Below are 137,926 nucleotides of genomic sequence, written 5' to 3'. Positions count from 1 at the left end.
CAGACAGGGTTTCTCTGTGTAGTTATGGAGCCTATCTTGGCACTTGCTCTGTAGATCAGGCTGGCCTCGAACTCAGAGATCCCGAGTGCTTGGAATAAAGGTGTGTGCCACCAATGCCTGGCCACACCTGGCTTTATTTTAATGAACTAAAATATTCTCCAGTTTATGCTTTATGTGTGTGTGTGTGGTTTTTTTTTTTTTTTTTTTTTTTTTTTTCAAATGCCTACTGGTTGCTAAGACATAAAAATATTTAAGTTTTGGTTTCCTTGCTTAATGGGGTCTATTTTGGAGGTGTTATGAGCAGATTCAGTGAAGAAAATTTTACTTAATGATATGCAGAATTAGGCTCCTTTTTTGAGACTTGTCTCACTATGTATACATGGCTGATCTGGAACTCATTCCATAACACAGGCTTGCCTTAAACTTGGGCTCTTTCTCATCCTCCTGGTCATTAGGATAAAAAGGCATGAGCCTGGCCTTTATCTCTATTTAAAAGATACACCACTTGGGGCTGGGGAGATAGCTCAGATGGTAAAGACTTGGGTTTCAATCCCTAATAGCCATGTAAAGAATTTGGGTTTGCCCTGTGCTGGTGGCCCATGCCTTTAATCCCAGCACTTGGGAGGCAGAGGCAGGTGGATCTCTGAGTTTGAGGCCAGCCTGGTCTACATAGTGAGTGCCAAGACAGGCTCCAAAACAAATACAGAGACCCTGTCTCAAAAAACCAAAAAGAATTTGAGTTTCAATTGCTAATAGTCGTGTAATCCCAACATTAAGGAAATAGACAGGAGGATCTCTGGGGCTTGCTGACTAGTCAGTCAGTCTGGCCACATTAGTGAGCTCCAGGTTCAGTGAGAGAGTCTGGGTTTTGTTTTTGCTTTTGTTTTGTTTTTCCCAAGACAGACTTTCTTTGTGTAGCTTTGGAGCCTGTCCTGGAACTCACTCTGTAGACCAGACTGGCCTTGAACTAACTGAGATCTGCCTGCCTCTGCCTCCCAAGTGCTGGGACTAAATGCGTGAGCCACCACTGTCTGACTGAGAGAGCCTGTTTTTGAGGGAATTACATGGCTTTATTTTGGGTAGGAGGGTGGGTAAATAAGGGGTTCCTGTGAAATGTTTCTCAGTCTTGGGGTAGAAACTGAGTTATAGAGGGCTCTTTGAATTGGCAGAATGTCTGCTGCTAGGACTAGAGAGATGACTTGGTGGTTAAGGGCATGTACTGCTCTTGGAGAGGGCCTGAGTTACCCATATCAGTAACTCAAACTACCTTTAACTGTAGCCCCACGGGGATCTGACTTCTGAGGGCACCTACACTCATGGACACATACCCACACAGAGACACACATACTCATACCATAAAATTAAAAAGAATGTGTGTTACCATGGGGCTAAAGAGATGGCTCAGTAGTTAAGAACATGGGCTACTGGACCTTGGTTTAATTCCCAGCACCCACATGACTGCTTATAACACTTTAATTCCAGTTCCAGGGAGTCCAGTGCCCTCTTGCAGCCTCCTCTGGTACCAGGTCCACATGTAGCATGCATGCATACATGCAAGTGGAACACTCAAGCACATAAAAATACATCTTAAAAAAATAAAGTCTGCCAGACGTAGTGGCAGTGCTTGTAAGTTCAAGGCTGTCCTAGTCTGTACTACTAATTACTGGCCATTTAGGGCTACACAGTGAGGCTCAGGTATATATGAAACATGATCTGTGCCCCCAAGGATTATAGGCAAGTGGGTATAACTGTTATGTAAACAAATAGTTCTTTCTGGTACCTTCTTTATTTAGTTCCAGGTCTTAGTGTAGTTTAGTATTAACAAACAGGTGTTGAGAGCTTGCCATTTATCTGGCAAGTACATGAATGTTCAACTTGTTTGAGGTCATAGACTACATAGGGAACCCAAGGCCAGCCTATGCTACACTAGTTCCTGTCTTAAAAATGAATGAATGGGCCAGGCGTTGGTGGCGCATGCCTTTGATCCCAACACTCGGGAGGCAGAAGCAAGTAGATCTCTGTGAGTTCGGGGCCAACCTGGTCTACAAGAGCTAGTTCCAGGACAGCCTCCAAAGCCACAGAGAAACCCTGTCTCAGAATAAAATAAATAAATAAATTAAAAAAAAAATAAAAATGATGTGGGTGTGGTGGTGGTGCATGCATTTAATCAATCCCAGCACTCTGGAAGCAGAGGCCAGTAGATCGCTGAGTTCAAGGGGAGCCAGAGCTACTTAGTGAGGTCCTGTTCCCCCCAAAAAGTGAATATCATTGATTTGCTACAGTAAGGGAGAGTGGGATGAGCCTCTGTTTAGGACTAGAGAATGCTGGGTTTCCCTTATGCTGACTGATTGAGACTGAAGGCAATAGCAAGTTTCTAGTACTTAAGAGATGAGAATTCATTCCTAGGAGGTCAGTGGTTAGGATTAGAGAACAAGTTTTGTCTATATTCAGAGTTAACATTCAATGAAGCTTTTATTAAATCATTTGAGTGTTTCTGGTTTTGGTTTTGGTTTTTCAAGACAGGGTTTCTCTGTATTGTTTTGGAGGCTGTCCTGGAACTAGCTCTTGTAGACCAGGCTGGCCTCGAACTCAGAGATCCACCTGCCTCTGCCTCTACCTCCCGAGTGCTGGGATTAAAGGCGTGCGCCACCACCGCCCGGCTCATTTGAGCTTTTATACCTCTAGAAACTGGTGGACTAAAGCTTGACTAGTTTGAAAGGTGGGTTTTCATTTGTGTGAGAGGATACTCAAGATTAACTTGACCACCGTAGCTATTTCCAAACCAAGAATATGGCTTTGTGGCAGAGTGCTTGCTCAGCATGCTTGAGGCCCTGGGTTTGACCCCAGTATCATACCTGCCTTCCCATGCATACACATGGACAGAAGAAAGACTGTGTCTTGAGCTCCCCTAGTTCTCTTCACTGCATTGGCCCCATTGAGTCCTGGCTCACCTTTCTTGGGACTTAAGCCTTTTACTTCTACTTTGCTGACCTGTACAATGTCTGCTTGTCCTTGCTTACAATCAGATTTCCACCTGGATGTGGAAGTGTTCAGGCAATTTAGGCCCTTGGGCAGGAGGAGTAAGTGACAAACAATGGGGTCAAGTGACAGAGTTGGCAGGTATGTCTTGACAGCAGCTCACCTGGGCTCTCAGGCACAGTGAAGGTGCACAGAGGTTTTGCCAGGTCTCAGATAATCCTTGGCCTCATTTCAGCTTGGGAGACGAAAAAGACAATATTTTTGGTTTTGACACCCAGTCAGTCTCTTGAAGCAGCTTATACTCTGTTTATGTTAACTCCTGTAGATGTCATAGTGACAGAGATATCTTTGGTTCCAGGGCTATCTAGAAGCAGGTGAATTGGGCATGGTTGTGTACTTGTAGTCTTAGCTTTTGAAAGAAAGGCAGGAAGATCTTGAGTTTGAGGCTAGCATGAGCTCCATAGCAAGACTGTCCCTAGAGGGTAAAGCCAAGGCTCATGAACTCTGTTAGGAACACATGCCAACTCATCATCCACCTTTCATGCACACACAGTGGCTGGAACATGCTTTTAAAATGTGGTACTCAGGTTTAGCATTATAGAGTTTTAGCTATGCTGACATTCCCATTTCATATGGGGTTAAAGAAGTGGTGTGTGATTTTTGTAGGCACTAATGCAGAACTTTGTAGCCCTGCAAAGTAGTACTCCTGCTTAGTGGGTGCTGGCTTTTCTTTTCTGCAGAAGCGGATGTCTGTGACAGAGGGTGGCATCAAATACCCAGAGACAACCGAGGGAGGTCGCCCCAAGCTTGGGGGACTAATGGATCCAAGGCAGGGGGTTATTGAGCGGACTGGCCGCTGCCAAACATGTGCAGGTAAGTGCTGGAGAATCCAGTTTTAGGTCCTTAAAGCCAGGAGTGAATGGCTAAACCTAGTCTCTTGGGGTCAGTGGTAACTTTGAGGAAAGTGTTTGGTATATGTTTCCACAGGTAACATGACCGAGTGTCCTGGCCACTTTGGTCACATCGAACTGGCCAAACCTGTGTTTCATGTGGGTTTCCTGGTGAAGACAATGAAGGTTTTACGCTGTGTCTGCTTCTTCTGCTCCAAATTGCTCGTGGATTCTGTGAGTGGGGGACTGGTCCCCTAGTCTGGGAGGGCAATTGCTACCTGGAACGGGGGCAGCTCCAATTGACCCTGCTCTGTTCTTCCCGCAGAATAACCCAAAGATTAAGGACATCCTGGCCAAATCTAAGGGACAGCCCAAGAAACGGCTTACACATGTCTATGACCTTTGCAAGGGCAAAAACATCTGCGAAGGTGGAGAGGAGATGGATAACAAGTTTGGTGTGGAGCAGCCCGAGGGTGATGAGGATCTGACCAAAGAAAAGGTGACAGGGACTGGCTTAGACTGTGGGAAGTGGCTGTAGAACATCAGGTGAAATGACACAAAACTGTGGAATGTACTGGCCTAGTGTGGCAGGAATGACCCAATGCTAGGTTCTAATGGTTCTTCTCTCTCTGGAAGGGTCATGGTGGCTGCGGGCGGTACCAGCCTCGGATCCGACGCTCTGGCCTGGAGCTGTATGCTGAGTGGAAACATGTTAATGAAGACTCTCAGGAGAAGAAGATCTTACTGAGTCCAGAACGAGTCCATGAAATCTTCAAACGCATCTCAGATGAGGAATGTTTTGTTCTGGGCATGGAACCTCGCTACGCCAGGCCTGAGTGGATGATTGTCACAGTGTTGCCTGTGCCTCCTCTCTCTGTGCGACCTGCTGTGGTGATGCAGGGTTCTGCCCGCAACCAGGTCAGCTGCTCTTCGGACTTCATTTTGGGTGAATGGTTAGGTATCTGGGGAAGGAGCATGTGATTCCAGGGTGGTTTCAAATACACCTGTGGTGTAGCATGTATAAAGGACCAGGTGGACCAGTCTAAGTTTGAAAATATTTTGCCACTTGATGGCTGTGTAACCTTTAAAGATACCCCTACATGGTCTCCCAGGGTAGTGTGAGGGAGTTACACTGTATGCCTGGCACATGAGTACTGAGCACACAGTGGTAGCCTGACTGTGTGATGCTGATTTCTTGCTTCAGGATGATCTGACTCACAAACTGGCTGACATCGTGAAGATCAATAATCAGCTGCGGCGAAATGAGCAGAATGGTGCAGCTGCCCATGTCATCGCAGAAGATGTGAAGCTCCTCCAGTTCCATGTGGCCACCATGGTGGACAATGAACTTCCCGGCTTACCCCGAGTGCGTCTGCATGCTCCTGCCTTTATGGATTGGAGCCAGGGTGGGGGCCAGTATTAGGCAGCAGAACTTGAAGAGAGCCCAGTGCTGACTATCTGGGTGCCCCTTCCTGTGTTTTCTTATAGGCCATGCAGAAGTCTGGCCGTCCCCTCAAGTCCTTGAAGCAACGGTTGAAGGGCAAGGAAGGACGGGTTCGAGGGAATCTAATGGGCAAGCGAGTGGACTTCTCAGCCCGAACTGTCATCACTCCTGACCCTAACCTATCCATTGACCAAGTTGGTGTGCCCCGCTCCATTGCTGCCAACATGACCTTTGCAGAGATTGTCACCCCTTTCAACATTGACAGGTGTGCTTTAGTCCATTAACATTGTCCATAGTAAGCTGGGCAGTGGTGGCACATGCCTTTAATCCCAGCACTCAGGAGGCAGAGACAGGTGGATCTCTGTTAGTTCGAGCCAACCTGGTCTACAAGAGCTAGTTCCAGGACAGGCTCCAAAGCCACAGAGAAATCCTGTCTCAAAAAACCAAAAAAAAAGCAAAAAACAAAAAAGAACAACAATATTGTCTATAGTAGCCAAGGTTGAGGGTAGGGCACATGTTCTCACCTGGAGAGACAGTTTATAGAGTGAGGCAGGGAGATGCTGAGGTTTATGTTGGCTTCTACTTGATGCTTTGGGATGAAGGTGGGAACAGGAGCTTTCTGGAAAATTTATACTTCTTTTCTTCTTAGACTTCAGGAATTAGTACGAAGGGGAAACAGCCAGTATCCTGGAGCCAAGTACATCATTCGAGACAACGGTGATCGAATTGACTTGCGTTTCCACCCTAAACCCAGTGACCTACACCTGCAGACTGGCTATAAGGCATGTAATAAGCCATGATGCTTTTTAATTACTGGAGTAGGAAGCCTCCTATAGAATGGGGACTGGCCTAGATATAAGCTTGTTGAGTGGTTGGTTGTTTTAGGGAGGTGATAGTGGGAGTACTGTGTTTTTGTTTTGTTTTTGAGACAGGTTTTCACCATATACCCCAAGCTAACCTGGAACTCTCAAACTTTAATTTTTTTGTTTGTTTTGGATTTTTTTGTTTTGGTTGGTTTTTCTCCAGATAGGATTTCTCTGTGTAGCCCTGTCTGTCCTGGAGCTCTTTCTATCAGACTGGCCTTGAAACCTGTCTCCTCCTCCCAAGTGCTGGGATGAAAGGCATGCACCACTACCACCCAGCAGTTCTTAGAGACTTCAGATCCAATTCATGTTCCTTCTGGCTTGGACTGCTTAGTGCTGGTGTGTGCAGTATTGATCCTGGCTTGGACTGCTTAGTGTTGGTGTGTGCGGTATTGATCCGGAGTGCCTTTAGTTTTAAAGGGCTCTGCTGGTGCAGTTGTGCTGCCAGAATGGGTTATGTCAGCTTGCAGAGAGCTCCATGGATGTTGGTGGTCACTACATTTGATGATCCCTAATAAACTGATGTTGGATCAGAGCTGTGCAAAGGGATGTTTGATACATTTTTCAGTGAAGTAACACCATGGTGTCATCTCTTCTGGTCTACAAGAGACTCTAGGTCCACTGTCATTTCATACTAGTGTGCCTCCTTCACTGAGCCCTTTTCTGTACCTCACCTCTCTAGGTGGAACGGCACATGTGTGATGGGGACATTGTTATCTTCAATCGTCAGCCAACTTTGCACAAAATGTCCATGATGGGGCATCGGGTCCGCATCCTCCCCTGGTCTACTTTTCGCTTGAATCTTAGGTCAGTTCTTGTACCTGAGGGAATCAGGCTGAGATGGGAACACTCCAGGCAATTCCCTTAAACGTCACAGAAGACATAGTACCAACTCTGAGTTCCTTTTCTCTTTGGCTACAGTGTGACAACTCCATACAATGCAGACTTTGATGGGGATGAGATGAATTTGCATCTGCCACAGTCTCTGGAGACACGGGCAGAGATCCAAGAGTTGGCCATGGTACCTCGAATGATTGTCACCCCTCAGAGCAATCGACCTGTCATGGGTATTGTGCAAGACACACTCACAGCAGTACGAAAATTCACTAAGAGAGATGTCTTCCTGGAGCGGGTATGTGATCCGGATGGAAACTGGTCTTTGGGCAAAAGGGTCTTAGAGTATGAAAGAGCCAGAGCAGGAGAGCTACAGTGTTTTTTTTTCATTTCATGCATTGTCTATAAAATAAGAATGAGGGGAAAGTATATCCTTTTTAAATGTTTATATTAATTTATTTTTTGCTTTATTTCCTAATTATTAAAAGAAAAATAAGTACTTTTACTATAATTTTTTCTTTTAAACTAAAAATTCAGAAGACATTTCTAGCACCATTTTGTTTCCAAAATATGGCTTTTCTTGTTGGGCAGGACAGCCTCTCAAATATTCCTGAGATAATGAAACTTACAGTCTGACTTTCTACTTTCCCCTTTTCTTTCTTTTCTTGGTGTTTACTTCACAGGGTGAAGTGATGAACCTTTTAATGTTCCTGTCCACATGGGATGGGAAAGTCCCACAGCCAGCTATCCTCAAGCCCAGGCCCCTGTGGACAGGCAAGCAGATCTTCTCCCTCATCATACCTGGTCACATCAATTGTATCCGTACCCACAGCACCCATCCTGATGATGAAGACAGTGGCCCTTACAAGCACATCTCACCTGGAGACACCAAAGTAAGGCCTGGCTTCTGGGTATACAGATAAAAGGTTTGGCCTGGAAATGCGAACAAAAATTTTGAGTGAGTGCTTGTCCACAGGTGGTGGTGGAGAATGGCGAGCTTATCATGGGCATCCTTTGTAAAAAGTCTCTGGGCACCTCAGCAGGCTCTTTGGTCCACATCTCCTACCTAGAGATGGGTCATGACATCACTCGCCTCTTCTACTCCAACATTCAGACTGTCATTAACAACTGGCTCCTCATTGAGGGCAAGTATAGCAAACACTTCCAAATCATACACAAAACTCTCTTTTTCTCACTGTTATCCTTTTTTTTTTTTTTTCACTCTCCTCCCAGGTTACCAAAAGTCCAAAAATGATGGATTGTTGCTAATGTTTTTCTTTCTCCCTAGGTCATACCATTGGCATTGGGGACTCCATTGCTGATTCCAAGACTTACCAGGACATCCAGAACACTATTAAGAAGGCTAAACAAGATGTAATAGAGGTGAGAAGGAAGGCTGGGCAGAAAAGTGCTTCTAAGGGACTTTGACCTTAACATCCACAAGAGCAAAAAGGATATAAGAGTTTAGAGAGAAGGGGAATAGAGATTCATGTGTCAATGAAAACTGTCTCCAGGTCATTGAGAAGGCTCATAACAATGAGCTGGAACCCACCCCAGGAAACACATTGCGTCAAACATTTGAGAATCAAGTGAACCGCATTCTCAATGATGCTCGAGACAAAACTGGCTCCTCTGCACAAAAATCCCTGTCTGAATACAACAACTTCAAGTCCATGGTGGTATCTGGAGCTAAAGGTTCCAAAATCAACATCTCCCAGGTAAGAACTTTTATTTTTCTAGATATGAGCCTATACCAGAGTCTGGAGGGAGAGGAAAGCTGTATGTATGTTTTGGGGTAGGGTAAGATGGGAAAAATAGTAGGGATTTCCCACTACCACTCCAATATTGGGCCTTGAAACAAGGTCCACTCATGTGTGAAAGGCCCTTTTCTTTTCTTTAAGATACATATTCTTGCTGTGTAGCCTGTGTTGAGTTTGGACTTAGTAACTTCCTGCCTCTTCTTCTAAGTGCTAAGATTACTGACCTACATTCTTATTCTTTTCTTTTCTTTTTTTTTTTTTTTTTTTTTTAGGAGAAAAGTGTTATTTTTTTAAATTAATAACAAGCTTGCTTCACATGTCAATCCCAACTCCTCCTCCCTTCTCCCACCAACCCCCCCCCCAGCCTCCACCCTATCCCTCCTCTGCTCCCCAGGGAGGGTGAGGCCCTCCGTGGGTGATCTCCAAAGTCTGTCATATCATCCCAGGCAGGGCCTAGGCCCTCCCTCATGTGTCCAGACTGAGAGAGCATCCCTCCATGTGGAATGGGCTCCCAAAGTCCACTTGTGTGCCAGGGATAATAACATTCTTATTCTTAAGGCAAGGAGAAGTTATATGCAACTTGTTTTTTCTATTTGCCAGGTCATTGCTGTTGTTGGACAACAAAACGTGGAGGGCAAACGGATCCCATTTGGATTTAAGCATCGGACGCTCCCTCACTTTATCAAGGATGATTATGGTCCTGAGAGTCGAGGTTTTGTAGAGAACTCATACTTAGCTGGTCTCACGCCCACTGAGTTCTTCTTCCATGCCATGGGAGGACGAGAGGGCCTCATCGACACAGCGGTTAAGACTGCTGAAACCGGTGAGGCCTTTTTGGAGTGCATGTGGAGATGGGAGGGGGGTTCTCAGGCTATGGATCTTTGATCCCTAAGGTGAATGTTGGCCTCTGTATCTTTGAGCTTTGTTGCCCTCTTGCCTCAGGTCTTTCTCTTGACTTCCTTTACAGGGTATATTCAGCGAAGGCTGATAAAATCCATGGAGTCAGTGATGGTGAAATACGATGCAACTGTGCGGAACTCCATCAACCAGGTGGTACAGCTGCGCTATGGAGAGGACGGCCTAGCAGGCGAGAGCGTTGAGTTCCAGAATCTGGCTACACTTAAACCCTCTAACAAAGCTTTCGAGAAGAAGTAAGAGGGCGGGCAAGGAGATGATTCCCACCCCTGGGCCCTAGTGCCTGAGTTAAAGTACTTTCCTAATACATCTTGCAGTGGTTGTTTCTTTTAGTACCAGCATTTCTCTGTCATTTGAAATAGTTGCTGTATAGGAAGGGAGTGGATACAGAGGCAGATTTGAGATCTGCCCCTATTTTGTCCCTAGTGGTAGTACAAAGGAACAGTACAAGCTTAGGTCCCATTAGCTGTCCTGGGGCCTGGGCCTTATATATGATCCTTGCCTCCAAAGCCCTATTCCTATTGGTCTGTGCACATTTGAAAACCTCACACTAAGATAGGCTGTGGTGGTGCACACCTTTTATCCCAGCACTTGGGAGACAGAGTTAGGCGGATCTCTGAATTCGAGACCAGCCTGGTCTACAGAGTGAGCTCCAGGATAGACTCCAAAGCTACAGAGAAACCCTGTCTCAAAACAAAAAGATTAAAAAAGAAAAGAAAAACTCATGTACCTTATTTATGGGGGTGAGAACACAGAGCAGGATGTCCTCTAATTGCATCCACTTGTCACCTCCAGGTTCCGCTTTGATTACACCAATGAGAGGGCCCTGCGTCGCACACTACAGGAAGATCTGGTAAAGGACGTGCTGAGCAATGCACACATACAGAATGAGCTGGAACGGGAATTTGAGCGGATGCGAGAGGATCGGGAAGTGCTGAGGGTCATCTTCCCAACTGGTGACAGCAAGGTACATGTAATGGGTAGTGCTAGAGTAGAGAGCTCCTACTGTTGGACAAGGACTGTTGTCCTGATTGACAGTCCTCCCTTCAATCCCTCCTTCCACAGGTGGTCCTCCCCTGTAACCTCCTTCGTATGATCTGGAATGCTCAGAAAATCTTCCACATCAACCCTCGACTTCCCTCTGACCTGCACCCCATCAAAGTGGTAGAGGGTGAGTAGTGTCTGCTTTGATGTCTGGAGGATTAGAGTCTGACATGGCCTGGTCTGACTATCTTTCTGCCTCCTTGGGCCCCAGGAGTCAAGGAATTGAGCAAGAAGCTGGTAATTGTGAATGGGGATGACCCACTAAGTCGGCAGGCCCAGGAGAATGCCACTTTGCTCTTCAACATCCACCTAAGATCCACACTCTGCTCTCGGCGCATGGCTGAGGAGTTTCGGCTAAGTGGAGAGGCCTTTGACTGGCTGCTTGGGGAGATAGAGTCCAAGTTCAACCAAGCCATTGTGAGTGTTAATGCTTCTCTTTAGTCTTGATTTTTGTTGTATCACAGCAACATCAAAAATGAGGACTTGCTAGTCACATGTGAAAGAAACTAAAGTTCATATGAAGTGATCATCAGTAGTGCTTATTCAGGAAATAAGTATCACAACTAGGATATGAAATTGGAATAGTCTTTTTTTTTTTTTTTTTTTTTTTTCGAGACAGGGTTTCTCTATGTAGCTTTGGAGCCTATCCTGGCACTCTCTCTGGAGACCAGGCTGGCCTCCAACTCACAGAGATCCATCTGCCTCTGCCTCTGCAGGGATTAAAGGCGTGCGCCACCAACGCCGGGCCTGGAATAGTCTTTTATTTTATTTATTTGTTTGTTTGTTTGTTTGTTTTTATTTATTTTTATTTTATTTTCCTAACATGTCTACTATATGAGAATTCTAATTCAGGTAAATTAGGAGATAAAGGAAATTAGTGGAAAAGAGATTGCAGGTACTGGAACAGGTTTGCATGGTTTTTACAGAGAGGATTTTACAGAATAATGGACAGATGGAACAGCATTATAATGGAACTGGAGAGAGATGGCTCAGCAGTTTAGAGCACTTGCCCTTGAGGGGACCCAGGTTTAATTCCCAACATGTGGGATGATGGCTCACAACTGTCTGTAACTGCGGTTCTAGGAGAACCAATGCCCTTTTCTGTCTTTCATAGGCACCAGGCAAAAAAAAAGTGTTGCACAGACGTTTTTAAGCAAAATATCCATACACGTTTAAAAAAATAATATCTGGATGTGACATGCCTTTAGTCCCAGCACTTTGGAGGCAGAGCCAGACAGATCTCTTGCGTTTTGAGTCTGGCCTGGTGTATAGACACCCAGGGCTGCACAGAGAAACCCTGTCTCATGATGATAATGGGAGCTGGAGAGATGGCTCACTTGTTATTCTTGCACAGGATGTGGGTCCAATTACTCTGAAACAATCTGAAACTCCAGTTCCAGGCATCCATTGCCTTCTTCCGACCCCGCTATAGGTACCAACCACACATATGGTGCACGTAAATACAAACAGGCCAAGATTTATACATATTAAATAAATCTTTAAATATTTTTAATTAATAAAAGTTAGAAACATTTTTTACATATTTCTGAATTTGAAATTAGTATTACAGGTTAATTAAAAGTGCATTATGCCGGGCGTTGGTGGTGCATACCTTTAATCCCAGCGCTCAGGAGGCAGAGGCAGGCGGGCGGATCTCTGTGAGCTCGAGGCCAGCCTGGTCTCCAGAGGGAGTGCCAGGATAGACTCCAAAGCGACACGGAGAAACCCTGTCTCGAAAAACCCGGGCAGTGGTGGCACACGCCTTTAATCCCAGCACTTGGGAGGCAGAGGCTGGCGGATCTCTGTGAGTTTGAGACCAGCCTGGTCTACAAGAGCTAGTTCCAGGACAGCCAGGGCTACACAAAGAAACTCTGTCTCAAAAAACAAAACAATACTAAACAAAAAAAATAAAAATAAAAACCTTGAATGGGAAGACAACTCCCATCTTTGGATTGGAAAATTCATACGTTAAATGTATGTCTCTAATCCCCAAAGTGATCTACAAACTTAGCACAGTCCTTGCCACAATTCCAGTAGAATTTTAAGGCATAAATTTACAAGTTGATCCTAATGAAATCCACATGGAAATACAAATGACTCAGAATAAACAGTCAAACAGAACTGGTATGATAGCTCAGTAGGTAAAGGTGCTTACCACCAAGCCTGAGAACCAGTGTTCTAACTCCAGAACTGTTGCAAGCCCTCATGATGTAAGGACAGCATTGACTTTTTACAAGTAAGACTAAGTTTTAAGTGTCCTTTCCTTGCTACACTCATCTTCCCAGGTTTCTTTATAATTGACAGATAGGCTCACTCTAACTGCATCCCACTGCTTGCAAGATGGGCTTTGTCTGATGCCATCTTTTCTATAGGCCCATCCTGGAGAAATGGTGGGAGCTCTGGCTGCACAGTCTCTTGGAGAACCTGCCACTCAGATGACTCTGAACACTTTCCACTATGCTGGTGTGTCTGCCAAGAATGTGACACTGGGTGTACCTCGACTTAAGGAGCTTATCAATATTTCCAAGAAGCCAAAGACCCCTTCACTCACTGTCTTCCTATTAGGCCAGTCTGCTCGAGATGCCGAGCGGGCTAAGGTAGGAATCGGGATGATGGTCTGCCTCAAAAGAAGAGGTTGAATCAAAAGTACAAAAGTACTTAGGTTTGCAGGTTTCACTGAGCCTTTTGAGCTACCCCAGGGTCATGTCATGAGTCACTGTCTCTTCTAGGACATTCTTTGCCGCTTGGAACATACAACCTTGAGAAAGGTGACTGCCAACACAGCCATCTATTATGACCCCAACCCCCAGAGCACAGTGGTGGCAGAAGATCAGGAGTGGGTGAATGTGTACTATGAGATGCCTGACTTTGATGTGGCCCGAATATCCCCCTGGCTGCTTCGTGTAGAGCTGGACCGGAAGCACATGACTGACCGGAAGCTCACCATGGAGCAGATTGCTGAAAAAATCAATGCAGGTAAGGCTGAGCAGGCAACCCACATGGATGTCCCATGGTTTCTACTTTCATGGTCACTTTACTTGAGTTCTAAGAGTCACCTACACACTGTAAACACCTCTGGTTTCCAACAGGGCTTTTGCGGGATCCTTAAATCCTGCAGGTCCCCTCTATTTCTTTCTCTTCCCGGTGTGTTTTGGGTTTGGTTTGGGTGTATGCATATGCGGGTATGTGCAATGTACATGTATTTGTGAGGGTCACACTTGTACATCTGGAGGGCAAAGGTTGACATCTGTGTGTCTTTATTATTCTCATATACATATATAATATATATATATATATATATATATATATATATATATATCTCACACGCACACACACACGCTCCAAACTCAGGTCCTAATACTTGCCAAGCAAGTGCTTTTACCCCTAAGCCATCACCCTTCTCATCTATCTACAGAAGTATTTGTAAGAAGGAAGTATCCATGAGGAGGAATAAGCTAAGAGTACACTTTGAGAAAAAAAACTGCACATGAAATGAAACTAGGAAACAGTCAGTTAAATATGGTTTTTCTCATGGTGCATTACTGTTCCTACCAGGTTTTGGCGATGATTTGAATTGCATCTTCAATGATGATAATGCAGAGAAGTTGGTCCTTCGTATCCGAATTATGAACAGTGATGAAAACAAGATGCAAGAGGTAAATGGGGACCCAAGAGGGGGAAAGACATATCCTAGAAGATGATTAAATTTTATTTAGTGACCAAAAATATTAAGATGTGAGCAGCATTGAAGGTTCAATCACACCCACCGATTACAGGTATAGGAAAAAGTTAATGATTTTCAAAACTTTCAACGGCAACCAAATCTTTAAAATAAAACCACACAGGTTCCAGATAGACAACAGAATGCATTGGTAAAGGGGTGCTTCTAACTCTGTCACTTCCTTGGCTGTCCTATAGCTCCTGCAGCTTTCTTTCCTAAAGCAATAGAGACTTCAGCCTTGGGGACAGATTGGATAGTAAGAATTATTGTGAACCAAAAAAAAAAGAAAGAAAAACCAGGCCTGTGTTGGTGGGGCACGCCTTTGATCCCAGCACTTGGGAGGCAGAGGCAGGCAGATCTCTGAGTTCGAGACCAGCCTGGTCTACAAGAGCAAATGCCAGGACAGCCTCCAAAGCCACAGAGAAACCCTGTCTCCAAAAAAAAAAAAGAGAGAGAGAGAGAGAATTACTGAGTTATTGGGAAAATGGTATACAGTAGACATGAAGATCCATGATTAGTGACTTGGTCCTGGACCTGGCTCATAAGAGGTTGTGCTGGTCTGGAATTAGCTACATGGTTCATACATTCCTTGAACCTTGTTTTTGTTCTTTTGAGTCAGGTTCTGACTGTATAGCCCATTAACCCAGGTAAATCATGACCCTCCCTCCTTAAGCTCCTGAGGGGGTGTTGTGATTACAAGTGTGTGCCGGCTACAATTTGGATAGTTCTGATATTTAGAAGGTGGGGGGAAAAAAAACTGAAAGCATTATTTTAGAGAGTTGCAGCTGAGTAGATAAAGGAGGAAGAATCCAAATTGTAAGTTAAAAAAAAATCTTTGAAGCAATGAAAAATCATTCAGGAAAATCAAAACAGTTACAATAAGCCCACTTAATTAGAACAATCGAGTTATATAAGAACAGCAAGATTTTTAGGTTTTGTTTTGTTTGGCAGTGCCTAGGAGATAGAGGCAGTTGAATCTCTTTTGAGTTCCAGGCCAACCAGAACTGCATAGTGACACCCCATATCACAAAAAGGGGGAGGAGCAGAGCTGGGGCAATAACTCAAAGATTAAGCACACTGGCTGCTCCTCCAGAGGATGCAGGTTTAATCCCCAGCACCCACATGGTGATTCCCAACCAACTGTGGCTCCTGTCCTAGGGGATCTGCTGCCCTCTTGTGGCCTCTGAGTTTCCTGCATGCATACAGGCATGCAAACAAAACAGCAATACGTACAAAATAATGAAGAGTTCAAAAAGAAACAGTCTCTTGAGATGTAGTGAATCATATCTGTAATCCTAGATCAGGATGTCAAGGGCAAGAGTCACAAGTTTGAGCCCTATCTGAACTGCAAGACCCCTGGCTCAAAAATAGCTGGTAGTGGTGGCATATGACTTTAATCCCTTCCCTTGTGGGGCAGAGGCAGGTGGATCTATAGAATGAGTTCTAAGACAGCCTGAGCTACACAGAAACCCTGTCTCAAAAAAAAAATTTGGCTCAGCATTTAGAAGACAAAGGCAGGTGATAATGTGTGAGTTTAAGGTCAGCTTGGTCCTTAGAGTGAGTTCTAGGACAGCCAAGGGTGCATAGTGAGATTCTACCTCAAAAAAAGGAAATGGTATCCTTTACTAACTCTGGGGTTTAAAAACCTGTAAAGGAATTGCTTTTTCTAGGCCTCACTGTGCCTCTGGCAGTTCTAGACTAGCTGTGTACACCAGACTGACCTTGAACTTGAACTCAGAGATCCACCTGCCTCTGCCTTTCAAGTACTGAGATTAAAGGTGTACACCACCATACCTGGCCTTAGTACTCTGTTTTGTTGTTGTTGTTTTAATTAATTAATTTTTTAAAGGGTTTTATTTGTTTATTTATACAACATTCTGCTTCCATGTATATCTGCACACCAGAAGAGGGCACTAGATCTCCTAACGGATGGTGTGAGCCACCATGTGGTTGCTGGGAATTGAACTCAGGACCTCTGGAAGAGCAGTGAGTGCTCTGAGCCATCTCTCCAGCCCTATTTTTGGTTTTTTAAGATAGGGTCTCTCTACATGTAGCTCTGGCCATCCTGGAGCTCATTATATAGACTAGGTTAGCCTGAAACTCTGCCTCCTGAGTGCTGAAATAAAGGTATAACCACCACACCCAGCTAATTTTTTTTTTTTAATTTTAGGTGTTTCCATATGTGTATATGTACCACAAATGTGCCTTGTGCCCTTGGAGGTCTGAAGAGGCTGTTGGATCACTTGGCACTAGAGTTATAGGTGATTATGAGCCACTGTGTAGGTGCTGGGAATCAAACCCAAATTCTCTGAAAGGGCAACAAATGATCTTAAACACTGAGCTGTCTCTCCAGCCACTCCAAACAGGGTTCCTTAATGTTAAGTCATATCTCTGCTCTTAAACCCTGTATATTCTGCCATCATCAGCCAGTTATTGGGATTATAAGTGTGCTTCACCATGCCTAGCTATATGACATGAAGAACTAACTTACTAACTACTGACTTAGAATAATTATGAAACTAATACCTTATCTTGATAGATTATACAATGTGTCTGTTAAATGAGGTCTTTGGGGGACTGGAGAGATGGATTAGTGGTTAAGAGCAATAACTGTCTTTCAGAGGACCAGGGTTCAGTTCCCAACACCTATATGGTGGCTCACAATTGTCTTTAAATCCAGTTCCAAGGGATCTGATGCCCTCTCCTGGCCTCCATGGGCACTGTGTGCACATAATACATAAACATACATGCAGACAAAATGCCCATACACATAAAAATAAATTAATTAAAATCATTTGTCAAGCCGGTTGGTGGTGGCACTCAGAAGGCAGAGGCAGGCAAATACTGTTACTCTCACAAAGGCCCCACCGGGCTTTCCTAGAACCCCATGGTATGGTCCACAATCATCAGTAACTTCTGTTCCAGGGTATCTGGTGCCTTTTAAGATCCAAAGGTACCAGGCAAGTATATTGCACATAAAAGACATACAGGCAAACAACACACTCTAAACATAAATATATAAATTTTCTTGAAAGTTATTTTAAAAAGCTAAGAGTCTTATTGGAGCCAAGGCAGCAGTTCTTGGCTGGTTGTGGTTTGGGGAGGGGTAAGGGAAGACACCAAAGGTGCTGTCTTAGGGACACTGACCTCGCTCTTGTTGCAGGAGGAAGAGGTGGTGGATAAGATGGATGACGATGTTTTCCTGCGGTGTATTGAGTCCAACATGCTGACAGATATGACCCTGCAGGGTATCGAGCAGATTAGCAAGGTCAGCATTCCATCCCTGCCCCCGACCCCACCCCATGGCCAACTGCCCTCCTTGTACTTCACCTAGCCTGACTGGAGCTCCCTTTGTCTCTCCAGGTGTACATGCACTTACCTCAGACTGACAACAAAAAGAAGATTATCATCACAGAGGACGGAGAGTTCAAGGCCCTGCAAGAGTGGATCTTGGAGACTGATGGTGTGAGCCTGATGCGGGTGCTTAGCGAGAAGGATGTGGACCCTGTGCGCACCACGTCCAATGATATTGTGGAGATCTTTACGGTGAGCGCACACAACACAATGCCCAGAAGTCTCCAGGGGCTCCCCACTCATGATTTCCATGCTTAGGCTTCCTGTCTGAATCCATTTTGAGTTTATGATGGGCTGACTCCTGTTATCCTTCCTGAGTGACAGGATCAGGGAAATGAACAGAGCCATCTTGGTATTGACTCTGTCCTCCAACTCTATGGCAGGTGCTGGGCATTGAGGCTGTGCGGAAGGCCCTGGAGCGGGAACTGTACCATGTCATCTCCTTTGACGGTTCCTATGTCAATTATCGGCATTTGGCTCTCTTGTGTGACACCATGACCTGTCGAGGCCACTTGATGGCCATCACTCGTCACGGAGTCAACCGCCAGGACACTGGACCGCTCATGAAATGCTCCTTTGAGGAAACGGTAATGGCAACCTTACCAAGGAGGTGAACATGCATGCGCACATCTTACCATGGAGACACACACACACACACACACACACACACACACACACACACACACACACACACACACACACACACACACACACACACACACACACACACACACACACTCTTTCAGATGCAGGACTTCATTGTGTAACCCTTCCTAGCCTTAAACTCTCAGGAATCCTCTGAGAGCTTAGATGACAAACAAGCATGAGTCACCATGCCTGCCTGCTAATGACAGTTTTATTTTATCATCATTATTCGTATGTATGTGAGGCAGGGTCTTACTATATGACCCTGACTAGAACTCATTGTATGAACCAGGCTGGCTTTGAACTCAGAAGAATCCTTGTGCCTCTGCTTCCCTCCCAAGTGCTGGGATTACATATCTGAGCCACCGTGCCCAGCTTAGTAAAGTGGGCTGAGATAAGGGAGCTTGTGTGGAGGGGAGCGGGGGCAGTGGTCATTGGCACTGCCCTTCCTTCAGTGTGGTGGTGACTGAACCACAATGGGTGCTGTGTGTTGAGGGTCTGATGCGTCTCTTCTGGTGTTCAGGTGGACGTGCTTATGGAAGCAGCTGCCCATGGGGAGAGTGATCCCATGAAGGGCGTCTCTGAGAATATCATGTTGGGCCAGCTTGCTCCAGCTGGCACTGGCTGTTTTGACCTCCTGCTCGACGCTGAAAAGTGCAAATATGGCATGGAGATCCCCACCAATATCCCTGGCCTGGGGGCTGCTGGACGTGAGTCAGAGGGCTTTGGCTGGGTCTGTGGAGGATGGGTGGGGATAGGCATACGAAGGAGGGTGTCTTTAGTCCCTGAGTGTACTTCCTCAAGAATTACTCTGGGTTTCTTTGCAGCTACTGGAATGTTCTTTGGCTCTGCACCCAGTCCGATGGGCGGAATATCTCCTGCAATGACACCCTGGAACCAGGGTGCAACCCCAGCCTATGGTGCTTGGTCCCCAAGTGTTGGTGAGTAGCCTAGTCCAGGAAGAGAACTATTGGACTTCAGGGGCTGTGGGGGCTGGGGAAAGGTATGTTGTTGAGCTACAACTGATTCCACCTGTCCTCCTTCTCAGGGAGTGGAATGACCCCAGGAGCAGCTGGCTTCTCGCCCAGTGCTGCATCTGATGCCAGTGGCTTTAGCCCAGGTTACTCTCCTGCATGGTCTCCGACACCAGGCTCTCCAGGCTCCCCTGGACCCTCAAGCCCATATATCCCCTCACCGGGTGAGTTGCTGTGCTCCTTCCCTCTTCACTCCTTCCTTCTGTGGCAGGCTTCCCATTGCTTATCTCCCTTTTGTCTTTCCCTACAGGTGGTGCTATGTCTCCCAGCTACTCACCAACATCACCTGCCTATGAGCCACGCTCCCCCGGGGGCTATACACCCCAGAGCCCTTCATACTCTCCTACTTCACCCTCCTACTCCCCAACCTCGCCATCTTATTCCCCAACCAGTCCCAACTATAGCCCTACGTCACCTAGCTACTCGCCGACCTCTCCATCCTACTCGCCAACCTCTCCATCCTACTCCCCGACCTCTCCATCCTACTCCCCGACCTCTCCCAGCTACTCCCCGACCTCTCCCAGCTACTCCCCGACATCACCCAGCTACTCCCCGACTTCTCCCAGCTACTCCCCGACATCTCCCAGCTACTCACCCACCTCTCCCAGCTACTCCCCCACCTCCCCAAGCTACTCTCCCACCTCCCCCAGTTACTCACCGACTTCCCCCAGCTACTCTCCTACATCTCCAAGCTACTCGCCAACTTCTCCAAGTTATTCACCCACCAGCCCTAACTATTCTCCAACTAGTCCCAATTACACCCCAACATCCCCCAGCTACAGCCCAACATCACCTAGCTACTCGCCTACTAGTCCAAACTACACACCAACCAGTCCCAACTACAGCCCAACCTCGCCAAGCTATTCCCCAACTTCACCCAGCTACTCCCCCACCTCGCCAAGCTATTCACCCTCCAGCCCACGGTACACACCACAATCTCCCACCTACACACCAAGCTCTCCCAGCTACAGCCCCAGCTCACCAAGCTACAGCCCCACCTCACCCAAGTATACCCCAACTAGTCCTTCTTACAGTCCCAGCTCTCCAGAGTATACCCCAACCTCTCCCAAATACTCACCTACAAGCCCTAAATATTCACCTACTTCTCCCAAGTATTCTCCTACCAGTCCCACCTACTCACCTACCACACCAAAATACTCGCCAACCTCTCCTACATACTCGCCAACCTCTCCAGTCTACACCCCAACCTCCCCCAAGTACTCACCCACCAGCCCCACCTACTCCCCCACCTCTCCCAAGTACTCACCCACCAGCCCCACCTACTCCCCCACCTCCCCCAAGGGCTCCACTTACTCCCCCACCTCCCCTGGTTACTCACCTACTAGCCCCACCTACAGCCTCACCAGCCCAGCCATCAGCCCTGATGACAGTGATGAGGAAAACTAAGGGTGAGCAGGGCGCAGCAGCAGCAGGTTAGGGTCAGACAGCCTTAGTGGCCTGTGCAGTCACTTCCCTTGAGCTGTGACCCTAGCCTGGGCCCCTTGTACATAACTCCTTGTGACAGAACCCTCTGGAGGTTCTAGATCCCATTTTTGATGGGCTTTTCGTCTTGTCCTGCACTCGTGCTGTCTTGGGACTCACTGACAGCTGCAGGGTTTTATTACCCCACCTGTTCCATGCCTGACTCCACAGTGAAGGTCTTTGCTTGCCTGTGACTTGATTGGGATTAAAGGCATTTTCACCTCTGAAGGCTCATTCCTGCTTTGGGTCACACAAATGACCTCTGGAAGAACAAAGCTTAAGCTGCCTTTTGTCTGTTATTTTTTTGAAATTTAAATAAAGTTTACTAATTTTGACCAAAAGTCTATACGTGTACTGCTTATTTGGGGCTCAGAGAGGCAAGAATTTCCAAGACCCTCCAGCCTGTTTGGAAAAGCAAGAAAAGGCTGATGCTTAAGGAGCAAAAATAATCTAAATTCCACTATCAGGACCTGCTTTGTTTGTTTTCTTTCAAAATGGTTTCTTGTGTAGCCCTGGCTGTTCTGGAAATTGATCTGTAGACCACAATGGCCTTCTGAACTCGAGATCCATCGGCCTCTGCCTCCCAAGTGCTGTGATTAAAAGGTATGTGCCACCACTGCCTGATAAATTGTGGGGTTTTTCCTTTAGGGTTTTTTGGTTTTGTTTTGTTTTGTTTTCAAGACAGGGTTTCTCTGTGGCTTTGGAGGCTGTCCTGGAAATAGCTCTTGTGGACCAGGCTGGTCTCGAACTCAGAGATCTGCCTGCCTCTACCTCCTGAGTGCTGGGACTAAAAGCATGCTCCACCACTGCCCCGCTGTTCTTTGGGTTTTTTGATTTTTGTTTTCAAGACAGGGATTCTCTGTGTAACCCTGGCAATTCTGGAACACACTCTGTAGACCAGGGTGGCCCCAAATGCAGAGATCCCCCTGCCTCTGCTTCCCGAGTTCTGAGATTAAAGGCTTTTGCCACCACCACCTGACTTTTTGTTTGTTTTTCGAGACAGGGTTTCTCTGTGTAGCTTTGGAGCCTATCCTGGCACTCGCTCTGTAGACCAGGCTGGCCTCAAACTCACAGAGATCTGCCTGCCTCTGCTTCCCAGCGCTGGGATTAAAGGCGTGCGCCACCAATGCCCAGCCTGACTTTTTTTTTTTTTTTTAAGATTTATTTTTATGTTCAGATGGTGGTGCAAACCTTTAATCCCAGCACTCAGAAGGCAGAGGCTTCTTTGTGCATTTGCAGCCAGCCTGGTCTGTAGAGCGAGTTCCAGGACAGCTAGAGCTGTTACACAGAGAAACCTTGTCTTGAAATTGCTGGGCGTTGGTGGCGCATGCCTTTAATCCCAGCACTTGGGAGGCAGAGGCAGGTGGATCTCTGTGAGTTCGAGGCCAGCCTGGTCTCCAGAGCGAGTGCCAGGATAGGCTCCAAAGCTACACAGAGAAACCCTGTCTCGAAAAAACAAACAAAAAAAACAAAAGAAAAATTTTAGTTCTAGGGATGTAGCTCAGTGATAAACTGATTGACTGGTATAGGCAAGGCTCTGAGATCAAACCCTAACACCACAGATGTACAAAGCACAAAAATATTTGAATATTATGTGTAAATATGAGTTTATATATACATATATATTACATAAAAATTATGTATCATATATGTGCAAAAAACCTGACTGTCTCAGCAGCTATCAAACGCCAGTGGCTCTACTGACTGGCAACACTGTCGTTTTGAAGCCATCCACCACCACCTCTGGCCCAGACCTTGTGGGGAGAGGTGTTATATGTGTGTCCCACAGAGGGCTAAGCACTCACAGTCTCTTATTTTTGCACGTTGAGCATGATCATACATAATATATATATGTATTATATAGAATATAATATATAAATTAGATAATGTACAACATGTACAAGGTGTAAAGATATTTTTCTTCCCTTCCCTGTCCAGGGTTCTTGATCTGGCTTCATCTTCAGTAGTAGTGGAGAAATCTCAGGCAGACAGAATCGGCAGTTGAAGAAAGGCCAGGCACACAGCAAGCACAGAGACCATAAGGCAGAGAAAACCAAAGCAGCACCCCCTGGAGGGCTGGGTTCTTGAAGCCTCTGAAGGGTTTTCATCTGCTGGCGATGCCATATTTGAAAATATCTCCTATCTTAAGAACAGAGATCTGCCTGCCTCTGCTTCCCGAGTGCTAGGACTAAAGGTGTGTGCCGCCACCGCCTGGCTTCTTAAGAACTTTTGCTAGACCTCCCAGCCAGAGTTAATAACACACCTGGAATTCATTGAAGACATCTACCAAGATATACTGTGTACTGTTTGTTTAACCTGCCTTTCTTTCAAGGAACAATGCAACACTGAACTTCATGTGCCTTGGAACATTTACAACCTAAGCTAAGGCAGAACTGTCTTTCTCAGCTATGTACCCTTCCATGCTTCTGACCCAGAACAATGCATGCCTATTATTCTGTGAATGAATCCAATGTAGGGGTGGAAAACAACCATTTGTGGAAATTGGTCAATAAATAATGGTGTTGTCTGGGTGAGCGAGGTCAGTTGGACTCACTAAGTTGATCTCTTGTAAAACTGTTAAAGATGTCTGTGGAGTGTCCCATTTCTTCCTGGTGTGATAATTTCTGTGCTCTACAATAAAGACAGCAACAGACGCAAGATCACACAGGGACAGATTCCCAAAGGAACCTTCAGGCAGGTACAGACTCATACAACAGACTGAGGACCGAAGTCTCGGGGAGCATGAAGTAAGAGAATTTGAATCTGGACTCCACCGAGAAGTGCTTGTGTCCCGCGCGCTCTGTATTTCTCGCCAGCAAGAAATCATACACGGGACACTCGGATCCTTCTGCAGACAAGCTTTAATGCATCTTACCAGAGTGGAGACCCTAAACCAAGAAAACCATCCCTTATAAAGGCTGACCAGCCGCCTGGGACGTGTTACCCTATGAATGGCTTCAGCTCCTCAGGCCAAAATGAGCCACGGGATAGGCAGAGATCAAAGGAATGGAGATTACCCAGCGCCTGTGAAGTAATTTACAACTTGGTGTCTTCAGGCACCTATTATTGTAATGGATAATGCAGGAACCGGCTTCCTACAGTGCTTGTGTTTCCTCGGTGGCTATGGATGCATGATTGGTAACTCAGGGTTAATGACTCACGTGGGTAAGTCAGGCATGCCCTGCCCTGATTTAGGGTTAGTCAGTTTGAAGGAAGTCAGGATGGCAGATTGGCCCCACAACTGTTGTATAAACATGTTCTGATCTGTTCTGAACTAGTAGAGCCTGTCCTTCAGCAGGCGCCTTATGGGCAGGAGGGAAATCCCACAAGGTCTTTGTTTAAAGTTGTCAGGCTTTTGTCTCAGGTCAGGAGGGTGAGGAAGACTCCAGTCACCTTTACCCCTCGTCATAGCTTCTCACCTTATCTGTCTACTGCTTAGCCCCTCAATATCACCAAATAGAAAGACACCTACCTAAAGACAGGTAATGATAGTGTGCATGCCTTTAATCCCAGCACTTGGGAGGCAGAGGCAGACAGATCTCTGAGTTCGAGGACAGCCTGGTCTACAGGGCAAGTTCCAGGACAAGCTCCAAAGCTACACAGAGAAACTTTGTCTCAAAAAAAAAAAAAATGAAAACAAACAAACAAGCAAAAAAAACCCAAAAAACCCACCCAGCCCTAAAATACATATCTGTCTTCATGTATGTATGTGCACCGCTTGTGAGCCTGGTCCTAAAGAGGCCGTACGAGGTTTTTGGACAGATCCCCTAGAACTGGAGTTACAGATGGCTGTGAAAGGTCATGTGGGTGCTAGGAATCAAATCTGGGTGGTTTTTGTTGTTTTTTTCTTAACCACCAAGCCACCTCTCCAAGCCCTTAAAATACTGATTTTAGAGTTACAAATAAATTTTAGAAAGTAGGCTCTGCCCTCCTTTCTCCCTCACTCTTTTTAGTGTTTTTGTTGTTTAAGACAGAGTCTCAAAGGCTGGCCTTGAACTCCCGATCTTCCCTCACCGCCCAGGTGCTAGCATTACAGGCACTGTGCAAGCACACCACACTTTTGTTGATGTAGTAATGAAGACTTCACTAAGTCTTCAGGGGAAATGTCACAAAGTTGTCCAAGCAGGCTTTGAAATTTCACTTTGCAGCCCATGCTGACCCCGGATGAACCTGAGGCCTCAGCCTCGAGAATGACCGGGAAGTTACAGGCCTGTGTCGCAGGCTGTTACGATAAAGTCAGAGGGGAACCTGGGTGGAGTCCACGGCAGGCGAGTGTGACCGAGGTTGAGGGACAAACATGACAGGCAGACAGAGCTTAAGTGAGAAGTTTTATTAGAAAAGGAAAGGTGTGGAGGAGAAGACAGAGAAAAGAGGTACAGAGACAGAGAACAGAAGAGAAGAGTGAGTTCCAGGACAGCCAGGGCTAAAGAGAAACCATGTCTGCTAAAACAAAAGACAACAATAACAACAACAAAAAGCAGATAAACGTTTGTCCTTTGAGTCACTGTTTTCTCTTTTGTTGTTTTGTTTTGTTTTGTTTTGTTTTCAAGATAGGGTCTTTCTATGTAGGCTGGCTGTCCTGGAACTCCTCTGTAGACCAGGCTGTTCTCAAACTGACAGAAATCCTCCAGCTTCTGCCTCCCCAGTGCTGGGATCAAAGGCAGGCATGTGCTGCCAACACCGGGCTAAATCGCTGTTTTCTTCAGCTGGGGCTTCACCTGTTTAGTTTATCCATTAATTTCAGTACACACACACACACACACACACACAAACCTTGCCCAAAGTCCTAACTTATTAAAATTTAAGCACATTATCTGATATTATCTGCTTGACCAGTCTAGACACTCCTCTGTTTGTGCTTCTTGCCTCCCTCTTGCTTTGCAGACCTGTGGGCTTAGGCTAGGCAATGCTGGGGGAAGAGACAATCCGAAGCAGATCTGTGTGCTACAAACCTATTTTACTTGGGCCCATGCTGGGGGCAGCTCTGCCTGGGGCCTTGTTAACTACATTAGAGAAGGAGAAGCTAATGTCAGTGATCCTGCTGTCACCAGCCTCTGCTGCAATGTGAAACCCTCCCTCTTACATCTCAGCACTCTGAAGACTAAGCAACACTCTGAATCGCAAGGATGTATATTAGCAAACAGAAAAAAAAAACCTCTACTGGTCTTAAATAGTGTCAAGGCAGACATGGTGCTGCACACCTGGATCCCAGCACTTGGGAGGTAGAAGCTGGAGCATCAGGAATTCAAGATTAGCCTCTTACACATAGCAAATGCAAGGCCAGCCTGGACTACATGAGATCCTGTCTCAAAATAATAATGATATTTAATAGGTTTTAGATTTATTTGTTTTATATATGTGTTTGGCCTGCACATAGTGTGTAGTACTCATGGAGGCCAGGAGAGGGTCTCAGGTGCCCTGGAGACTGGAGCTGTGGATGGTTGTGAGCCACCATGTAGGCACTGGGAGTTGAACCGGTGTCCTCTGCAAGAGCAGCAAGTGCTCTAAACTGCCGAGCCATTTCTCCAGCCCAATTAAAAATATATATATATACATGGTGAAAAGTATTTTTATTTTTTTAGAATTTTTTATTTTGAGAAAGGGTCCCACCAAGGGCCTCTGACTGGGATTACCAACCTGCACCACCAAGCCTGGCCACTCTGCGCTGAAAAACAGCCATTGTCTTTACTAGACGCCTTTCTGTACTTGATTCCAGTACTGCCCGGCGCGGCCTTGGGAGTATGCAGCCTCTCATCTTCCTGCTTTCACGGTGCCTTGCCGGCTTGTAGCTTCTGCTTGTGAGCTATTCTTTCCCTCTGAACCCTGTCTGAGGGGGGCGGGGAGGGTAATCTTTGATCCCACACCTGAGCACAAACTTCCAAAGAGAGCTTGCCTGCTTGCTGGTGCCTGCTACTCAGCCAGCCCCACAACCCTTTGAACGCTGAGGTTCGCTTGAGCTGTGAGTACAACCTGCCGGGTGCTGACTCGCAGCGTGGCCTCCCTCGGAAACATTCACTTTTCTCCAGAGTCAAGACAGACTTTTTATTCCCCGGCTTCCTTCGCTGAAATGGGTTTTTGTTGTTCTGGGATTTTCTGGTGCATTGAGACAAGGACTTTCTATGTTCCCTCGCTGGGATTAATACTAGGTCGTTCTCCTAAGTACCTGGGGTCATAGTCAGGGGCCAGCTCCTGGAGTGGGTCTTAGTTTGGGGGGCTTGCTTTCTTTATACCTTTATACTGAGATTGTAGGAGACCCCCAACGCTCGCAGGAGTCTCTCTCATCTGAGTTCCTTTTTGCTTTTTTTCCCTCCACAGGGTCTCATGTAGTTCAGGCAGGCCTTAAGCTTGCTACACAACTGAAGCTGGCACTAAACTCATTTGTCTGCCTCCAGTTTCCAAGCGCTGGGTTACTTAAGGTTTCTGTGTTTGCAGAATCCTTGAAAGAGAAGCTCGCTTTGGGTGCAAACCACCCCAACCTCCAGATTTTACTTCTCTTTATCCTTAATTAGAACCAGCTTTGTAACTCTTAAAATCAGCACCCTAGCTGGGTGGTGGTGGCACATGCCTTTAATTCCAGCAGTCAGGAAGCAGAGGCAGGCGGATGTCTGTGAGTTCAAGGCCAGCCCGGCCTAAAGATTGAGTTCCAGGACAGCCAGGGCTACACAGAGAAACCCTGTCTCCTGTCTCAAAAAACAAAAACAAAACACCACCACCACATCACTGTAGTTGGATTTTTATTTGGGTCGCCAGCTCACAAATAAGGGCATGGAGATTTATTATTGATTATGAAAGCTCAGCCTTAGCTGAGGCTGGTCCCACTAGTTCTTATAACTTAAATTAACCTGCTTATATTAATCTACATTTTACCATGTGGCTTTTTACCTTCCTTTCATTCTGTATGTCCCACTTCCTCCTTGTCTTACTGACATCTCCTCATGCCTCGATCCCGCCTCTTCCTCTCTCCCCGGAAGTCCCACCTATCCCCCCAGCCTAGCTATTGGCCCTTCAGCTCTTTATTACACCAATCACAGCAAACAGATCGTCACAGTGTACAACTATCTCACAACACATCACTCTTGGGCTTCAGAGATTAATCCAAGAACATTTTAGAGCGTTTATTGCTCTTGCAGAAAGCTCTTCCCAGCACCCACATGGTGGCTCACAAACACTAGTAATTTCAGGGGATCGAAAACCCCACTCTGACTCCCTCTGGCATGAGATGTGGTGAGGCAAGACAGGGCAGAGGTTCCCCCATCTTTTTTTTTTTTTTTTCTTCCCGAAACAGGGTTTCTGTGTTGCTTTGGAATCTGTCCTAGAACTTGCTCTGTAGATCAAGCTGTCCTCCAACTCATAAAGATCTGCCCGCCTCTGCCTCCCGAATGCTGGGATTAAAGACGTGCGCCAACAACGCCCAGCTCCATGTTGTATTGGTAGCGCACGCCTTTAATCCCAGCATTCCAGAGGCAGAGGCAGGCAGATCTCTGTGAGTTCAAGGCCAGCCTGGTCCGCAGAGCGAGTGCCAGGACAGGCTCCAAAGCTACACAGAGAAACCCTGTCTCGAAAAACCCAAAAAAAAAAAAAAAAAAAAAATCAGATCTCCTTGATGGACAATCCAGTGGAAAATTACCCAACTCTATTCTTAGGAGCCAAAGGTCAAGGATGTCCTAGCTAACTGTTAAACTGCCTATTTGTGTGAAGCCTCCTCCAGATAAGAGCTTATTTTAGCTTCTGTTAAAACTGCTTGCTTCAGCTAGGTGGTGGCGCACGCCTTTAATCCCAGTACTCAGGAGGCAGAGGTAGGTGGATCTCTGTGAGTTTGAGGTCACCCTGATCTACAGAGCGAGTTCCAGGATAGCCAATGCTGTTACATGTAGTGGCATCTTGCCTTGCAGTGAAATTGTGGTGGTGGCCATACCCTTTGGGCGTGGTTTCGGGTGCAGACATGACCATAAGATAGAGGAGGGGCAGGCTCCATCTCTCTTGAGTTTCCGAGAGCATCAGAAGGGCAGAGACTGTATCTTCTGGAGCAGAAAGACCTATGTGGAGGTTATTTACTCTTACCTGTGTAACTCCTTCCCTAATAAACACCTATTTATCATTTATTTTGGATTTGGTGGACTTATTTAAACCCCACCTTCAAGTGGTGCCCAAGGTAAGTTGATTCTCACTCAGGGCTGGTTGGCTGTGGCATTCCACGACCCAGAGCCAACCTCGTAGAAACCCCGTCTTGAAAAAATAAAATAAAATCCAGTAATTACCAAGGAGTAAAGAGATAGTGATGAGTCATTAGGTGTTTTTCAACTTCAGGAATGAGACAAGGGATTCCCCTTCTCCAACTCCATCCCTCACTGTCCTGGGGTCCAAGGAAGGAAACCTGATTTGGATGCTTTGTATTTCTCACTTTGAACTTCGTGACAGACACAAGTAGAGAACATCACAGAAACATTTTATTTTAGATTTATTTTATGAGTGTTTTGCCTGTTGGTGTGTATGAGCACCACATGCATGCAGTTCCTGGGGAGGCCAGGAGAGGGCATCATATCCCCTAGTATTGCTGTTACATGCGCTGCTTTGCTGATGCTGAAACCCAAGCCAAGTCCTTAGCAAGAGCAACAAGCTCTCGCTCACAACTGCTGAGCCAGCTCTCCAGCCCTTCAAGACACAACTTTTATGTGCCTTTGCTGCTTGGGAGTTCTGAAAATTTTGAGAATTTACAAACCATGGGAACACCACTTACAGTGAAAGATTTTAGTTTTGCTGAGAGAAAAAGTTTTTTGGTTTTTTTTTGTTGTTGTTTTTGTTTTTTGTTTTTTGTTTTTCGAGACAGGGTTTCTCTGTGGCTTTGGAGGCTGTCCTGGAACAGCTCTTGTAGACCAGGCTAGTCTCGAACTCACAGAGATCCACCTGCCTCTGCCTCCCGAGTGCTGGGATTAAAAGCGTGCGCCACCAACGCCCAGCTGAGAGAAAAAGTTTTAAAAGATTTTAATTCACAGAGAGAAAAAGTTTCCCACAAGCCTTGGCCCATTACAAGGTAGTTGGCCCCAACCCGGGCACGTCCTATGGTTTAGACGGGGGCAATCGCCAAGACAACCCTCTTTGGGTCACACCTGGCTGGCCAACAGACAATCAAGGACCTTCCAATATACGTTCTATGGTTTTTCCTTTGTAAAAAAGCAGGTCACACCTGGGTGACCACTCTAACATGAGATCATTCTTTGTAATCAATCACTTTGTGCCCCTTGCCTGTATGCTGATCTGCGTTTTTTTCCTATATAAGGAGCTTACACCCCATGCTGAGGTGTGCAGCTTTCCCGATATTGCTGACACCGGAGTGCGCATTCGTTCAATAAACCCTCTTGCTTTTGCAGCTCTTGGTCTGGTTTCTGAGTCTCGGGGGCTCCTTGGGATCCTTAGGGGTCTGGGGGTCTTTCAACAGCATGAGAAACAGAAGATGACAATCAGGGATCACCCCTTTGGCATGGCCCTTGCCTTGTCCTTTGCCTTGTCCTGTCACTCCAAGTTCACATACCACATGTGGGTGGGTGTGAGTACTTCACTGCCATTTGAAACAGATCAGGCAACTCACTTGTGCCTGGGACCATCACAGCTTTAGTACCCAAACTGTCTTGTGAAACCTTCAATCTCAGGCCACTGGGGAAATCAGTTGCCCAACCTTGTAGGGCCCCAGGGCAGGCTTGGTGCAGGAGTTTTCTGTCCAGGGTTGAATACTCATTAACTTTTAGCTTTCTTCAGAGTTTTTGAGCCCAACTTCTTCAAATCCATAGAAAGCAAAGTCTGTGTTTGGCCAACAGTAGGGACTTCCTGGTAGCCCCACAGCCAGAAGGCTACCTCACCTTCAGGCTTGAAACCACAGAACAAAGAGGCAAGACATCCAGACTTCCCCATGGCCTCCCAGACAAGTCTCACTCTTCTAAGACAGAGCCAGGGCTCAGTTACCAGGTCAAACCTCATTACTAACTCACACGCAGGTCCATGCAGCGCAGCCGCCTGCAGAGAGGCTGTTTCTGAGAAGCCTCATGACTCACCTCCCATAAGGTAGGGAGGTGTCCTCACTTTGCCCTTTTGAGAGGACAGAGGTTTTGTTTTTTGCTATGATCCCAATACCAAGGTGAGGAGGTGTGTTCTTGAGCAGGAGTTCACAGTTAATCAAGGGAACCTGGGCAGTCATGTTAACACCCACTCAAGCTTCTTACCTCACTACCTGGAAGTTCAAGGCAGATATGCAGCGGTGACCCACACATGAGGCAATTATGACATCACAGCCTCTCAAACATAAGCTGCTGGTTTATGACTGCTTCAGTTTGCTTTGCCTTTTCATTCTGTTTTCTTTGATGTTTCTTCTCTCTCTCTCTCTCTCTCTCCCTCTCCCTCTCCCTCTCCCTCTCCCTCTCTCCTCTCTCTCTCCTCTCCTCCTCCCTCCTCTCTCTTCTCTGTGTTTTGAGACAGAGCCCAGACTAGCCTGGCTCTTAACTGCTGAGCTGTCTCTCCAACTCATCTTTTTTTTTTTTTTTTTTAAGCCACTATAGCCAGGCATGGTGTCATACTTTCAATTCCAGCACTCGGGAAACAAAGGCAGGGAGATCTCTGAGTTTGAGGCCAGCCTGGTCTATAGCTAGAGTTCCAGGACAGGCTGCAGAGTTACACAGAGAAACCCTGTTTTGAAAACAAAACAAAAAAGAGCTAGCCAGAAACATGCCAAAGCTAGGCCAAGCGCTCAATTAATAATAAATCTCTGTGTTATGATTTGGGAGCTGGTGGATGGCCCCAAAGAAAAAGTCTGGTACAAAAGGAAGGAAGGAAGGAGGGAAGGAAGGAAGGAAGGAAGGAAGGAAGGAAGGAAGGAAACATGTCCAGGTAGTCCTTTAGGTAGTCCAATTCATTAAGTTGTTCTGAAGTATTGTTTTAGGGTTTCTCTGTGTAGCCCTGGCTGTCCTGTAACTTGCTCTGTAGATCTGCCTGCCTCTGCCTCCCAAGTGCTGGGATTAAAGGCATGTGCTACCACCGCCAGGCTGGGGGCAGTTCTTCACATTGGGCCATGTCAGTAAGTAAAGCCACTAGGAATTCAAATATTGGAGGCCTTGTATTTTAGTGAGAAATGGGGGCTAGAGATATGCTCAGTGGTTAAGAGCACTGACTGCTCTTCCAGAGGACCTGGAATCAGTTTGGCACATGGCAGCTCATAACTGTTTGTAACTCCTGTTCCAGAGGGGATGGTGCCCTCTTCTGTCCTCTGCCGGCACTGCACACACGGTGCACTGACACTAACAGACAAAACACCCACATGTATAATAAAATAAATAAAAAATGGGGCTGGAGAGGGGTTCAGAAGGTAAGAGCACTTGTGGTTCTTGCAGAGAAACCCTGGTTCAATTCTCAGCATCCGCTTGTCTGCTCACAGCAATCCATAACTCCAGTTCCAGGGGATCTAATGTCCTCCCTTCTGACCTTCATAAACTCAACACACACACAGTGCGCAGACATATGTGCATAAAATAAAATAAAATCTGCACAAATTAAAACAAAGGAAAGTAACTTTAGTTTTAAAAATTAACAGGAAATGACACACGGTAATAAATGAGTCAGTTCTATAGTGTTTCAGATGGCAACAGTTGCTACAGAAGAGAAGCCTAAGGGGGGGGGGGTGTTCCAATAAGCTGTCACGGGAGGCCAACTGCCAGGCTGAAATCTGTCTGGAGACTTGGAGGGCCAGAGGACACGTCAGGGAGAATGCTTTGGGGACATGCCATTTAGTCAGTGGTGATTCTGTGCTCCACCTAGGGGACAGTTTCCGACATCTGGAGACGGTTTTGGTTGTGGCAACCAGGCAAGGAGGGAATGTACCACCAGCATCTAGTGGCAAGTGGAGAGGACACTGTTGAAATTCTTATGATGCGCAGACCATCCCTCCCCTGCAATCCGAGAAAGATTCCCTGAGCCAAATAATCAATAATGCTTGGGTAACAGAGAGGACTGGCAGCGCAAGAGCCAGAAGTTGGCAGCGGAGAAGCTAGAAGAACACAACAGACAATGAAGTCTGAGGGGGCAACGGGGACTTTGGCAGGGAGCACTCTGCAGGCCATGGCTTCACTGGAAGTGAAGGAATGACATCATCGTGCTTTGCTGCACTGAGAACGGGTTCAAGGGTGCTGGGTAGAAGCAGGGAGCAGAAGGAGGCGAACATGGTGAACCCAAGTGGCCAGAGTGGCTTCCCACCGGCTGCTCTGCCCTTCTTGGGCATTTCTTCTCTCAAAGCTGGCTCCACACGACCCTCCCCTGGACTCTCAATGAGGCCCTCCCTTCTGACTTCAGATCCTTGTCGGCAGCTGGCTTGTCCCACAGCCTGACATGTCCTAACCCTGTGACTGCATCTTTTCTTGTATCTCCTTTGCTGGCACAAGCTAGGGGTCCAGGATAAGTCACCTTTGACTTCTCCACTTTGTGCTTCTACACTCTCCCCGTCAGCACTTGCTCAGGTAGCTCCCATGTAGAACACCAACCGACCAACCAAATGTACACAGCTTTCCTTCTCTGGTCAGTATCCAGAGTTACCACTCTTCCTAAACAGGTGACATTTGAACTTATTTTTTTTTAGTTAGTTTATTTATTTGCTTGCTTTTTCTTTTTGTCAAATAAAGTCTCACTATGTAGTACCTGGCTGCCCTGAAACTCCCTATGTCACGCAGGCTGGCCTAGAGCTCAAAATGTTCTCGCTAGAGTACCAAGTGCTGGGATTGTAGTGTGACAGACAACCTGCCCAGATTTAACCTCTTTCATGATGCAGGATGCTGGCACTCCTGCTACTGTGCTGTGTGTCCTCTGGGTCTCCCACAAAAAGGACATGATATAATGAGGAGTCATTGCGGGCCATGGTGACCCATGCCAGCACTCAAGAGGCTGGAGCAGGAGGATTGCCATCCATTTAAGGCCAGCCTGGGGTGTAAGCAAATTTCTAGAACATTTTGGGCTGCAGAGTGAGGGTCTGTCTCAAATCAACAAAAGCGCTTGCTTTGATGGCATATATACTAAATTTGAGCAGCAGAGGAGAGATTAACATGGCCTGCGTACAAGGGCAACATGCAATTCATATGTTTATTAGTCATTTTTTGTTTTTTGTTTGTTTGTTTTTCGAGACAGGGTTTCTCTGTGGTTTTGGAGGCTGTCCTGGAACTCTCTTGTAGACCAGGCTGGTCTCAAACTCACAGAGATCTGCCTGCCTCTGCCTCCCGAGTGCCAGGACTAAAGCCTGAGCCACCGCCGCCCAGCGAGATGTTTATTATTCTTATGTGCTAGTATTTTGCCTGCTCAAATGTCCATGTACTGTTTGTGTGTACCTGGTGCCCAGGGGAGCCAGAATGAAGTCATTGGATCCACTTAAGCTAGAGTTACAGATGGTTGTGAGCTGCCATATGACTGCTGGTAATTGAACCCAGGTCCTCTGGAAGAGCAGCCAGTGCTCTTAACCTCTGAGCCATTTCTTCAGCTCCTCCCCAGATCTTTTCAGGTCACAGAAGTTTCTGAGGAAAACTTTGTGTTTCTACAAACAAATCCAAATTAGTCTGCTCTGCACAATTGTTCTGAGTGACTCTTGTTTTTTTCCTCTTCTCTTTCTTTTTTTGGGATTTGAGCTCATGTAGCCCAGGCTGGCCTCCAATTCACTATGTAGCTGAAAACCACCTTGAGTTCCTAACACTCCAGCTGCACCTCCTGGAGCTGAGAATACAGCTGTGCACTGACACCTGGCTCCCAAGTACTCTCACCAGGCATAGTGGTTCACACCTGTAATCCCAGCACTCCAGAGGCAAAGGGGCAACATCCTGACAAACCAGGTTAGCTTAGGGCACACAGTGAATTGAGCAATCAGGGTTACATGGTTGGCCTGCCTGAAAATATGAAGAAATAACAACAATGGATGGGCCTCTTCTCTCTCAGGCTTGAACTCAGTTTAATGGCTCTCCTGGCCATATGGTGTATTGAGTAGCTCTTTGATTTTCAGAGCAATCTGGAGAATAAGAGAGGGGAAGAGAGGGAGAGAGGGAGAGAGGCACAGATCCTTAACAGTGGAGTCCTGTCTGCTTTTATTTTTATATCTTTGCATCCTTTAATCCTTATAAAAAGTAGCCTGGGGGCTGGAGAGGTGTCTCAATGGTTTAGAGCACTGGCTACTCTTCCAGAGGATCCAGGTTCAATTCGTAGCACCTACACGGCAACTCACAACTGTCTATAACTCCAGTATCCAACACCCTCACACAGATACACATACAGGCAAAACACCAATTTTTTAAAAAGGAGCCTGAATTAATCATGTGTTAGCCTTTAATCCCAGCACTTGGGAGAACAAGAGCTAGTTCCAGGACAGCCTCCAGAACCACAGAGAAACCAAATCTAGTGTTACCAAATCTAGTTTTTTAAAAAAGAATTTTATTTATTTATTTTTTGTTTTTGTTTTTGGAGACAGAGTTTCTCTGTGGCTTCGGAGGCTGTCCTGGAACTAGCTCTTGTAGACCAGGCTGGTCTCAAACTCACAGAGATCCTTCTGCCTCTGCTTCCCGAGTGCTGGAACTAACGGCGTTCACCACCACCGCCCGGCTTTTTTTTTTTTTTTTTTAAGATTTTTTTATTTGTTATGTATACAACATTCTGCTTCCATGTATATCTGCACACCAGAAGAGGGCACCAGATCTCATAATGGATGGTTGTGAGCCACCATGTGGTTGCTGGGAATTGAACTCAGGACCTCTGGAAGAGCAGTCAGTGCTCTTAACCTCTGAGCCATCTCTCCAGCCCTGCCGCCCGGCTTATTTAACTTTTTAAATTGAAAATAAGCTGGGTAGTGGTGACACAGGCCTTCAATCCCAGCACTCTGGAGGCAGAGGCAGGTGGATCTCTGTGAGTTCAAGGGCAGCCTGGTCTACAGAGTGAGTTCCAGGACAGCCAGAGATATACAGAGAAACCCTGTCTTGAAAACCCAAAACAACAACAAAAACCTATATAGAAAATAATTTTTCGGGGCTGGAGAGATGGTTCAGAGGTTAAGATCATTGACTGCTCTTCCAGAGGTCCTGGGTTAAATTCTCAGCACTCACATGGTGGCTCACAACCATCTGTAATTACAGTTCCAGGGGACCCAAGACCCATGGCACAACATCAATACACATAAAAATAAATGTAAAACAAAAAAAGAAAATAATTTTTCATACAATACATTCTGACCATAGTTTCCCCTCCTTGACTCTTCACTACTCATGCTTTCTTTCTCTCTCCTTTTAGGAAACAAAGCAGTATAAAACAAAACAGAGGGGGGGAAAGGAAAGAAAATACAAGAGAAATGCATATACACACAGAGACATGCATACACACAAACCCGTAAAAACACAAAATCAGAAATCATAATAGACAAGCAAAAGACCAGCAAGGTAAGGGGGGGGGAATGTCCAAACAACATAAGACAAAACATCTCCAAAACTACCATTGAGTTCATTTTGTGTTGCCCATCTAACTGCTGGGCATGGGCCCTGCCTTAAGTGAGACTCCATTGGAGAAAACTAATTTTTTCTTTGTGGGCAGTTGTCAATTTTTGAGACAAGGTCTCTCTTTGTAGCCCTAACTGTTCTGAAACTTACTATTTACACCAGACTGGCCTCAAACTCAGAGGTTGCCTGCCTCTGCATCCTAGGAATAAAGCTGTGTGCTGTTGTGCCCAAGTTGCAAAGATCCCCAGAGACCAACAGGGAGACAGACAGACCCACCAAACAGCAAAAGCAAGGTTTTATTGTTCATCCAGCCATGATAGGGACCTGGTCCAGCAAGCTGATGCAGCAGCCTCCAGAGGGAGTGAAGTTCCCTGTCTACTGCTAGGTTTTAAAGACAAAAGTTACAGGATTACATCAGTAGGTACAGGCTGTTTTCTGATTGGTTGACATTTTGGAACAATCAGGAGAATTTCTCAAAGTCATTTTTTGGCATGAAATACCTGTGTACCGGGTATTCTCATTGGTCAGTGCTGAGAGGGAACATTCTGTGGTTTCTATGGCATTGTCTGGTTACTTGCAGGTAGCCTGTTGTTCGTAGATACCAATAGTTTTTAGAACTGTATCCTGGAGACTACAGAGGAGGTTTTGGTCTCTCCTGTTGTTTCTTTTTTGGCCAAACAGTTCCCAGGAAGCAAGTATCTAGGAGGCTGGAGGGGGCACGGGGGAGGGCATGTCTGGAGTTCTTTTGTGTTCAGTTTTGGCCCTTGGCTCTCTTTATGTGATGTGCTGAGTCAGAGGTCTACATGTCTTTTCTGTAGCCTGTCATGGCTGCTAAAGAAGGGGATGAGTGAGGATCTGGTCCCTTTGTTTCTATGTTATTAGAAATAAAGCCTCTGAGTTTAGTTTACCCCTTTCTTTCTTTCTTTCTTTCTTTCTTTCTTTCTTTCTTTCTTTGTTTCTTTGTTTCTTTCTTTGGTTTTTCGAGACAGGGTTTCTCTGTGTAGCTTTGGAACCTATCCTGGCACTCGCTCTGGAGACCAGGCTGGCCTCGAACTCACAGAGGTCTGCCTGCCTCTGCCTCCCCAGTGCTGGGATTAAAGGCGTGTGCCACCAACGCCCGGCTAGTTTACCCCTTTCATGTGCCACTATACCCTATTGTAAACTTGACTTTGAACACTACTTATGGAAGGATTGGCTAACATTTCCTCCTATTGTAAGGGCTAAAGTTACACTTTAAGTTTTAATTGCTGTGTTTAAGAGATCTATAAAACAAAAATGCCTTTAACCTATAAGACCCACTTTGTCCATGGACAGATAACTTCCTAGAACGCTGAGCCATGTGCTTTCCCTTCTGTAAACGAGCTTGCTTGCCCCAACTGCATAGGCTGAGTTTGATCGCACTTGGGCGGGTGGAACGCAGGCAGGATGCTCGGAACATACCCTGTGGGTGTTGCCTTTACAGATTCTATCTGTTTCACTGCTGTTCTCTGGGAGTCCTAGGTATGGACATGGCCAGTATCCGTTGTCCCAGAAAATATTTAATAAAGTTTGCTTCAAACTGGCTCAGAAATTGTGGTAGCGGTTTTATCTCCCCCTTAGGGATTAACTCCATTCTGTGCACTGCCTTTTGCCTCAGCTGATCCACTGACTAGACATTTTAGTGCCCAGAGGTTTGGTTTTGCTTTTGGTTTTTCAAGACAGCATTTCTCTGCGTAGACCTGGTTGTCCTGGAACTCACAGAGATCTATCTGCCTCTGCCTCCCCAGTGCTGGGATTAAAGGCATGCGCCACCATTGCCCGAAAAGTGCACTGAAGTTTAATTTGAACCTTATCCCATTTGTTTATTTCCTTTTTGGCAGCTGTGCTTTGTGTCATATCAAGAAATTGCTGCCAAAGCCAATGCATGAAACCATGAAATTTCTACCTCTTGGATTTGTTTTTTTGTTTTTTTGTTTGTTTGTTTTTTAATTTTCTGTTACTGGGACTTAAATTCAGGCCCCAGGTTAGTACTGGACACCTAAGCTGGTCCTTGTTTCCTAGCTACAGCTAGGAAAGCCCCAGGTCTCTCACCTCATTCCACTCTGCACTCTTGGCCTGGATGGCCCTTGAAGGGCCTTGCCTAACCCTGCCGCTCTGTGTGGTCCTCTTACACCAAAGTCCACTAGTATCATTATCCACAGTGTAGCGAAGTCTCTCTGTGGTGGCCTTTGTCCTCTTGAAGACAGCAGCCTGCTCTGGTCTTGCTGAGCCTCCTGTGCTTGCTTGGTGCCCTGTGTGCAGAGTCCCTTGAGTGTGTCAACTTTTCTCTGTCTTTGAACAACACTGACCAGCTACTGTCCGGCCTCCTAGGCAGGTGTGGCTGGGCACACACATCAGCTTTGCCCTTTTAGCTGTCATTCCCAAACACATAGACACACTGCAGGCCCTGGTGACTGGGAAAGCTTTTGATACAGGTTCATTTCTTCTGCAGAAAAATGGCTCCAGTCCTTTCACTACAGGCTAAGAGAAAGCCCTCATGCTTTTTTGGAATGTCTAGTCAACAAAGTTTTGCAAGCCTAGAGTTCTAGAAGGCTGAGGCTTGGAAGATCACCAGAGCCCAGGAGTTCAAGTCCAGCTTGAATGATAAAGCAAGATTCTCTCTTTAAAAAAAATACTCCAGCACTCATGATGCAAAGACAGGCAGATCTCTATGAGTTTGAGACCAGTCTCATCTACAAAGGGGATTCCAGGGCAGTCAGGGCTGTCACAGAGAAAAAAAAAAAAAAAAAAAAACTGCCTGGAAAAATAAAAACAAAAACAAGCCAGGCATTGGTGGCACATGCCTTTACTCCCAGCACTCGGAAGGCAGAGGCTGGCAGATCTCTGTGAGTTCGAGACTAGCCTGGTCTACAAGAGCTAGTTCCAGGACAGCCTCCAAAAGCCACAGAGAAACCCTGTCTCGAAAAACCAAAAAAAAAAAAAAAAAAAAGAAATCTGAATCTTTTTTTGTTGTTTTTTCGAGACAGGTAGACCAGGCTGGTCTCGAACTCACAGAGATCCACCTGCCTCTGCCTCCCGAGTACTGGGACTAAAGGCGTTCGCCACCAACGCCCGGCTAAGAAATCTGAATCTTAACTCAAAAAAACAAAAGCAAGCATGGGAGAGATGGCTTGGGACTAAGAGCGCATGTTGCCCTTACTGAGGGCTGGGTTGGATTCCCAACACCCACATGCCATCTCACAACTGTCACTACAATTTCAGGAGATCTAATGCCCTCTTCTGGCTTCCATGGGTACCAGGCACACACACAGTACAGATACATATGTGCAGGTAAACACTTATACACATGAAAATAAAAATAAATTTTTAAAAACAATAAAATCAAATATTTTTAAAAATGAAAACATTAAGTCAGGCAGTGGTGGCACAACCTTTAATCCTAGCACTCCAGAGGCAAAGGCAGGTGGATCTCTGTGAGTGCCAGGATAGGCTCCAAAGTTACACAGAGAAACCCTGTCTCGAAAAACCAAAACCAAAACAAAACAAAAAACAAGCAAAAAAGAAACAACAAAAAACAAAACCACAGACAGTTTCAACAGTCTCGGAGTGGCTTCAGGGCCTAAGCCTGCTTAAGGAAAACATTCTCAGAGTCTTACAGTTCGCCCAACTAAAACACTGAAGAGCAGGCTGGTGGCAATGCACGCCTTTGATTCCAGCACTCAGGAGGCAAAGGCAGGTGCAAGTGGAGCTCCGAATTCAAGGCCAGCCTGGTCTACAGAGCAAGTTCCAGGACAGCCAGGGCTCCACAGAGAAATCCTGTCTCAAACAAACAAACAAACAAACAAACCCACAGAAAACAAAAAGCAAACAGCAGCAAAAAGAAAGCAGACTGAATTGTTAACAAGAATGGCTTCTAAAAGGGCTCCCATCAAGAAGCAGAGTAACAATGAGCTCCCATCTATTCCAGAAGGAAGATGGTCCCAAACCACCCTGGACAAGGAGTTAATAGATACAGGAGGTGCTTGCTGGGCAGCAGTGGCGCACGCCTTTAGTCCCAGCACTCCAGAGGCAGGCGGATCTCTGTGAGTTTGAGACCAGCCTGGTCTACAAGAGCTAGTTCCAGGACAGCCTCCAAAGCCACAGAGAAACCCTGTCTCAAAAAAAAAAAAAATTCTTTTTTCACTTACGAATCGGGTGGTGGTGGCGGCACACGCCTTTATTTCCAGCACTCAGGAAGTAAAGACAGGCGGATCTCCGTGAGTTCAAGGCCAGCCTGGTCTACAGAGCGAGTTCCAGGACAGCCAGCACTGTTTCACAGAGAAACCCTGTCTCAAAGCAACAACAACGACAAATAAATAAAAATTTAATTTATTTATTGTGCGCAAGTGATTGCACTTATGGAAGTCTGTTCTCGATTTCTACCATGTAGGTCCTGGGGATCGGGCTCAGCCACTCTGAGTCTCTTAACTGAATTCTCTCCTTCAAGAACACTGACCCAGAGGCTCGCCCCCACCTGCACTCCCACCTCGGCAGGATCCGCAGTACTCAGCATGCTGAGGAAAGGTAAGCTTTCTGCTCTTTGTAGAGGCCCCAGAACCACTTTCGTTTTCCCAGCATGCCTTGCAATGGATGGGGACCAGGCACTGCCTGAGGCAGGAGGACCACTACCAATTCAGACTTTGGTTGAATTAGTGATACAAGAAATCAAGAAGAGAACCCATCACAGGGCAGCAGCGACCTCCAGCGTCTGCGGGCCAGTGGTGCTGGCGGGTTCAGGCCAGGAGACTGTCCTAATGGGCTATGTTAGGCATGTCCTCACCACGCCAGCTCTGCAGAGAGCTTTGGCCCTTTTCCACAATGAGGTTTCCTTCTACCCAGCTTGCTTTTCTAGTCTGGTTCTAGCTCAGCATGGCCATCTATCATCTCATTTCCTGCTGAGACCCACCCTGGCTGGTTTCTGTTCCTTTCCCTTAAAGACTCTGCAAGTTTGTCCCTCCCATTCAGGGCCTCAGGGCCTGCTCATTTGACGGCCAGTCATCAGCCTCAGACCCAGTTCTGCCAAGGTCTCCCTCCAGCGGGGCCAGAGCAGAACACCGAGCTGAGAGTGGGGTGGGGATGGGGGGTGGGAGTGGGGGTGGGGTATTATCAGGTTCTGGGGCTGCTGATGGAATCTTGTATAATTGTCACCTGGACTGCAAATTTCCAGTTACATGGTTTTTCATGACAGGGTTTCTCTGTGTGGCTATGGCTGTCCTAGAACTAGCTCTATAGACCAGGCTGGCCTCGAACTCACAAAGATCTGTTTGCCTTTGTCTCTCAAGTGCTGGGATTAAAAGTGTGCACCACCACTGCCCAACTAAGATATACTCATGCATGCAAAACACACATTTACATAAAACTAATGAATCTAAAAACAAAAAAGTACCAATAGCTGCATCTCCAGCTCGGTTTTGTTGTTGTTGTTGTTTACTTCTAAAGATTTATTTACTATGTATATAGTGCTCTGCCTTCATGTATGCCTGCAGGCCAGAAGAGGGCATATCTCACTCATTATAGATGGTTGTCAGCCACCATGTGGGTGCTGGGAATTGAACTCAGGTCCTCTTGAAGAGCAGCCAGGGCTCTTAACCTCTGAGCCATCTTTCCAGCCCTGTTTTTTCTTTTCTTCTTTTTTTTTTAGAGAAATTTTTGATTGACACACAATTATACATATTTCAAGGAGTTATGGTGATGGCTTTTGTTTTATTTTTATTTTATATGAAATGGTGTTTTGCCTTCTGTTTGAAGATGTTGGATTCCTTAGCACTGGAGTCACAGACAGTTGGGAGCTGCCTTATGGGTGCTGGGAATTGAACCCAGGTCCTCTGGAAGAGCAGTCAGTGCTCTTAACCTCTGAGCCATCTCTCCAGCCTCCCTGTTTTTTATTTTAATACAAGGTCTCACTGTGAAGCCCTAGATGGTCTGGAGCTTATATGTGGACCAGGCTAGCCTCAAACTTTTGGCAATTCTCCTCCATCAGCCTCCAGAGTGCTAAGATTATAGACAAGTCCCTTTCCTTTAACTTATGGGAGGAAGTCCATTTTCTCCTTCCTCTATGTAGGTCTAGGGGATAGAGCTCTTCATTAGGTTTTGTGGGGAGCATCTTTTTGTTTTGTTTTTACACAGGGTTTCTCTGTGTAGCCCTGGCTGTCCAGGAACTCACTTTGTAGACCAGGCTGTCCTTGAACTCAGAGATCTGCCTGAGTGGCGAGTAAGTACTCTGACCTGCTGAACCATCACGAGGGCCCATTTTTCTTTTCTTAGAAAAAATATTCACTTTTTTATTGCATTTTTTTCTTATTGTGTGTATGTGAGGGGTGGGGTGTACATGTGCCACAATGCACCCGAGGTCTGAGGACAATGTGCCAGAGTTGGTTCCCTCCTTCCACCACATGGGCTCTGGCAGCCAGGCAAACAGCTGTACACTCTGAGCCACCTCTCTGGCTTTCTCTCTTTCTCTCCTTTTTCTTCTCTTTTCAGTCTGAATGTTCTAGTAACCTGTGGGGTTTTTAACATTTTTGTGTGACTATTTTTCCTTCCCTTCTCCTTTGGTGTTCGTATCTCTTCTCTTCCCAGTGAATGCAAGTTCAGTTACAGGGGCCTATCAATACACACTGTAACTTCCACCAAAACAAGACAAAATGTGCCAGGCGTTGGTGGCACAAGCCTTTAATCCTAGTACTTTGGAGGCAGAGGCAGGCAGATCTCTGTGAATTCAAGGCCAGCCTGGTCTATAAAGACAGCCACGGCTGTCTCAAAAGACCAAAGTAAAAATTAATTAATTAAAATAATGAGAACAACCACAACAAATACTGTGTGAATACTGTGCCATTCATAGTAGTTACAGGATGAATGGTGGTGCACACCTTTAATCCCAGCACTCGGGAGGCAGAGGCAGGAGGATCTCTGTGAATTCGAGACCAGGCTGGTCTACAGAGCTAGTGCCAGGATAGGCTCCAAAGCTACACAGAGAAACCCTGTCTTGAAAAACCAAAAAAAAAAAAAAAAAAAAAAAAAAAAAAAGGAAGAAAGAAAAGAAAAAAAGATGAATGTTGGAACCATGGAGATATGAACTAAAATGTAGAAGTTCACACACTGGGACCTGGGGGCTGGAGAGATGGCTCGGCAGATATCAGATACTTACATGGAGGACTGGGTTCAGTACCCATGCTGGGTGGCTCACAGCAGCCTGTAACTCTAGCTTCAGGGGAACCAATATCACACAAATATACATGCATGGAACCTGGACACCAGCAGCAGTAAAGGGAGTGCAGGACATGTATGGGCTTCTCACTGAACAGGGCCTGCACTGTTCTGAGCAGAGTCGGATGAGATTTTGCAGAGGTTCCAGGAATCGGAGAGGAACTCTGTGTGCTCCCTGTAAGTGTTTGAACCGAACTCTTCAACTCAATCAGACCAGAGTAACATGCCCATTTCTCCAGTAGAGCATTTACATCTTATGCATACATATGTACAACTCTGCAAAACCATATAGCATAACTATAAACCACCAGAAGGCAGAATTGCATGGTTTGAATTAGATTTGGATTGCAATTAGTTTTGAAAATTAAAAAAACTAAGTTTTCCCCTTTATTTTTAGAAGTTACGAAAAAATTATCACTTCCATTTATTCCATTTTCTTTCTTTTTGTTGTTTCGGGGAAAGGGTCTTGCTATGTAGCTCAGGCTAGCCCCAAACTTGTTATGTCACCCAGGCTCTTAATTTTCCTACCTCAGTCTCCCAAGTGTCAGGATTACAGCATGCTTCAGCACACCTAGAAAACTCATCCATCGACACAGGTTTGTTTTCTATTTATTTAATTCAGGCCTAAGGGTTAAACATAGGGGTAGGCATTCTGGGGCAAGTACTCTTCCAGGGAGCTCAAGGCCCTGCCCTCACTTCCATCTTAATAGCAAATGCTGTTTCCCTATAGGAAAAATTCCTCAGGAAAATACAAACCCAGAAGGAAGTGCTGAAAATCCAAAAAGAATGTTACCCTGAGAGTAGGTGTGGTGGCTCAGCCTATAACCCCGGTGTTTAGGAAGTTGAGGCATGAGGGTCACCAAATATTCAAGGCCACTTAGACTACAGTGGTGAGTCCTGGGCTACAGCCTGGATCTGCTTCAAAAGCAACTCAAAAACTTAAATACATATTGTACTAAACAAGCAAAACAAAACATATGTACTCGGTGTAAAATCAACAGGAGGGCTTTCCTCTTTGTACTTCCTCCTTTAAATATTGCTCCTTACAAACTCTCACTGGCCGCTCCTGGCAAGAAGGCAGAGAGCTCATCAGTGCAATAAGTCAGAGGTCTTATCTCACGCCTCTTGGGACAGAGGAAAAAGCAGAATCCACATGGATGAGAGAGCTTCCAAGGCAAGAAACAGATGACCTCAGACTCACAGAAAGCTGGGCCAGCAGCCGAAAGGCACCCTGGGTGCAGTGGGGTTCCTTCGGGCTGAAGGCAGGGGCTGGAAATGCATGTTTAAAGAGTATGAGGTCTGGGTGTAGCTCAGAGGTGGAGATCTGGACCAGCATGCATGAAACTTTGTGTTCACTTTCCAACATTTCAAGAAAAAAAAAAAAGACAGACTTTGCTAAATCCCTCCATTGCAAACTGCAAAGGAGCTGTTTTACAGATTTACAATAGCCCTGCAGATGTGAGAGTGTATGGTCAAATTTTCCTTCCATGGGAGGTTTCCAGGCTCTTAACCTCCTGACACTGGACTGTGCATGCGCATGGGAGACAGATCTATGGGCTATGCTTTTCCTCTTTCACTTAACAATGTATCTCAGAGCGAACTTTTGTGAAAGCCAAAGTTACATTTTAAGTTTTAATTACTATGCCTTAGAAATCCATGAAACAGGGAGCTGGAGAGATGGCTCAGAGGTTAAGAGCACTGGATGCTCTTCCAGAGGTCCTGAGTTCAATTCCCAGCAACCACATGGTGGCTCACAACCATCCGTTATGAGATCTGGTGCCCTCTTCTGATGTGCAGATATACATGGAAGCAGAATGTTGTATACATAATAAATAAATAAAATCTTAAAAAAAAAAAAAAAGAAATCCATGAAGCAAAATGCCTCTGATCTGCAACTGCCTTGCCCAAGGACAGGTAGTTTCTGAAATGCTGGAGGCTGTTGTTTATAGGAGATAATGAGCCATATGCTTTCACTCCCCTAAACAAGTTTGTTTGACCTATCTGCAGCAGATGTGCTTGGTCACATGTAGATGGGAGGTACAGGAAAAAGTCAGGATGTACACTTGCCCCTGATTGGATGTAGGCTGGAGGTACATCAGGATGTATGCTTGCCCCGAATTGGACTGGATGGGAAATGCAATGAATTATGGGTTTTCCTTCTTAAGCCGCTATAAACAGTGATAACCTGGGCAAGGACCTGGCTAGGGCCCATCCACCTGGCCAGTATTTAATTAAAGCTTGCCTCAATTTTGGCTTTGATAGTGGTGTTATTTTCAATCAGTGGAATGAATATTCTTTCAGTGGCTACATGCAACCAAAACAAACTAACAAACAGAACAACTTAAGGTTGGCGTACACCTTTAACCCCAGTACTCCGGAGACAGAGGCAGGCAGATCTCTTTGAGTTCAAGACCAGCCTGGTCTACAAGAGCAAGGTCCAGGACAGCCTCCAAAGCCACAGGGAAACCCTGTCTCGACACCCTCCCCACCCTCCCCACCCCCCACCCCCGCCAAAGAAAAATGAAGCCAGATCTGTTGCCCCAGAAATTGGGGTTTCGGGCATAGGCAGAGATGTCTGTGAGATCAGCCTGGGTTACACAGTGAGACCCTGTCCAAAATAAACAAACAAATAACAGATTAAAAAGCCAGGTCTAGCGACTTTTGCTTTGGACCCAGAATTTGGGAAGTGGAGTCCAAATTTGGGAGGAGTTCAAGTCATCTTGAGCTACATAACCAGTTTGAGGCCTGCCTAGGATACATGAGATCTTGTCTCCAAAACCAATGATTTCACTTTTTTTTTTTTTTTTTTTCTTGAGACAGGGTTTCTCTGTGGCTTTGCAGGCTGTCTTGGAACTAGCTCTTGTAGACCAGGCTGGTCTTGAACTCACGGAGATCTGCCTGCCTCTGCCTCTCGAATGCTGGGATTAAAGGCATGCGCCACCACCACCCGGCGTGTTTGGTATTTTTGTACCACAAATAATTCTACAGTTGATTAAAAAAAAATACAACTTTAACATGGCCCCAATTCTTCACTTTCTACTCAAGCAGTCTTCTCTGACCTCAGCCTGATTTCTTCTCTGCCTGTTTTCTTATTTATCACCTGATTACGCTTGTAACAGGCTCCCAGGCCTTAGCACAACTGACTCCATGATTGAAGTACCATTCGGGCCATAAAACTCAGCATGTACACAGCGCCAGCTGCCAAAATGAAAACAAAGACCTAATCCATCAAAGTCTGTAGTCTGGGGAAAGTCTCTAAATGTACTAGCCTTGCTTTTTGCCTTCTGTAGTTCTGCTTCTGGCTAACTAAGGTGTGTCAGGCCAGGATATGGCATTGAGCTTAAAAGCTCAACCTGAGAAAGGCTAGGGGGCTACACAGAGTCGGAACACCAGTGTAGTCACCAGCCAGCTAATGAAGACTCCTATTGGCTTAAACCCATGTCAGAGTAGTCTTCTCCGGGGACTATCCCACAACAACCCATACGAAATCTTCTCAGAGCCTTTAGCCAAGAAGGCTGAATCCAGGTGCTATAGTTTGTATCTTAAACGTCTTCCAAATATATGTCCCAGCATGTGCTGCTATTGGGAGGTGGTGAGACCCTTAGCAGATAAGGTCTAGTGCTGTGGTACAATCTTTGTACACTGCAAATAAGTATTGCCCTCATTGTTAATAGACAGCTGATTGGCTGGCTGGATGTTGGTGGCGCACGCCTTTAACCCCAGCACTCAGGAGGCAGAGGCAGGCGGATCTCTGTGAGTTCGAGGCCAGGATAGACTCCAAAGCTACCCAAGAGAAACCCTGTCTCGAAAAAACAAAAGAGAGAGAGAGAGGGAGGGAGGGAGGGAGGGAGGAGGGAGGGAGAGAGAGAGAGAGAGAGAGAGAGAGAGAGAGAGAAGAGAGAGAGAGAGAGAGAGAGAGAGAGAGAGAGAGAGAGAAAGAAAGAGAAAAGAAAGCTGATTGGCTGATGGCTAGGCAGGCTTTTCGGGGCAGAGAGAATGCTGGGAAGAAGAAGGGCGGAGCTTGGGAGTCGGAAGCCGATACAGAGAGAAGCAGTGTGAGCATGCAGTTGTTGAAAGAAGGTATCCCACATGGCAGAGGGTAGAATAGAAATATGGAAATATGGGTTAATTTAAAATGTAAGCGTTAACTGGTAACAAGCATAAGCTAGCAGCTGAGCTTCCATAATTAATAAGCCTCCATGTTGTTTATTTGGGAGCGGCTACTGGGACACAGAGAAACTCCACCTGCGGTCTATTGGGGAAAAAAAATTCTCTGGAGGGATTGTGGGGCTCCTGGCCTCTTTTTCTCTTAGCTTCCCAGTCAGCAAGCAAGCGGTTACCCTCCCCCCAGGATGCCCTGCCCCCTACTGGCCTGAAGGCAATGGAACCCAGAGACCAGGGATTAAGACCTCTGAGGGACAGAGCAAAAACTAACTTTAATTCCTTAAGACTGATTTATCTCGGGCACTTTCCTACAGTACCAGAAAGCTCACTAGCCAGATTTTTCCATTTCCTAGTCCATCACAACCTAAAGGATTACCGGCTGTCGGTATCACTCAGACTATTGACTTGCAATTTACATTTGATTTTCTGAAAGGGTCTCGAAGAAGCTGGGGTTTTTTTTGTTTTTTGTTTGTTTTTTTAAATTGTTGCTTTGAAAGGTTCTTACCGTGTAATGTTGGCTCTGTAGACCAAGCTGGCCTTGAACCTGCAGAGATCTGCCTGCCTCTGCCTCCTGAGGGCTGGGGTTAAAGGTATGCCTCTTCAAGGAAGGTGTTCTTCAGTTCCCAGTACAGTTTGCTTTTTTACCTCCTCCCCTCGTGCTCGGAGGGAGGATTCATGGCGTGATGCCTCAGAGCTAAGGCCAAGTTAGCCAAGCTGCAACACAGAGCCAAGGGCCAGGAGCCAAACCAGACCAATCTCATTAGACACCAGGCCAGGCAGCACATTGCCAGCATGGCCAGGTGTGAGCCAGGTGTGAAAGCCTGGCTAGGAAGTCTGGCTCAGTATTTATTTATTTATTTATTTATTTATTTATTTATTTATTATTTTACTTTTTCAGAGTCAGGGTTTCTCTGTGTACCTTTGGAGCCTGTTCTGGAACTCGTTCTTGTAGACCAGGCTGGTTTCGAACTCACATAGATCTTCCTGCCTCTGCCTCCTGAGTGTTGGCTCAGTCCTAACCTGAAGGCAGCTACAGACTGAATGCAGAGTGGGGAGAAAGGCAGAGGACTGCATGTGGGGAGCCAGAGCAACCCAAGTCTTTCTCAGAGGCCCTGATGTAAGGATAGAGGGAACATTAGTTCTGTGTCCTTGTCCAGGAGTGAACTTGGTAAGTAAGCCCTGTCTGAGGCTGGAGCAGGTGCCTCAGATGGGTTTCAGTTTCAGTTTCTGGGGACCCGGTTCTTTCCCCTGGGCTGTGGTTATCAGTCCTAAGGGAGTTGTATCCTGTGTTCTCTTTGCCAGCAATATCAGACTTAGCTCTCTGCTGACCTTGGCTGTTTCTCACCCTGCAAATAGTATGTATGATGTTGTACTTCGTAATAAACTTGCTTGGCACAAGTCATCAACTTCCGCAAGGCCTGCTGGTCCCAGCTGATGCTTTTCTCATCCCTGGCCCTCTCAGCACTTCATCACTCAAGACCATTGTTCCTGCAGGTTTGGGGTCAACTGATGACCTGAGAAACTTTGAAACTGTGAAGGTCAGCATGCAAAGCAGCAGGTGACAATTAGAGCCCAGGCATCCTCTCTGCTCATCACTTCAGACCTGGGTATCCCCCGCCCCCCACTCCCCACCCCTGTAAAACAGCATGCTTGGGAGAGACGAGGTCGCTGTGCAGACCCATGTTTGAATTCTGGAGTCTCTACTTCCTGGCTGTGGTATGTCACTGGAGCAGGGTCAGTAGCTTTTCCATGCAACAGACTCTGTGGAGCAGTGTGTGAGGCATCAGCTAGGTCCTGGGGATACAGATGAGTGAATCTAGTCCCTGCACTCATGGAGCCGAGAGGAGAGTCTGGTCAACAGATGATAACTTTATAGTCAATGCTGTGGTTCGCAGGGAGTCAGGCTGCTGTGGGGCACAGAAAGCCCTAATCTAGGAGAGAACCTGGAAGGCCCAGTGAGAATCCACTTCATTCAAGAAATGTATATGATGTATGGCAGTGGTGGCACACGCTTTTAATCCCAGCACTTAGGAGGCAGAGGTAGAAGGATCTCTGTGTTTTGAGGCCAGCTTGATCTACAGATTGAGTGCCAGGGCAGGCTCCAAAGCCTGTCAGAGAATCCCTGTCTCAAAAACAAAAATATAAGAGAGATGGGAGACAGGCAGGCGGATCTCTGTCGGTTCAAGGTAAGACTGGTCTACGTAGTGAGTTCCAGGACAGACAGGAACACAGAGGTACCTGTCTCAAAAACAAAACAAAACAAAAAACCCAAGAAAAGAAAGAAATACTAGCCGGGCATTGGTGGCGCACGCCTTTAATCCCAGCACTTGGGAGGTGGAGGCAGGTGGATCTCTGTGAGTTCGAGGCCGGCCTGGTTTCCAGAGCAAATGCCAGAATAGGTTCCAAAGCTACACGAGAAACCGTCTCAAAAAAACAAAAACAAAAAACAAAAAAAAGAGGAAGAAATACTAATAGAACTCTGTGTGTGTGTGCGCGCGCGCGCGCGCGCGCCAGATCCCACGCTACAAAGGCCATCTATTCTGGACTGATATCTTTGGGGCTGCAGTCGGAGCCAGCTGAACAGCCCAGGTCTATCCCTGAGTGGGAGAGTGTGGATCAGGAAACATGCTGGAGACTGGAGTCTACGGTTTATTCAAGCATCCTCTTAAATAGCTTTCCAACAGTGGGGGTGTTAGCAGAAGACAACTGTTATCATGTATATTAGCTGATATCAAATATTTCCTTTCATCCCAGAGACGGTCTTAGGACTGCACGACCTCACCAGCCTCTCACCAGTCCCTAGGCACATATACAAGCCCTCAGACACTCTACCAGGCACATCTTGCTAGCTGCTTACTCCTTTGTAGGCATGTTCCAGGAGCCCCATGATGGGTGTGCCATCTACTCAGGAACCTAGGCCTATTGTTATGCAAACTAGGATTTATTCTCCACTGAAGCGAAGCCATCCAGGGCTAACCAGCCAACATCTAAAAGACAATATGAAAATCGAGCTGGGATAGAGCTTGAGGCCTGCATCCGAAGTATCATAATGGATATTTTCGGGCCCTGACGGGGGTGGGGGGTGGGGGGGTGGGGGGGGTGGTGTGAGTCAAACCTGAGCATTTGCTTTGTGTGAACAGATTTCTGGTTTCCATCTCCAGAAACCTACTGTGCGCCAGGTACTGAGCTGGGCCAGGAGAGCCAAGGATCTCAGGATAAACAGTCTTACCAGGCCTGTGGGGCTGTGGGAGGTGTGTGAGGCAGACCCCAGGCTGCAAGCATGGCCAGGGCAAGGATAGAAACACAGGTGCTCAGGAGATAAGTGCCCCCTGGGGAATCAATATGAGGCAGAACTTAGGTACCAATATGAGGTAGATTGGACCAGATCAGAGGTGACATGTATTTATTTTGGTTTTTCAAGACAGGGTTTCTCTGCAGGGCTTTGGAGGTTGTCCTGGAACTCGCTCTGTAGACAAGGCTGGCCTATACACCTGCCTCTGCCTCCCGAGTGCTGGAATTAATGGCGTGTTCCACCAATGCCTGTGACATGAATTTATTATGGTGACTCTCAAGGGCTTAAATCACAACAAATCACAGCAGCCAAGTGAGAATGCTGGATCCACCTGAACCTACTTCACACCTGGCTTGACGACTCAGCCCTGGGTAGTGCAGTGGCTTCTTTGGAGAACAGAAGACTGGGTGGGACCTAGGGCTCCCTGCCACTGCCTAGCATCGTGACAGACTGCATGTCACTGGATGTGGAAAAGCCCAATTCAAACTTCTAGAATGTGTATTTCGGTTGTACCGAATGCATAAGCTTTTATCCCATTTTAAGAGAGCACTGTAAGTTGCAGGGCCTGCCTGTTTACTGTTTGTACATCCCATTGATGCCCAAACAGAGCCTAGAAACAGGCATACACCCAGGCTAGTGATTAGATCTTTGTATCTCTGTGGCCTTCTCCACAAAAGACAGCAGAGCTCCTCAGAAAAATGAGTTCTGAATGGGAGGCAAGGGGAGAAAGAAGGAAGACTGAGGTGAAGCCTGGCCTTGTAGCAAATGTCTCTAATCCCAGTTTTCGGGAGGCTGAAATAGAATCCTGATTAACAAACAAACAAGCTGAAATGAAAACAGGAACCAGACAGAAATGTTTCCCAGACAACAAACTGAAACAATTTAAGTATTAAAATGGGTAATGACTTAATAGAGCATAATACATTTTAAAATACATAAGAGTAGTCGGGTGGTGGTGGTGCATGCCTTTAACTCCAGCACTCAGGAGGCAGAGGCAGGCAGATGTCTGTGAGTTCGAGGCCAGCCTGGTCTCCAGAACGAGTGCCAGGATAGGCTCCAAAGCTACACAGAGAAACCCTGTCTCGAAAAACAAAAATAAAAACAAAACAACAACAACAAAAAAACACAACCAACCAAACAACATAGGAGTAATGAGTCTGTGACTACACTCAAAATGAATCCATGGAGCCAACAGGAGCTTGCAGCTTACAGCAGTTTGTCAATAGTAACTAGAGGATAGTCATGAAACCAACAACTACTTAGGCAAGAACCAGACCCTAAGGCCTTTTAGTGAAAGCTGAAGGAAATAGCACAGTTAAGGAGCCTCTGAGTGTCCTTCCACAAAATACTGATTAGTTACAAAGATGAACAGGTGGCTTTCTCTGGAGAAGCCCGTTAGCTTATGGACTGAGCTGAGCCATGAGCCTCCGGACAGACACACAGAGGCAGCAGTGTCCATAGTGGCCCTGCGAGAACAGCATCACCTGAGCTAACCATGAGGAAAACGGACTTCGAGGGCTCTATAGGACTTCAGGCTCATACTCAAAATTATCGGTGTTATAAAAGACAAAGAAAGGCCAGGAAACTGTTTTCCATTAAAGCTGCTGGAGACTGACTGTTCTCTCTACAGCATGCTAAAAATAAATGAAAGAAACAAACGAATGAAAAAGCAGCTTAAAGACCAGGATGATGAAACATATGATCCTGAAAAACAATGTTGCTGCAGTATTAGGACAACTAGGGGCATCTGTATGTAGCTAATGGAACTGTTTGGATTAACTACCCAGATCTGATCATTCCACAGCAGATAAAGAAAAGCTGTTAGGAGCAGTGGCACACACCTGTAAAACCCTCCCCACTAAGAATCAGGGGTTCAAGGCATTGGCTGCAATGAGCTCGGGTCCTATTCTGGGCCACATGAGACCCACTTTATGGGTGGTCAGCCTTTGTTCTTAGGAGCTCCATGCTGGAGCAGGTAGGGTAAAGGGTTACACTGTCTGCCCTCTACAGAGCTGAAGTTACAGAAGCCCAGCTCTATATGGGCAAAGGTCAATGGTCCTTAAGGAATGTCTGGTATCACATTAAGTTTCTTTGGCCATCACAGAGGCGCTAAGTGTAAATTATTACACAGGTCTGAGCTCTCTGGGGATAGAGCAGGCAGTAACAGTGCCATCAGGTTAGGGCTGGCTATCATGCCCCCCCACACACACACACGTGTACATGCATTGCCACTCCCTGACTCTAGCAGCATTACCCATGAACCGTAGGATGGCCAGTAAGAAGGATCTCACTAGATGTAACAGCTCAATCTTGCATCTCCATAACCATGAGACGGACTAAATCTCCGTCTGTGGCGACACTGCCACTGGCAACAGAAAAGGACTGGCACAGAAGCCAGAGAGAGGGGCTTTAAAAAGGAGAATACAAGTATGGGGGACACAAAGAAGAAAGGCAAGCCCAAGGTGTAGAGGGGATCCAGGAGGAGGGAGGCCTCTGGAGGGTCACCATGGATAGACGATGGTAATGTTTGGCATGGATAGGCAAACGGATGAGGAGAGGAAAGTACCCCGGATGGGGCCTTGAGTTGTTTGATTGACTGAATGAGTGCAGCTTACACATTTGGGCCAAACGGGAATAGAGGTGTAGGCCTTTCTCTACTAACTCATTCCAAACTATTCTGGCTTTAGCACTGAAAGCCCCTCAACCTTCTAGCTAGGATGGCTACTGTCCAACACAGGCTGTGGCCAGTATTTAATACTCATTAGCCACCCCAGCCCCGCTCTAGAGAGGTTAGATTGCATGCATTCATTTCACAAACTCTAGCTGGTTCTGGGAACACAATAGCCATTGAGATGACATGGCGATACACACGCCAAATCACTATGTAAGATGCATGAAGGCAGCATGAAATTCCCCAGAAAAGGCCTAGAAAACGAAACCAGAAAGGCCTCTCTTTGGTGTTGGGATAGAAAATTAGGAAACAAGGAAAATGAGAGTTGTGGGGGGTGTCAAACTGGCAGATCGCCTCTCGGTACTTTTCCTACGCTTTCCCAAGTCATTTCCCATCAGTGTCCTAGAAGAATGCAAGACAATTTTAGCTCTGGCGGCAAACCAAGAACAAAAAGGTTAAGTGTATTAAATTAATTTTTCAAGGCAAAGTTATGGGAGCCGCAGATGATCCACTGCCTCCGAGGGTCCAAACCTTGTGTTTTTCCACTAGCAGGAGTGACTGCAGACCTGGTGGAGGCCGTGGCGATGACTCCCACTCTCAAACGAGGCTTTCTGCTTTTGGCAGGTTTTCCTTTTCCCAAATTAAAGCACTGCATTCACCTGGTAAAGCACAACAGTGTAAGCTAGGATGGGAAATGTGTCTTACCCTCCCCAGACCATTCCATCCCACCACCTCCAGGCGACCCCTGCAACAGCATTATTCCAGAAATCCTAGTTTAATAATGTTCATACTTCTGGGTTTTTAAAAAATCAACATTGGTGCTGTTGATGTGACTAAAGTATACAGGGTCAGGTGTGTGGCCCACACTCTCTTCCTCTCCTCGTCCCAATGAGGATGACATTATCCTCCCCAGCAGGTCCACGCACTGAACTTGTGGCCGTATCATGTACCAGGCAAGTTCTCCACCACTCAGCTATATCCCAGAATGTGGAACAGTGGTGTTTTTTGGTCTGTTTATCTGGGACAGGATCTCACCATGCAGCCCAGCTGGCCTCAAAATACCCATTTGAGGGGCTGGAGAGATGGCTCAGAGGTTAAGAGCGCCGACTGCTCTTCCAGAGGTCCTGAGTTCAATTCCCAGCAACCACATGGTGGCTCACAACCATCCGTTATGAAATCTGGTGCCCTCTTCTGGTGCAAATATAAACAGAACAGTGTATACATAACAAATAAATAAAAAAAATATCCATTTGATGTTGGGATCACAGGTGTGTACCATCACGCCCATCTTAGACTGATAATTTGGTCATGGAGGTAAATGTCTATGGTTTTGTCTCCTTGTCAGTGTGACCTGGTAGGAGTGTCTGGTTTATACCCGGCCTCCTCACTCCCATGTGTAACCTCTTCTTAGCTTCACATTTACAATACTCACGATTGTAAGCATTGGTAGGGTTTGCTACACTGACAGCCAAGCCTCTGGATCTTTCTAGGGATGAGTCTGTGTATAAACTGATGCCTGACTCCTCCCTGGTAGGGTGAAGGGGAAGGTTTCTATGGTAGGTATGAGAGAAAGCCAGAGGCATCCTGAGGAGAGGGAGAAATTAGGGAAACTGAACATGTCCCTCAGACTGGACATGACTAGTGCCATCTGTGGGAGAGCGGGGAGTGGCGGCAGACAGAGAATAAAGAGAGAAGCAGCAGCAGAGAGAGAGGGGGAGGAAAGAGCAGGAAAGGAGGAGCAGCAGCTGGGGAGGGAAGCACGGAGCTGGAGGGAGCTCAGAGCAGGGAGGAGGCTGCAGGGCTAGTATCTTAGCATGGACTTGGAAGTGTTTAACAGGCATTGACACCGCATGGCATGCACTTTAAATATGCCAGATGGAAGGAAATGACTTTTTTATATGAAAGATAAAACCCAACAAACAGCCTTACATTATCGTGACCATGTTAATAAGGGCTTAGCTCTGGCGAACAATGGGCTAACTCTAGACTTTCTTCTTTGTGTTGGTTAGACTTATTGCTGCTACAGGTACCTAGAAAACAAAAGGGAGGGGAGACGAATTTGAACTCCCGTTTCCAGAGTCTCAGTCCATGCTCACTTGATGCTGCTGTCCCTTTGCCCACGATGAGGAAGTACATCATGCTGGGGAACCCACGGCAGAGTTCCTTCCCCCAAGGAGGACGGGAAGCAGGGAAGGATCTACAGAAGGCAAGGCACAAACCCATTGATCTACTTGCTCCAACAGGGCCCTCCTTCCATAGTTCTACCACCTTCCAATATCCTGGTGCAAGTTTGAATTCCAGACTGGAGAGATGACTCAGCAGTACAGCTCCGGCTGCTCTTCAGAGGACCTGGGATCGGTTCCTAGCACCTACAAGGCTGCTCACAAACATCCATAACTCCAGTCCCAAAAGATCTAGCGCCCTCTTCTGGCCTAAATAGGCACTGCGTGCTTGTGGTACACAGACACAAATGCATTAAGATACCCATACACATAAAATTTAAAATAATAATAATTATAAAGGCTAAAACAGGGGGAAAACCCACCAGAGTTTGAATCCATCCATTGATGAAAGCAAAGCCCTCAAGATCCAACCAGCTCTCCAAAGCCTACCTCAGCATGTCACGTTGGGTACTGGCTTTTGGGAGACGCTTTATACCCAAACTATGGCTCTTCATGCACCCAACCCCCATGCCATTCTAAGGAGCATATGGGAAAAGCTGAGTTTTTAAAATTGGTACTTTGAAGCCAGGCGGTGGTGGCACACGCCTTTGATCCCAGCACTCGGGAGGCAGAGGCAGGCAGATCTCTGTAAATTCGAGGCCAGCCTGGTCTCCGGAGCGAGTGCCAGGATAGGCTCCAAAGCTACACAGAGAGACCCTGTCTCGAAAAACCAAAAATAAATAAATAAATAAAATTGGTACCTTGTCAATGAAATATTATTGTTACATTATAATTTATTCTTTTTTGGGTTTTTTTTCAAGACAGGGTTTCTCTGTATTGTTCTGGGGGCTGTCCTGGAACTCATTCTGTAGACCAGGCTGGTCTCGAACTCACAGAGATCCACCTGCTTCTGCCTCCCGAGTGCTGGGGTTAAAGGCGTGTGCCACCACCATCCGGCCTATAAATTCTTGAATTCTACCTATTTTGCTCTCTTTCTTTTTTAAAAAAATTTATTTGTATTTTATAAGTACATTGGTATTTTGCCTGCATGTATGTTCACATGAGGGCATCAGATCCCCTGGAACAGGAGTTACAGATGGTTGTAAGCTGTTGTGTGGGTTCTGGGAATTGAACCCAGGTCTTCTGGAAGAGCAGCCAGTACTCTGTTACAGAGTTTTCTTGTCCTACTGCCCTTCTCAGGCCCAAATAAGCACACAAAGACATATTAATTATTAAACTGTTGGCCGGTGTCTAGGGCTTCTTATTGGCTAGCTTTGTCTTAATTATTAACCCATTTCTATTAAACTATATATTTCCATGTGGTCTTGGCTTACCAGAGAATGCCTGACCTGTATCTCCTTTGGCGGCTACATGTTGTCTGTCTCTGGCAGGCTCTCTCCGCCTACCTTTCCCAGAATTCTCCTTGTCTCCTAGTCCCACCTATCTTCCTGCCTCATTGGCCAAACTGTTTTATTCATCAACCAATAAGAGAAACATATGTACAGAAGTATTTCCCCCATCAGTGCTCCTAACTGCTGAGCCATCTCTCTGTTTTGCTTTGTTTTTTGTTTTTTTTTTTGTTGTTGTTTTTTTAACACCCTTTGATTATATCAGTCTTCTGTGGCCTTCTATGGTTTGTCCCTCTGAAACTCATGTTGGAATTTAATCCTCATAAGGAGATAATAAGAGGTAGGATGGGATCTGGCTGAGAGGTGACCAGGGCTCTGCCCTCACTCATAGGTTAATCAGTCCACCCGTGCAATGAATGAGCTTGTGGGTTATCTTAAGAATGGGCTGACTTCAAAGCCAGTTTGGCCACTCTCATTCTCCCTATCTCTCACCATGTGATGTCCTGTGCTGCTTAGGACTTTGGCAACAGGAAGGCCATCACTGAGTGTGGCCCCGACCTTGGACCAGAACCATGAGTCAAAGTAAACTCCTTTTAAGTTATGAAGTCTACAACAGGGTGCAAGTAGCAACAGAAAACAGACTAAAACATCGTACTTTAAGTGTTCCTCAGACTGGGGCTGAGGAGATGGTTCAGACAGTAAAGTGACAGTCACACAAGCACGAAGGACATTAAAACCTGGTGGGGCATTGCACACCCACACACCTCCGGCTCTGGGTGGAGGGGCATGAAGAGAGATGAATCCCTGAAGCCAATTATCGGCCAGTCCAACCAAATAGATGACCTTCAAGTTCAGTGAGAGCCTGTCTCTCAAAAACTGATCTGGAGAGCTATCGAGGAAGACACCTCTGCCTACAGGTACTCACACACCCACACGTGTGCTATACTCACGCAAACGTAAGCACACAACACCTATACACAATTTTGCAACTATCTTTTTGTTTGTTTGTTTGTTTTTCAAGATAGGGTTTCTCTGTGTAGCCATGACTGTCCTGAGACTCACTCTGGAGACCAGGCTGATCTCAAACTCACAGAGATCCACCTGCCTCTGCCTCCCGAGTGCTGGGATTAAAGGCATGTGCCAGCAGTTCCAGGCCTTCCTGGTCTACAGCACGAGTGCCAGGATAAGTTCCAAAGCTCCACAGAGAAACCCTGTCTCAAACCCCACCACCACCAAAAAATAAATAAATAAAAAATAAAGGCATGTGCCACCAACGCACAGCCTCAAACTGTGGGTGTTTTTCCTATGTACCATGGGCCTATAGAGGCTGGAAGAGGGCATCAGATCCCCTGGTTGTGAGCAGTGCTCTTAACCAGTGGAAGCAAGTGCTCTTAACCAGCCTGTGTTATCTACTTTTATTTCACTGGGCTCTGAGGGAATATTGGAGGTCAAGAAATGTGTCTGGCTTTGAATCAGAAACTCTATCTTCTTTTCCTTTTTTAGGTAGGATCTCACTCATAGTCCTGGCTAGCCTGGAACTTTCTATGTAGACCAGGCTGGCCTCAAATTACAGAGATCTATCAGCCTCTAGAACATTGGATTAAAGAGGTGTGCCACCATACTCAGCCATTGTACACTCTAGCAGAGGTTTGTGGTAATGGCTTATTCATCAAAGTCAATGGAAATCTAAGAACTCTTTACTGACTGCATTGGCACAATGTCTCAAACATGGGCTTTCACATTCACTTCAAGGCCTGGTTTGTGAGCTGAGAGGGGAGGTAAACTGAGGAAGAAGACCAAACCACTTTAAGAAAGCTTAAGCATTGCTTGGGGGCAGATATTTCCTGGGGAACTGTCTAGCAACCTAAAGGAATAGGGCTTATGGCTAGTTAGTTTCTCATGGCTGAAAAAAAGCCAAAACCTGCCTCAGCCCCAGGTCTGATGAAGGGTAACCACACTCTTTTGAAGCTGCTCTCAGGTTTCCTTCAGCTCTTCTGTTAAGCTGGAAAACAACCTCAAGGACCAATGTCATTCCTCTCTCTGTGACTTCTGAATCTTGTCTAACTAATACAGAAAACCTCTTCCTCCCCCCACCCCCCACTCCACAGGGTTTCTCTGTGTAACAGCCCTGGCTGTCCTGGAACTCACTCTGCAGACCAGGCTGGCCTCAAACTCACAAAGATCCACCTGTCTCTGCCTCCTGAGTGCTGGGAATAAAGGTGTGCGCCACCACCGCCCGGCTACAAAACCTCTTTTAATGGCTGATGTGTAGTTTGGTGGTAGAGGACTTGCTTAACATGTACAGGCCTTGGATTCCATCTCTTTGCAAGAAAAAAGAGACATCCTGCCTTAAAGTTGTTTATTTACTCATTTGCTTGTTGTGTGTGCAGATACTTGCTCATGGGTGAAATTGTGGCATGCCACTGTGGTAGACAACTTTCAGAAGTTGGTTCATGCCTTCCACTTTGTGTCTTCCAGCGATTTCTTTTCTTCTCTGTCTCAGAGTTTTCTGTATAGATGTTCTGATCATTTCCACAACATTTTGCTTTTTTGCTTTTTTTTGGTTTTTCGAGACAGGGTTTCTCTGTGGCTTTGGAGGCTGACCTGGAACTAGCTTTTGTAGACCAGGCTGGCCTCGAACTCACAGAGATCCTCCTGCCTCTGCCTCCCGAGTGCTGGGATTAAAGGCGTGCGCCACCAACGCCCGGCTAACATTTTGCTTTTTAAAAAATGAATTTATTTATTCTATGTACATTGGTGTTTTGCCTGTATGTATGTCTGTGTGAGGTGTCAGATCCCCTGGAACTAGAGTTACTACAGACATTTGTGAGCTGCCATATAGGTGCTGGGAATTGAACCCAGGCCCTCTGAAAGAGTAGCCAGTACTCTTAACCACTGAGCCATCTCTCCAGCCCCCACATTTTGCTTTTTATGAGGGTTCTAGGGACCTAACTCAGGCCACCAGGCTCACGTGGCAAGTGCTTTCACTCAGTCAGTTCCCTAGCTCCTAAACACCTTTTATCGATCACAGAGATTTCAGAGCCTAGGACTCTGTTCCTGGCCCACCATGTGGAGTCTGGGGGACTTTATTGGGTGTTGGGTGGACATGGCTCTTGTTAGAAGCCTTTGGAAATTTGTAGTAAGTTCTAAGGTAGAGCTTTGGTTTGCCTAGCATGCACAAAGTTTAACCTCAACAGAGATTTGTTGTTGTTATTTTGTTTTATTTTTTGAGACAGGCTTTCTCTGTGTGACAGCCCTGCCTGTCCTGGAACTCAGAGAGATCTACCTGCCTCTGCCTCCCTAGTGCTGGGATTAAAGGTGTCTGCCATCACTACCCGACTCCAGCAGAGATTTTTTAAAAAAGAAAAATGCTGGGTTTGATGTCACATGCCTATGATCCCAGCACTTGGAAGACACACATAGGCAGATCTCTGTGAGTTTGAGGCCTGGTCCACATATCAACTTCCATAGTAGCCAGGGTCACACAGTGAGGCGATCTGAACAAACAAAAATAGCAGGGGCGGGGCTAAAGAGAGGCTCAGCAGTTAAGAGCGTTTTCTGAGGCTGGAGAGATGGCTCAGTGGTTAAAAGCATTTGTTGCTCCTGCAAATAACCAGGCTTGACTTCCAGCACCTGTAACTCCAGTTCCAGGAGATCTAACGCCCTCTTCTGACCTCTGTGGGTACCAGGCTTGCACACTGGGCACATATATACCTACAGGCAATATTAATACGCATAAAATAAAACATGTAAGTATTTTATTTATTTTTATTTCATTTGCATTGATGTTTTGCCTGAATGCATGTCTGTGTGAGGGTGTCAGATTTTGGAGTTACACATAGTTGTTAGCTGCCATGTGGGTGCTGGGAATTAAACCCAGGTCCTCTGGAAGAGCAGTCAGTGTTCTTAACCACTGGCTGAGCCATCTCTCCAGCCCAAAATATATGCCTTACAAAATAAATAAACAAACAAACAAATAAATAAATAAATAAAGCACTTGTTGCCTTCCAGAGGACCAGAATTTGGTTCCTAGCATCCGTATCAGGTGGCATTCGATCATTGTTAAGTCTAGTCCCAGGGAATCAGATGCCTCTGGCCTCTGAGACCACCTGCACATGCGTGCGAGCGCGCGCGCACACACACACCCACACCCACCCACCCACCCACACACACACACACAATTAAAAATAAAAAAGTAGGGTCTGGAGAGATGGCTCAGTGGTTAAGACCACTGGTTGTTCTTCCAGAGGTCCTGAGTTCCATTCCCAGCAACCATATGGTGGTTCACAACCATCTGTAATGAGATCTGGTGCCCTCTTCTGGCCTGGGTACATGCAGACACTGTATATATAATAAATAAATAAATCTTAAAAAAATAAAATAAAAAAAATAAAAAAGTAAATCTTTTTTTAAAAGAAAAATATATAATATTTTGGTAAAGTATTTTGGGAGATAGCCAATGGTCACATTGCCACATATATCATAGAAGCTGTAAGAAAACGTGCTCACGGGCTGGAGAGATGGCTCAGAGGTTAAGAGTGCTGACTGCTCTTCCAGAGGTCCTGAGTTCAATTCCCAGCAACCATATGGTGGCTCACAACCATCATCCCTAATGAGGTGCCCTCTTCTGGTGTGCAGATATACATGGAAGCAGAATGTTGTATAAATAAATAAAATCTTAAAAAAAAAGAAAACGTGCCCGCTCCACCAGCACACATGGGAAAACTGGGATGTACAAAGAAACGATGACAGAGATACTGGTGAAGTGTTCCATCAACACTAAACAAAACTAAGAAAGAAATAAAAGGTGTTAGACACCGAGAAGTGTTGGGGGTTCCTCACTTCAAAAGATGATCTGAAAAATCTCCTTTTTAGTGAACCTATGCCGGTTCTATTTGTTAACTTGATACAAGTTAAGAGTCATCTGGAAGAGGGAATTTCAACTGAGAAAATGCCTCCATCAGATCGGCCCGTAGGCAAGCTCACTGGGGGCATCCTTTTGATTAACGTTTGCTGTGGGAGGGCCCAGAACTCTGGGGCGGGTTCCTGGGTCCAGAGCCCCGTGCCCATCCCTGGCACACAGGCCTGGGTGGATGCTCGTCCACTTCTGCTTTTCTCCAGCTCTGAGGCCTAGGCCTGGGGTGCCACTGCGGTCGCCGGCTTGCACACGCCCGGGCTCTGGACGCCTCTTGCTTCTTGCACTGCACTCCGGGGAGGCTGGAGTTTAATCACACAAACAGTGTCCGGCTTCCTGTCCTCGTCCGCCCCCCTCCGGCCCGCTTCCCTGGCCCCTCCCTCTCCCCTGGCCCGATCCGCCCACCAGCTCCCCCTCCCCATCCCTTGGGTCCCGGGATGGGGGGGCGGTGAGGCAGGCACAGCCCCCCGCCCCCATGGCCGCCCGTCGGAGCCAGAGGCGGAGGGGGCGCCGGGGGGAGCCGGGCACCGCCCTGCTGGCCCCGCTGGTGCTGAGCCTGGGCCTGGCGCTGGCCTGCCTTGGCCTCCTGCTGGTCGTGGTCAGCCTGGGGAGTTGGGCAACGCTGTCTGCCCAGGTGAGGCCCTCAGCATACCCCTCTCTGGGCATATGAGGTGCAGAAAGTTCAGAAAAGCAGACCGGGGGCCGGGAGGGCAGAGGGCCAGGGGATCGGAGAAGGGGTGGAGGATAAGATGTCAAGAGGACAGGGTGACCTCTGCCTCCTTCCCAGCAGGAGCCTTCTCAGGAGGAGCTGACAGCAGAGGACCACCAGGAGCCCCCTGTGAGTAGGTGTGGATGCTGTGTGCAGGATGCCAGCATGGAAAAATGTGCCCGAGCTGAGGCTTTGGCTGGCTGTGACAGATGTGTGTGCAGTGTGTGTATTCAGCTGTGTGTGCATGCACTAGTTTACAACCGAGTGAATCAGCCCACGTGGGTATGTCTGTGTGTGAGAGGGTGATCTAGGTGTAAGGAGGTAGCTCTTACCACAAAGTAAGAGTTGTGCTACCTGAGTGGGAAGTGCTGATTGGCTATGAGTGAGTGAGAGTGATTAATCTGAGCCTGACATCAGACAGGCTGTATGTATCACCTATGTATGTGTACACGCTGTCTGTCTGCCCCACCTCTGCGTGTGTGTGTGTGTGTGTGTGTGTGTGTGTGTGTGTGTGTGTGTGTGTGTGTGTGTTTAGTAGTAGGGTGGTGCAGGCTGTCTGTTGATTGGGTCTGAAGGCATTAAAAGTCTGTCTGGTCTCTCAAAAGGCATGAGAACCCAGCCTCACTCCCCAGGTTTAGCCAACCCATAGGATTTGTGTCTGTTACTGCTAATGGTTCTGACAGACCCTAAAGCTTTTGTCTTTAGGAGGTCCTGTTTGTGCCCTGCCCTTAATTCCTAGGAACTGAATCCCCAGACAGAGGGAAGCCAGGACGGGGTGCCTTTCTTGGAACGACTAGTCCGGCCTCGAAGAAGTGGTGAGCATCCATCCTTCCTTCCCAGTTTTGAGAATGACAAAATTGGCCAGTCACTGGGTCATTTACTGCTTTGTTCTCCCCAACAGGCTATGAAATGAGCAGAGTAAAACTATCTTTTCGTTCTTGTTTTTTTTTTTTTTTTTTTTTTTTTTTTTTTGAGACAGGGTTTCTCTGTGTAAGAGTCCTGGCTGTCCTGGAACTTGCTTTGTACACCAGGCTGGCCTTGAACTCACTGAGATCCACCTGCCTCTGCCTCCCCAGTGCTGGAACTAAAAGTGTGTGCCACCACTGCCCGGCTAAAACTTTTATTTTCATAGAGAAACTGAGGCAGGGAGCATAAAGGAGACACAGAGTCCTGCAGCTAAATGGTTGAGAATGGAGTCTAGGCATTTTAGTTCTGCCTTCCCAACCTCTTTGTCATATACACCTGCTTTCTATGGACATTACCACAGTGGCCAGCAGTCTAAAAGACTCCGGAAGCCCTCCTAAGGACAAGGCAGAGGAGTCTGAGGCCTGGGAGCCATAAGCAAAGACTTCTATGACCCAATGGTACATTCCCATATATCCATGTTTGGATGGATCAAATTGTCCTGGCCCAATACCTCAGCATGGGGTGTATGTATGTGTTTGTGTGTATGTATGTGTCTGTGCCTGTGTATCTGTGTGTATGTATGTCTGTGTATGTGTGTCTCTGTGCATATGTGTCTATGTGTGTCTCTGTCTGTGTGTGTGTATCTATGTATGTATGTCTTTCTGTGTGTCTGCATGTGTGTGTATATGTCTGTGTGTGTGTGTGCCTGTCTCTGTGTGTGTGTGTGTGCCTCTCTGTGTGTCTGTGTGGTAGTAGAGATACAACCCAGAGCCTCGTGTGTACTGGGCAAGCACCCCACCACTAAGCTGCTGCACCCCTACCCCAGTGTGATTATTCATTAAAGCCAGCTTTTGCTCTCACAAGTACCCCAATTTGGATGATAAATTAGGGTGCCACTGTTTATGAAGGAAGATGAGGCTGGATGTATGATGGCTTCGAGTCTGAATAACACTAAGGCTGCCAGAGTCTTGAGCAGGGAGAGAGGCTAGGGGCTGGCTCCTGGGTCTCCAGAGCAGTCTCTCTGCTAATCTGTCTTTGCTTCATTCTTAGCTCCTAAGGGCCGGAAAGTGCGAGCTCGAAGAGCTATCGCAGCCCATTATGAAGGTAGGTAGGAAACCCTTTATGAAAGGAGGGGAGGTGGCAGAGGGGCAGGACAAGTCTCACCAGCCCCTTCCTGTGTCTTACAGTTCATCCACGGCCAGGACAGGAGGGAGCACAGGCAGGTGAGACCCCATCCCCGCCTCTGAGCTTTCCCTTGGCCCCTCAGAGCAGATTTCCCACCCAGAAAAGGGGCCCCCAAACTTCTTCCTCCCTGTGTCCAGCCTAGGACCCTCAGAAGCCAGTTTATGAGAATCCTCCAAGTTCTGTCTGTGACCCTGGCCCTCTCAGAACCCAGGCTAGCCCCTTCCCAAACCAATGGCCCCAGCTTTCTCCTCCTTTCCTCAGGCTTCTCAAAGAAGCCCCCATGATCCTTTTCTTTTTCCTCTGTATTCGGTGGTTTTTCCTGCTGTGTGACCATTTCCCCAGATGTTTCTAGTCTTTGCCCATCTCTATCCACCACCTTAGAACCCCAAACTCAGCTCTGCCCCTTCCTCATCCTCAATCTCCTTTAGTCCCCACTTTGTTCAGCCTGTGTTGCCAAGCTAAGCCCTCCTAAATGTACAGCCCACTGTCCCATTGCTTTTCTGCTTAGCTTCCAGTCTCTCCATGTTATGACCTCAACCTCACTTCCTGGCACTTGCTTGTGGGGCTGACACTCCTGTGCCCAAGTATGCCTCTTCTGGACTTTGAACATACTGTTTCCTCACTTGGAACATCCTTCCACTGAGCAGGTCTAGAGACAAGACATGAGGGTGGCTCAGACTAGGTCATTAGTAGTAGAGAAGGGGAAACCTGGAGATTCAGCTTGAAGATTCAGGACTTGCTTGTGGGTTCGATTAAAAAAAAAGAGAGAGAAAAAAAAGTGATACTCTTGCCTCAGTCTCCTTAGTGGCTGGAAATACAGGCTTGTGCCTTAACACCTGGCTCGAATATCACTGAGAATGACAGTGTCATTTCATAAGACTGGATTGTCCAGGAGGGAAAAAAAAACAGGTTGTAAGTCTAAAAATGACCAAGTGGAGAGCCAATGGTTAGTAAAAAAAATTTCACCAGTGGGTGGCTGGACTGGCCCAGGCTAGGTGAGAAATGGTCATGGGGTTGTTATTTAAAGCTACAGGATGAGCTGAGACACCAGGGGAGAGAAAGAAATACCCCACGAAGCTGAGCAGAAGGGGAAGCCAGCTGAGGAGATGGGAAAGGAAGAACCTCAGGCGGGGCGGTGTCCTGAGAGATCAGAGGACAAGAGGCAGGAGGATGTGGCTGTCTGAAGCAGCTGGAGGTCACGTGCGATGAGGACAGAGATGTGACTACTGGGCTTGGTGACGCAGCGGCAATTGATGACCTTAATGGGTGGCTTCAGCATTGTGACTGGGATAGTAGTGTCTGCTGAGGGCAGGAAACAAGAAAAAGGGCCAGTGACAAGAGGGAGACAGATGGTGGCAGGTACATCGGGATGTAGGCCAAGGAAAACCCGCCCTGTAATGAAACTATACTCACCCTAGAGCTTCGGGGTAGCTGCCACAAGGGCCTAGCTCCTGGGCATTTACACTTATCAGATCCCCACAGAGTCCACAGCAGAAAGAGATCCCAGTTACCTCCACGTAGAGAATGAGGGTTACTCAGCTGTGAGATCACGGCAGTCCTCAGTGGTAGAGGCTGGATTCAAAGCCAGCTAGGACAGGCTTAGGTGCTTAACACAGCCTTCTCAAGAAGCATGCTTGTTGGGGCATGGATGAACCTACCCACAGGCCAGAGCCCAAGAAGGTGGAAGGGATGTTTCTAGAAGGAAGAGAGGGTACACTTACATCATAAAGGTGCCTGCCAAAGGAACACCTGAGAAGAGGGGCTTGTAGGTTTTGTAGGGGGACATGGGGGAGCCCTGACCTAAGAATGGCTAGGTCCTCTGGAGAATTAGGGACATAGGAGCATGAGGTCGAGGAAAGCTACAAAGTCCAGCACTTGGTAGGAGCAAGTGGGTTGCCAAGTAGCATTAGACACCCTTTGAGGGGTTGTGGTGCTGAGGTGAGTGACCTTGGAACCATTCACATTCCCAGGTATACCATGCCCTTTGGCCACAACCAGACTTGCCCTCAGCTTGTCTGCACCCAGTATGCCTGCTCTTTCTTCCCTCCCCTTTCCAGACCAGCTCTCTTCCCCTTAGTAGAGATCATTTATTTGGGCCCCTTTCCCAGTCATCAATTCATTAACTCAACACACATGTATCAGGAACCTGCTATTTACCAGGGACCAGGGACCAGACCACAGTCAGTCACACTCACACACTTTGCTTAAAGATCCACTACAGAGGAAGAGCAGACAGTCTATAAATGTGTAATCACAGTGCTGGATGTCAGGAAAGTAGCCCAAGATCATGGGAAGACAGTTTTACAGTCGAGTCAGGGACTCATTCCCCCTTGTAGTAGCATTGAGGCCTTACTAGGCCTTGAGGCCTAATTGTATGGTGGGTCAGGAACCATGCAAGGCCAGGCTTTTCCAAGCGTCTGATGAGGCTGGAAGGTATGAGACTTTCAGTGAGGCTGAGGTAGAAAGTCCTCTGTAAACGTGGGGCAGCCAGTCTCTGGAACTGGCACTTGGTGATGTCCTCTTGCAGAGATACTGGGCCATATGTCATAGCTCCTTTGGGATACATGGGCTCCCCGTGAGTGCTGCAGGTTGGACATGCCTGAAAGAGAAATAGAGTGGGGTCTAAGATTGCAGAAGCATACTGCAAGTCACAAAGAGAAAACGGGGACTGATCTTCAGTGACCCAGGCCTGCAGTTTGGAAATAGCGACTCGGAGCCTTTAGGAAATAAACGGGAAGAGGCAAGATTGGAAACAGGAATTCCACTGAGGAGTCCCAAGGAGACCAGAGTTAGGAGAGGAGGGAGGGTTGGGCAGGGCTGTTCAGGAGCAGGAATGATCACTGATCAAATGGATATGGGACAGACTGGTGGACCCATGAGCCACACATGGATAGAGACAGTGGAGTAAGTGAGCCTTCATTCACCCTCTGGGTGAAGAGAGTGGTTCTGTCTGGGTAAAGGAGGGCTGGGGGAGCTGTCAGGGCTAGACTTAAAGGACACACTCTGTGCTAACTCAGGTGACAATGCCCAGAAAGAATTACACCCTCCCCGCTTTTTTTCCAATTCGGTCGGTGGAGGAGTCGAGGAGAGCAAACCTAGGGCTCTACACTGGCTAGACAAGTGCTCTACTCTGGAGCTACACCGTAACCCAGAGAATCACTGTTTACTTGAAAGAGGAACAAGAAAGCCAGGCAGAGTGGTAAATACTGTGATTCCAGCACCTTGAAGGATGAGGCGGGGAGGATCACAAGTTCATGTAGTGCACTCTAACTACTAGACAGCCAGGGCTACAGAGTGAGACCCTTCTTCTTCTCCTTTTTTTTTTTTTTTTTTTTTTTTTTTTTTTTTTGTTTTGTTTTGTTTTTTTCGAGACAGGGTTTCTCTGTGACTTTGGAGGCTGTCCTGGAACTAGCTCTTGTAGACCAGGCTGGTCTTGAACTCACAGAGATCTGCCTGCCTCTGCCTCCCCAGTGCTGGGATTAAAGGTATGCGCTACCAACACCTGACTGAGTGAGACCCTTCTTAACCAAATGGTAAAACACAGTGACAGGAATAGAGCCAAGGAGCAGGACTGGGAAAGGTGACTGAGTATCAGGGTTCCTGAGACCCAGGAAGCTTACAGATTTGAAGGATGAGAGCTGTCAGCCCTGTCACCCCACTCCTGTCTTCCCAGCTTTGTTTTGAGACAAGGTCTCAGTTTGTAGCCCAGGCTGGCTTTGAACTCTGGAACTTTTTTTTTTTTTTTTTGTCAATCTCCCAAATGCCTGAATTATAGATCCCACCAGTACCACAGGAGAAGCTAGAAGGTGGCTGTCAGGAAGGAGTCCTGGGAAGAACCTTATAAAACCCCAGAGGGAGAAGGAACTTGATGAATAGCAGGAGACAGGAAGAAGGCCAGGATGCGTGTGGGCGGGCAAGAGTGTTGTGGTGGGGAGTCAGTGAGATTGGAGAGGTAGAGAGCCTCGGAGGTGGGGTCTGGGAAGCCATGGACACCGGGCTCTGTGGCCACTACTTCTTCTTCAATTTGCTTTTTGTTTGTGTTTTCCTAGATAGGGTTTCTCCATGTAGTCTTTGCTGTCCTGGAACTCACTCTGTAGACCAGGCTGGCCTCGGACTCACAGAGATCTGTCTGCCTCTGCCTCCCAAGTGCTAGAATTAATGGCATGTGCTACCATGCCTGGCTTTCCTTTGCAGTTTTCAAACTACTCTAGCTGTGGGGACTTCTTTTTGTTCACTTTGTGGTGACAGAATTTAGAGCCCTAGACATGCTAGCTAAGAGCTTTACCACTGAGCTATATCCCCAGCCCTTTCTATGGTATAGTTTCTGATGAGAGCTTTATTGAGATAGATTTCACACTCCGTGCAGTCTGCCCATCTGTACAACTGAGTGCTCTGTTGAAACTTTGGCTACTGTGATTAGACTAAACTACAACCTAAGGTGCAATCCGTTAATCACCACAAGCCAGGACTCAGGCCTTTAATCTCAGCACTTAGGAGGCAGAAGCAGGCGCAGGCTGGTCTCTTTGAGTTAGAGGCCAGTCTGATCTATTTAGTGGGCAACCAGTACAGCCAGGACTATACAGAGAGACCCTGCCACGAAACAAAAACCCGAAAGCCCAGGTCTGGTAAAGTGACACATACCTACAACCCCAGCACTTGGGAGGTAGGAGGAAGAGTATGAGGAATCCAAGATCATCCAACTTCATCACAAGTTTGAGGCCAGCGTTAGCTACATGACACCCTCTCTCAAAAAATAATAGTAGTGATTAAAAAAGAAAAAGAAAAAGCCATGTATCCTTTAGCTATCACCTCATATTCCCATCATGGCTAGCCCCAAGCAATCAGTAACCCACTTTCTGTCTCTATAGACTGCCAGTTCTAGGCCTTTCCTATGCACGGGAGCATGCAATACGGGATGCATGGCCGCATACAATGTGGGATTCATGGGAGCATGCAATACGGGATGCATGGCAGCATGCAATACGTGGTTCTTTCAGTTAACATACTGTTTTCAAGGTTCGTCCACATGAGCGCAAAACAACTGTTCTTTATCCCTTTTAATACTTTTAACTCAATGTGTAAGAATACCACATTTGCCGGACATTGGTGGCACACGCCTTTAATCCCAGCACTGGGGTGGCAGAGGCAGGTGAATCTCTGTGAGTTAAAGGGCAGCCTGAGCCAGTTCCAGGACAGGCTCCAAAACAATACAGAGAAACTCTGTCTAGAAAAACAAAAAGCAAACAACAACAACAAAAAAGAATACCATGTTTGTTCATCTATCCATCAGGTAATGGGCATTAAATGTCACTTTATTCTTTTCTTGTTTGTTTGTTTGTTTTGTTTGAGACAGAGGTTCTGTGAGTAGCCCCGGTTGTCCTGGAACTCACTCTGTAGAGCAGGTTGACCTTGAACTCACAGAGATCTGTCTGCATTTGCCTCCTGAGTGCTGGAATTAAAAGCATGTGCCGCCACTACCTGGCTTATTTTCTTGTTTGCATAAGAAATTTTAAATTCATAACCCATGAGTCTGTGTCTCGTCACTCATTTCTTTCTTCTTCTTTCTTTTTTTTTTTTTTTTTTTTTTTTTTTTTTGTTTTTTGAGACAAGGTTTCTCTGTGGCTTTGGAGGCTGTCCTGGAACTAGCTCTTGTAGACCAGGCTGGTCTTGAACTTACAGAGATCCAACTTGCCTCTGCCTCCTGAGTACTGGGATTAAAGGCATGCGCCACCATCACCCAGCTCATTTCTTTTTATTGACTCCAATAATGCATGTATGTATGTATGTGTGTATATATATATATATATATATATATATATATATATTATATAGTCAGGACACAAATAATAATGACAGATGAAGTAAAATGTAAAATCCCCAACTCTTCTGCTTCAGAATTATTCTTTAATCTCTCCAGAAGCAATCCCCAGTGACAATTTGCCCTGAAACTTTCTGGTCACATATGTTAGATCTTATCACATAACACCTTATTATCACTATGGGCTTCATAGGGACCAGGGCTCCTACCACACTCTGAGCCATTGATAGCTCTTCTGGGTGAGGTGGATCTCATATATATATGTAAACTCAATGTATTTGGGGGGCTGTGGTGGCACATGCTTTTAATCCCAGCACTTGGGAGGCAGACAGAGGTAGGTGGATCTCAGTGAGTTTGAGGCTAGCTTGGTCTACAGAGCAAGTTCCAGGACTGTTATACAGAGAAACCCTGTCTTGAAAAACCAAACAAACAAACAAACAAACAAAAACCCATAAATAAATAATAAAGAAATAAACTCAATGGATTCTGGGGGAGAATGGGGGAGTCTTGTAAAGGGACTTTTACTTATCCATAAACATTCCCATTCAGGTGTGGATGGGACAGTGAGTGGCTGGGAAGAGGCCAAAATAAACAGCTCCAGCCCTCTGCGCTATGACCGCCAGATTGGGGAATTTACAGTCGTCAGGGCTGGGCTCTACTACCTTTACTGTCAGGTAAGCTCTGCCTGGCTCCATGGGCAGAGCAGTGGCTGGGGGGAGAAGTATTTGGCTTGGGAGATAGCAAGGAGGGCAAGATAATACGTGGGAGAGGGGACTCTTGGGTTTTATGAGGGAAGAGATGCCTGGATTTCTAAGGGAATTTGAACTTCAGATGCGGCAGGCCTAGGCCTGGACTCTGCCTGTCCTCCTCCTACCCCAGGTGCACTTTGATGAGGGGAAGGCCGTCTACCTGAAACTGGACTTGCTGGTGGATGGTGTGCTGGCCTTGCGCTGCTTGGAGGAGTTCTCGGCTACAGCAGCAAGCTCCCCTGGACCCCAGCTCCGCCTGTGCCAGGTGTCCGGGCTGCTGCCCCTACGGCCAGGGGCTTCCCTTCGGATCCGTACTCTCCCCTGGGCTCATCTTAAGGCTGCCCCCTTCCTTACCTACTTTGGACTCTTTCAAGTTCACTGAGGGGTCCTGCTTTCCCAGACTCCCTAAACTTGACCCAAACATCTCCCAGAGCACCGTGACCCCCAATCCCGAGCTGCTGCTTGCTCCAGCCCTGTCTCTCTAAAGGCAGCCGGGGCTTGTTCACGTGTTTTTCCTCCCACAGAAATATCCCTGTTCTTCTTCAGCACCCCATCCCACCCCAACCGTCCGACTTACTAGCTCCCAAAGCCCCACTTATCCCTGACTCCCCTGGCCCCAGCCCCCAGGACACTGTGTTTACTGACTGTGTGCATCAGGCACTGAGATGGGCTGGACCTGGTGGCAGGAGGTCAAAGAGCCTGGGACTAGGCCAGACATTCCCAAATGTGAGGGGTAAGAGCCTTAGACAGGCTCCTCCCTGGATCCCTGTGGATTTTGAAAAGATACTATTTTTATTTTTATTGTGACAAAGTGTTAAATGGATATTAAAGAGAATGAACCATGACTTCTCTCTTCTTTGGGGTCCAGAATAACTGAAAGTCGTGGGAAGTTTAATTATTGGGGAACAAGGACCTGAAGGCCTCCAAGCTGCAATTTTTTATTTGTTTTTCTTTTCTTTTAGTTTTTAGAGACAGGGTTTCTCTGTGTAGTTTTGGAGGCTGTCCTGGAACTCACTCTTGTAGACCAGGCTGGCCTTGAACTCACAGAGATCAGCCTGCTTCTGCCTCCCGAGTGCTGGGATTAAAGGTGTGCGCCACCACTGCCTGGCTCTCCACGCTGCAATTTTGAGTAGAAATCACAAAGGTATCAGAAAACAAAACAAAAAAAAAACCAAAAAACAAAAAAAAACAACAACAACAACAAAAAAAAAAACACCTGGTTCTCTGCTCAAGGTACTGCAGAAGCAGTCTCATTTCCCTAGCAGGCGGACTTCCTCCTGCAGGGGGAATCCCTGACTGGGAGGAGCAGTGGCCCTTCCTCTTGGCCTTAGACCATTCAGCAGTTCAGCAGGTGCTGGCACAGGCCCTAGCTAGGAGATGGGGTGGGAACTGCTTAGAAAGGGGCTCAGAGCCATAGGAAGGAGTGCAAGGGCCAGGTACAGGGGCCTGGGCCCTTGGGTCTTGGGAGGCATGCTGTAGTGGCTGGGGGTCTTGGGACTTTTTCTTTTGTGTCTTTGTCCAGAGAGCCTTATGTAAGAACTCTTCTTGGGAAACAGGAAGTCCAGCTTGCCAAGTTCAGCACAGGGAGCAGTGCAGGCCTGGTTCCAACACACCCAGCCCAGCCTTAACCCCAGCACCCTGCCAGTTTCTTGTCCCTGGTTCTCTTCCCTGCTGGCCCCTGAACCCCTTTTTTCACCTTCAGTCACCCCTAACAAGCCTCCTCAGAGATCTTGTCCATGCCCGAGTCAGAGGGTCTGCCACACTCCCCTTCTGAACCTCAATGCTGCCTGGCTTATACCCCTTCCCTGCTCCTGGCACCATGCCCCATAACCAACCGACCTTCCCTCCTCCAACTCAGGGGCCGCCCCTGGGCTCCTGAATGCTGGCCGCTCCTTCTGGGTGTCACAGGCTGCTCTGTCCTTCCTAGATAATTGCCACCAAATTCTCCTGAGGCTGGGGGTGTGTGTGTGTGTGTGACAGGGTGACACTAGCTCTACAGTGAGGGCTAAGGGGTACTATTAGTACCCCTAGTTTGCTTTCTTCCTCTCTCCTTTTTATTCTCAAGTTCCTTTTTATTTCTCCCTTGCGTAACTGTGCTCTTTCCTTCTGTGCCTTTGCCTGTATTCCCACCCTCCCTACCTCCTGGCCACCTCATTTCTGAGACCACAGTTGTTGGCGGCGTCCCCAGCTCATGCCAGCCTCATCTCCAGGCAACATGGGGGGCTCAGTCCGAGATCCAGCTCTCTCGGTTGCTCTTTGGTTGAGTTGGGGGGCGGTTCTGGGGGCTGTGACTTGTGCTGTGGCACTGCTGATCCAACAAACAGAACTGCAAAGCCTGAGGAAGGAGGTGAGCCGGCTGCAGCGGAGTGGAGGGCCTTCCCAGAAGCGTGGAGAATCTCCATGGCAGAGCCTCTGGGACCAGGTGAGTAAGGGGAGATGGAAGTCTAGAGGTGAAGGAAAAAGGGCAGAGGGGTCTCAGGGCCTCTCAGTCTGCAAAAGTTCAAGTAGGTGCAAGAGGAGACCCTGGATTTGGTAGTCAAGGGAATGGCCATTCCAGGAAAATAAACTGTTAAAGATTAATGCTTCTTGTACCAAAAACTCCCTGGAAAGGCAGTCAGTGCCCACACCAGGGGCCTAGAAGTGGTGCAGGAATCTGAGCTATTGCTGGTGTTGAGGAGGGCTGGAAATGAAGGCTGTCTTGAGACCCTTGCATCTTTAGTCAAACTACCCTCTGTTATGAGCAGAGCCCTGATGTCCTGGAAGCCTGGGAGGATGGGGAGAAATCTAGGAGAAGGAGAGCAGTGCTCACCCAGAGGCGCAAGAGTGAGTGAGCCCTGGGGTTCAGCAGGGGTGGGAGGTGATCCTGATCCAGAAGCCTGGGGAGTGTGGACCAGAGTTGAGATGAGGGTGGAGGGTGGACTCTGGGGGCCAACACTGCTATTTCCTCCTTCTCTCCTTAGAGAAGCACTCAGTTCTGCATCTTGTTCCCATTAACTTTACCTCCAAGGGTGAGCACGATTTTAAATAATGGCATTGTGGGAGGGGCACCAACCAGGAAACTGTGGGGCTGGGACCAAGAGAATCCTCGAAATGAAAAGGGGGAACTCATGTATCTGAGTGCAAAGAAATGCTGACCTACCACACTCCTCACCTCCAGTGGACTCTGATGTGACAGAGGTGATGTGGCAACCAGCTCTCAGGCGTGGGAGAGGCCTGGAGGCCCAAGGATACGTTGTCCGAGTCTGGGACACTGGAATTTATCTGCTATATAGCCAGGTAACCCCAGACAAGCCCTGAGCCCACAGTACGGGCATGGAGGCTGGCTTGTCATTCTTTTTTCTTATGGACTCCATAATGAGGAGTCCATAAGTCCTTGATCCCTCTGCTCATATCAAACTCAAGACCCTTCCTTACTTCCTGGCTCCTATACCAGGACTCCTGAGGCCTCCTGGGATTGAACCTTGCATTCCTGGTTTTCTTCAGCATCTTCTCCCTCCCTCACAGGTCCTGTTTCATGATGTGACTTTCACCATGGGTCAGGTGGTTTCTCGGGAAAGCCAAGGGAGCCAGGAGACTCTATTCCGATGTATCCGAAGTATGCCCTCGGATCCTGACCGTGCCTACAATAGCTGCTACAGTGCAGGTGAGAACTATGGGGTCAGTAGAGGGTTGATGTGGGCAGAGCAGGTCACAGCAACTCAGGCAGAGCTGACTTGGTGTGGGGAGTTACAGTGGAGTATTGGGAGCCTGGGTGTAGAGGCAAATCCAAAGATTAAAGAACAGGATGCCTAGGTCCTTATGGGGAGAAAAGGTACGGCCCATGAACCTCAAGGTTCATATCTATAATCACAACACTTTGGAAACTGAGGTGGGAAGCTGGCCTAAAGTTCAAGGCCAGTCTACAGTACAGTGTGAGGCTGTCTAAAATTTTTTTTAAAATGACCAGTGAGATGGCTCACTTAGTAAAGTTACTTGTTCGATCCCTCACACCTCACCACTCGAGTTTCTTAGAACCCACATAGCAGAAGAAAGTAACTGACTCTCTCATAAATTGTCCTCTGATCTCCACACATGCATGCCCCCCCCCCGCCAAAAAAAAATGGAAACATAAAATCAAAATGGAGGAGCTAGAGTAGGCAGAGTGAAGTATTCGAGAACTCGTGTGGCTGTGTTTCACTGAGCATCTGGTCTCTCATTTTTTTCTCAGGTGTCTTTCATTTACATCAAGGGGATATTCTCACTGTCAAAATTCCACGGGCAAATGCAAAACTTAGCCTTTCTCCGCACGGAACCTTCCTGGGGTTTGTCAAACTATGACTGTGCTATAAAAGGGGGTTCTGAACTGAGAAGAGCAGTATGGGTCTATACTGGAGACTGCGAGAACTGGCTAGACAAAGGACAAGCAAATGGGCAAGAACCGCTCTACTTGGGTTTGAATTCATGACTCTTGTTCCTCCCTTTGCCTTTCCCGCCCCCACTCCCTGGGATTTACTTAAAGGATATTAAAACGGCAGAAGATTTTGCATTTATGTCCCTCCCAGCTCCAGATTCTTTTGTTGTGTGTGTTAAGAGGGTTCTTGTGGACTGTGCCAAGCCTTGTCCACTCGACGGAGTCCACTAGAATGCATCCACGACAGCACCACCACCTAGCGGCAGCTTGAGGAGAGAATACCGTCTCTGCTAGGGAAACCCGTGCCTCTTGGCCACGCCTCTGCTTCAATTTACAAGAAACCTGTTTTCACTTGTTGTGTCCGAGTTCTTATTATCTAGAGAAACGTATTTATGGTGCGTCGACCTGCATGCATCTCATGCTTCTCATTCCCCTGGTAAACTTCTAAACTGGGCATGGAGCTTCAGGCCTTTATTCCGATCCTAGGGAGGCAGACAGCTTGGTCTAAGCAGCGAGCTCCTGGACATCCAGGGTTACATGGTTGAGACCCTGTCTCAAACAAAGCAACAAAAGACCCTCAAAGATTGGACTGGTGTCTGGGAAGTTTGTATGTACTGGACGCCCTGGCAGCTGGTCGTGTCTCGCGCCTTAATCAAGCCCTGCTTAAAGTTAAAAAAAGAATGAATGTCGACCCCCATCCCGCCTCCATTTCCCCAACTGCCAAGCCTCAGGCCAGCCCCTGTAGGCCCCCTGACTTCCTAGCAGTGCTATGGGATCACTGCATCACCCCCATGCTCAGCTCAGGGCAGAACAGGGAGCATCGTGTGGTTACGACGTAGAGCGTGAGGCCGGACGCGACACGCAGGCGTAAAAGGGCGAGCGGTAGGACTGCCACGCGCGGCCAGCCAGGCCACTGTGCGCAGGCTCGGCTCAGCGTAGCGCTCGAGGGCGGGGCCGTCCGGTGGCCCCGGCGCTCTCAGGTAGGCGGGACTGGGCACGAGCTGGCCGCGCCGGCGCCGCACGCCGGGTGTGACGTATTAATTCTGCGCCGCCATCGGCGGTGGGCCTGGGGCTCGCGGGAGGGGAAGGAGGAGGAGGGGTGGTGGCCGTGGTAGAGGTGGAGGTGGCTGCTTCAGCGGCGCTGGAGACGGCCGCGGCGGGGCGGCACGGCTCGCGGCCCAGAGCGTTGGCATCGTGAATTGAGACGGCTCCACCTGAAGACAGCAGGAGTGGCGGGGTCGCCGCCGTCCGAAAGATGAGCCGGAAAGCCTGAGGCGGAGACACCCGCCTTGGGGCCCGTGTGGCCGGCTTCCCCCGCTCCGGGTGAGGACGCCCCTTCCCCTCCCCCCGCCCTACTGTGGCCTCTTCCATTCCTGGTCCTCGCTCGCACCTAACTGGGCCCAAGAGGCCCTTTAAGGAACTTAAGACCCGTGTGTGCCGAGCCGCCCTAGGTTTCAGAACTATACCGGGGTGGAAAGCATTCAGGTCTCCCGGGATAAGACTGGGAAGGTAGGTGCTGGTCTGTCTGGCTCCTACGGCTTAGTTCTGCCCTATCTCCTTGATTCGGTCGCTAAGCACCGATTCGGTCCGCTTCCAGTTTTATTTAAAATCTTCCCCTCTTATCTATTTCCTGAGCTATAACCCTGGCAGCACCTTTCCCCACACCTTAAGCATATGTGTCCCCCTCCCCCCAAAACATTCCAGGGGGAAAGGGAACTTCCCGCTCGAGAACAGAATTTTCCTGGTGAAAGTTGTCTTCCCAGGTACCCAGATCAGAATTCCCGTGCTGATCCATTTTCCTGAGCGAAGTAGCCCTAAGACTTATCCTAAGGACACCCATAGTGGCATTAAAGTTGAGCCTGGAAATACTGAGTTTCACCCAAGGAGTTTAGAAATAAAGTCTCTAAGGCCTGCCACTTTGTCATTTTCCATTGCTCTTCTACCTGTGCAAGGGAAGAAATGATGACAAAGTCTGAAGGGTTCCTTGTGGAACAGGTTAGCTGGGAAGAGCCGAAGTTACGAGCTTTTACGTTTTTCTTTATTTGTATCTGAAATCAGAAGGGAAATGCTGAGAAACAGTTATCTTGGAGGAAGGAGTAGGATGTTCTGATTGTGATATTCAAGCTTTTGTTTTACAGGGTACTGGAAGATGAAAGAGACTATACAAGGGACCGGGTCTTGGGGGCCTGAGCCTCCGGGACCCGGCACCACTTATTCAAACCCCAGACGAGAACGTCTTCGATGGCCTCTGCCCCCTAAGCCCCGGCTCAAGTCAGGTGGCGGTTTTGGGCCGGATCCTGGGTCAGGGACCACAGTGCCAACTAGACGCCTCCCTGCCCCTCGTCCTTCTTTTGATGCCTCAGCTAGTGAAGAAGAGGAAGAGGAGGAGGAGGAGGAGGAAGATGAAGAGGAGGAAGTAGCAGCTTGGAGACTACCCCCTAGATGGGGCCAGCTAGGGGCCTCCCAGCGTTCTCGCCCTCTCCGACCCTCTCATAGAAAATCCTGCTCACAGCGCCGGCGCCGAGCCATGAGAGCCTTCCAGATGCTGCTCTACTCAAAAAGCACCTCGTTGACATTCCACTGGAAGCTTTGGGGGCGCCACCGAGGCCGGCGGCGGAACCTCACACACACCAAGAACCATCTCTCACCCCAGGAAGGGGGTGCAACGCCACAGGTGCCATCACCCTGCTGTCGTTTTGATTCCCCCCGGGGACCACCTCCTCCCCGGCTGGGTCTGCTAGGTGCTCTCATGGCTGAGGACGGGATGAGAAGGTCACCACCTGTGCCCTCTGGGCCCCCCATGGAGGAAGATGGACTAAGGTGGACCCCAAAGTCTCCTCTGGATCCCGACTCTGGTAAGGTGGGAAGTGGTATGGGAAAGGTGAAAAGCCTGGGGTAGCAGGAGTTAGTTGCTGTGCTGAGCTGTGAAACCATCTCACTAAGCATTATTTTGAAAGGCCTGGTTCTGGCACACGCCTATAGTCCTATCACCTGGAAGGCTAAGACAGGAGAACAGTGAATCAAGGCATCACCTGGGCTGTAAAGAAAGCTCCTACGCTGTGAGAGTGGGGGATCTCATTTGAGTAGGAATGATGCCTGAAACACAGGGATAGGAAACAGATCCTTAAGTAGCTGTCCTATGGTCTTCAGTACAGGTAACAAAAGGGGACTATGATTTAGGGAAATCAGTGTTGGCCATTGCAAAGCCTCTTTCCTTTCAGGTTAAGGCTTACGCTATCTCCACAGGTTACTTACTCTTTGTTGTTGTGGAATGAGACCTCTACAATTAGAATATATATCATCTGTAAATGTTTAACTTTTTTTGTTTATTTGTTTTTCAAAACAGGGTTTTGCTGTGTATCCCTGGCTGTCCTGAAACTCACTCTATAGTTCAGGTTGGCCTCGAACTCACAAGAGTTCCCACCTCTGCCTCCTGAGTGCTGGGACTAAAGCCGTGTGCCACCACCACTCAACTGAGATTTTAACATTTTTACTTAGGATATTTCCTTTCTGTAGAACTCCAGCTAAATAATTTATCATCGGTTTTAATATTATTGAGTCTTCTTTAAACACTGTGTACTACGTTAGGTGTTAAAGCTTATATTGGTAGCACATATTTCTGAAGTCTCTCAGAATCCTAGTCTTCCGATTTCCTCCTACTCTTTTTTTTTTTCTCGAGACAGGGTTTCTCTGTATAGCCCTACCTGTCTTGGACTAGTTCTGTACACAAGTCTGGTCTCTGCCGCCCAAGTGCTAGGATTAAAGGAGTGAGCCACCACTGCCCGGCACTCTGTCCTTTTATAAATTCTTTGAACATCTTACATTAGGCTTTTGGCAGTGATGGTGGTGGTGGTGGTGTCTGCATTCCATAAGGTTTATATTGCTAGATTCTGCTTCAGTCCATGTTGTGTGGGTTTATTTGTATGCATCCATTTTACTTGGGCCAATTTCATATTCCTATCCTTTTTCCATCCTTGCAGGCCTCCTTTCATGTACTCTGCCTAATGGTTTTGGGGGACTGACTGGTCCTGAAGGGGAGCGCAGCCTGGCACCCCCTGATGCCAGCATACTCATCAGCAATGTGTGCAGCATTGGGGACCATGTGGCTCAGGAACTTTTTCAGAGCTCTGACTTGGGCACTTCAGAAGAGGCAGAGCGGACTGGGGAGAAAGCTGGCCAACACAGCCCCCTGCGGGAGGAACATGTGACCTGCGTGCAGAGTAAGCCTTTAGAGGACCTAAGTCTCCTTTTGGCCAACTCCAAGATCAGAGTCTAAAGGCCTCACCTTCTCTTCTCTCCTACCTCTATTTAGGTATCTTAGATGAATTCCTTCAAACTTACGGTAGCCTCATCCCCCTCAGTACTGATGAAGTTGTAGAGAAATTGGAGGACATTTTCCAACAGGAGTTCTCTACACCCTCCAGGTGAGGTTTGAAGGCAGGTACCCTTTGAATGAGGGCTAGGACTTAAGGAGGGGTAGAGAATGTTTTCTTCCTTTAGGGATATATGTGGAGTTATAAAAGCTACAGCTGCAGGAGAGCGAGCTGCAGACAAAGTCCCTAGCCCTGTCAGACTATTGGATCTTTAGGATATTGTGAGACGCTGAAAAGGACACTGATCTGTCCTGTGCCTCTTTCTGGGGAGTGGGAGACTCTCAAAAGGACTTGTGAAAAAGAAAAGTTGTTTTAGTGTCTTAATCTAGACAGTAGTGGGTGCTTTTGTCTGCCCTGCCCATCTCTTTCGTGACTGCAACCCTTTGGCCTATTCAGGAAGAGCCTGGTGCTGCAGCTGATCCAGTCCTACCAGCGCATGCCAGGCAATGCCATGGTAAGGGGCTTCCGGGTGTCCTATAAACGACATGTGCTCACCATGGATGATTTGGGGACCTTATATGGACAGAACTGGCTCAATGACCAGGTAAGAGGAAGGAGACAACAGGGCTTGAAAAGGCCTTTGGAGAGTGAAGCCTTTAGCATAGGGGAACCCTGTACCCATGGCACACCCTCCAGGGCAACTTGCTTTCCTCTTTGCCCCAGGTGATGAACATGTATGGAGATCTAGTCATGGACACAGTCCCAGAAAAGGTAGGTCCAACCAGATTTTTTCTTTCTTTTTCTTTTTTTTTTGATTCAGGGTTTCTCTGTGTAGCCCTGGTTTTCCTGGAACTTGAATTGTATAGCCCAAGCTGGCCTTGAACTCAAAGATCCGCCTGCCTCTGCTTCCCCAGGGTTAGGATTAAAAGCATCCACGTTCACCACTACCTGGCATCAACCATATTCTTTAATTCCCAGAACTTTTGTAATTCTTAGCAGTTTTTACATCCCCTTTCATCTCTTCCATTGTATATAACTAAGGTCTGTGCTTTGGGAGAAGAGGTAGTCAGTGGTAATTTATTTATTTTAAATCTGTAAACCAATCTTTAGTGTTTTAGTTAACCCTAATAATTGAGACAGGAAATTATCTGTAAGGGAAGGTTAAAAATAGTTCCATGCCAAGCGCTGATGGCACATACCTTTAATTTCAGCACTCCAGAGGCAGGTGGATCTCTGTGAGTTCAAGGTCAGCCTGGTCTGCAGAATGAGTTCCAGGACAGGCTCCAGAGCCACAGAGAAACCCTGTCTCAAAACCAAACAATAAAGAGGAAAGCCACAGTTGTACTTTACTGTGAAGTGAATTCGAGTGGCAGTCCCGGAAGCCATTTTTTAGGACATGTGAAATGGAATGTGGATTGGGAGGGTGGAAGGGAACTTTGTGGGAAACTCTGGAGTCTTTTAATTCTATCCAGCTTGTTTGTGTGTTTGGCACAGGTGCATTTCTTCAACAGTTTCTTCTATGATAAACTTCGTACCAAGGGTTATGATGGGGTGAAAAGGTGGACCAAAAATGTGAGTTATGAATTCACAACTACTTGTGCAGCACCTTGTCTTTAATATTTTAAAGAGTTTTGCTTTCTATGAGCCCTTCCCCTGACGCTGGTCTTCATTCTGCTAAATATTAAATGTCCTTTGTGCTGGGCACTGATAGAGGAACTAAGGATATACTATTCAGTAAGGAAATAATCTTGCCTTGATGGTATGAGGGTGAGTTAAGTTTCAGCTAGTCATAAAGTGCTGTGAGCATGTTGAAACAGTAGTGTGGGTGTAGCTGTTGCAGGGTTAGTCCATCACCATGTGAAGTCTGGGAAACAGCAGGTGTTTGAGACCCAGATAAAAAGAATATGCTTTGAATACAATGACTAGGTGTAGCATGGTATAAAATTGGGCAAAGAAGATCATGTGAAATGTGTAAGGTAAACTGTCAAAGATGTTACTATGTATATAGTGAGAAGCCATTGAAAAATTGCATTTCTACTGCATGGATGTTCACACCATGGGATGCATGTGGACGCCAGAAAGATAACTTGAAACAATCAGTTCTTTCCCTCAGTTATGTGGGTTCCAAAGAGCTTAAACTCAGGCAGTCCGGCTTGGTGGAAACACCTTTACTGTTAAGCATCTTACCAGCCCTACCAGACTTAGAGATGCTCCATGTTTGATGCTCCCATTCAGTGATGGAATGAAAGGAAAAGTAGCCCAGGTACTGGAGTGCCAATGGGAGAGACGAAGGGGTTCACAGGTAGAACCAGTAGACCTTTCATGTGGGTTGCTTGTGGGAGATGGAGAGAGCAATGGAGGAGGATACCTGGGTTTGGGGCCTAAGTAATGGGAAAATTTGGGACAGGAGCAGGTTTGGGGTAGATTTGAGAAATTGTGTAGGTTTCTTTGCCCTGTAATTGAAAGGTCAGGGAATTACTACAATGACAAAGGAACATTGGTTCTAATACCCACACACTTGCCTCCCTTCCTCCTGTCACTTAACACTACTCCCTACCCCCCCCCCCAAAAAAAAAAGTAGCTAGACTACAGCTTTGCATCACTCACCACTGGACTACCACCCTGGCCAGCTCCAGGTTTACTCAGGGACCTGGTGAACCTTGTTTTCTTTCAGTAAAGGCCAGAGTAATAATACAGTGGGAAAAAAAAACCTTAGCCTTCTGTATACCTGAGTTAAATTTTTGTCTGTGTGGGTCATCGAGATGGCCCAGGGGGTAAAGGTACTTGCTGCCAAGCCTAATGACTTGAGTTTGATCTCTGGGACTCACATGGTGGAAGGAGACAGTCAACTTGTTCTCTGACCTCCACACAAGTTCCATGGCATGTGTGCCCCTTCTCCCAATAATGAGCATACTTTTAAAAAATGTGTTTCCTGTGATGTTGCTTACTTCTGTGACCTTGAACAATTACTTGCCCAGTTGGCAGTTTTGTGTCTTGAGTGACACAAGAACTTGTGGTAGGGTGACATGTATATAAACGTGTTCCATATGGTTAGTGATAAGTTTACTCCCTATAGTGAATGACGATAGCTACTTGTGCTCTCTTCCTCGGATATGTTAAGTAGAAGTAAGAGGGTTAAGTAGCTTGCTCATGGTCATGGACCAGTAAGTATAGAAGCTGGATTAGAACCTTGGTAGTGTGGCACCAAAATCCTGAGTCTTTTGGTTTTGCTTTAATTACTATTTTTAGGAGTGTATGGGTGTTCTGCCTGCATGAATGTCTGGACCATATGCATGCCAGAGAAGGCAGGGGGTGGGGTGGGGCATCAGGTCCCTGGAACTTAAGTTAGAGATGGTTGTGAGCCATTATGTGGGTTCTGGGAATTGAACCCAGGTCCTCAGAAAGAGCAGCCAGTGCTCTTAACCTGTGAGCCATCTTTCCAGCTCCAGAGTCTGGGTTTTTACCTAGACTTTTTCCTTTACCTGGCACCAGACAGGATCTCATGTAGCAGAAGTTGGTACTGAACTCTTAATTCTACCTCCCAAATGCTGGAATTACAAGGCACATATGTGTTTGTTCTACTCTTTTTTTTTTTTTTTTTTTTTTTTTTGTTTTTTGAGACAGGGTTTCTCTGTGTAGTTTTGGAGCCTATCCTGGCACGCTCTCTGGAAACCAGGCTGGCCTTGAACTCACAGAGATCCGCCTGCCTCTTGCCTCCTGAGTGGGATTAAAGGTGTGCGCCACCAACGCCCCGCATTAATTTAGCCATGATGATTTATTTTTTTATTTTTTAAGATTTTATTTATTATGTATACAGTCTTCTGCCAGCAGAGGGCACCAGATCTCATTCAAGTTGGTTGTGAGCCACCATGTGGTTGTCAGGAATCGAACTCAGGACCTCTGGAAGAGCAGTCAGTGCTCTTAACCGCTGAGCCATCTCTTCAGTCCCCTTGTTCTACTCTTACTTCTAATTTTCTTCTTCACTATCAAATATCTCAACATCAGCCAGGTGTGACAGGTGCATATTCCCCCCTCCCCTGACAGGGTTTTTCTGTAGTCCCAACTGTCTTGGAACTAGCTTTGTAGACCAGTTTGGCCTTGAACTCACAGAGATCTGCGCCTCTGCCCCCCAAGTGCTGGAATTAAAGGCTCTGAGGAGGGACAAGCAGGAGGAGCTGAGTTTGAGGCCATCCTGTTCTACAAAGTGAGTTCCAGGACAGCCAGGCTGTGTAGACCCTGTCTCAAAAATCCAAAACCACAAATAAAGCAATATCTGGGCTAGGAAGATAGCTCAGCCTATAGTGTGAATACAGAGACTTGAGTTTGATCCCCACCTACAAACCTAGACCAAGGGCAGTGGTAATATCAATGCTGTGGGAAGTGGAAACAATTGGATTCCTGGGACTTGCTGGCCAGCCTGTCAAGCTTACTTGTTGAGTCCTAGGTCAGTGAGTGAGCTTGTCTTAAAAGGTTGACACTGTCTGAGGAAGGACACTCAAAGTTGTCCTCTGGCCTCCATATGCATGGCACACAATAACATATACACAGAACTTAAACAAAAGGATAGGATGTAATTCAGTAGTAAAGTGCTTGCTTAGCATTCAGGAGACCCTGTGTTGTATTCTTCCAAGCACTGCTGCCCTGCCCCCCATAAGAAAACCTCCCATAACTATTATTACCTTCTGAAGCTGAGCCTTCATTCACAATCTAGGATCTCTATTTTATGATTCCTTTGCCTGTGCATATGTTCTCTTTTTTGTGGCAGTCAGCAGGGTTTCCTGTTGCTCTGACCTCCAGTACTCTCTCTTCAGGTGGACATCTTCAATAAGGAACTACTGCTAATCCCCATCCACCTGGAGGTGCACTGGTCCCTTATCTCTGTTGATGTGAGGCGACGCACCATCACCTATTTTGACTCACAGCGCACTCTAAACCGCCGCTGCCCTAAGGTTTGAGGAGGTTGTGGGAAAACATCTAGTAAAGATGTAGAGAGATCTGGCAACAAGCAGTCTCAGGAAGAACTGTAGGCTTGGAGTCTGAGGGATTATATGGGCATGGTGTTTGTCACCATCATACTCTTCATTCAGCTGGTAAATGATGAAGGTATCACTTTCTTTTTCCTTGCTCACATAGCATATTGCCAAGTATCTACAGGCAGAGGCAGTAAAAAAAGATCGATTGGATTTCCACCAGGGCTGGACAGGTTACTTCAAAATGGTGAGTTTCCAGAAGGAAATGGAATAACGTGATGGTGAGGGTAGTGGATAGGAGGTGGAAATTGAATTCATAAACTCTGGGAGTATCCAAGTGAACACCAGGTTCTTGCTTTCTATTCTCTAGAATGTGGCCAGGCAGAATAATGACAGTGACTGTGGTGCCTTTGTGTTACAGGTAAGCAAATGATGAGGCCTCCTTAGCTCTGGAGTCAGTGGCTTAGGGGTTGTTGGCAGGTTCTCAGTTGGTTCAGCCAAATTGTAGAGCATGAAGTATTTTTTGTGAGTCAGAGCACAGAAACCCTGATTTCATTGGTCTTCTCCAGAATTGGGATTGGTTCTCTCTGGCTTTGGTCCTCATAGAGAAGATGCCCAAAATCCTCCCCCCAACTCAATGTATGTTCTTCCATTAGAACATAGGATATATTACATAGAGTGTTTAAATTCCAGGCTTGGCTGGGCGGTGGTGGTGCACGCCTTTAATCCCAGCACTCAGGAGGCAGAGGCAGGCGGATCTCTGTGAGTTCAAGGCCAGCCTGGTCTACAAGAGCTAGTTCCAGGAAAGCCTCCAAAGCCACAGGGAAACCCTGTCTTGAAAAACCAAAAAAGAAAAAGAAAAAGTCCAGGCTTATGAGATGCCAGTCTGTATGAGAACTGGGGATATTCTCTAAAAGGTTAAGTTAGAGTTTGTGTAAAATGTGTATGGCAGGCCCTGACTTAGGAGGGATGCTTAGTGAATGGTTCTCATGGCCTGCTTTGTTAACACCTAGTACTGCAAGCACCTGGCCCTGTCTCAGCCATTCAGCTTCACCCAGCAGGACATGCCCAAACTTCGACGGCAGATCTACAAGGAACTGTGTCACTGCAAACTCACTGTGTGAGCCTCATACCCCAGACCCTTAGCCCATTAATGGGCAGGGGAACAAAGGAGACCCTTCCTAAGAAACTCCAGTTCCTTTTGTCTCCCCACCCAATTCCCTTTGGATTTTCATATTTAAATGTTTTGATTTCTGTATTTTGTTTTCTTTGCGAGAATGTTGGTTTCTGATGGGAAGGGATTGGCCACATACGACCCATTTTCTCCCTCCCTAGGGGAATGTTGCCTTGTGGCCAAGTGGAGCATCCATTCCTCCTTCCATGTTCAGGGGGCAGGAAAACTGTGGGGGTGGTGGGCGGGCAAAGGGATTGCTGCCTGCCAGATCTTCAGACTTTTTTTTTATATATATAAATATATATATATAAAAATGCCACGGTCCTGCTCTGGTCAATAAAGGATCCTTTGAAGATACATAAGTGGTGGTCTTCCTTGAGGGGCCTTACAATAGCTGATGTCTCTATCTCAGGACTTCTTCCAGCTAGTGCTGTTAGCTACCCCTTTTTCAGATCTTAGATCTCAAAAAGCCAGCTTTCTATATATGGCAGCACTTAGGGCAGCGTAGCAGAGGCCCGGAAGAAGAGGAATTAAGCTTCAAAAATAAGGGAGCCTGGGAGAACCTGAGAACAGCAGCTAAAAGAACCAGCGATGGAGTGGGCCAGGTACTCCTTGGCCAGAAATACAGCATACCTATGCCTTTTAGCCCAGAAATGGGTTCCATCCTTTTTCCCTCCAGCTAGAGAAACTTCCTATACCCTGGGATATCGACACTGGTTCTGTCATTCTTGCTCGACTGTGAACACACCAATCATTAGTGGACGGAAGACTAAACCTTGGGTCTTGTAGAAACCTGTAGCAGAAATGTAAAGGAAGTGGTAGTCCCGGGTGCCCGGAAGTCCCTGGAGGCTAAGGCCTCACCCCCGTCGCTTGATAGGACCCGCTGAACCACATGACTTAAGGCACGATCGCCTCCGCACGTGTAAAGGTGCTGGGCTCCAAGATGGCTGCCCGGCCGCGAGGCCCGACTTCTGTATGTCACTTCCGTACCAGTGAGAAAGGCGGGCCCTTCAGCCAATGAGGCTGCAGGGCGGGCCTCAGCCTTGATAGGCATTCAAATTACCCAATAGGGCGTACGAGCTAAAGCGCCTACAAACTAACGTCACGTCGAGTTGCAGAGTGCCGGCAGGCGGGGCAGAGGCAGCCAAACCAATGCGATGGCTGGGGCGGGGTCGGGCGCTCTATAAGTTGTCGATAGGCGGGCACTCCACCCTAGATTCTAAGGATCATGTCTGCGAGTCAGGATTCTCGGTAAGAAAGGCATTTGCAAGAGGCTGTGGCTACTTACCCCGCGGCTCCCTTCCGAAGGCCCCACGGGGGAGTTGAGAGGCCCATTGCCCCAAACCTACCAGGTTGCGGGGGAACCGAGCCGGGAGGAAACGTCCGGGAGGGGGGGCAAGGGAATGGTCCACGGCGGACGCCGCCACCAGCGCGGAGACGGGGAAGGACAGCCTTCCCAGGGCGGAGGGCGCGAGGTTCGTCACGAGGCCTCTGCCCGAGGGGATGCCGTACGCGAAGCCCGGGTAGTCAGAGGCAGGACGAGGTCTTGACCTAGCGTGGGAAAGCGGCGAGGCGGCTGCGCGGCCCGGAGCCGGCTAGTCTGGTTGCCTCCCTGTGTCGGGCAGGGTGTGCGCGCGCGACGGCTCCGGAGGATTCTGGCGGTACCACTCGCGACCGGCGGGGGTGCCGGCGCCTCCAGCCAGTCCCGTCGTCACTCTTGGAATGTGGGTCGGGGAAGAAGCCGGCCGCTCGGGGTGCTGGTTTTCTTGACGGCCGGGACTGAGCTTAACCCCGAGGAGCGGCCGAGTGAGGCGCCGGGAGGGCTCCCGGCGCCGGGCGGGCGGGTCCATTTTGCCGCACAAGCCGGGCAATTGGCAAACTGCGGATGGGCAGGTCCACTTTCCTCCGGGGGTGAGCGGCCTGAGGTATGGGAGGGCGACGCCATTTCTCGACGGGGGCGGGCGGGTTGTTTCATGGCGGGGGAGACGCCGCCGAGTGGCGGAGCGAATGAGCACATGGCCGCTTGAGAGCTTCCCCTCCCCCAGTCTGCTTCGCTTGTCTGTGTTGTGCAATCTCCCCCTTAGCTAACTCGGCTGCGGCTCATTGTGCGCGAGGCCGCCACCGCCCGCGGCCTCCCACATCCGGGTACTGGGGAGGGGGGCCGGCGGAGGGAGTGGGGGAGGGCGCGGGCGGCATGACGTGGGGGGAAGGGGACGGCCCACCCTCGGAGCTCCGAGGTGAAGGGCGGGACTTCCGGTGGCCTTGGAGCCCGGGAGGAGGTGCACGCGCTTTGATCGGTCAGGACCAGAACATGTGGGTCTGGCGGCAAAGATTGCATCTCAGCCTCATGTGTGAGGGCACAGCCCCTTGATCTTTATTAACAGGAGAGACACCCTAAATGTGCGTCTTGATTGTCCATTGGGAACGAGCGGGAATGGGTTGGTTGTTTCTGCGCTCCTCTCAAGCAGGAAGCAAAACTAATGCTTTGAATCAACAGATCCAGAGACAATGGCCCCGACGGGATGGAGCCTGAAGGCGTCATCGAGGTGAGACTACAACTTTCTGCCACTACCCTGCCTTATGCGTTTTCTCTCCTATTCAATCCCCCGCTTTACATGTCTGAAGTAAACAGGTACCTCCTTATAGAGACAGTGACCTCAGACATCTAGAATGAGACAGACGGCAGACATGGGGTGGAGTGGCTGCGGCTTTTGTGTAAACACATGCTACTATCTTCCTGAGTTTTCATTTCTTTGTATCCCACAGAGTAACTGGAATGAGATTGTGGATAGCTTTGATGACATGAATCTCTCAGAATCCCTCCTCCGTGGTATTTATGCCTATGGTTTTGAGAAGCCCTCTGCCATCCAGCAGCGAGCCATTCTTCCTTGTATCAAGGGTAAGAATTGTCAGGATAGATTTGTACTGTCCCTGACCTGGTGGTGGGCATGGCAACTACAGGGGAACAATTTATTTACACTGCTTCCTTGGTTCTTGGATTTAGTTTATGTCGGTATCTAGGTCATGCCTTGGATACAGACAGGAGTTGGTGTTTCCAGTTAGTTCATAGGCACTTTAATTTTTAATGTTTTGTGTCTAGCTCAAGTGGGTGTGGTATAAGTTCATAATGTTCTGGTACCCTGGACTTTGTCACAATATCTGGGTGACAAAAATTTGAGGCCCTCCCCTAACATTGTTTGCAACCTTGTTTCCTTATGGATACCATGATATCCCTACTGTCTGTCAATGAGCCCACGGTGCAAGAACATTTACCGCATGTAATTCTTGATCTGATTGTAGGTTATGATGTGATTGCTCAAGCCCAGTCTGGGACTGGGAAAACAGCTACATTTGCCATATCAATTCTGCAGCAGATTGAGTTAGATCTTAAGGCCACTCAGGCTTTGGTTCTGGCCCCCACTCGTGAGTTGGCTCAGCAGGTAAGAGTGGCTTCTTTCCTCCTTAATTGACTAGTTTCAGAATGACACTTCAGTGCATTTTCTGGCACTGCTGGCAGTTAAAAACATGTTCCGGAATTGGTAAATAAAATGGGTTGGTAGCTTCTAGAGCTGTTGATTTGTTGGGGTAATTATCAAATCTTTTTCTGTCAGTAGAACCCACTTCCTTTGGCATAAAGTGAAGTGGAATGCAGCTGGCTGGGTAGCAGGGCCAGCTATTTTATGAAGAAACCCTGGCAATGGGCAAAGAGACACCTTGGTGGTGGTGATGTTCTTATATGAGCCAGGGGCAGATCAGGTGGCAGTCCTTTGTTCATCCTAGCTTGATGCCTGACTTGGTGGCCAAAGCTGTTTCATGCCTAGGGCACATAAAATCCTGCTGCCTCTTGGTTACTAATGTTTAAACCTAGTGATTATTCTGAAGATCTGGGTGCTGGGGTAAGCAAGGAGTCCTGTTTGTCCGTGTCATGGGTGGGGGGGTTGTGTTTTGTTTGTATGCAGGCTGAGGGTGTAGCTCAGTAGTGGAATGCTTACTTGCCCAATAAGGGAAGTCTTTGGTTCTGTGGCAGGGATATATAATAAACATGTTGCTTACATTGTTGTGTTCATAATCCCAGCCTTTGGAATGTGATGGCAGGATGGAGCCTGTGAGTTAGTTCTAAGCCATAAGGGCTGGCGTGGCCTGGCTTGGTATTTTAGAGGGTTTTGTGTAGGATGGAAAACTTAACTGTTAGCCTGTGTTCAGAAACAAGGATTCTGCCATTTGTGTGTGGGGGGGTGTCTTAAGGAGAGTTTTAGATAAATGGATTAAAGGGGAAAGTAACAAACTTCCAGGTGTATATAGCCGAAGCTAACTTAGTTGTCTTTTGTTTAGATTCAAAAGGTGGTCATGGCATTAGGAGACTACATGGGTGCCTCTTGTCATGCCTGTATTGGAGGCACTAATGTGCGTGCTGAGGTGCAGAAGTTGCAGATGGAAGCTCCCCATATCATCGTGGGCACCCCTGGCCGGGTGTTTGATATGCTTAACCGGAGATACCTGTGTGAGTGCCATTTTACAGTTGTCGCACTTTCCTAGGATGTTAGTTGCTCTGTGATGAACCCCATGCGTGTCATCTGAGCCCAGCTTCCCTGTTGCCTTAGCCCAGGTAGTGTTCTACTTACCAGGACTATTTTCTGGCCTGGCAGGGAGGCCTTAGGCAAAGGATCAATCCTTATATTCTGAGAGCAGACTGCTCCTTGCCTGTCCCTTTACTAAGGGACTTAATTAAATGTTTCACATTTCTCTTATTATGTGTTGGTATCTTTTCTGTCTTCCTAGCCCCCAAATACATCAAGATGTTTGTACTGGATGAAGCAGATGAAATGTTAAGCCGTGGGTTCAAGGACCAGATATATGATATATTCCAAAAGCTCAACAGTAACACACAGGTAAGCTGCTGTCTTCATAGGATAACCCATGGCTTGGTTGTGATGTGAGGAGGACAAGCAACCCTTATTGCCATCCACTTTTCTCTCCCCAACTAGGTAGTTTTGTTGTCTGCTACAATGCCCTCAGATGTCCTTGAGGTGACCAAGAAGTTCATGAGAGACCCCATTCGGATTCTTGTCAAGAAAGAAGAGTTGACCCTGGAGGGTATCCGTCAATTCTACATCAATGTGGAAAGAGAGGTGGGGCCTAGTGCAGGAGGCGGACCTGGTAGTAAGTTGTTGGGTATAGCCCCTGACTGATGTTTCCGGATCTCCAGGAGTGGAAGCTTGACACATTGTGTGACTTGTATGAAACCCTGACTATCACCCAAGCAGTAATCTTTATCAATACCAGAAGGAAGGTGGATTGGCTCACTGAAAAGATGCATGCCCGGGATTTCACTGTTTCCGCCATGGTAAGTTTTCTCAGATCTTCTAAGTAGCTGTGTGTGCTTGTGTTTTAAGCATAGAATGCCAAAAGCCTTGTGCTACTTGTTTTCTAGCATGGAGATATGGACCAAAAGGAACGAGATGTGATCATGAGGGAGTTCCGGTCTGGTTCTAGCAGAGTATTAATTACCACTGACCTGTTGGTGAGTAGAGGCCTGTTTCAGGAAAAGCAAGAGGGGTGGGAGGAGTTGAGTCCAAGGTGATTCCCTCTCCAAGGGGCTGACTAGTGCCCCTTTCAGGAACGTAGCAACTTGGAAGAAAACCTGGCATGCCTGAGGTCTCTGGGGGAACAAGAGATGCTTGTTTGTTGCCTTTCCCTGCCTTGGCTGCCTACATGTATTCCTAAATCAGTTGGACAGATTGTACCCTCTGACAGTTCTGTGATCTTTCTTGACCTAGGCCAGAGGCATTGATGTGCAGCAGGTCTCCTTAGTCATCAATTACGACCTTCCCACCAACAGGGAAAACTACATCCACAGGTAAGTAAGGGTCTGCAGTGCCAAATACCCAAGCGCTGAAATCCAAATGTCATCCTCTTTCCCCATTCCATTATTATCCCTTTTTGCCCTTAGAATTGGTCGTGGTGGTCGCTTTGGCCGTAAAGGTGTGGCTATCAATATGGTGACAGAAGAAGACAAGAGGACTCTTCGAGACATTGAGACATTCTACAACACCTCCATTGAAGAGATGCCCCTCAATGTTGCTGACCTCATTTGAGGGGCTGTCCTGTTACCTGGCTCTAGCCAGGGTTCAGTCCTGGGGGGCTGAGGAACAGCTGGAGGGGGGAGGGAAGGGAGCCAAGGGATGGACATCTTGTTTTTGTTTTTGTTTTGTTTTTCTCTCTCTCTCTCTTTGAATAAATGTCACTTTTTGAGGCAAAAAGAAGGAACCGTGAACATTATAGATACCCTTTTCTTTGGGGTAGGTTCTGCCCCAGGCGCCGTCTCCTTCCCCCAACCCCAAAACACTAATCCATTCCCCTAACCTGATTCTAAAGACTTTCCTACTACCCCAGCCAAATCTCCAAAAGTGAATCAAGGGGCTAAAACATGTCTGGCCTCATTTGCTGGACCAAATCTACAGGGAGAGTCCCTGCATGAAGTTGTCCAGGGAATTGTCCCCAGGTGAGGGGAGCAGGGGAGAGAAAATGGTAGCCATTTTTACATTGTTTTGTATAGTATTTATTGATTCAGGAAACAAACACAAAATTCTGAATAAAATTACTTGGAAACTGCCTGTTTGGGCTTCTTGTTTGTTCCTCTCCCACCTGCTGTTTGTGTGGGTCAGCTCCTATAGTGGTTCATTACTGTGTTGTTGCCTCCTGCTGGTGTTCAAAATATATCAAGTGATCCACTATGTACTGAAAACTGGTACTGACAGTACAGGACCCTTCACAAAACGTTAGTCACGAGTATCACATGATACTTGAGGAACTGAACACAGTAATGGGGTCAAGAAGTCAGCAAAACCTAGTTCTGCTTAAGATCCCAAAGTGCCCAACACATGTGGATGCTGACTGCCTATCTTTGGGGGTGAGGATTTCCCTGTAGCTCTTGGTATCATGGAACTAAAGTGAAGACCAGGAGATGCACACGGGTGGGGCAGGGTTCCTAACCAATGCGGAAAGGGCCTCCTAATTAGTTTGCTTGCCTTGTAAACTCAAGTAGAGCAAGTTTTGCTTAAGATCCTATGAGTCAACTGCCTCATTTTTCACGTGGTTGCTAAGATTTTGTACCTCCCACTGCCACTGCCAATCACAGCTTAATTGTGAGAAGAGCGACTAAAGTGAGTGGCTGGAGCTGAGGTGTCTGAGTCAGGTTCTGGGGTGGGATTGTCTTAAGGGAAGTGCAACTTTCATTTCCTCTTCAAGAGAAGGCAGAGGTTATTGGGTTGAGGAAGGAGCTGGTACAGCCCAGCTGGACTCTTGAGCTGCTCTACCATGAGGTATGAAGTGCTTTGCTTGGTCTTGCTGGGACTGCTTGTAGGTAAGGAGAATGGAGAGGGGAGGGAGGGAGCTCCTGGGCAGGAACCTGTACCTGGGTAGCCAACCGATTTCTTGCTGAAAGCCCAAGGAACAGGGGAAGACTGTCCTCACAAAAAAGCTGCTACTCTCCTGCCATCCTTCACGATGACACCTACAGCCACAGAAAGCACAGCAAGCTCTACTACCAGCCACAGGCCCACTACCACCAGTCACAGAAATGTCACAGTTCTTCCAACAAGTAATAGCACCGCTACCAGCTCTGGACCCACAACTTCCACTCACAACCCTGCTGTGACCACCAGTCATGGGAATGCCACAGTTTACCCCACCACAAACAACGGCACTGCTCCTAGTCCAGGGTTCTCTACCATCGGCCCTCAACCTGGACCAACTCCACCCTCTCCAAGTCCTAGTCCAGGCTCCAAGGAGGCTCTTGGAAACTACACATGGACTAATGGCTCCCAGCCCTGTGTTCAGCTCCAAGCACAAATTCAAATTCGAATCCTGTACCCAACTCAGGGTGGAGGAAAGGTAAAGCTAAGGTAGTGGGGCTTAAAGGGGACAGGGGTAAGTTCTGAGGTGTTTCAGGGGGCAAGGGGTGAGTTCTGGGGTGGTTCAGGAGAAAGAGCAGAGGATATAAAAAAATACTGTATGACATAGCCATGTAATTTCAGACTCACTATTCTTTCACTTCTGTAGGCCTGGGGCATTACTACATTGAATCCCAACAAAACCAAGGTCCAGGGGGGCTGTGACCATGCCTATCCCCACCTGTCTCTCTCATTTCCTTATGGGCGGCTCACCTTTGGATTCAAACAGGTAGACAGCTTTTGTCTTCATCCTTTACTCTCCTGTGCCCCATACCTACACCCCTAAGCTGCGTCCTTTGCTCTGTGGACATAATGCCACTGTCCCTGCTGCTCTAATCCTTTCTGTTCACCTCAAGGACATGGAGCAGGGTACAGTCTACCTCAACTACATGGCAGTGGAATACAATGTGTCCTTCCCACAGGCAGCACGTGAGTAACTTCCCTTCTCATTATCACACTAGCTAGTTTGGGGGGGGGGGGGGCGGCTCGACAACAAGACTCAGGAGTTGTGAGTGGACTGAATTGACTCTTCATTAATAACTTCTTCAGAATGGACATTCTCAGCTCAGAATTCATCTCTTCGAGAGCTCCAAGCTCCCCTGGGCCAAAGCTTCTGTTGCAGAAATACAAGCATAGTTCTTTCTCCAGCTGTTCACCTTGACCTACTCTTCCTGAGACTACAGGCTGCTCAGCTTCCCAACACTGGACACTTGGGGCCATGTAAGACCTCCCTACCTCTTCCTTCCTGGGAGTCTCCCACTGCACAGGAAACCTCTTCCCCAGAGCCCTCTTTCTTTAACAAGACCGCCTATTCCCCCTCTACTTTGCTCTGAATTATGGGGTTGAGCACCTCATCAACCTCCTTCCATCATCTCCTTTTTTCTTCCTCCTACCTTTATCCCATCCACTGCTGCTGGAATCCCTAATAATCCCATCTTTCTACCAGGTTTCTCTTGCACCAGTGACCAATCCCTCTTGCTGCCTCTCATCATTGGCCTGGTCCTCCTTGGCCTCCTCACCCTGGTACTTATTGCCTTCTGCATTACCCGAAGACGGCAATCAACCTACCAGCCCCTCTGAGCATTTGCTCCAATTCACTCCGGGCCACTAAGGAACATCCTCATTTCTTCAACTTACAACTGACTCAAAGTTATTCTCCTTCTCTGTCTTTAAGAACAAAATCAGAGATTTTGTAATGGGTGGTTAATAAACATGAATGGGTGTCCCACTTCTGATAACAACAAAAAAAGGATATGAAAACTTTATGAAATCTTTGTCCTTGGCTTCCCTTGCCCTGCCAGGATTAAAAGCCACGAGTTTCTTGTCATGTGCCTTCCTGTGCCTTCCCATGGTTGAGTCACTAGGAGACAACTGGCAGGAAGGGATGAAAACACCAGAGTAACCAAATGCCTTTAAGGGGTTCATCCTCCAGTGCCTGGCACAGCTGCTGGTGAAGCTGCCAGACTCCCTTCTGGGGCCAGTGACTAGCCATTCCTTTAACATGATATGATGGATCAGTCCATCCTGGCGTCCTGTTCCTACCCTCTAGCTAGAGGTACAAACACAGCCAAAATATGAGTAGGTGGCTGTGTAATTTCATTTCAAAAAGGGTGATTGCCAGTGGCTACCGAGCAATGAGTCCCTGTCCATTGTGGCCAGGGCTAGACTCACTGAAGAGCCCATTGCAAAGAACTGCACCAATCTGGAAGCAGTGGGTACCCTAGGAACAACTTCAGGTCCAGCAAACATACCCTTGATGCCCGGGTACCCAGAGGGCGAGAGGGTGGTGCCACTTGCAGCGCAGCCCACGTCCAGATTCAAAATAGGCCAGATGGCTACACACTGTACCAAAGCCAAGTATAAACTCTACTATTTTGTTTTGTTTTTTTGAGACAGGGTTTTTCTGTGTAGCCTTGGCTGTCCTGGAACTCACTCTGTAGACCAGGCTGGCCTCAGAGATCCTCCTGCCTCTGCCTCCAAGTGCTGGGCTTAAAGGCCTGTGACACCAGTCAGGCAAGTTTCACTATTTATAGTAGGGCATATTGCAACCAACAGAAGTCATAGATGGGTGCCATTCCAGTTGTAAGAGCCCCGTGAGGTTATAGAAATTCTTGGTGGACTGGAGCCCTGCACAGCTGAGAGGTACATGTGGCAGAACCGGCCCAGCACTGCCCCTCCAAGAACAAGGAGCAGAGAAACTATGAGTGCCCTTACAGCCTGAGAGCCAGGGGCACTGCATCAGGAGAGTCGGGGCACTGGGCGGTGGAATGCAGCCTGAAGTGACCCTATCTAGGTGCCATTTCCCAAACAAAAGACATTTGGGGACCTTTTGCCTGCACCCTCTGAACCATCCCCAGGGGTCCAGCCTAGACACGGCAGAGACTGAGAGCTGAGTCAGGGGCGGTTCTCCTGTAGCTGAAGTCGCTCTTCTGCTCCAAACCACCTTCCAACAAAACAGAGGAAGAAGCAGGGGACTAGGAGGGATGCCCAGCTCAGAATGGCCTCTTTCCGGTGCCATTCCCTCCGGAGATACCATGAGGAGAAGAAGAAACTGCGGCGCCCCCGACTAGCGCCATTTTGAAGACTCGTAATCTTTTCCTTTCCAACTTGAAATACAAAGTTAACCGAGAGAAGACAAGATGGCGCATACGCAGAAGGGACAGAGACGGGCGGAGGGATAAGGCTTTCTTTCAGAACTGATAGCATAAACAAAAGCGCGCAAGTCCGAGCCGCGCAGGCGTAAAGCTCTGACACGCTTTAAAATTCGAACGTCAAGGCGCGTACAAAATCCAGTCCGAGATGTATCTCAGGTTCCAGAAGCAGGGTGGCGTAAGAAGGGGCGGTGCTGCCGTGTCCCGGGGGAGAATGAGGCGGAGCGAACGGAGCGCGCGTGCGCGGCCTGGGTCAATGGCGGGCGGGCAAGCCTGGCGGAAGCAATAGTTCCAACATGGCCGGTGAGGCGGACGGACCGTTCAAACGAGTGCTGGTGCCAGTTCTCTTACCTGAGAAATGCTATGACCAACTTTTCGTCCACTGGGACTTCCTTCATGGTGAGTTTTATTCAGCCTTCAAAGTCTACTTCAAGTAACCTTGGACCGTAATTTGGCGAGAGTAGTGCAAGTGACAGGTGGCTAACATCACGCGAAGCTGGGCGGAAGGCGCTTCTGAAGAGGGCGGAAGTGTTCTGGGCCCTGCATAGAGAAGGTGCCATATTTGGGCATGAGGGGGAGTCGCCCGAAAAAGTAATCAAATTTGTGTTTTACAGTCTGGAAAGTCTGTACCCTCCCCCCACCCCTTCTGAGCTGGGGATCGAACTCAGGGCCTTCTTCGTACCACTCTGAACCAAGTTCTATCCCCCAGCCTGGAAAACGTAAACATTTTATAAAACAAAATTAAAATTCCAGCCAGGAGTGTGTAGACTCACTCCTTTCATCCCAACACTGAACTGACAGAGGCAAATGTTTCTTTTATTTGTTTTCTTGCTGTTGGTTTTTTTGTTTTTTTTCGAGACCAGGTTTCTCTGTATTGCTTTGGTGGCTGTCCTGGATCTTGTTTTGTAGACCAGGCTGGCCTTAAACTCACAAGAGATCCACCTGCCTCTGCCCACCCCCAACCTCCAGTGGCTGGAATTAAAGGCTTATTCCATCAATGCCTGGCCCTTGTTTGTTTTTTGCTTTGTTTTGTTTTTCGAGACAGGGTTTCTCTGTGGCTTTGGAGGCTGTCCTGGAACTCTCTTGTAGACCAGGCTGGTCTCCAACTCACAGAGATCCACCTGCCTCTGCCTCCCAAGTGCTGGAATTAAAGGTGTGCGCCACCAACGCCCAGCGTTTGTTTGTTTTTAAAGATAAATCTCACCCAGCCCCAGCTTTTAGAACTTGGTGTGTAGTGCAGGCTGCCGTGAACTAGCAGCCGTCCTTCCTGGGCCACCAGAGCTCTGGGAATACAGGGATATTCCCACTACCTTCCTTCCCTCCTGTAACACCCTGGGCAAGCTCTTGGCCCAGGGTTACAGGAGCCATCAGAGCCTTTGGTAAGTGCATCTGTCTGCTCTAGTCAGGTCATATACTCAGAGGACACTGTTCTAGTGCATTTTGGAATGCAATGGTGAGACTCCCTGCCGGGGCAAATTCCCTCCAGGTCAAGGATTCAATGTTAGAGGAACTGCCAGGAACAACGACCCACCCTTACTTTTAATCCCAGCACTTGGGAGGCAGAGGCAGGAGGACCACTGAGTTCAAGGACATCTTAGTCTACTGGGTGAGTTCTAAGATGGGTAGGACTACACAGAGAAACCTTGCCTCAAGAAACCAAAATAAACAAAAAATAAATAAATGATAGACTCGGGAGGCAGAGGCAGGAAGATCTCTGTGAGTTCGAGGCCAGCCTGGTCTACAGAGTGAGTGCCAGGATAGATAGGCTCCAAAGCTACACAGAGAAACCCTGTATTGAAATAAATAAATAAAAATAAATAAATAAATAAATAAATGATAGAGATAGTGGATGAACAGGGATAAAAGCAAGCCCTGAAGAGTAGGCCACTGGATAAGGGCTAGGAACAACCAGAAGGTTCAGGAATGTATTCTGTGATTTGTCTTTGGAAGGAGGCCATCTGAAGTGGGTTATTGAGAAGAGAGAAAAAAAGACTCAGGGAACTCTTGAGCAATGCCTGTGTAACTGAAAAGCAATGGCAGACATGCCTGGCAGTCTACATGCTTATTTGCAACTGGTAAGATGGCTGCAAGGCTGGTGACCTGAGTTCAATTCCTGGAAACCACAAAAAGGCCCACAAAGTTGTCCTCTGACCGTCATACATGTACCTATGTGTTCACACACGGTATATACATATTTATATAGATTGTATTTTTTTTTAATTATGTGTGTGTGTGTGTGTGTGCCTGTGAATGCAGGGGCCTGAAGATGCCAGAGGCACAAGATATCACCGGAACTGAAATTACAGGCCACCACCCAACATGGGTGCTGGAAATGCAATTCCCTGAAAGAATAGGTGCTCTTCTTAACTACTAAGCGATCTTTCCAGCCCCATATTTTCAAAATTCATTTTTGTTGTGTTTGTTGTGCACATCTACTTATACATGCTCAGGTTATCAGACTTAGCATCAGAGCCATCTTGCTGGCACAATAATTTTTTGTCTGTTTTACATGCATTGGTGTTTTGTTTTGCCTACCTGCATGTCTGTGTGAGGGTGCCAGATCCCCTAAAACTGGAGTTACAGTTGTGAACTCCATATGGGTGCTGGGAATTGAACCTGGGTCCTCTGGAAGAGCAAGCAGTCAGTGCTTTTAACCACTGAGCCATCTTTTCAGCCCCTTATTTTTACTTTTTTGAGACAGGGTCTCTCTACAGAGCTCTAGCTGTCCTAGAACTCACTATGTAGACAAGCTGGCTTTGAACTCACCAAGATCTGTCTGTCTGGGCCTGTGCCATCATACCTGGCAATAGTTTTTAAATATTTAAGACAGAGTCTCACTGTATAATCCTGACTGGCTTTGAACTCAGAGTTTAAATGAAATTAAAGGCATGTACCACAACACACAGCCCTAAGGACTTTTTAAAAAATTTAGTAGTGTATAGTGTTCTGCCTGCATACCAGAAGAGGGCACCAAATCTCATAGATGGTTGTAAACCACTATGTGGTTGCTTGGAATTGAACTCAAGACCTCTGGAAGAACAGCCAGCGAGTGCTCTTAACCTCTGAGCCATCTCTCCAGTCCCCCTAGTGACTTTTTAAAAAGACAAATTTTTAGTACATTTTTATTAGGCTCATGCATGGAAGTCAGAAGACAAATTTTGGAATTGGTTCTCTGCTTCTACCATGTGGATCCTGGATTGAACTCAGATCATTAGCTATCCTGTTAGCCCTAAAAAGTATATTATTTCAATGTGTATGTATAGGAAATGGAAGGTGGAGTAGGAAGGAAGGCATGTATTTACGTTGAAGCCATTCTGGCAACACACCTAGTCTGGATGTAACATGTTTGCATCAGGAGGATCCCTGCCCCATCATTCCCACCTGTCCCCTAAACAGAGAGTCACTGGGGTGGTGGTCATGCCAAGGGGAGGGGGAGGGAAGAGCTCATAAGAGCATGGCAAACCCTCACCTGGGTTCCGAAGGCCTCTTTGCTTACTTCTCTCTCCACAGTTCCCTGCCTCAAGATTCTCCTCAGCAAAGGCCTTGGACTGGGCATCGTGGCTGGATCACTTCTGGGTATGTATAGTTCCTTCTTTCTGTCAGAGTAGGGGGGGGGTGGCTGCTGGGAAGCTAATGCCAAGGGCTCGGTGCTTTAGCTCTTTCCTCAGCCATGCCGTTCTTCCTCTAGTAAAGCTGCCCCAGATATTTAAAATCTTGGGCGCCAAGAGTGCCGAAGGACTGAGTCTCCAGTCAGTAATGCTGGAGCTGGTAGCATTGACAGGAACTGTGATCTACAGCATCACCAACAACTTCCCCTTCAGGTGAGGGCCCCACTCTTCATCCCCAAGGCCAAACCCCAAATTCTTTTTTATTACAGTTATTAATTGGGGGGTGTCAGAGAACAACTTGTAGGAGTTGGTTCTCTCCTTCCAGCGCATGGATTCTGGGGCTGAAGTCAGGTGGCCAGGCTTGGAGTCAAGCACCTTTACCTGCTGAGCTACTTCACCAGTCCTAGCACACACAGCTCAATAAGTGTTGAGAACACTTCAGCCCTTCCAGTTTAGTCACACCGATGGAAGTAGTGATAAAGTGAGCATTCTCTAACCCAGCCAGGCATGGTGGGGGCTGGGGCAGCACAGCCTGACGATGGCTATGGAGGCTCTCCAGGCCTTCCTCTTTCCCTCCCCCTCTCGCCTCTGCAGCTCTTGGGGTGAAGCGCTGTTCCTGACACTACAGACAATTACCATCTGCTTCCTGGTCCTGCACTACAGAGGAGACACTGTGAAAGGTGCGGGGATGTGCTGGAGAGCGGGCACTGGGTCTTGGGAACCTTGCTGGGGACTCAGGAGGCTCAAGAGGGCTCCTTGTCTCCCTGACCCCCAGGAGTTGCTTTACTTGCCTGCTATGCGACACTCCTGCTGGCTCTGCTTTCTCCACTCACGCCTCTGGCTGTAGTCACCATGCTCCAGGCCTCCAATGTACCTGCTGTGGTGGTGGGCAAGGTGGGTACTCGGAAGTGAAACGAGGTGTGTGTGGTGGCGGCGGGATGGAACCCCAAAGTATGCAGTATTGGTTTTCGAGAATGAGGGATTAGTGATGGGAACACAGGGGAGGTTCAGATGACAGAACCAAACAAAAGTGTGGATTTCTCCTCTAGTTGCTCCAGGCAGCCACCAACTACCACAACGGGCACACAGGCCAGCTTTCAGCTATCACAGTGTTTATGCTGTTTGGGGGCTCCTTGGCCAGAATCTTCACTTCTGTTCAGGTGAGTGCACCTCTGCCTTCTAGAGGGCACTAAAACCTCATACTCCCAGCTGGAACCTTTCTAGATCTGTTGTCTCTCCTTAACAGGAAACTGGAGACCCCCTCATGGCTGGAGTCTTTGTGGTCTCTTCCCTCTGCAATGGCCTCATTGCCGCCCAGGTCCTCTTCTACTGGAATGCAAAGCCTCCCCACAAACATAAAAAGGAGCAATAGTGCTGAGCTAGCTTCTAGAATCATTCATTCCACTTCCATTCAGCCACTCAACTTGAGGGTCTTCCCCACTTGACGTGGTCTGCTGGTGCAACTCAGTCGTCCTCCATTCCTGCATAACTGCAACCTCCTGAGCCAGGGTTTGTGTAAAGAGTAAAAAGCTTTTCCAAGTCCTGTATTCACTCGTTTCACCAATGGCTGAGGTCCCTCCTTTATAAGCAGCTATTTTGTTATTGGAGCAGACGCCTTGCCTTGTCCACTTACCTTCTTTCAGGATGGAGGACAGAGCCTGGACAAATGTGGTTGGGAGCTTGTGGCTGCGTCCCTCTGCCAGCTGGTTGGGACAGTCTATTGGACCCTAGTTCTGAAGGTGGGGGAGGGGAGAATGACTCAGGTAAAGGCCTCAGGGTGGAGTAGGGAGGTTCCTGCTGTGGCAGGTCCACGAAGGGTGTGGAGAAGGCACAGGTTGCTGTTGTAGTGGGAATACAGATGGGACAATAAAGACTCGGAGACGTGCTTTCATTGTATAAAATTGTGTTTAGTGTGGTTTTGTACATTCTGGCTCCTTGTTCCTCTGAACTAGAAAGGGATTGGCCTGTGGGGTTGACCCTGGATGTCCCAGCCAGTTAATGGGGGGTTACAGACATTGGGCACCAGCAAGAGAAGTGTTGTATGGAGAGGTAGAGCCTGGGGGTAGATAGGTAGGAAAAGAGGGAATTAGCTCCTCCTGGAGCCTAGGATGACTCTGAGGGAGAGAGCACGGCGAGGAGGCCTCCGGTCTACAATGGGAAGCGCTGTAGAGAGAAACATGGGGTTTGGAGGTTATACTTCTGGGTTGGCGAGATTGGGCAGTGTCCCCATCTCTCAGTAGGAGACTAGTCTGACCAGTTTGCGACAGGGTTAGAATTTGCTATTCAGCCAGCCATTCTGGGTACAGCAGGCATGGAACAAGACCCTAGGATGGCTTAAAGAGCAAGGTAGCTCTGTTGGGGCATGCTCAGGAGCCGTCTTGCGTGCTGCACGCTGTTTGCTTCTTAGGGCTGCAGGCCAGGAAGGAACAACAGGATGGGCTTGGCCTCTCCTTGCCCCAGGGGCAGGGAGAGGAAGCTGGGTCACACAAGGGCCATCAGCTAGGGGGAAACTGACATTCAGTAGGTAGAACACATTACGCTGAGATGGACAGATCTCTGTCTTGGACTTTCTGAGCCATCCCGCCCAACCTTAGCCTGGTGTGGCTTCTGCTTGGATGGATTGAGGTTGTCCCAACTTAGTCCTCTGGCCTCCATCCCCACCACCCAGCCGCCAGGAAGGGGGTGATGTGGAGTGGTGATGGGGGACAATCAAGCACTCACGTGTAACCTCCAGGCAGGTAGGCTGTGGAATAGTTGGGGGGCTGGTACCCAAAGCCTCTGCTCCCTTGGGTAGTTGTGTACCCTGGTCCCCAGTGTGGGCCACCACCTGCCAGGCCACCTCTTCCTTGGCTGAAGTGGACAGACCCGGTGCCTGAGTTCTTGCTCTTGCGCCGAGGCCGGTACTTGTAGTCGGGGTAGTCGCGTAGGTGGCGGGCTCGTAGACGCTTGGCCTCCTCCACGAAGGGACGCTTCTCTTCCTCGCCCAGCATCTTCCACTGCGCGCCCAGGCGCTTAGAGATCTCAGAGTTGTGCATCTTGGGGTTCTGCTGCGCCATCTGGCGACGCTGAACAGAGCTCCACACCATGAAGGCGTTCATGGGTCGCTTAACCTTCTCTTGAGGAAGCCTCCCAGACGCTCCAGAGCTCCCGGAACCCTCCTGCTCCTGAGGTCCCAAAGGCAAAGAGGCTGTGGGAACCGGAGGCTCCAGGCTCCAAGTCTGGGCCGGTGAGGAGCCCGGCAGCGCCATAGGTTGAGAGTAAAGCGTCTTTGAGAGGTCGTCTTGAATGCCCTCCTCCCAGAGTGAAGACTGGACTCTGAAAATTTGAGTACTTAAGTATCTTCCTGAGTCCTTGAATCAATTCCTTTGCTCCGGAAAGCTGAATGCAGAATCCTTGTCTGGCAGCACCAGGTCCTGTCTCGGAGAGGTAGTGTTCTCTCAAGTCTACCTACTGCCAGTCCCAGTCCCTGTCCCTGACCTCTGCTGCGGCAGGCTCTTCCGTGGGGGCTGCAACTCTGCCTCTGTGAGGCTCTTGGTCTCAAGTTTCCACAGCTGACAAAAAAACGTACCGGTGCCACAGACCTTCCCCACCTGTGCTCAGCCTCGGTAAAAGTGTTTAAAACCTGACTCCTCCCCCAATCCCTCCCATAGGCTGAGCAAAAGAACGTCCTCAAAAAAAAAAAAAAGAAAAAGAAAAAGAAAAAAAGCTTCTTGGCAAACCCAGGTGTCCTGTTCTTCGCAGCCCAGACACCTCCCCTGGGGCACCACGCCCCCTCTCCACCCAAGGTCTGGATGTCAGGCCTAATGGCCCCAATGGCTACAATTGTCTATCTTCTTAAGCACAAGCACCAGCAATTTAAAGCAAATTCCTTTCCAAGATGGGATCAAGCTTGGGCATCAAATGCCCTCGGGGTCAACCAAACGGAGAATTTAGGAAGGTCTCACTCCCAACTCAATACTTTCTTCCGGCGCCTGTTGTTCCTCAAATCCTGACCTGCCCCAGGGGTAAGAAACTCAAAGAAGATAGGCCATTTTTGTTTTCTGAGTCATTCCAACAGGTGCCTGGGCGGATGAGAACACTCAAGCCACTTCCAGCCCAGAAGATTTCCCCACTGCCACTCAGTTGTGGCAAATTTCATCTTTAAACTCAAACCACGAGGAGGGAGCCAAAGGACTCCGAACCTAGAGATAATACTTTTTAAAAAAAGATTTATTTTGTGTGCATTGGTGTGAAGGTGCCAGATCCCCTGGAACTACTAGAGTCACAGATAGCTGTGAACCGCCATGTGGGTGCTGGAATTGAACCAGGTCCTCTGGATACATACGTTTAAAAAAAGAAATCTTCAAAAAGATCATGGGAGGAGGCACAAGTGCTACCACTTGCAGCATGGAGGTCACAGGACAACTTTCAGAAGTCAATTCTCTCCTTCAAGGGTCGCAAGGTGAAGAGGTAGTAGCTATCTTGGTGGCCCAGCTCAGGTCATGAGTTGGCAAAGGAATTTATTTTTGGTTTTTCCAGACAGGGTTTTTCTGTGTAGCCCTGGCTGTCCTGGAACTCACTCTGTAGATCAGGCTGGCCTCGAACTTACAAAGACCCCACCTGCCTCTGCCTCCTGAGTGCTGGGATTAAAGTTTGCCCCACCACTGCTTAGCCTTCTTAGCTTTTACTACCCTGATATATCTATCTTTTCTTAAAAATGGTAATTATTTGAAACAGGACTGAACCACGATTGGTCTGGAATTCCTTGTGTAGACTAGGCTGGCTTTGAGCTCATAGAGATACATCCTGTTGTTTTTCCAGACAAGGTTTCTCTGTGTAGCTCTGGCTACAATCACTCTGTAGATCAGGCTGTCCTGGAACTCAGAGAGCTGCCTGCCTCTACCTCCTGAATGCTGAGACTAAAGGTGTGAAACACCATCACCCAGCTGATACATATTTCTTGAGGACCCAAGTTCCCTCCATTTTCAGGACACAGCTTCTCTGACAAGGCATTCAGGACATCATCTTTAGGATCACCCTCAACCCTCGGGGTACTGTCCAATATAGGTCTAAGAGTCTCCCAATCCCAGTCACTACCTCATCACCCTTGTGACTCCAAAAGCTGAGAACAGTGATGTGAATTCTGGAGCCAGAAACACAAGTTGACCCTCCTGGATTCTAGAGACCATGCTGAGAGAACCCTATTTTCCCCTCTGAAGAAGGCCCAGCCTGTGCCCCAGGCCACAGATAATCCGATTAAATAGCCTGCCCAGACTCTCAGCTCCCAGCAGCAACAGGTCCAGCTTCAAGCAGCCCTGCCTAGCCTATGACTCAGGGTTTAGGAGTGGCCCACTCTATCAAGCAACCAAGGGGAGGGAAGAAACAGAAAGGCCTGGAGTCTAGTCCTCTGGACCAGAAGAATAGCTGGGCAAGGAGAATTAAGTATGCAGCAATTTCCATGCATCATCTTCCTGACACAGAATGAGAAACTAAGAATAGAGAATAGACAACAAGAGCCAGGGAGCAGTGCAGGTCAGTCCTAGAGATCCAAACAGACCAGACTAGGGACAAAGAAGACATGGGAACCACAAGGCCATTGGATTTTTTTATTCTCTTTTTAAATACTGTACAGTGAAAAATAAATACGCCTTCTTATCCACCAGACAAGGTTGTTCCCCCCAACTCCCTGGGGGACCTTGTCACCCCCCTTCATACACACCCCTGGTTCTACTCCAAAACCTTCCCCATGCCTCCCACCCACAAATACCCTCACTATCCCCGTCTTCCACAGTGATGAGGCCCCAGAAATGGGGGGTACAGGATGGGAGGAGGGATAGCAGGGGAGCCCCCCTGAACTGTCAAATCTGGGTGGGTCAAGGAGCACCCCCACCAACAGGCGGAGAACGGGGGTGTTTAGAGGTCGGGGCATTAGAGGATAAAGGCACATCCAGTCTGATAGGGAAGGGGAGGCTCCCCTCACCCTGGGGGTGAAGGGTGGACAAGAGGGAGGGGGTGACCCTGTTACACACCCCTCCACTAGCTCCTGGAGATTGGGGGGACCCAAGCTGCTGTGCCACCCCCCTCCCCCGTAGATAAGAGCAGCTCCAGCGCAGGTCAGTTGGACCCATGAGGGTCATGGTGGTGGGCAGCAAGCGAGATGGAGAAAGGAGGGATGTGGACTGGAGGTTTATGAAACCCCATTCACCAAGCTACCCAACTCCAAGGGGGCAGAGAGCTCCCCGTTCTCCGAGGGGCCCTTGGGAAGCCTGCTGACAGAGTCGCCCTGAAGAGGAAACAGGATGAGAACAAAAAGAAAGCAGTTCATCAGTGCACCAGGTGTAGGCATTCCTTCTCACTACAGACACCTGGCGACCAGAGGCTGTTCCCTATCTATCTCCCTTTGCTCTGATTGCTGTGAGGCTTGCCTTCTGTTAGTGCCAGCTCTGCTCCATCCTCAGCTTAACCTGAACTCCCAGACACAGCCAATTCAACAACTCACATATTTCCTAGGGAAGTTTTCTATGTCCCCCTCCAAAAAAAGAATGGGGTAAGCTGTATTGCAACTGCCTACCTTCTGTCCTGAAAGAGAATCCTCTGAGGGTTTCGTGCGTTCCAGAGGTGGCCGCTGGCGGCTCTGAGACTCTGCCCGTGAGATGTAGTCTGCCACAGTCACTAGGAAAGGAGGAGAGGATCAAGACTTTCAGGAATACAGGTATCCATCTCCACTGTTCCCATTAAACCCAACCCTGAGCATGAGGCACCCCACTCTTAGCTGCAGAGAGGCTCTAATCCCCTAGTGTCAGCTGACCTGGTTGGCGGTCTCCGCTGATGGACCCATCAGTTCGATTACCACGATTGCGGCGACGGCGGCTTCGATTCCGTCGCTGGGGTCTTGATTCATCTTCTGTGGAGTAAAGAAAAGTCACACACCCATCCTCTCCTTCTTCACTCTTTCTTCTCACACCACCTCCAGGAACCGCGCTCGCTCCTCACCCAGGCCATTCTCTGTCATGTTAGGACCATCCGATTCCAGGCCTCCATCCATGACTGTCCTGTCTTCATCAGTACGACGGCGGCGGGAACGGCGACGGCGGGCACTTGCTGGAGGGGGTTCACCAGGCTCTGAATCAACTGGGGGCTCTGGTTCAGATGTGTCCAATAGGCTGTAAGGGTTACTGTCTGGATCCTTTAGCACTGAGAGGCAGGAAAGGGACTGGAGTCAGGTGACCACTATTTTCTCCTTTGGGCCCACATACATGACCCCCAACTCTCTGATACCTGAGCTAATAGATGACGAGTTGTATCTTGAGGTAGGCCGGGGAACAGGCGGGGGTCCCCTTCCCCGGCCCCCAATCGGCCGCCTCCGGCTCTCTTCTCCACGGTTTGGGGGATCTCGATCTCGGTCACTGGGTCCAGCTCTATGAAGCTCTTCTCTCTTTTCTGACTCTGTCTCAGAAGCCGTGGATGGGTCTGAGCTGGGGCCTGAAGGGCAGGCAGCACAGAAGGCTTTACTCAGAGATACTGGTCTTGCCCTAGGGGTCCACCACCTCCTACACTCACAAGCACCCAAGCCACAGCTTTCCAAGTTTCCACCCAAACATCTCCTCCTCCACTGCCCCCACGGCTGTCTCACCATAGGCAGGGCCACCAGTCCTCCGGCCCCGGCCCCGGCCCCCATAGCTGCCCCCATATGTTCGGGTCGTGTGCAAGGAAGAAGAGGAGCTTTCATCTGTGGTATAGCCAGCCTTGTCACTGCCACCACCACCACCACCCCGTCCACTCCCAGGAGGACGGAAGCCCAGCCCAATCTGCCGAAGCTGTTCATCAATTTGCAGTCTCTCCAAGCGAAGCTGTTCAACCTCCTGGTTGGAAAGACAGACAACACAGGAGAATTAAAATGGATGGACAGTCCACTCCTTCATGCTTTTCTACCCATATGGCCCCTGTGTAGCTAAGCTTCTGGGACTACAAAAAGGAAGACAAAGACTTAAAAAGAATAGGACACAGCCCCAGAGCCAAAATATCAACCAACAGTCCTGTTCTACAAAAAGACAAACCAGGTAGGACAGCCCCAAAAATTATATACCAGCAGTTCTTGCCCCTTGTTACCCCAGTTTGTCTGGCATGGCTTCAAACATGGGTACCTGAAGGTAGGAGAGGTGGTACTCTAGCAGTGCCTGGGCATTGCTGATATTCTCTCGGGTGCCAACAAATATGAAGGGAACCATTCCCTAGAGAACAGACAAAGGAAAGATTACAAGTCAGTTAGCTATGATGGCATACACACAATCTTAGCACTCAGGAGGAGCAGGAATTCAAAGCCACCCTCAGCTACACAGTGAAGGTAATTAAGCACAACCTAAGCTACATGAAATTCTGTCTCAATGCCCACCCCACCAAATGCCAGGCACGGAGGCACATGACTTCAGTCCCAACACTGGCAGGCAGATCTCTGTGAACTGAGTTTAAGGTCTGTGTGGTTCACAAATTAAGTCCAGGCCAGCTAGAGCTATACAGTGAGCCCCTATTCAAAAAGAAAGAAAATCAGAAAGGAAAAGATTAAAATGTTAAGCCCACTCCTCAAACAGACAACAGGATCAGTCTACCACAGCAAAGGAAAGGTTGTGTGTTCCACCCTCTAGAGGTTCCCAGCCCTCAGAAGAAAGTACCTCCTACTTCTGAAAAACAATTTCTAGGCCTCTGTGCCCCATACCTCCTCCCGGGGGTTCTTCTTGTCGTTATCACCTTCAACACGAACCCTCACCACACCAGACTTATCCACAATCTCCTGGATCACTTTCCCATTCTTTCCAATCACTTTGCCTAAATGAATAACAGAGGAATTGGGCTTTTAATTTTTGTTATTTTCAAAGAAATAAAAGTAAAAGTCTTCTATAGCCACCTCGCTACATATATTGTACTTATTCATTCTCCTGCTTCTAGGAATCTTATAGCTACGGTCGACAGGCGGTGGTAGTGAACACCTTTAATCCCAGCACTCGGGAGGCAGAAGCAGGCAGATCTCTGTGAGTTTGAGACCAGCCTGATCTACAAGAGCTAGTTCCAGGACAGCCTCCAAAGCCACAGGGAAACCCTGTCTCGAAGGAAAAAAAAAAAAAAACAAAAAAAAAAACTACAGTCTATTGGGCAGCGGTGGAAACACGCCTTTAATCCCAGGACCTGGGAGGTAGAGGCAGGCAGATCTCTGAGTTGGAGGTCAGCCTGGTTCACAAAGTTCACAAAGTGAGTTTCAGGTCAGCCAAAGCTGAAGTAAAGAGTGAAACCCTGTCTTGGAAAGAGGAAAAAGACAGGGAAAAAAAAAAAAAAAAGCTACAATCTACAATCCCTACAAATTTATCATTCCCCTTTTTTTCATTCATATGTCAAGACTATTTATTCCATCCTTTTGAAACTTATGAAGTCCACAGAGTAGCACTAATCCTAGTTAGATGCCCAAAATTGTTTTCAAGTCCTGCCATCTTGGCCATAACTATTCCTTTTATACACACACCCAAACTCACCAACCAGGTTCCTGGGTACTTGTACAGAGTCCTCAGAAAATTCCAGGTAGCTTCGAGCTTGTCGGCATGCCTCAGGCGTCTATAGAAAGCAAAGAGTAAACTAAAACAGAACCTGGATCTCTCTGCCATTCGATATTTGGCAGGGAGGTCACCATAGCTCAGATTAGCCTTCCACCTTACCCTCTATCCCCTCAGTCCCCCAAAGGAACAAATGACCCATCTTTGGCTGACCTCCCCATAGATTCGGAAAGTGCAGGTCTCTTCACCCAACTCAATGGCAGTCACTCCTGGCACTTTTCGAGCCTGCTGGATGTTGGCACCATGTGTTCCAATTGCCAGGCCCATTAAGTCCTCTCTCACTGTAAACTCCTCTTGGAACGCTGCCGCCAACTGCTTACTTGTCTGAAAGAAAAGGCATTGTGAAGCTCAGAACATGTGTCCCAGTTGTCTAGTCCTTTATAGTTTAAGCAAGGGGAAAGTATGAAGAAAACCAGAACCACCTGTAGTCTGCTAGCCTCTGAGCCCCGCACAGAAATCTCAGGCACCTTTAATACCAGGGCTTATGGGCAGTGATTAACTAATAAGGGCAGTTTAAGCTAGATGCCATCAAAGTTCAAGATCTGTCTCTAACACTAACTGGTTGAATGGTCCTTAACAAGATACACCCTGTGTGAGTCTATCATCTGACAAGTCCTCACAGCTGACCTACTCTCAAGTTAGCAAGAATACTATTCCTCTTTTGAGCCCTTCCAACTCTCAGGAGTTCACTTTTCACTAATAAACCAATGTTTATTGCTTTAAAAAATTGACAGACAACAGGTGTTGGTGGCGCACACCTTTAATCCCAGCACTCGAAAGGCAGAGGCAGGCAGATCTCTGTGAGTTCGAGGCCAGCCTATTCTCCAGAGTGAGTTCCAGGACAGGCCCCAAAGCTACACAGAGGAAACCCTGTCTCGAAAAACAAAAACAAAACAAAAAATTGACAGACTAGCAGCTGAGCAGTGGTGATGCACACCTTTAATCCTAGCACTTGGAGGCAGAGTTCAAGACCAATCAGATCTACAGAATGAATTCCAGGACAGCCAGGGTTACAACCCCACCCAAAAGGACTAGCAAGAGGGTTAGACAAGGCTGACATCCAAATGGCTTAAGATTTTTTGTTGTTGTTTCTTAAAATTCTTCTTATGTGTATGAATGTTTGCCTGAATGCTCCAGGTTTATGCTTAATCCCTGGCATCAAAAACAAATGACTGGGGGCTGGAGATGGCTCAGCAGTTAAGAGCACTAGCTGCTCTTGCAGAGGACCCAGGTCCAATTCCTAGCACCCACATGGCAGCTATAAACCCACAATTGTCTATAAACTCCAGTTTCAAGGGATCTAACACCTACACATTGATAGGCCAATACACATAGAAGAAAAACAAACAAATAATGAAGAAAAAAGCAAGTTACTGGGCAGGAATATGATCAAACATTGTAGGAAATAACTGAATAAATAAATTGGTGGCCAGGCGGTGGTGACGAATGCCTTTAATCCCAGCACTTGGGAGGTAGAGGCAGGTGGATCTCTGTGAGTTCGAGACCAGCCTGGTCTACAAGAGCTAGTTCCAGGACAGCCTCCAAAGCCACAGGGAAACCCTGTCTCGAAAAACCAATAAATAAATAAATAAATAAATAAATAAATAAATAAATAAATAAATTGCTGGTATTGGGAGGCAGAGGTAGGTAGATCTGTGAGTCGAGGCCAGCCTGATCTGCATAGCAAGTTCCAGGACACCCAGGGCTACACAGACCTTGTCTCAAACACCAAAATGAGTAAATTATCTATGAGTGCTTGCTACACACACATTTTTTTTTGCTGTTTACATAATCAAATTCTTGTTGTTTTGATTTAATGTTTTTTATTTTTATGTATATCAGTATTTTGCGGCCCTGTCTATATACCATGTACATGTTTGTTTTTCCAGTGGGCCAGAGAGGCATCAGTTCCCTGGAATCAAACACAGGTGCTCTGCAAGAGCAACCACTGATACTCTCACCTCTCAGCCCCCAATTATAGGTACATGCTGGCCTTGGACTAATGCATTCACAAGCAGTTTTCCTGTCTCTCCTGAGTATCTGGGTACAGGCAACCGTTACACCCATGGTCTCTCATACTCTAGGCAAATGCTGTACTACTCAGCTGTAGCCCTAACAGTTTTTTTTTGGTTTGGGGTTTTGGTTTGGTTTTTTGAGACAGGTTTCTTTGTGTAGCCCTAGCTGTGCTGAAACTTCCTCTGTAGACCAGCCTGTCCTTACACTACTGAGATCCACCTGCCTCTGCCTCCCAAGTGCTGGGATTAAAGGCTTTGGTCAGCACTGCCCAGGCCCCAACAGCTATTTTAAAGCACTGCCTATTAGAGGTCAGAACTTGCCTAAGGTGCAAAAGACTCTAGGTTTAGTCTCCAGCTAAGAGAGACTTTGTTGTAAAAACAAAGGGGTTGGGAGTGAGAACAAGAAAAGGAGTATTAGCTAGGTACAGTAGCACTCACCTTTAACCCCAGCACTAACTAGGAAGGCAGAGACAGGTGGATCTCTGAGTCTGAGACAAGTCTGGTCTACATAGCAAGTTCCAGGCCAGCCAAGGTTACAATGTGAGAGGTTACAATGTGAGATTATATATATCTCAAAAAAAAAAAAAAAAAAAAAAAAACCCAAAACACATAAAGAATATCAAGCATCAGTAAAACAAAGGCAAGCTTTCCTTTTTTCTTCTTATTTTTCCCCCAAGACAGGGTTTCTCTGTGGCTTTGGAGGCTGTCCTGGAACTAGCTCTTGTAGACCAGGCTGGCTTTGAACTCATAGAGATCCGCCTGCCTCTGCCTCCCAAATGCTAGGATTAAAGGCATGCGCCACCACTGCCGGGCTCTTTTTTCTTTTTTTCAAGACAGGATCTATCTATATAGCCCTGGCTGTTCTTGAACTCTAAGTAGTGATCCACCTGCTTCTTCCTCCAGCTGGTGATTAAAGGTATGCACCATCACACCTGGGCATGGCAAGCATTTCTGAAAACAAGTGGTGCTCATATCCTCCTGCCTCTATCTCCCAAATGTTGGGATTACTATTACCAAGTTTATTTGGTGCTGAGTAAGTACTATAAACCTATGTCTAACTTCAATTACTCGGGCATGTTACCACACAAAGAGAAAGCCAAGTTCTAGGAGAAAATAATATTCTATGCTTTTGCTAAAATCTGCTTTTAGGGCTGGAGAGTTGACTTCAAGGTCAGGTTAAGTTTTGCAGAGGACACAGGTTTTATCTCCAGCATCCATTTGGCAGGTCTCAACCACCTTTAACTTAAGTCCCAGGGGAACTAATGCTCTCTTCTGACCTCCAGAGATACCATGCATGCAGGCAGGCAAAACAGGCATACACAGAGTAAAATAAGTCTTTTTGTTTTGTTTTGGAGACAAGGTTTCTGTTTAGCCCTTGCTGTCCTGGAACTTGCTTTATAAATCTGCCTGCCCCTGCCTCCTAAAAGGCATGTGCCACTACACCAGGCAAATTAATTAATTAAAGATATATTCAGCCCGGCGTTGGTGGCACACGCCTTTAATCCCAGCACTCGGGAGGCAGAGGCAGGCGGATCTCTGTAAATTCGAGGCCAGCCTGGTCTCCAGAGCGAGTGCCAGGATAGGCTCCAAAGCCTGTTTCGAGACAGAGAAACCCTGTCTCGAAAAACCAAAAATAAATAAATAAATAAATAAATAAATAAATAAGTAAATGTATATGGGTATGCACCACATGGGTATGGGTGTTTTGTCTGCATGTACATTGATTCACCAGAAGAGGGCATCTGATCCCATGGGCCTACAGTTTTAAAAGGTTGTTAGCTACCATGTGGGTGCTGGGATTTGAAGTAAGAACCTCTGGAAGAGCAGCCAATGCTCTTAACTACTAGAAGGAGCCAAACCTTCAGCCCTGGCAAAATAAATCTTAAAAAAAAGAAACCTGTTCTTTTGGGACTGGCAAAGACATATATATCAAATGGAAGGAATGGTGACTTCACCTCCAGCTCCCTCTCAAAAACTTGTAGAGGAGTTGAGGGTGTGGCTCATTAGAGGGACACCTATTTAGCATGCCTTTAATCCCAGCACTAGGGAGGCAGAGGCAGGCTGATCTCTGTGAGTTCGAGGCCAGCCTGGTCTTCAGAGCGAGTGCCAGGACAACATCCAAAGCTACACAGAGAAACCCTGTCTCGAACCCCCCCCCCCCCCGCCAAAAAAAAAATAGACACCTATTTAGCAAGCAACAGACCCTGTGTTCTATCCTCAGCCGGGAAGAAAAAAACCTGTGGGCTGGGTTATAGTTCAGCATTTGAGAAGCAGAGACAGGCAATTCTTTGAGGTTGAGGCTAGCCTGGCCTACACAGAGTTTCAGGTAAGCCAAGGAGTCCAGTAAGACCCTGTTTAAAAATAACATTTGCCATGCCGTGGTGGTACACGCCTTTAATCCCAGCACTTGGGAGACAGGCAGATAGATCTCTGAGTTTGGCCAACCTGTTTTATACACCAAGTTCCAGGACAGCCAAAACTATGTAACACAGAAACCTGCCTCAAAGTTTATTATAGAAAGGAAGAAAGATAATCAGTACATTTTGGCCAAATATGATGGCATATCTTTTTAATCCCAGCACTCAAGAAGGCAGAGACAGGTGGATTTCTGTGAGTTCGGCATATAGAGTGAGTTCCAGTACAGCCAGTGGTATGCAGAAACCTTGTCTAAAAAAAAAAAAAAAAAAAAAAAAAAAACAAGACAGAACATGATAGAACATTGTCATCTGGAGAGTGTGAGATAAAACAGCCAGAAACACAAGAAGATGTGAAAAGAAAGAAGGACAACATTATTGAGCATGAGAAAGAGCAGCCAAAACTTGCCTCTAGGTGCTTGGTGGCTTCTTCATTGCGGGACATAAGCAGCAATTTAGTTCGAAGGCTTCGAAAATGCATATCACCCAGCAAAGATGCCCTCTTCACAGGGGCTTCTGTGGTTGACTGGGAAGAAATGAATAAGTTTTAAAAGCAAAATACACCCCAGGGAGCATCAGATACTGGGCACCATAATGCCAGAATCCCTGAAAGAAGGCTCATGTCAAGATGAAGTTCAGCCAGGCCATGGTGATTCAAGCCTTTAATCCCAGCACTCGGGAGGCAGAGGCAGGCAGATCTCTGGGAGTTTGAGGCCAGCCTAGTCTACAGAGTGAATTCCAGGACAGCCAGAGCTACACAGAGAGAAATCCTGCCTTGAACAATAATGAAGTTTAAAATAAGACGTGGTAACACATGCCTATCACCTCAAACCTAGGGAAACTAAAGCAGGAAAACTGTCACAAACAAGTGCTGCTTCAGCTACATAGTAAGTATAAGGTCAGCTGGGGGTATACAGTTAAGACCTGTCTCAAAGGAACAAAAAAGAAATGAGGTAGGCTCCAGGGAAATTACTGTCAGTTACATAGTGGCCGGACAGACAAATTCTGACAGAAGTCATTTGACAATAAGGACTTAGTACAAGGTGAGAGTTATATAGCGTGCCCCCCCCCCAAAAGAGTTATATCAGGGGTAGTGGTGAATGCAGCAGGTAAAAGCAGGTAAATCTCTGAGTTTGAGGCCAGACTGGTTTACATTGTGAGTTCTACTAGGACAGTCAAAATGTGACCATTTCAAAAAAAGAAAAAGATTTCTTTATATGTGTCTCTCTGTGAATGTTATGTATACATAGGTACAAAGACAAAAAGAGGGTGTCAGGTACCCCAGAACTGGAGTTACAGGTGGTTGAGAGACACATGAAAAAGGTAGAGACAGGAGTTCCCAAGGCTGGCTGACTGGCTAGTTCTGGATTCAAAGAAAACACTATGTCTTGTAAAGCGTACAGTGACTGAGAAAGATAACTGACACCAACACTTCAGGGCCACCCCCTCCCAATGTGCAATTCAATGCATTCAAGTATGTACACACACACACAAAGATCCTGATATATCCAAGAGCTAGGGTACTTGTCTAGAGCACATAGGTTTAACCTCTCACACTGGGGGTTTGAGATACGGCTCAGTGGTTAAGAGCACTAGAGCTCCTCTTCCAGAGGTCCGGAGTTCAATTCCCAGCAATCACATGGTGGCTCACAACCATATGTAATGAGATCTGGTGCCCTCTTCTGGCCTGCGTCATATATGCAGGCAGAACACTGTATAGTACGCAATGAATACATCTGTAAAGAAAAATGTTCTCTTAAAAAAAAAAATCTCAGCTGGGCATTGGTTTAATCCCAGCACTCAGGAGACAGAGGCAGGTGGATCTCTGTGAGTTCGAGGCCAGTCTGGTCTCCAGAGGGAATGCCACGACATCCAGAGCTACCCAGAGAAACCCTGTCTCCAAAAACCAAAAGTACATGAGGAAAACTAAGGAAAGAAGGGTCAGGAGTAACAAAGTCACAAGTAAGTGTGAGTGCAGTCTAGCATATCCACTTCTGCAAAAGTTTATAAAAGGGAAAACTGTTGAAAAGGCCCATGTTAAATTCAAGAAAGAAAACTCACCAGAATAAAGAGCTCACTGTTTGTGATGTTGAGAAAGATGCAATTGGCTCCCAGTGCTTTCTTGAACTCTTTATGGACATTTTCATTGGAGCAGCTGCAGGGAAGAGTAAAGTGCCCAGTAAGAGGTTGACAAAAAGAAGAGAGGAGAAAATAAAGATAAAACCACTGTTTTTTTTTTTTTTGAGACAGGGTTTCTCTGCGTAACAGCCCTGACTATCCTGAAACTCAATGTATAGACCAGGTTGGGATAGAATCATTGTTGAAGAATAGGGATTAAGAAAACTGTTTTTAAAAATAATCAAAGCAGGGCATAGTGGATCTATGTGACTTAAAGGCCATTTTGTTTACAAATGGAGTTTCAGTCCAGCCAAAGCTTGCGTAGTGAAGCCCTGTCTCAAAATAAACAAAACAAAGACAGACAGAAAGGAACAGAGATGAAAAATGAAAGGGCTGCAGATGTATCATGCAAAAAGGCCCTCACAGGACCTGGGGATGAACAGAACAAACTGAAGAGTGGGAGACCTGGGAGAAATAAGGACAGAGGCTAGCACTGTAGAGAGCCCCCAGTTCCCAACCTCTCCAACACTCACGCCTCTCTGAGATCTTCAGGCACAGCCATGGTAACCTTGAAGAAGCTGCCTTTGGTTGCAAGGGGGTTGGGATTAACAGGCCGAAGTCGTTCCAGGGTGACAATCTCATTGTAGGTAGCATCACAGGCAGCATACTCAATGACATAAAACTGGCGAAAGGAAAAAGTGTATGACCTGACCATCCATTTGCTACCTTTCCCTGGACAAAACAACAGTTTCAGGACTTCCCCAAAGGGCTTTAGTCACTCACATCTCCCTTCATCATCCGAACCCGGGCCAGCCACCAACCACAAGGTTCCTGTTCATTGGCTCTTGAATAAACCTGGAAAAGTTAGAAATACAGAGACACAGCCCTGAAGACTATATTAAAAAACTGAAGAAATAAAGCCGGGTGTGTTGATGCACACCTTTAATCCCAGCACTCAGGAGGCAGGAGGATCTCTGAGTTGGAGGCCAGCCTGGTCTAAGTAGTGAGTTCGAGGACAGCCAAGGCCGATACACAAGAGAAACACCACCTCAAAAAAATAAAAAATAAAAAACAAGGGCTAAGCCAGGCGTTGGTGGTGCAAGCCTTTAATCCCAGCACTCGGGAGGCAGAGGCAGGCGGATCTCTGTGAGTTCGAGGCCAGCCTGGTCTCCAGAGCGAGCGCCAGGATAGGCTCCAAAGCTACACAGAGAAACCCTGTCTTGAAAAACCAAAAAAAAAAAAAAAAACCAAGGGCTAGAGAGATGGCTCTTTGGTGAAGAGCACTGCCTGCTCTTCCAAAGGTCCTGAGTTCAATTCCCAGCAACCACATGGTGGCTCACGTCCATTTGTAATGAGATTTGGTGCCCTCTTCTGGCCTGCAGGCATACATGCAGGCCAAACACTGTACACATAATAAATCTTTAAAAAAATAAACAAAAGAATTGGAGAAAGCATTCGGACACTTAAAAAGGATTCCTAAGCCCACAAAAATAAAACCAGAGTAAGGAGATACTAACTGAAAGTATGAGATCACTGAGTTTTAATTATTTCATTTTTCTTGTAGTGGCCAAGAGCTCATGGCTGTCCTGACCACCACTTGTGAGCTGTGGCACACTCCTGCCTACAATCATGCATACACACCCCACAAACACACAAATATGCCCAAGGCGCTGGGTTCAATTCCAAGTCTCACTCACACTCAAACTCACATATGTATACTACAGGACTAGACTTTAAGTGGATTTATCACACACAAAGAAGTGTCCCCTTTAAACTGGTGCACCCTCAGATCATACCCATGAAATCAGTTAAGTTAAAAACCCAAAATCCAGCTGAGTCATGTGGATCTCTATGAATTTGGGACCAGCCTGGTCTTCAGACAAGTTTTCAGGCAGCCAGAGAAGCCCTGTCTTGACTAAACAGAACAAAAACAAAAACAGAATCCTGAGGGGAAAAAGGCAAACTAACACTGGAAAGCTGGACTTCACAGGCCTTACCTCGACCTCATCACCTTCTGTGATCTCCTTATTATAGTCAGCTGGAGGTGGTAGCCGGACATCCCCAAAAGGAATCTGTCTCTCACTTTGCCAGCTACAAGACAAGCAGTGACATGAAAGCTATTCAGGTTGATGTAATTGTCCACCTTTTCACAAGGGATTACTCCCTTGCCAAGACCACTTTTATCCTACTTGATCGTCAAAGAGTCACAACAGGCTCTTTTTCCATAGTGGTCTTTTATCCCTTGATACCAAGTATCAAATGACTACAACTTGCACCTAGCTATCTGCCCTTTCTTTCCTGGAATTCTTACCCAAACTCTCAGCTCCTCCCTGCCACCTACCAGTCTCCACCTTTCACTCTCCTTTTAGGACCTAGTATGTTTGTCTACTCCCAAGGTCTTACTTGTTTTCAAAGAAGATGGTGACAGAGTCTTCATGGACATCCTTCACAAAGCCCTAGAAAAAAAAATTTAGGAAACATATGTAAATATATTTAACCACCTTAGCCATCAGGAAGAGAAATCAGAAACCTTTAAAATTAAGAGGTTTAGCAGGGGATGTGAACAGTCTAAAACAATCAGGAAGCTGTATTGGAAAAGGATATAAAGAATAAGAGAAAGGAAACCATACTGACAAAATCTAGAAATAACATGGGATAAGAAAAAAGTAGAAGCTCCACCAGAACAGTCTGGAACCTGGTGATCTACTAAGGGTTCCAGTTACCTTGCCATTACTCTGCCTCCTGGTGTGCAAAGCAGCTTGCCGGAGTTCAATTAAAATACCAGCAACTTTCAGCAAGGCTAAGAATATCCCCCAAGACAGTATATGGCTGGACTAAAACACCTAGAGGACATCAGGGCCTGCCAAGAGAGAGAAGGGTCTAATTCCCTAGAGACCTGGGGAATTTAGAACCCAGATGCCTGAGTCCTTGGAGAATAATGGGAACACTGGAGAAGTTCAAAATAAGCAGTTTACAGGAAAAAAAAAAAAAAACAACAAAAACTAGAATTGAAAAGATGTCATATTGCTAAAGGGCAAAAATAAAGGCTGAATTTGAAACTAAAATATATGAGACACCGATCTTGAGATCACAACTAAAAGAATCATTAAATAGTGGCTATTTCCTTTTTTCCGAAGGCCAAAACTGTATATTCAACCTATAGTCTCAGTTCTTTCCTTGTCTCCCTATTTTTCACACACAGATTTCTAGTTTTGACAAAGTACAATTAATTTATCTTTATGGTAACAGATTTTATTTTAAAGACAGTAGCCCAGACTGGCCTCAAACTCATATGTAGCAGAGCCTTTAACTTCTGATTTCTTGTCTTTATCTCCCAAGTGCTGTGATTACACGTGTGCACCACCATACCCAATTTATCTGGTGCTCAGTGTTTTGTGCACGCAGTTATTAGCCGCACTATACCCCCAGCCCAAAAACTGCTTTCAATTATTATACTTCCTGATTTTTGATAAAAGTGAAAAGAATTTGGAGAAAGGAGAGTCCTTTTCAACAAATGGTATTGGAAAAACTAGATAGCCAGACACAAAAAAGTGAATTTGGTACCTGACTTCATATACATGATTTACCTCAAAAATTTTAAATGGGGACTAAGAACTGGCTCAGCAGCTAAGACAATTTGCTACTCTTGCAGAGGACCTAGGCTCTTATCCTAGCACCTACATGAGTGACTCACAACCACCTCTAACTCCAATTCCAGGGGACCCGACCCTGTCCTGTGCAGGCAGCAGGTACATATGTGGCACCACACAGACAAACATTCATATATATCAAACTTTTTAAAATTTTTTTGGGGGTTGGTTGAGACAGGGTTTCTCTGTGTAGCTTTGGAGCCTATCCTGGCACTCGCTCTGGAGACCAGGCTAGACTGGAACTCACAGAAATCCGCCTGCCTCTGCCTCCTGAGTGCTGGGATTAAAGTCGTGTGCCATCAACATCCAGCTACAAACTTTTTAAAACAATTTAAAAGTATTTTTAATTGTGTGTAGGTGTGTGTGACTGTTTGTGGGACTGTGAATGTTGAGTGCAATGCTCCAAGCAGGCCAGAAGTGTTGTATACCCTGGAGCTGAAGTTACATAGTTGTGAGCCCCCTGATGTAGGTGCTGGAATTGAACTCAGGTCCTCTGGAAGAGCAAGTGCTTTTAACTGTCTCTCCTGTCCTAAAAAAAAGTAAAAAATAAACTTAATGTATCATGAGACAGGCATGGTAGAGTACAGATAAACCTAGCACTCAAGTGAAGGCAGAAAGAACAGAATTTTAGGACCGTCCCTGGGGGAGGTACCTGCAGACACCAGGCATACAAGTAGTAAACAGATACATATGCTGATAAAATACTCATATACAGGCTGAGTGTTGTGTTGCACAGCTTTTTTGGTCCCAGGATTTGAGAAGTAGAGGCAGGTGGATCTTTGTAAGTTCAAGGTCTACATAACAAGTTCCAGGCCACCCAGCCACCCAGATGCATAGCAAGGCGCTGTCTCAAAAAAAAAGAAAAGAAAAGAAAAGAAAAATTTAGTTGCTGATGGGCGGTGGTGGCACAGGCCTTTGATCCCAGTATTCAGGAGACAGAGGCAGGAGGATCTCTGTGAGTTTGAGGCCAGTCTGGTCTTCAAAGCGATTTCTAAGACAGCCAGGTCTACATAGAGAAACCCTGTCTCAAATCTCAAAAAAAAAAAAAAAAAGTGAATAAGAAATTAGGGGCTTTGGCTGGAGTATATAGTTTAGTGGTGGTGCTTAACATGTACAGGACCCTGAATTCAAACATCAAAAACAGTAAGAAAGGCAAATACTACAAAAGGCTAACAATATTCAAGGACCAAACCTGAACATTGTGAATGGGGATAGTGGCAGTGCTTAAGAGAAAGTATACCAATAGTGCTCTAGAGGTGGCTCCCATCACACAGAACCAGTCAACCACCACTTACTGTACTGCTTCCTTTATAATGGAAAATCTAAACCTGGATTTTGCACCAGATATAACCTACTCTGGCTGTTTTGTAGGAACAGTCTTTTTTTTTTTTTGGTTTTTCAAGACAGGGTTTCTCTGTGGCTTTGGAGGCTGTCCTGGAACTAGCTCTTATAGACCAGGCTGGTCTCGAACTCACAGAGATCCACCTGCCTCTGCCTCCCGAGTGCTAGGAACAGCCTTACTATCCAGCTCTGGATAGCCTAGAACCTGTTATGTAACCAGGCTGTTATGTGGCCTTGAACTCAGATTTACCTGCCTCTATTTCTCAAGTGCTGGGATTATAGGCATATGCTAACATGTCCAGGTTTGTGTGATATTGTGTATGTATGTAAAGGCCAGAAATCCTTCTATGTCCCTCCACAGTAATTTTTGAGACAGAATCCTTCACTGAACTTGGACTGACCAACAAAGCCCCTGGTTTCCTCCTGTCTCTGCCTGCTAATATTAAAGAGTATTGCTGCTATACCAAGCCACTTATGTTGATTCTTAGGATCCAAACTCAAATCCTAATGCTAGCATAATAAGCACTGAGCCATCTTCCCAACCCTACACACCTTTAATTCCAGCACTTGGGAGGCAGAGGCAGTCTCTGAGTTCCAGACTGGGCTGGTCTATAGAGCAAGTTCCAGGACAGCCAGGGCTACAGAGAAACCCTGTCTCAAAACAAACAAACAAACAAAACAAAACAAGATTTACTTGTGTATGAGTGTTAGGTCTGCAGGCAATGTATGTGCACCATTTGTGTCCCTGATTCCTCAGAGATCAGAAGTCAGTATCAGATCTCCTGGACAGTCGAGAGCAACTATATGGGTGCTTGGAATTGAACCCCAATCCTGAAAGACCAACATGTACTCTAAACCTATAAGCCATCTCTTCAGCCTCCTGATACTTTCTTTTTTCTTTTATGAGACAGTCTTTCTTAGAGCCAAAGTATGGACTAGTTATTACATCCTGGCTCTGTTCTTAGTATACTTATTACTTAAACATACTTTTTAAAATACATTTCCTCAGAAATGTTTATCTTCTCTTCATTCAGAACCAAGGCCCATTCCTACTAGTCTCTACAGAGTAACTCTTCCAAAGCACTGGGTCCTGCTTCTCTTTGGGTTGTTTAGCCTGTTTGAGATAGGATCTCACCTAGAATTCACTATGTAGGTGAGGATGACCATGAACTCCTAACCCTCTAGTCTCCACCTCCCAAGTGCTAGGATTACAGGGATACATCACCAAGCCTAACCTTTTTTTTTTTTTTTTGGTTTTTCGAGACAGGGTTTCTCTGTGTAGCTTTGGAGCCTATCCTGGCACTCGCTCTGGAGACCAGGCTGGCCTCGAACTCACAGAGATCCGCCTGCCTCTGCCTCCTGAGTGTTGGGATTAAAGGCTTGCACCACCAATGCCCGGCTCAAGCCTAACCTTTTATCTAACTTGTTTTTTCCTTTTTTGGTGTTTTGAGACAGGGTTTCTCTGTGTAGCTTTGGAGCCTGTCCTGGAACTTACTCTGTAGACCAGGCTGGCCTCAAATTCACAGAGATCCTCCTGCCTGTCTCCAGAATGCGGGGATTAAAGGTGTGCGCCACCCCCCAGCTTTATCAAACTCTTTATCCAAAATGTCCAACTCCCAAGAATTTTCCCCCTAGGGTGAATGTAGACTTATTAAGTAAGTAGTAATGACCATTTATTTTTTTTCAACAAATGATGACTTCCAAGGTAATATGCTAAGCTCAGAGTAGAACCATCCTTCTGCAGCGTAACGCAATGCCACTTACCCTTTTATTACCTCCAGCATCTTTTTCCCTCCAACTATTTTCCAGAATACACGCTCTTTCCAACATCATATTCCAGCTCTACCTCTGCCTCTTAGTTCTACCCATTCACTTCAGAGACAAGGTTTTCTCTGGAGAACATGATGAAAAAGGAACTCCTAAGTTCTGTTTGGTCTATGCCACTGGAGAAACAGGCAAGTACATACCATAAAATCTGTTAGAAAGCTCTTAAGTTTCTAGCCGGGGGTTGGTGGCGCACGCCAGCACTCGGGAGGCAGAGGCAGGTGGATCTCTGTGAGTTTGAGACCAGCCTGGTCTCCAGAGCTAGTTCTAGGATAGCCTCCAAAGCCACAGAGAAACCCTGTCTCGAAAAAAAAAAAAACAAAAAAAGAAAGAAAGAAAGAAAGCTCTTAAGTTTCTAGACACTTTACTTTCCTTAAATAAAAAGATATGAAATTAGTCTCCATCTTCACCCCTCAGAAGAAAAGGAATTCTAGGACAAAGGAGCCAAGACAAAAAACATGTTTTCTAGCTGATAATGTCCCATTAAGAAAGAATGCTGGCCAGGCACACACCTTTAATCCCAGCACTCAGGAGGCAGAGGCAGGCGGATCTCTGTGAGTTCAAGGCCAGCCTGGTCTCCAGAGTGAGTGCCAGGATAGGCTCCAAAGCTATACAGAGAAACCCTGTCTGGGGTGGAGGGGGGAGAATGCTGGCCAGTTGGTGGTGGCACACGCCTTTAATGCCAGCACTAGAGGCAGAGGCAGGTGGGTCTGAGTTCCAGCCCAGCCACATCCACAGCACAAAGTTCCAAAACACCCAGAGCTACACAGAGAAACCCCATCTTGAAAAACAAAAACAAAATAGTAAAAAAGACAAAACAAACAAAACCCATTATGGGGGCTGGAGAGATGGCTCAGAGTTAAAACCACTGGCTGCTCTTCTAGAGTACCTCGGTTTAATTCCCAGCACCCACATGGCAACCCACAACTGTCTGTAACTCCAGGTCCATGGATCTGGCACCCCCACACAGGCATACAAGAAGGTAAACACCAATGCAAATAAAAATAAATAAATTATTTCAGGGGGAGAACAAAAGTATTTTTAAAAAAAATTATGAAGTTGGGGTTGGTGGTGTGTATACTTGGGAATTGGAGGCAGTAAGACCAGGAGTTCAAGGTCATCCTCAGCTAAAAGCCAGACCGAATCACCTGAGACCTTAAAACAAAAAAGGAGAGCTTGATAGGATACTTATAAAATAACTCAGATCTTAGACCTGGTATCTGCCCTGGAAAAAAAAAAAATCAATAAAACACAATTTTGAGAGAGGCAAAAAGAATCTCCTCAAATTTACAGATATAAAAGACAGGTTAACACTCCTTTACTCACACCAAAGTTTGCTGAGTCATGAATATTAATCAGCAAGGTTGGAATAGATAAGCAATCTCAATTTACTGAGTTTAGGAAAGTGCCAGACGGTGGTGGTACTCGCCTTTAATCCCAGCACTCCAGAGGCAGGGAGATCTCTGAATTCAAGGCCAGCCTGGTCTACAGAGTGAGTTCCAGGACAGCCAGGGCTACACAGAAAAACCCTGTCTCAGAAAACAAAACAAAAACCCATATGAGTTTAAGAAAGATTAGTCCAATTGTAAGGAACTGTTTTAACTCAGTCATGGGACAGAAATTGCTAAAGTGGTTAGAACACAGGATTTAAATTGCTAGGCTTAAATAAATACTAATAGATACTGTTAACTCTGTATCAGAGAATCTGGCCCCCTTCACTCAAATCTGTCACTGCTATGGCCCACAGGTAAAAATGAAAAAAATCCAGAGACTATCTGTTTGATACTGGATACTCACATATGTAACAGAAAACACACCCTTCCCAACCATTTCATACAGTTAATTTGAACTCAGCACTAATCCTTCTCAGCTGTGCAAGGCTCCCATGCTTTCTAGAACAAAAGTATCTTATCTTGATCTCATACTCAATTTAACAATCATTTTCCAAATTGGGCGTGGTTGTGGATGCTTTTAATCCCCTAGTCAACAGAAGCTGAACCATCCCAGTGAGTGTAGGCCAGCCCAGTCTACATCTACACAATGAGTTCCAGGAAAGCCAGGGCTACACAGAGAAACCCGGTCGCAAAAAAAAAAAAAAAAAAAAAGTGTGTGTGTGTGTCCTACAGAACCTGATAGGAATTTGAGACTTTTGCCACAGAAAACAAATGTTATCAAGATATTCTTCCAGTCAGAAGAAAAAGTACCAAGAGTTAGCAAGGAAAGTGATAGTGTCAGAGATCAGCTGGGAGCTTTCTTCAGCTATACAAAGAATAGATGGACATCAGTGAAGATTACACAGGAATACAGAAACATCAAGTTAAGGGCTGGAGAGATGGCTCCACAGTAAGAGCACTGGCTGCTCTTCCAGAAGACCCTGATTCAATTCCCAGCACCCACATGACAGCTCACAACTGTCTGTAACTGCAGTTCCAGGGGATCTGACACCCTCACACAGACATACATGCAAGCAATACACCATTGTACATAAAATTAAATATATATATCAAGATGAACAGCCCAAGATTTAATTGAGAGGATACGCTGAGACTAATAGATATGTACACCCATATGCACTGAATAAAGGGTAAAGAACTTAATCAGAAAAGGCAGGCAAAACTGGCATGGCATTTATAGTGAGTAAAATCCAACTTATCAGTCAAGTGGGGGCAGAAACCATCTACAAGGGCAAGCACAAGTCCTTCTTCAGCTACAAAAGATACAATTTCATAGTAGTCAGAGAAAGTAGTTTCCAAGGGCATGAGAAAGCAGAAAGGTCTCCTGGGGAAGGGGAATGGACCTGAGAACTCAAGTGAGGCAGCTCCTCTAACTTACCTGATGCTATGAAAATCCCTCTTCAGAGTAAAGAGTAAGGGGTGGATCAAAAGTTTCTAGGACAATTCCACACATAAAAGTCAACAGTTGGGCGGTGCTGGGGGCAGAGGCTATGAGCTTGAGGCCAGCCTGGTCTACAGAGCACAGGACAGCCAAGGTTACACAGAGAAACCCTGTCTTGGGGTACAAAAAACAAAAACAAAAAACCTCAAAAGAGGTTCAGAATTCCACCTACCAGATAAAGGAAAACAGTTGTGGAGCAAGAAGAGTCACTCTTAATCTAAACTGGAGGGGAGGGGGAGCCCAGATGCAGAGAGTCGGATGGATGTATGAATAGAAAGAAGGAAAAAACAAAAGGCCGGTCTGGTCTGATAGATCGAGGCTGTAATATAGTCACAGAATTTGAAAGGCTGAGGTAGGAGTTTAGCCTGGGCTAGGACATGTTACAACCCCACCCCCCAAAACACTTCAAAGGAATCAAATCTTGGGCAAAGAAATGCTGAAATTAGCAATTCTGAAAGATACTTTCTCTTTCCAGAAAAGACTGTCAACAAGTAGAAATCTGTTAGAATAAGGACAGAAAAGAAGCTTGCTGAGACACCCTTTTAAGGAAGCCTAAACTTAAGAAAACACAGGAATGACCTAAATGTAGCTGTAGTCTAAGAGAGAAACACGAATCCATCTCTGGGTAGCTGGTTTCGGGATAAAGGTGTGGTGGGGTGACAGACTTGTCCAACAAGACCACTTTTATGGCTGATAAAGCCTGAGGCCAAAGATGCTAAATAACACACGTGGGTTTTGATCATTTCTTCTTAGATGGAGACCTACAATATAAGATGAAAGTTGAGTAAATGGTTTAGAGCCAGTAGGCAGAAACCTCCCTGAAGACCGAAGACCTAATATGGGACAGTGGGCCTTCCCAAGAGGGTTATGTAGGAAAAGAAAGACTCTCCCATGTGCTTGTGCCGTGGAAAGGATGTGATTAGGAGCTGAAGTAGCTCCTCCACTAAGAAACAAGAAAAGTCAATTAGAAGCTGAGTAAAGGGGTTTCTCCGGAGGGACCAGGAGCGCCCATCCACGCGCAGTAATGACCTGATGTTCATGCTTTCAGCTGAGGATGAAAGCAGGTGTAACAGCGGGCTCAAAAAGAAAAAAGCACGAGGGTTAACTCCCACGGTCTCCCCGAGAGGGTGTCGAGTGGGAGCGTGGGTCGAGGTTCTAAGGGTCAGGACCGAGCTCCAGAAACTCGAGCCCGCTCCACTCTTCCCTGCTCCGGCTGGGGGAGGGGGCTAAGGAGGGTGTCCCGGGTCGACGCACCGTCTCACCTTGTAGAAGGCCCCGTTGGAGCCCCGCACCTCGACGGGCAGTCCCGGCTCCACATCCCCCCCAGAGGCCAGGCCGCCCATGGCGCCGCCACCACCTCCGACTGCCGCGGCAGCAGCGGAGGCAGAGCTCTGAGTGCGGGCCGGGCCGGGCCCCCGGCGTCTCCCAGGAGGAGGAGCTGGAGGGGGAGCCGCGGGGGGCGGGAGTCGGGCCGGCCCCACGGCGGCCCTGCTACAGCCGACGAGCAGGGGGCCGGGGCCGGGCCGCTCCCCGTCCGCCACTGCCTTGGTCTCCGCCACCGTGAGAGAAACGGCCGCCGCCGTCGCCTTCGTCACCTCAGCTTCCGCCCGCCGGCGCCCCCCGCTGCTGCCTCAGTCCGGGACCCGCTGCTGCCGCTGCCGCTCCACGGCCTCCACCTCCCCTGCCGCCGCCGCCGCCGCCTACTGCGCAGGCGCACAGGGCACCCGCCCGCCGCGCGCGGAGCCCGAGGGCCAAGGCGCAGGCGTCCAGGCTAGCGACCCAGCTCCGGCTCGCCAGCGCGTCAGGGCTTCCACATTCTCTTCTACTCTCTCACGCCCCCTCCTGGTCGCTCCTCTGCGCTTGCGCAGAACCAGATGAACGCTCTATCTCCAGCTCCCCAGCCTTCCACTATCCCTGTCCCTTCCTTTCCCCGCCCCACAACACTGTGAGCAAACCAATCACGAGAAGGGAGGGGCCGCGCCCGCTCCGTCGGATTGGACTTCCGCCTCCACCAAGTGAGCCCCACAGAGCCGGAGCAATTTAGGGATGGGCATGCGCCGGAATGACTGCTTGGTCACTTTCACCACCTTTGTCTTTCTTGGTGCGCACACTCCAAAGTGCGGGCAGGGGTGGGGGGGAGCCCGAAGGCAAAAAGTGTCCGGTGCGCACGCGCCCCGGGTTTTGGTGTCCATGCGCATGTGTTGACTCTCTGCATCTGTAGGAGATTCAAGAGTCACGGTTCTTGGCTGGAGTGGATTTTCTTAAGTTTGGTGAGACTGGGTCTCCTGTATCCTAGGCTGACCACGAACTCACTAAGCAGTTGGGGAGTGACCTTGAATTCCTGATACCTCCCAAGTGCAAAAATTACAGAAATGCCTGTCATTGCCCTGCTTGCCTTAAGTTGATTCTAGTAAATTCAAGCCCATATCGAAAAGAAAATGCAACATGATTTGATACATAAATGCTAAGGAAATTCAAGACAGGAAAAATTCTCAAACAAAACAAAACAAAATCGGTCCTTGAAGATGCTCAACTATAAAGCCTAACGACTGGGGTCAATTCCTGGAGCTACCCCCACCTCCAGCAAGTTGTCTTCTGACCATCACATGTGTGACATCACTCATGTTCACCCTCAGGACTTCTCTGTGTAGCCTTGGCTGTCCTGGAACTCGCTCTGTAGTGGGCCACCACTTTCCGGCTTAAAAAAAAATTGTAATTAATCCAAAAACCCCTACTAGCCCGGCAATGGTGCACGCCTTTAATCCCAGCACTTGGGAGGCAGAGACAGGAGGATCTCTGTGAGTTTAAGACCAGCCTGGTCTACAAGAGCTAGTTTCAGGACAGGCTCCAAAGCCACACAGAGAAAACCTGTCTAGAAAATAAATAAATACCCTACTAAAAGAAGCTAGAGAGATGGCTCAGTGGTCAAGAACACTTGCTGCTCTTCCAGAGGACCTGAGTTTGGTTCTTGGTACCCACATAGCAGCTCACAAACACTTGTAATTCTTTTTTTAAATTTTATTAATTTTTATTTTATATGCATTTGTATTTTGCCATGGGTGTGAGGTCCTCTGGAACTGGAATTACAGACAGTTGTGAGCTGCCACGTGGGTGCTGGGAATTGAACCCCGGTTCTCTGTAATTCTAGTTCTAGGAGACTGGACACTCATTATGACCTCTGTAGGCACCAGGCACACATGTGGCTCACATACATACATGGAGACAAAATACTCATACATAAAAGTTTTTTTTTTTTTCTTTCTGGGCTCGAGAGATGGCTCAAAGGTTAAGAGCACTGACTGCTCTTCCAGAGGTCCTGAGTTCAATTCCCAGCAACCACTTGGTGGCTCACAAACACCTTGAATGAGATCTGGTACCCTCTGCTGGCATGCAGGCAGAAGACTGTATACATAATAAATAAATAAATAAATAAAATCTTTAAAAAATATAAGTTTTTTTTTCTAAAAAAAAAAAAAGCCCTATTAGAGGCTTGCAGGATGGCTCAGCAAGTAAGAGTGTTTGTCACTGAGACTAGTGATGTCCACAGAACACGCGGAAGGGCTAAATAGAGTCCTGGAGGTGTCTTCTGACCTCCATAAGCATGCTTTTTAAGGGCATGGCCACACACATACAAAAATGAATGTTTTTAAAGTGTCCTATTAATGGGCTGGAGAGATGGCTCAGAGGCTAAGAGCACTGGCTGCTCTTTCAGAGGACCCGAGTTCAGTTCCCAGCAACCACATGGTGGCTCACAAGCATCTGTAATGAGATATGGTGCCCTATTCTGATGTACAGGCATACATGCAGGCAGAACACTGTATACATAATAAATAAATCTTTAAAAAAAAATAAAGTGTCCTATTAAGCCAGTGGTAGTGGTGGCAATGGCATTGCATCTAATACCATCAAAAAAAGGAAAAGGCAGGTAGATCTCTGAGTTTGGGCCCAACGTGGTCTACAGATTGAGTTCCAGGACAGCTAGAGCTGTGCAGAGAAACCCTGTTTTGAAAAACTAAAAAATAAAATGTCCAGTTAAGCATGGTAGATCTTTTCTGTAATTCTAAAATTTGTAAGGCAAAGATTTACAAGTTCCAAGCCAGGCCCAGACACACTAAGACTATAAACCAATTAAATAAATAGAAATGATAACTCTTATCAGAGGACAGATCATCTATATTTCATGTATTTATTATTATTATTGTATGTATATGTGTTCATGGTGTACATGTGTGGGAGGACAACTTTGTGGAGTCCAGGTTATGGTGTGAAATCGAGGCCAGCCTGGGCAACTTAATGAGACCCTAACTCAAGACTAAAAGAGGTCTATGTATTTAGTTCAGTAGTAGCACACTTGCCTTGACAGATGTCAGACCCTAGGCGCAATCCCTAGCACTGAAAAAAAAGACGAACATTACACATTTCCCCTCACATACAGAACATATATTTAAAGATGTATCTATACACACAATGAAAGGGGAAGCATGGATTCTAGGGGGAGGAGGAAGGAGGTAATGAATGAAACACAGGATCGTATTTTTTTCTCTAGACTCTACTAGATTCAACAGCATTTATACACCTATGGACATGTGTATGACATAGGAACAAAAGAATGGTTCTTTGAGGATCAGCAGATTAGGGAGAAATGGGAGAAGGTGGTGAGCAAATGTATTATGAGAAGGTACAATGATACATGTATTTGATATGCTCATTAAAACAAAAGGAAAACTCCAAAACAGGCTTGAGAACTTCCAGAAAGCTGAATATGGGAAGGTTCCTGAATGGTGACCCAGCTGGACAGGGCAAGGCTGCCCCAACCCAATACTCTATTCCTAACCCCAAACATTTCTTCATCTGCATCCTTCGTAGCAACATCTTTAATAACAAACTGTAAAGCTATTTGCTAATTCTGTGGGCTGTACTAGCAAATGCACTGCATCCAAGGAGAGGTTGTGGGAACATGATTGATAACTGGTTGGTCAGAAACATTGCTAAATAACCAAAGGGACTTTACTTTGGCACCTGAAGTGAGAAACAGGCAAACTGTGGGGGCTAGACCCACAACCTATAGGATCTGTACCCTAAGCAGACAAAGTAAAAACAATGGACTTAAAGGACTTCCCTTTAGTATTAGCTATAGTCTTTATGTGTGCAGGCAGGTTGTGTGTTTGGGTATTCATGTACTTTCATTATGGAGTGGGTACGAAGGCCAGAGTCTTCCTCAATCAGTTTCCACTTGATTTGTGTGTTGGAGGGGCAGGGTTATTACATTTATTTGTTGGGAGCAGGCATACCATTGGGTAACTATCAGGGTCCTGGAAATCTAACTAAGGCCCTCAGACTGAGTCTTATCAGCATCTCCATCTTTTTTGTTGTGGCCTTGGGGTTTTTTGAGTTTCTGTTTGTTTTTTGAGACAGATCTTCTCTGTGAAGCCCTGGTTGTCCTGGAACTGTAGATAAGACTGACCTTGAACTCACAAAGATAAGCAAGTGCTGGGATTAAAGGTGTGTGCCCAAAGTCACAGAGACACCCTGTCTCAGGAAAAAAAAAAAAAAAGTGTGTGTACCTCTCCTACCTTTTGGGCCTATTGTTGTTGTTTTTATGTTTATCTCAGGCTGGCTTGAAACTTGGAGCCTCCTGACTCAGGATCTAGGACTACAGGTATGCATCTTTTGAAGCAGGGCCTCATGTAGCCCAACACTATATAGACAAGGCTGACCTTGAACTTCTGAGACGCTTGTTTTCATACCCCCAGTGCTGTGGTTACAGGCGTGTCACCAAGTCTGCCTTGGTTTGAAGGTTTTGTTTTGTCTTAGATTACTGCATGCCTGGGGCCCTTCAGAAGTCAGGAAAGGGTGTGGATCACCTGGAACAAGCATTATAGTTGTTTATGACCCACCATTTAGATGCTGGGAGCCAAACTTGGTCTTCTGAAAGAGTAACAAGTGCTCTTAATTGCTGAGCCTCTCACTAGCCCCTTGGTTTTTGTTTATTAAGACAAGAGTTGCATCTGTAGCTCGGGCTCACATAGAACTTGCTGTGGAGGCCAGGCTTGAGGTTAGTTGTGGGATTTCCTCTGCTTGGATTATTTTTTTAAAAGATTTATTTATTTATTATGTATACAGTGTTCTGTCTGCATGTCACCTGCTCGCCGGAAGAGGGCACCAGATATCATTAAAGATGGTTGTGAACCACCTTGTGGTTGCTGGGAATTGAACTCAGGACCTCTGGAAGAACAGTCAGTGGTCTTCACCTCTGAGCCATGTCTCCCACTTAAATTATTTTAAAATTACACATTTAACTTGATGCATATTTTGCCAGAACATATGTACGTGCACCATGTGTGTGCCCGGTGCCGAAGTAGATGAAAAATAAATGTTGGATCCCAGGAATTGAAGCTATATGTGGTTGTAAACCACCATGTGGGTCCTGGGAAAGCATAAACTGCTTCTAGCTGTTGAGTCATCCTCTAGTTATTGTTCTTGTTTTATTTGTGGACTGGAAATCAAACCCAGGTCTTCCCAAAACCTAGGCAGGTAAGTGTTCTACCTAGCCGGCTAGATTTTTTTCCCCCTGAAACCTAGGGCCTTGCACATTTTAAGCAAACACTCCAGCATTGAGCTACAGCTACAGCCCATTTAAACATCTTTTGTTTGTTTGTTTTTTGAAACAGGGTTTCTCTTGTGTAGCCCTGGCTGTCCTAGAAGTTGCTCTGTAGACCAGGCAGGCCTGCAGCTCAGGGATTTACAGTTGGACTTTCTTTGGACCTCCAGCTCCTGAATAATGACACAGAGACTTTATTAATTATAAAAGATTGCCCTTAGCTTAGGCTTGTTCCCAACTAGCTCTTTTGGTGTGGGTAACAGGGCAAGGGGGAGGGGGGAGGGTGTTGAGACAGGGTATCTCTGTGCAACAGCCCTAGCTGTCCTGGAACTAGCTCTGTAGACCAGGCTGGCCTTGAACTCAGAGATCTGCCTGCCTCTGCCTCCCTAGTGCTGGAATTAAAGGCATGTGCCACCACTGCCTGGCCCCAACTTACTCTTAAAATTTAAATTAACTCATTTATATTAATCTACATTCTGCCATGTGGCTCTTTAGCTCTCAATACTTTTCATCTGACTTCCTCTGAGTCTAGCTGGCAAATCTCCAGTGCCTCACATTCTTCCCAGAGTTCCTATCTCTGCCTGGAAGTCCCACCTATCCTCTCCTGCCTACCTATTGGCCATTCAGCTCTCTATTAAACCAATCAATAGGTGCCTTAGGCAGATGGGATTAAAAACAGACACATCTTCACACTTTGTGATCAAATATCCTGAGTGCTAGGATTAAAAGCCTATGCCACCACCACATCTTTTATTTAAAGTTTTTTGAGACAGGGTTTCTCTGTGTAGCCTTAAAATCTTTTTTTTTTTTTTTTTTTTTTTGAGTCAGGATCTTCCCAAATCTTGAAGAATTCTCAAATCTTCTGCCTCAGCCTTCTGAGTATCTATGATTACAGACCGCCACTACCAGACTCCATTCCAGATGAGTTATTTTTTAATTTATCGTGTGTATGGGTGTTTAGCTTGTGTGTCAGTAAACCACATACATGCAGTGCCCATGCACTACTACAGTGAGCCACAGCATCCTTGTGCCCCCCCAACACAAATAAATAAATGATGCAAAAAATAAAAAATAAAAAAGGAAGCTAGGCATGGTAGTGCACACCTTAATCCCAGCACTTGGGAGGCATCGACAGGCTGAACTCTGTGAGTTTGAGACCAGCCTGGTCTACAAAGCGAGTTCCAGGACAGGATCCAAAGCCACAGAGAAACCCTGCCTCGAAAAACCAAAAGTAAATAAATAAGGAAATGTGGATGAGGGAAGTAACTTAGAGGTAAGTGCTTTCCTAGCATGCATGAGCTCTGTGTTCCAAGCCAGCACTTCCATAAAATGGGCATGGTAGCATTTACCTGTTATCTCAGCACTCTAGTCATACAGGGGATCAGAAGTTCAAGGTCATTCTTGGCTACACAAAGAGTCCGAGGCCAGCCTGGGCTAGACACTATCTCAAAACAACAAAATAAAAAATGACTGGGGTGGTGATGCACTTGTAATCCCAGCACTCTTTAGGCAGAGGCAGTGAATCTCTGTAAATTCTAGGCCAGTGTGATGGTCTGCACAGTGAGTACCAGTCCAGCCAGAGCTACATACTGTGGACCCTATCTAGAAAGGAGAAAGGCTGGCGGCAGTGGTGGCACACATCTTTAATCCCAGTACCTGGGAGGCAGAGTCCTGTGGATCTCTAGTTACGGGACAGCCTGGTTAACAAAGTGAGTTCCAGGAAAGCTAGGGCTACACACAGATAAACCATGTCTGGGAAAACCAAAACCAAACATGCAAATAAACAAATAAAAATATGGGGGGAAAAAGTGAGAAAAATAGCTATTTCCTTTATTGTTCCCTGAGGTTTTTTTGTTTGTTGTTTGGTTGGTTGTTTTTTCCTAGACAATTTCTCTGCCTCCCGAGCGCTGGAATCAAAGGTGTATACTGCTACTTCTCAGCTTAATTTTGTTTTTTTATGAGGCAGGTCTCACTTTTCCAGATGGGCCCCCAACCCTGAGCTGCAGGATTTTCCTACTTCAGCTTCCCCAGTACCATGTCATCATACCTACCTAGTTGAGGTTGATTAGTTAAGGGGAGGCAATTGCTTCTTCCCAGTGTCCCTTGAAATGCTGACAACAGGCAGTCTGTAGTCTGGGGCACATCAGTCCTAAAAGACCTTTGACAAGCTTGCTATACCACTCTTGTTTTTTTAAAAATTTTTTTAAATTTATTTTTATTTTATGTACATTAGTGTTTGGCCTACATGTATGTCTGTATGAGGAGGCCAGATCCCTGGAACTGGAGTTACAGAAAATTGTGAGCTGCCAGGTGGGAGCTGGGAATTAACCTGGGTCCTCTGAAGAGCAAGCAGCCAGTGCTTTTAACCGCTGAGACATCTTTCCAATCCTTTGTTCTCTTTTTAAAATCAAAGGCTAAAGCTAAGACTAGGATCCCCTAAATCCTTGGGGCCTACTGGCTCAGTATTCCTGGCTCAGCCCCCATAAGAGAAATTCAGGTTTCCAACCTGAAAACAAGCGAAGGGTTTCAAAGTGGCTGCACCATGTCCTTCTGTTAATTCCTCTACCTAACACCACATCAGGACAAACTATTTTATTTTTCATTCTTAACAAGACTCCTCCCCAGCTTCCACTCTTTCTGCACCTCAGGAGGCCTTTGGGTTAGTCTGTCTGGGTCAGTGTCTGTGAATATAGTCTCAGGAAAACTTGATTCGGTGATCCCAAAGAGGTGGCAGCAGAGAAAACTCCCCAGGAGATGTCATCATTCTGCCAGCTGCCTCATTGCTGCTTCCTCAAATCGAAAGGAGTGCCAGCCTTCCAATTCAGTCAGATCTTGAGCTCCCAGAGACTTGTACAAGTCCATGGCCTTCTTGTTCCAGTCCAGAACTGCCAGGCGGAACTGGGAGCACCCCTTATGCAGGGCAACCTGCAGGAGAAGACACTACTTACTGCCCTGTGCTCAAAAAAGAAGCCAGATGTGTGCACACCTTTAATCCCAGCACTCAAGAGGCAGAGGCAGACAGATCTGAGTTTGAGGTCAGCCTGGTCTATAGAGCAAGTTGCAGGACAGCATGGTCACACAGAGAAACCCTGTCTCGAAAAGCCAAAATAAAAATTCTCATCTCCTCTTTCAGCCTCGGCACCCCCATACAATCTTGGGGGGAGGTTGTTTGTTTGGCCAATTGGTTGGTTTTTGGCTTGGGTTTTTTTTTTTGGGGGGGGGAAGCTAGTGTTTTTTTTTTTTTTTAAGACTTTATTTATTATGTATACAACATTCTGCTTCCATGTATATCTGCACACCAGAAGAGGGCACCAGATGACGGATGGTTGTGTGGTGGTTGTTGGGAATTGAACTCAGGACCTCTGGAAAGAGGTCAGTGCTCTTAACCTCTAAGCCATCTTTCCAGCCCAGGGAAGCTAGTTTTTAACCTCGACCCCTTTGCTCACCTCAGCCACCTTTTTGATTATTTTGGTTCCAATCCCTTGACCTGTAGTGGAAAAAGGGGACTATTATTTGAGTTGAGACCAGCCTGGACTGCAGACCCAGGAAAAACTCCCACTCCCTGAATACCCTATCAGAAATAAAGGAGAAAAAAGGAGCTATGGGCTGATATTAGGGGGCAGGAGAGGGAATGGGTCTGAGGATTGCTCAGTGAGTTTGTGGGTGCTTTGCGTCCACCCTTAGCCTCTGCACCGATATTAGTACCCCGATATTGCGGCATCACATAGATGTCTTCCAGATAAATGTTTCGTCCCTTCCATGTGCTGTAGATGAAGTAGTACAGCCCGAAGCCCACCACACGGGGCCCTGAAAATGAGAGAGAAGGGTAAGTAAGGCCTCTGGGAGGAAAAACTGAGGATGCCTGGAGGGTCCTTTACCTTGGAGCTCCCCAGGTGTTGGAATAACCTCTGCCACCAAACAGTGAAAGGAAGGGTTCTCTCCAAAGCCATCTGCTCTCAGAGCTGTAGAGATTGGGTTGTGACAAAAGTGTGTGTGGGGGGCGGGGGGAGACAGAGAGACACTGGATTAATGCACAGTACAGTAGCTACTCTAGGAATCCATCCTTTTCTTCCACCCCAGCCTCAGGACCCAGGTAAAAGCCCCACCTTCTTCACTGATCTTCACCTGATGGGACAGTTTCTCGAACTCGGCCAGTTCCTACAAAGGAAGTAGGGCAGGGAGGCCCTGCCACTTTGAGAGCAGGGTCCAAAGGTACGCCTCCCCCCCCCCCACGTCTAACTCTCCCCCTCCGACTACGCTGCTCCCAGCACCACGGCACCCCATTTTCCAGCCCACAGTCTTCACCCGTATCATCCTCAGAATGTCTCCACAATCTCTCTCCTTGGCCTCTCGGATCCGCGTGGAAGCCATCCAGATTCTCACTGACAAAATCAAAGATCAAAGACAATCTCCACTTCCGTTCTGCAGGACCACAGAAAGGGTCTACAGCTCAGGTCTCAAAGAGCTGGAAGTGAGGGGCAGAAGAAATGCTAGGAGCTCCCAGACAGGGATAGGACACCAGCGAGGAAAGAGGATCAGCCTGGTGGTCTTTTCTGACACGAAATGCTGCACCCCGCCCTCCAGCCAATCAGCTTCTGGTTAAGAGCATTTCCCCACCCACCCCCGGCCCCGCCGCGTCCCGCGGGTCCCGTGACAAGGCTAGGAGCCCGGGTTAAAGATTGCTGTTTGAGAACCATTGATAGCTACGCCTGACTTAGAAGGCCTCTCCTGCGCTGCTTTAATTAAAGTATGCGCCAGTTAAACGCTTTAGTTTTCACTCTTAGTCGTTTAGCCACTGCGGTATCCCAGATCCCGCGTGAGCGCAAGACGTTTTC

At 47.1% G+C, this 137,926-nt stretch overlaps 9 protein-coding genes, 2 long non-coding RNA genes and 3 other non-coding genes across 19 annotated transcripts in view; 9 read left to right on the top strand and 5 right to left on the bottom strand.

Moving 5' to 3' along the window:
- The window catches only part of Polr2a (RNA polymerase II subunit A), a 24,820-nt gene extending 3,518 nt beyond the window's left edge, over positions 1-21,302 (top strand). The window contains 28 exon segments of the mRNA NM_001244002.2: positions 3,720-3,852; positions 3,967-4,103; positions 4,195-4,368; positions 4,506-4,787; positions 5,074-5,235; positions 5,358-5,578; positions 5,963-6,095; positions 6,859-6,983; positions 7,098-7,308; positions 7,694-7,903; positions 7,987-8,155; positions 8,299-8,393; positions 8,525-8,728; positions 9,371-9,593; positions 9,738-9,921; positions 10,481-10,652; positions 10,751-10,856; positions 10,941-11,146; positions 13,102-13,326; positions 13,459-13,705; positions 14,285-14,385; positions 17,614-17,718; positions 17,814-17,996; positions 18,188-18,391; positions 18,973-19,159; positions 19,277-19,390; positions 19,498-19,647; positions 19,734-21,302. Of these exon segments, the coding sequence (NP_001230931.2) occupies positions 3,720-3,852; positions 3,967-4,103; positions 4,195-4,368; positions 4,506-4,787; positions 5,074-5,235; positions 5,358-5,578; positions 5,963-6,095; positions 6,859-6,983; positions 7,098-7,308; positions 7,694-7,903; positions 7,987-8,155; positions 8,299-8,393; positions 8,525-8,728; positions 9,371-9,593; positions 9,738-9,921; positions 10,481-10,652; positions 10,751-10,856; positions 10,941-11,146; positions 13,102-13,326; positions 13,459-13,705; positions 14,285-14,385; positions 17,614-17,718; positions 17,814-17,996; positions 18,188-18,391; positions 18,973-19,159; positions 19,277-19,390; positions 19,498-19,647; positions 19,734-20,890 (5,820 nt within the window). The 3' untranslated portion in view covers positions 20,891-21,302.
- Positions 21,303-62,362: 41,060 nt separating this feature from the next.
- Positions 62,363-76,137, top strand: LOC100758527 (TNF superfamily member 12). Of its 6 annotated transcripts, none has more exons than XM_035447693.1 (11): positions 62,363-62,864; positions 63,018-63,068; positions 63,679-63,754; positions 64,896-64,949; positions 65,033-65,068; positions 73,922-74,019; positions 74,342-74,420; positions 74,558-74,605; positions 74,755-74,873; positions 75,102-75,240; positions 75,805-76,137. In XM_035447693.1, exons 1-11 carry the CDS (start codon positions 62,706-62,708, stop codon positions 75,912-75,914), a joined length of 969 nt encoding a protein of 322 aa, XP_035303584.1. In that variant the 5' UTR covers positions 62,363-62,705; the 3' UTR covers positions 75,915-76,137. The 6 variants fall into 6 exon arrangements, with proteins under 6 accessions (XP_035303584.1, XP_035303586.1, XP_035303587.1 ...); XM_035447694.1 differs by having other exon boundaries at positions 62,365-62,864; positions 63,021-63,068; XM_035447695.1 differs by lacking the exon at positions 74,558-74,605.
- LOC118238292 lies at positions 67,262-88,614 on the bottom strand. The gene is made up of 2 exons (XR_004770762.1): positions 87,733-88,614; positions 67,262-67,629 (listed from the first exon to the last, which is right to left on the bottom strand). It is a non-coding gene; the product is annotated as an uncharacterized LOC118238292 (long non-coding RNA).
- On the top strand, positions 77,055-86,528 carry Senp3 (SUMO specific peptidase 3). The gene is made up of 11 exons (XM_027427017.2): positions 77,055-77,310; positions 78,126-78,842; positions 79,968-80,207; positions 80,300-80,411; positions 80,757-80,904; positions 81,024-81,071; positions 81,795-81,872; positions 85,112-85,249; positions 85,434-85,517; positions 85,641-85,691; positions 86,284-86,528. Exons 2-11 carry the CDS (start codon positions 78,137-78,139, stop codon positions 86,392-86,394), a joined length of 1,716 nt encoding a protein of 571 aa, XP_027282818.1. The 5' UTR covers positions 77,055-77,310; positions 78,126-78,136; the 3' UTR covers positions 86,395-86,528.
- Eif4a1 (eukaryotic translation initiation factor 4A1) lies at positions 87,586-92,707 on the top strand. Its single transcript, XM_027427018.2, has 11 exons — positions 87,586-87,695; positions 88,942-88,990; positions 89,211-89,343; positions 89,745-89,884; positions 90,777-90,945; positions 91,224-91,333; positions 91,430-91,573; positions 91,651-91,788; positions 91,876-91,965; positions 92,222-92,301; positions 92,395-92,707. The coding sequence occupies exons 1-11, from the start codon at positions 87,673-87,675 to the stop codon at positions 92,537-92,539; spliced, it is 1,221 nt and encodes a 406-aa protein (XP_027282819.1). The 5' UTR covers positions 87,586-87,672; the 3' UTR covers positions 92,540-92,707.
- Positions 90,131-90,274, top strand: LOC113832634. The gene has a single exon (XR_003487357.1). It is a non-coding gene; the product is annotated as a small nucleolar RNA SNORA48 (small nucleolar RNA).
- Positions 90,991-91,131, top strand: LOC113832629. Its single transcript, XR_003487367.1, has one exon. It is a non-coding gene; the product is annotated as a small nucleolar RNA SNORD10 (small nucleolar RNA).
- On the top strand, positions 92,015-92,160 carry LOC113832633. Its single transcript, XR_003487351.1, has one exon. It is a non-coding gene; the product is annotated as a small nucleolar RNA SNORA67 (small nucleolar RNA).
- A 960-nt stretch (positions 92,708-93,667) lies between the features above and the next one.
- On the top strand, positions 93,668-95,661 carry Cd68 (CD68 molecule). The gene is made up of 6 exons (XM_027427019.2): positions 93,668-93,807; positions 93,889-94,337; positions 94,506-94,625; positions 94,753-94,825; positions 94,946-95,116; positions 95,343-95,661. Exons 1-6 carry the CDS (start codon positions 93,762-93,764, stop codon positions 95,474-95,476), a joined length of 993 nt encoding a protein of 330 aa, XP_027282820.1. The 5' UTR covers positions 93,668-93,761; the 3' UTR covers positions 95,477-95,661.
- Positions 94,912-100,806, bottom strand: LOC118238291. Its single transcript, XR_004770761.1, has 2 exons — positions 100,517-100,806; positions 94,912-97,587 (listed from the first exon to the last, which is right to left on the bottom strand). It is a non-coding gene; the product is annotated as an uncharacterized LOC118238291 (long non-coding RNA).
- Mpdu1 (mannose-P-dolichol utilization defect 1) lies at positions 97,329-102,551 on the top strand. Its single transcript, NM_001244037.1, is given in 7 exon segments — positions 97,329-97,446; positions 100,558-100,623; positions 100,736-100,868; positions 101,250-101,335; positions 101,431-101,549; positions 101,705-101,815; positions 101,902-102,551. Coding segments are annotated over 7 exon segments (744 nt in total). The 5' UTR covers positions 97,329-97,343; the 3' UTR covers positions 102,028-102,551.
- Positions 102,545-106,101, bottom strand: Sox15 (SRY-box transcription factor 15). The gene is made up of 2 exons (XM_027427024.2): positions 103,377-106,101; positions 102,545-102,818 (listed from the first exon to the last, which is right to left on the bottom strand). The coding sequence occupies exons 1-2, from the start codon at positions 103,901-103,903 to the stop codon at positions 102,662-102,664; spliced, it is 684 nt and encodes a 227-aa protein (XP_027282825.1). The 5' UTR covers positions 103,904-106,101; the 3' UTR covers positions 102,545-102,661.
- Positions 106,102-106,226: 125 nt separating this feature from the next.
- Positions 106,227-128,189, bottom strand: Fxr2 (FMR1 autosomal homolog 2). The gene is made up of 17 exons (XM_027427016.2): positions 127,753-128,189; positions 119,184-119,236; positions 118,778-118,871; positions 117,564-117,635; positions 117,314-117,462; positions 116,724-116,817; positions 115,072-115,188; positions 110,387-110,557; positions 110,156-110,234; positions 109,348-109,457; positions 108,779-108,865; positions 108,268-108,496; positions 107,913-108,116; positions 107,628-107,828; positions 107,443-107,538; positions 107,206-107,306; positions 106,227-106,917 (listed from the first exon to the last, which is right to left on the bottom strand). Exons 1-17 carry the CDS (start codon positions 127,831-127,833, stop codon positions 106,822-106,824), a joined length of 2,034 nt encoding a protein of 677 aa, XP_027282817.1. The 5' UTR covers positions 127,834-128,189; the 3' UTR covers positions 106,227-106,821.
- Positions 128,190-135,851: 7,662 nt separating this feature from the next.
- Sat2 (spermidine/spermine N1-acetyltransferase family member 2) lies at positions 135,852-137,462 on the bottom strand. The gene is made up of 6 exons (XM_027426187.2): positions 137,397-137,462; positions 137,198-137,249; positions 136,970-137,053; positions 136,797-136,898; positions 136,538-136,578; positions 135,852-136,016 (listed from the first exon to the last, which is right to left on the bottom strand). Exons 1-6 carry the CDS (start codon positions 137,460-137,462, stop codon positions 135,852-135,854), a joined length of 510 nt encoding a protein of 169 aa, XP_027281988.1.
- Between the last annotated feature and the right edge of the window lie 464 nt (positions 137,463-137,926).

Source organism: Cricetulus griseus, chromosome 7 (assembly GCF_003668045.3).
Source record: "Cricetulus griseus strain 17A/GY chromosome 7, alternate assembly CriGri-PICRH-1.0, whole genome shotgun sequence".
Classification (NCBI taxonomy): Eukaryota; Metazoa; Chordata; class Mammalia; order Rodentia; family Cricetidae; genus Cricetulus; species Cricetulus griseus.
This window is presented reverse-complemented; position numbering and strand designations above follow the sequence as displayed.

What these genes read in the sequence shown, in the direction of transcription:
- Sox15 (XM_027427024.2), bottom strand. Translation starts at nt 103,903, where the DNA reads ATGGCGCTGCCGGGCTCCTCACCGGCCCAGACTTGGAGCCTGGAGCCT. An exon ending in TACCTGCCTGGAGGTTACAC is followed by an intron (nt 102,819 to 103,376) that starts GTGAGTGCTTGA and finishes TTCTCTCTACAG; the next exon opens with CGCTTCCCATTGTAGACCGG.
- Sat2 (XM_027426187.2), bottom strand. Translation starts at nt 137,462, where the DNA reads ATGGCTTCCACGCGGATCCGAGAGGCCAAGGAGAGAGATTGTGGAGAC. An exon ending in ACATTCTGAGGATGATACGG is followed by an intron (nt 137,250 to 137,396) that starts GTGAAGACTGTG and finishes CTTCCTTTGTAG; the next exon opens with GAACTGGCCGAGTTCGAGAA. An exon ending in GGTGAAGATCAGTGAAGAAG is followed by an intron (nt 137,054 to 137,197) that starts GTGGGGCTTTTA and finishes CAATCTCTACAG; the next exon opens with CTCTGAGAGCAGATGGCTTT.
- Eif4a1 (XM_027427018.2), top strand. Translation starts at nt 87,673, where the DNA reads ATGTCTGCGAGTCAGGATTCTCG. An exon ending in CTCGTGAGTTGGCTCAGCAG is followed by an intron (nt 89,885 to 90,776) that starts GTAAGAGTGGCT and finishes TCTTTTGTTTAG; the next exon opens with ATTCAAAAGGTGGTCATGGC. An exon ending in AGGGAAAACTACATCCACAG is followed by an intron (nt 92,302 to 92,394) that starts GTAAGTAAGGGT and finishes TTTTGCCCTTAG; the next exon opens with AATTGGTCGTGGTGGTCGCT.
- Fxr2 (XM_027427016.2), bottom strand. Translation starts at nt 127,833, where the DNA reads ATGGGCGGCCTGGCCTCTGGGGGGGATGTGGAGCCGGGACTGCCCGTC. An exon ending in AAGCCACCAAGCACCTAGAG is followed by an intron (nt 110,558 to 115,071) that starts GCAAGTTTTGGC and finishes CTTTTCTTTCAG; the next exon opens with ACAAGTAAGCAGTTGGCGGC. An exon ending in CTTTCCGAATCTATGGGGAG is followed by an intron (nt 110,235 to 110,386) that starts GTCAGCCAAAGA and finishes TGCTTTCTATAG; the next exon opens with ACGCCTGAGGCATGCCGACA.
- Senp3 (XM_027427017.2), top strand. Translation starts at nt 78,137, where the DNA reads ATGAAAGAGACTATACAAGGGACCGGGTCTTGGGGGCCTGAGCCTCCG. An exon ending in GAGTTCTCTACACCCTCCAG is followed by an intron (nt 80,412 to 80,756) that starts GTGAGGTTTGAA and finishes TGGCCTATTCAG; the next exon opens with GAAGAGCCTGGTGCTGCAGC. An exon ending in GTGGTGCCTTTGTGTTACAG is followed by an intron (nt 85,692 to 86,283) that starts GTAAGCAAATGA and finishes GTTAACACCTAG; the next exon opens with TACTGCAAGCACCTGGCCCT.
- Cd68 (XM_027427019.2), top strand. Translation starts at nt 93,762, where the DNA reads ATGAGGTATGAAGTGCTTTGCTTGGTCTTGCTGGGACTGCTTGTAG. An exon ending in CTTGCTGGGACTGCTTGTAG is followed by an intron (nt 93,808 to 93,888) that starts GTAAGGAGAATG and finishes TCTTGCTGAAAG; the next exon opens with CCCAAGGAACAGGGGAAGAC. An exon ending in CAACTCAGGGTGGAGGAAAG is followed by an intron (nt 94,338 to 94,505) that starts GTAAAGCTAAGG and finishes TCACTTCTGTAG; the next exon opens with GCCTGGGGCATTACTACATT.
- LOC100758527 (XM_035447693.1), top strand. Translation starts at nt 62,706, where the DNA reads ATGGCCGCCCGTCGGAGCCAGAGGCGGAGGGGGCGCCGGGGGGAGCCG. An exon ending in TATCGCAGCCCATTATGAAG is followed by an intron (nt 64,950 to 65,032) that starts GTAGGTAGGAAA and finishes TGTGTCTTACAG; the next exon opens with TTCATCCACGGCCAGGACAG. An exon ending in TTTATCTGCTATATAGCCAG is followed by an intron (nt 74,874 to 75,101) that starts GTAACCCCAGAC and finishes CCTCCCTCACAG; the next exon opens with GTCCTGTTTCATGATGTGAC.